This window comes from Mercurialis annua, linkage group LG8 (genome assembly GCF_937616625.2).
Source record: "Mercurialis annua linkage group LG8, ddMerAnnu1.2, whole genome shotgun sequence".
NCBI lineage: Eukaryota > Viridiplantae > Streptophyta > Magnoliopsida > Malpighiales > Euphorbiaceae > Mercurialis > Mercurialis annua.
This window is the reverse complement of record NC_065577.1, coordinates 41,138,349-41,254,635: the sequence shown is the minus strand read 5'-3', so window position 1 is coordinate 41,254,635 and position 116,287 is coordinate 41,138,349. Positions and strand designations below refer to the sequence as shown.

The following is a 116,287-nucleotide window of genomic DNA, read 5'->3' as shown; positions in this document are numbered from 1 at the left end:
ATGGGATGCCATGAAAAAGAAATATGAAGGAAATGCAAGGGTTAAGAGATCTCATCTTCAAGCTCTCCGCAGAGAATTTGAAACTCTTGACATGAGGAATGGTGAAGGCGTGACATAGTACTTTTCAAGAGTCATGACAGTGGCGAACAAGATGCGAACTTATGGAGAGGATATGCAAGATGTTAAAGTGGTAGAAAAAATTCTACGCTCTTTATCTGAGAAGTTTAACTATGTTGTTTGTTCTATCGAGGAATCAAAAGATATTGATGCTCTCACTATTGATGAGTTACAAAGCTCATTAATAGTACATGAACAAAAATTTCAGAGGCATCATGGAGAGGAGCAGGCTTTGAAAGTGACGTATGATGGAGGAAGAGGACGTGGTCGTGGCCGTTTTTTCTACGGAGGAAGAGGAAGAGGGAGAGGCCGAGCAAGTTTCAATAGGGAGACAGTGGAGTGTTACAAATGTCATAAACTTGGACATTTTCAATATGAATGTTCTGAAAATAAAGAAGCAAACTATGCAGAATATGGCGGAGAGGATGAAATGCTTCTGATGGCTTATGCGGAGCTGAATGGAATTCAGAAGGAAGATGCATGGTTTCTTGATTCAGGCTGCTCTAATCACATGTGTGGTGACCGAGCTATGTTCAGCGAACTTGATGATGGATTTCGGCACTCAGTAAAACTCGGGAATAACACAAAGATGAACGTGACGGGAAAGGGGAATGTGAAATTATTTCTGAATGGAGTCAGTCATGTTATTACTGAAGTATATTACATTCCTGAGTTGAGAAATAATCTTTTGAGCATAGGACAGCTGCAGGAGAAAGGCTTGGCTATTTTAATCAAAGAAGGAAAGTGTAAGATTTTTCATCCAGAGAGGGGCCTGATTATTCAAACAAATATGAGTACCAACAGAATGTTTATCTTACTAACTCAATCACAAGCTTCTTCTCCAAAGCAAATTGATCAATGCTTTCATTTGAAAGATGATAGTCTAACTCATCTTTGGCATAGAAGATACGGGCATCTCAGCTACAAAGGTTTGCGAACCTTGGTGAATAAAGACATGGTACACGGACTTCCTCCACTGGCCGCCTCAAATGAGACGTGCACTCACTGTATCAACGGGAAACAACATCGTGATCCTATTTCAAAGAAGACTAACTGGAGAGCATCTCAGAAATTAGAACTCATTCATGCGGATATTTGCGGCCCAATCACCCCTGCCTCTAATAGCAATAAGAGGTACATTTTGTTATTTATTGATGATTATAGCAGAAAAGCTTGGGTGTATTTACTGTTAGAAAAATCAGAGGCTTTTAATTCTTTTAAATGTTTTAAGGCCATGGTTGAGAAAGAAACAGGGCTATTTATTAAGTGCCTACGCACTGATAGAGGAGGCGAATTCAATTCAAATGAGTTCAATGATTTCTGTAAACAAAGTGGAATAAGGAGGCAGCTGACAACCGCTTATACGCCGCAGCAAAACGGTGTGGCAGAACGGAAGAACAGAACTATCATGAACATGGTGCGATCAATGCTATCTGACAAAAGCATTCCAAAAACCTTTTGGCCAGAAGCAATAAATTGGACTATCTATGTCCTAAATAGATGTCCAACATTGGCGGTCAAAGATGTTACACCAGAGGAGGCTTGGAGTGGATTGAAGCCATCGGTAGAACATTTTCGAGTTTTCGGCTGTTTAGCACATGTCCATGTTCCAGAAGCAAGGAGGACAAAACTTGATAATAGAAGTATTACTTGTGTGTTATTGGGGGTTAGTGAGGAATCAAAAGGTTATAGATTATTTGATCCTATTGCTAAAAGGGTCATTGTAAGTAAAGATGTAATTTTTGAAGAAGGGGAACAATGGAGTTGGGATGAGAGTCTTAAAAAATATATTGTAGCAGATCTAGAATGGGGTGAGGATGAAGAAGAGGTGAGTGAAAATGAGAATGAAGGGGTGAGTGAAAATGAGAATGAAGAAGAGGTGAGTGAAAATGTGAACAGAGAAGAGGTAAATAGAGGAGATAGCTCTAGTGAGGGTGAGGAGAGAGTAAGAAGACCTCCTGGTTGGATGAGTGATTATGTTAGTGGAGAAGGTCTATCTGAGGATGAGGTTCATATGGCTCAAGTGGTTTCAGATGATCCATTACACTTTGAGGAAGCAGTGAAAAGTGCAACTTGGAGATTGGCTATGGACAACGAAATTAAATCCATTGAGAAGAACAAAACATGGAGTCTTACGGAGCTTCCAGTTGGAGCAAAAAAGATTGGTGTAAAGTGGGTTTACAAAACCAAGTACGACGAACATGGAAAGATCGATAAGCACAAAGCACGTTTGGTCGCAAAGGGATATTCGCAACAACATGGAATAGACTACACTGAAGTTTTTGCACCGGTAGCAAGGATGGATACGGTTAGGATGATCATCGCTTTAGCCGCACAAAAGGAGTGGGAGATTTTTCAGCTGGATGTTAAATCAGCTTTTCTCCATGGTGAAATTAGTGAAGATGTTTACGTAGAGCAACCAAGAGGATATGAAAAAATGGGCAATGAAAATCTGGTCTGCAAATTACACAAAGCTTTATATGGATTGAAACAAGCTCCACGAGCTTGGTTTAGTCGGATTGAAGCACACTTCATCAAAGAAGGCTTTCAAAGGTGCGACAGCGAGCAAACTCTGTTTACAAAGAAAAGTAAGGAAGAAAAAGTTATCATTGTAAGTGTTTATGTTGATGACTTAATTTTTACTGGTGATGATGAAGTTATGATGTCTGAATTTAAAAGTTCTATGTTGAAAGAGTTTGACATGTCTGATTTGGGAAAGATGCGATTCTTTCTTGGAATTGAGGTGTTGCAAAAATCTGATGGTATTTTTATATGCCAAAGGAAATATGCTGCAGAAATTTTGAAGAGGTTTGGCATGATTGAAAGTAATTCAGTAGGAAGTCCAATTGTTCCTGGTTTTAAAGTAAGCAAAGATGAAGATGGAGTCTCTGTTGATGAAACTTACTACAAACAACTAATTGGTAGTTTAATGTATCTCACTGTCACAAGGCCTGATATGATGTTTGTCACGTGTCTCATAAGTAGATATATGGCAAAACCAAAGGAGATTCATCTACAAGCAGTTAAGAGAGTGCTACGGTATTTAAAAGGAACTGTGAGTTATGGAATTCACTATAAAAAGGAAGGAGATGGAGAGTTGTTGGCATTTACTGATAGTGACTACGCCGGAGATATGGATGACAGGAAGAGTACATCTGGATATGTATTTTTGATGAGTTCAGGGGCTGTTTCATGGTGTTCCAAAAAGCAGCCAATTGTAACATTATCCACCACAGAAGCTGAGTTTGTAGCAGCTGCAGTTTGTGCTTGTCAAGGGATTTGGATGAAAAGAATTTTGAAGGAAATGGGATACTTTAATGAAGGTTGTATTACTGTGATGTGCGACAACAGCTCGACTATCAAGCTATCTAAAAATCCTGTTATGCACGGTCGAAGTAAGCATATTGATGTGAGGTTTCATTTTCTAAGGAATCTTACGAAGGAAGGTGAACTTGAATTAGTTCATTGTGGCAGCCAAGATCAAGTGGCTGACATAATGACTAAACCATTGAAACTTGAAGTTTTTCAGAAGCTTAGAAAGATGTTGGGTGTTTGTGAGGTTCCTGCATAAACTAATTGTTAAACGACATTTAGTTTAAGGGAGGGAATGAAGGGTTTTTGATTCAGATATTATTGTTAGAATAAAGTCCTATTTATTAGGGACACTTATTTGTATTTGACGTAGTCTTTGTTTCTGTTAACACTTAGCTATGTTTTAGCTAAAGTGGCTTGATTTCATATTTTCTGTTATGATTGTGTTTTGTATGGCTATATAAGCCAAAGTCATTATCAATAAAACTCAAGTCATTGAAATCCAGTTTGTTGTATACTTATTCTTTATTTCAGAGCAAAGTTCTCAACAGAGAGTAGATAAGGGCGTGCAATTTTAGAACATTAATTCAGTTGAATTTTGTTTTAAATTTTCAGAACATTTATTAGTTAGGGAATAAACAAAATAAGGACGGTAGTTTGGATGACAAAGGTGGTAGATGATGATTACATATATAGGTTCATGTACATCTATAATCAAAATAATCGAGTAATTACATCATAGATCAGGAATTGTCATATTTGATTTTAAAATTTTCAAAATTTCAATTAAACATAAGAGTTGAATGTTTTATGCTTATATTTATCGTCAAATAATTAATTCATCTAAAAACTTAAGATATTAAATAAAAAGTTAATTATTTTTAACACGCTTGGAATTAATAATATTTGAATAATAAAACATGTTTTTATTAATGAAGACATAAAAGGCAAAATAATAGTAATTTCATATTTATATTTGAGAATCTTTCAAAATTACAACAAAATTGGTCTCCATTTTCAGGCTTTACAATACAATTAAGTTTTATTTCATGAGTACCACCTTTAAAAAAAACATTACACTAACACCATATGCGCTGATGTCAGCGTGGGACGCTGACATCAGCGCGCGTCAGTAGGTCTGACGCGTGCGTCAGACCTACTGACGCGTGAGCAGTTGCTTTGTGCAACTGCTCACATAACCAAATTCATATTAGCAGGTGCTTGGTGCACCTGCTAACATGTTTTTTTTATTATTTGTTTTTTAAATAATAAAATAATTTCTTTAATTTTAAAATATTAATCTTAACTTTAATTTTAAAAAAATTAATTTTAATTTCAAGAAAAATAAATTTATTAAATTTTAAAAATATATAAAAATATATTTTTTAAAAATATAATTTTATAAATTATATACCGGATACATTATTGATACATACCGACCACATGTCCGATACATGAATAATATATTTTTATGTATACATTATGTATAATAGATGTATCAAATATGTATAAAAAGTATATATGCAATACATATAATAAAACTATACCTAATAAAACTTAAAAAAAGATGTATATAAAATAAGAAAAATGGATTAATGATCGAATATGTAGCAAAAATATATCAGAGACATAGAAATGTCAAATTATATCATATGTGTATCAAACATGTATCAAACATGTATCAAGTATATATCGGATATGTATCAAATATGTATAAAACATGTATCGAAAAAATATCAAATTTGTAACGGAAATGTATCAAATATGTATAAAAATATATATAATAAAATTTTAAAAAAGATGTATAAAAACATGAAAAAATATCTATCATGTATAAATTATATATCAAATATGAAAAGTATATATATCATGTATAATTACGATATGTATTGAATATGTATCGGAGATGTATCCATCTTTTAAAATATAATAACAAACCGATCGAACTAGTCAAAATCTCTGAACGATCTAAATTATATATTAGAAATGTAGAAAATATGTATCGGAGATGTATCGTATATGTATCGAATATGTATTAAAAAATTTCGAGATATATCAAATTAAATGTTTAATTATTTTTTAGTTTTTAACATAATATGACAATATCTATTCAAATATCTCAAACATAAAATTAATATTTCTAAAATTTTATGTAAAATAAAATATTTTTAATACGTCATATTTATAAAATATATAAATAAATTAATGATTTAAATTTTTTTAAATATTTAATATAAATATTTAACATTTAAATAAATATATATATATATATATATATAATATATAAATATACATTATATAATTTAAAAAGTGAATGAGGACCTTTTATGTGTTATGGGAAACAGGTGCACCATGCACCTGTTTCCCAAAAAAACGTGATAACAGGTGCATGGTGCACCTGTTTCACGCGTCAGCAGGCCTGACGCGCGTCAGGCCTGCTGAAAAGGGGGGTTTTAAAAAAAAAAATATTAAATGAGGGTTTAGTAGGACATGTGTGGGTTAATAGAAAAAGGTGGTGTTGGATGAAATAAAACACTCATACATGGTAACAAAGTAAACAAACTTAATAAAATTGTATTGTGTGAAAAGTGTAGTCTTTTTTCTTACTTTCTTGTTATTTTCTCTTTATATTTTCCAAACGTGTCGACTAAACTTTTTGAATATATAATTTCAAAATCCGCTGGTCAATAGGTATTTCAGACTACAAATTGAGTATTAATTTTTATATCCAGGAGATGCATAAGAAGGATCCTAACCCTGTAACTTTTGTTTTCTTCAGGAAAGTTTAATTTTTCTTTTTAAAAATATAATTATGTATCAATTTTTTTTCAAAATATAATTATGTATGGATTCTTGTATAATTACTTTCCTCTAAAAATATGTGTTTATTAAACTAGAAAATAATAGTATATTTTAGTTAAAAATGTTACACCATAACTGAATAAGAAATAATTGCACAAAAAGTCACCGACTTTCGCGTGTTTTTGGTATTTCACATAATTTTTTTTCTTGGCATAAAAAATCATCAATTTTCATTTTTTGACATATTTGGCCACATAACCGTTTCCTTTGAAAAATTAAGTGCAAAACGGCGTCGTTTTACGTTCAAAACGGCGCCGTTTCACATCCCGTGGACAAATATGCCAAAAAATGAAAGTTTGTGATTTTTTATGCAAAGAAAAAAAGATTATGTTAAAAGCCAAAAACACGCGAAAGTTGGTGATTTTTTATGCAATTAAGCCTAATAAAATCGATGTTCGCCAAACTAAAAACTTTTAAAATATATATAAAAAAAGTGTTATAATTTTTGTCTTTGAGAAAAGAGTATGTAATTTATTTATTTTTGGAAAGGAAGAGCATGTAGCTTGTCATTCAGAAATTTTGATTATCAATCGTATTTATAGTGTGAATAGAAATAACTAAAGTCTATTTAATATTTAAATATTTAGTTAATGAATGAACAAAATTATTAAATAATCAAACAATGTTAATGTTCTGGTCATATAAATTCAAAGTATTATTTTAAATAATCAATTAATTCTAAAATTAAATTATTAGATGAATGTTTATTATATTATTTTTATTATTTTTGCTAAATATATTTATTATATAATCATCGGCACAGATAATGTTAGAGCATCTCCAATGGTGCTCTTTATTTTAAAAAAACATCTTTAAATAAATAAAGAGCATCTTTAATATAAATAGCAAGAAAATTAATTGTCTTCAATAGACTCTCTAAATTTTTTTATTTTTTTATAAATTGAAAAGCTTTCTTTCATTTTTATTTACGTATAAACTGGATCTTCACAATGTTTATCAACAATTTGGAAAAAAACATACACATGTATTTCACGGATCATCATGAATTTGTATTATTCTACAAAAAGAAAAGACAAATTTGTCATATTTTACTGAAAGTTGTATATCAGTCTATCAATTTAAATAGAATCGAGTCCTCAATCTTACATATTTGTCATCTGCACACTCGTCCCTACAGACTTTACAAAAAAAAAGAACTGGCTCCATTTTCACTGTGCAATCATGGCTTCTATATATATACTCTGCAATGCAATCAATATTTTTTCTTAGGAAAATCTCTAAAATTGTTTATCAATTATAGTTGTTTCATATTTGACTTTCCTTCTAATTTTATTTTCTATTCCATCAATTATTTCGTTTTGTTTCTTTGATAATGATCAAAACAAGAAAAACAAAATCAAGATTTAAATACAAAAACGGCAAGCAAATAAATAAAAATCGAAATTGACATAAAGCAACAGATGATGGTTCTTGAATTTACTGATATTGATTGAACTCCGGTGAAAAGAATAGATAGACTAGAGAAAAAATTTTCTCCTAAAATTAAGGAAGTCGTGGAAAAAAAATTGACACGTTATAAAATATAAAGATAGAGAGTTGGTTTGGCTCTCTAGATGTAGAGAGCCAAACGCACTCTTTATTTAGGTTTTATGAAATAAAAAATCCATTGGAGTGATATTTTTATACTATACTCTTTAAAATAAAGAGTTTTGCATCGATAGAGAGTCCATTGTGGATGCTCTTAATATCCATCTGGGGGCGGACTCAGCTGAGGTGATGAAAGGGCGACCACACCCTAAATTTTTTATTTATTGAAAAATAGTGTTTCAAAGCTTTTAGATTTTAAAAAATATGGTTATTAAATTTTTATATTTTGACAAGCCAGCCCTTCAATTTTTTTTATACAATCGCGCTCTATACTTGAATTCCTAATTCCACTCCTGTATCAATCAAAATATTATCAGCAACAATGATAATGTTAATATCCATTAAGATGTCCCCATCGGCAGCATATATAGCAATTATTTTTCTTCATAAATATAAGAGCAATTGACGTTATAAATACGCCTAATGTCTTAACAAAATTCTGACCTTTAATTCCTTTTTCAATCATATTCTGACGTTACAAATCAGCCAATTTTATAATATTTTGTATTTTCATTTCAATTGTACCCTAAAACATAAAATTGACTTTTTTTTATTTGGAAAAAAATTCTCTAAATTGAGCTTTGTTGTATTAGATTAACATTTTATATTAAATTGACCATTATTGAAGAATTTTTTTGAATTTTTGTCCAATAAATAAAGGTCAATTTTATGCTTCAGGTTACAATTGAAATGAAAAAAATACAAAATAAGGTAAAATTGATAAATTTTCAACGTCAATGTAGGATTGAAAAGAGAATGAAAGGTCGGGATTTTTTTAATACTCCCTCCGCCCCGTTTAAAAAGTCACATATTCTATTTTGGGATGTCCCATTACTATTTTTAGAATGTTTTTTCATTGAATATCCTATTTTACCCTTAGTTTAGTTATCTTAAAAGAGCTCTATGGAAAATTCCACTATTATTAATAGGGGCAAAACATGAAAAAACATGAAAAGACAAGAATAATTAATGTTTTCTTAATCTGTGTGTAAAGTCAAATGAGAATTCTAAAGTGAAACAGAGAGAGTACATTAAATCTTATAAATATGGCCATTTAGTGTCAATTTTTATTAACAACAAAACAAATTGCTATTCATGAATCATGACTAATCAAAATTGGGATTCCCAATTATCCATCACTATGATTATTTTTGTGCAACCAAAAATAAGAAAATTGCCAAGGACTTAAAAAAAATGATATGATTTGGCTTTCAATTTCTTAATATTAAAAAATCAAAAAGATCTATTTTTTTCTAAAATTTTATCTTTTCTTAACTCCTTCCTTCTCCGCCAGGCTTGTTCTTGAAATAGAAAGGTCGTGACTTTTGGTTTTTAACCGGAAATTATAATATTTTTACTCGTGTGCGTGTGTGTGTGTATATTCTCTTTAGCATTTTTGTGTTGTAGTTTGTTGATTATTAATGTGTTTTTCTATTCCATACGATCTTATTAACTTGGGCGATCACCAATATTGATTCTTGATAATCCGGTTATTCGATGTGGTTTCTTGTTTCGTTCTTGATTGTTTTCATAAAATATTGTTGCATGTTTGAAAGAATTGAAATCATTTTAGTCAACAGTTACGATAGGACTGTAAGTCGATTTGTGCAATGAAAATTTGTGTATGTTTTTAGCACAAGGAGACATATAACTACTGATTTTCATCTCGTAATTAAAATAAGATCACTTGGATGTCATTTAGTATTATTTTTTATATCAATACTATTAAATCAACATATAAATTTATAATTGAAGATTGTACTGCAAGTTAAAAAATTAGATGAATGAATTGCAGATCTATACAGCAGTATTTACATTCTGTAAGCTGGCTGTCATTCTTCTAATCCCAATTAAACCTTTTAATTAAGCTTATTCATAAGCTATTATCTGCATACTATCTGAATAATTAATAATTTAATTTAGCTTATTATGTCTCAGATTATATATCATTTTGGAGGTCGGTTCATAAGAATCTCCCTACATCCGCCAATTTTGATTTGTCGGCTTCTGACACAAAATAAACTACTCATCAAAACCTTAATATATAATGTCTAATTTAATTAATGTAACAAATACAGATCAATAGTTTGGTTTAAGTTGCTTTGCATGTGGCTTTTTTAAGTATTTGACTTAATTCATTGGTCTAATATTGCTTATTAATTAATTTATCCGTAATATTTAATTATATTTAAGGGTATGTCTAAATGCTAGGACCCAATTGAAGATATTGCTGGACATCTGTGTATTATATGACAGATGAGTAAGAATTGTGTCTAAGTACTTGTACCCTAAAGTTAAGTGAACCTTGTAAATTATATTTTCTAGATGACAGTTCAAGAACAACTTGATTTGTAATTGAATTGATTAGAAACATGCATGTAATTTGAATGAATTTTCGAAATGATGGAAATTGATCTGCTAGTACATACACTTTTTTTTTGCAATTTAATAAAATTAAGATGGTTTGAATGTAAATTAATCATAAATTATGGACATTTTGCCATTTCATTGCCAATTATGAATTTAAATAAATTATACTTACACTTTTGACATATAGCAGAATTTATGCTTACATTTTTTCTAGTGTTAGTTAATTAAATCAAATGATTTAACAAATCAAATAAAATTTCAATTTATTTTTAAAATTTATTTTTACATAATTATAATTTGTATTTTTATGAGATATAATGACTTAATGAATCGTTAAGACCTTTCGGTGGAAGAGATTAGTTCTCAGGATACGCATCAAAAGAACTTTCTAATAATGGTGTAAGAAAAAAATGTAAATTTTCAGAATTCAGTAAAAACAATTTTAATTGAAACTGTCACAGATGCAAATTGTGATATTAGTAAAGTGCAATTTGAATCTTAATATCATTTGATTATCGATCAATTGAATATATGACAGTTTCTCGTGGAAGACATTGTGACACTTAGTCACCTATTTGCAGTTTTCTATGTCGTTCATGTTCAAAATTTTGTTCTAATTATCACTTGATGCTCGAAGTTTTTACGAATAGAATCAGATAGAACTCGTTAAGGCGTTAAAGATTAAAAAGAACCCACTATTACTCTATTTCAAATCTGCTAGTAAATAGTTGTCCCTATTATTAATTAAGCATAAAAACAATCATAATTTATGTTATTATTTGTATATTGTTTAATTAAAAAATCAATACTAAAAGAAAACATATGTATGATATCAATAAACTGAGAGAGATTTCGCAAATCACATACATTTCTGGAAGTATTTGTATCTTAATCAAGTATCTATATTAATATTATAACACTAATCAACACTACTTAAATGCCTACCCATTGAAACCAACTTGTCAAACATTCAAAATTAGACAACACAATTGAACATAAAATTAACATTAATCAAATAGAATGTATACCACAATATTTTCCTTATCCTCATCTATAGGCAGTCCACCATGCCTGCCACCATAAGAATACTAAAGAAAGTATAACAAAACTGTAAACATCTTTATATATTCTTCATCTTTTTCGGCATAATGTTCTTGTTGATCAATACTTATGTCTCGTTTGCTAAATATATTATAATTTTTTATTTTTATTAGTTAATTTTTTTATCTGTTCGACTGTTGCCAAATTGTATTTGTCAAAAAAAATAAAAAGTTATACACATGTACATATAACATTGCACCATATCATCTATATAACATTGCACCACGTCATCTATAAATAAGTTTTGGATATATTTAGCAAAAGTTAAAAAAATAGTAGATAGTACTGATAAAATTTAAAAATAATAGTATATTTGACAAATGGATCACTTATTACATACAGATAATAGTATTTTATCTTATTTTATTATTGAAAATGAGAACTTTTGGCGTTTGTGGAAAATAAACCGACGGAAAATTAGAATCATATTTTATTAAACCAAATTTAAAAAATTTAAACCTAAAATTTTAAATCGAATCAAACGAGTTGGTTTAGTAATTTTTTATTTTTACTCTATTATTTTAGTTCCGTTTACACTAAAACATTTATTTCCAAAACTGAATCTAACGGAAAAACTCAATTTTATATAATATAAAGACAAACCGAATCGAAGATTATTCGGTTTAATTCGATTTTTACATATCTCTAATCTTCACAATACACACTTTAGCTAGAAACATATTGCATGAACTCATAATCACACTCGATCATAGCCATTGTTTCAGGCGCCAAAACCACCTCAAGATCAACGCTTCCGCCGCCTTCTCTTCCGGGAAAGGCGGAGATTTTGCCGTCAAACTTATTAGCCCCACCACTCCTAACCGCCAACGGTCGGCCCCACCCAAAATCATTATCATACATAGGAAATCTAGGTGAGCTACCCATCGTCATTGACGCGCCGTCAAAGTTCCCCAACGGGAAACACCGTGGATTCTCCTCCCAATCATGCACAAAACGACGTACGGTGGTGTCGTTGTGAGCTTTAACATTTTTATTCAGCTGCTCCGCACACCACCGTAGATCACGAGATAGAACATCACCGGCCAATGCTTGAGTCGGTATGCTTTGAATAGCGTTCCCGAAGTAAAACGGATCCAAATTCGGGTTCAACCGTCCCCGGCAATTCACCGCCATTCTAAACGTCGTCGTTTTTTCCGGGTTCAGCTTCCTTCCTCTTGTCACCGCTCTCCATAGCAACGCACATAATGCCTGAAATGACGAAATCTCCGTTTCTTGCGGTTTCGAAACGTTCTTGAATAACGTTTCGAGAATTGCATTCATAATTTTACCGTTATGGTACGGATCATTGCTTTGCTTGCCCATAATTTCAAACGAATTATCAAGATTACTCCATTTCTTGATATTATTAGTATTATTATTAGCTTTAGCTTTCATTTTCAAGATTGCTTCTCTGCTAAAGCTAAAGATTCTCTCACTCAACGGCTCATTTTCGTTAAAACTAACCGTTGGTCCGCCGTGAGGAAGCTTCAGAACCGCCGGCGATATCAACACAGAGTTTCTTGAAAAATCCGGCTGATCAACTTTCAAAATTTTCTTGATTCCTCGTGTTAACTCAGCAAAAGTATTAAAGAAATTCCAGAATGAAGTCCCGTCAGTAACGGAGTGATTAACGGAACACCCGATGAAAACCCCGTCAGCTAACTCAGTCACCTGAACGGCCAAGATTGGATTATGATGACCGGAGTAGCTAACAGTCCGATCATAAGTGAAGAAGCTCTTAACACACTCGGGTACATGAACTGGAGATAAAACATCACGAACAAAAATATGTGTCGCCGTGGCATGAATGAACTCCACACCGGCGTCATTACAGGTAATGTAAACATACCCGTCGGAGTCGGTTTTCAGGCGGCCGGCGAGGGGAGGGAAGTGAGAAAGTGTTTGAGAGAGTGAATCTTTAAGAAGAGAAACAAGAGAGTCAACGCAAGAATGGCGGGTAAAGAGACAACCCTTTTGAATATAGTGGCAAGAAAGCATAGGCAGATCGGAGACGGAGAGTTTCAGATCTTCCATGGTGGATTTCCGGTCAGGAACCACTGTGGACTTCGAAATCACGGCCAAAGATGGTGCACAAGGCATTTTGTGTTAGTTTCTTGAATTTTCCCGCTCTTATTTTGTGATGGATTGAGAGTTGTGAGTTTGATGGGGGAATTGAATTGGGTATTTATAGGGGTTTGGGTGCATGAATCTTGATTTGTGGGGTTGGGTTTTTTTTTTGGTTGCTACTGTTAATTATTCAAATATTTTAGTGGGGTTTTGATGTTCTTGGCAATTAATTATTGGAATATAGTAATGAGTATGGGATTTTTTTGCTACATTTTATCTCACTTCCTAAATGGGATTTCTTAGCACGTGTGCATGTTACCTTCTACTTGTATTGGATATCAATATTGGAAAATTCTTCCTCTCTAGAATTAACAATCAAATTAAATCAAAAAAATTATTTTAGAGGTGAAGCTTACTTCTCACCTTCTTTCATAAAAAAACTCCATCTCTAAATTTTACTCAAATGCTTATTTAGTGAAACAAATGGAGTTTTCGGTTGGAGTTTACCTCTCAACAATTTACTTTGAAAAAAGATTCTCTCTAAATTTTACTCAAATCTCTATTCAATGAAGAAACTATAGCCTTAGATTTTCAACCGAAAATCAGAGTTTTTTATGTGTTTATCTTTAGTTTCTTTTTTGTTTTGTTTTTTTTGAATAAAAAATCCTGAAATTTTGTTTTTTAGAGTGTTTATATTAGATTTGGAATTTCTTTGTTTAGATTCTTGGATTGGATTTTTTAAAACTTTTCAATGCTTGTCCGAACTTTAAAATCAACACGGGATTAGACCTGACCTATGAGCTTCTGGGCAACTCTTGAAAAATTTAAAGTTTTAATCACATCGTTTAAAGTATATTAGCAACTAGACGAGCTGAAAATAGAATTATTAATGGTGTAATTGATCCAGAGAATTCTCAATACTTGAATGCAAATCTGATTATTGTTACTTTCAAAATATTCATCTTTAAATTTACGTTCTTGTTTCATTTTTTTAGTAGATGAATTATTTGGTTTATTAGTATTTTTAATATTTTATAGCAACTTATTTACGATGTTGTTTGATCTTTTTACCTTATAATATTATCTTACTGGAAAAAGAAGTTACATTTTTTATTATATTTATTTTGAATTTTTTAAATAATTGAACGGATCAAATCAATAAACTAAATATACGCAATGTTATTTTAGTATTTTTCATAATTTTGAGATATTTTTGTAATTTCTTAAAGAATTTAAATATGATTTTATTTTTTCAATTTGCATATAATGAGAAACTTTAATCAAAATTAATTTTTTTATTCTTAATATTTTATAAATATATGATAATTCAATTAACCTACTGAACCAAGTATATTGTATTAGTTTGATTATAATATTATTTGTATATATTTTGATTATATTTTTTTTTTCAAAAGATAGTAATATTGATAAAATTTACAGATTACACGCTACCGTCGAAGTATATCGTATATCAAATTACACAAATATAAAAACATTTGAAACCCCTATAATCGACCTACAAAAAGAAACGAAACAACAAGAAAAATTTAAAAATACAAATTTAACAGGTGACAAAAAGCAAGATGAATTCAAGTGTAAAGAATTCCCTGGCACCAATTGTACCCCATAACTTCTATTAATCACTTGTTCCGCTGCTAAGATACTTTGAATGATGAAAAAAAAGCCTTGAATCTTCAAGAACGTGAAACTGAAGTTTGAACGGACGCTGAAAAGTCTTGAACGAGCCAAGGATCTGGACAAACAAAATTGAAACCGAACAAAAACATCCAGAAAAACACACAATTCTCCAAAAAACGGAGCAATTTATTCAAAAATTAACGCAAACATAGCAAAAAACAAGTTAAGCGACGATGATTTACGACTAAAAGCCGAAGATCACCGTCTTCTACGCTCAAAATCGAAGAAAAACCGAACCTTGGCTCTCTAGGAAAGTTTCTCTCTCTAATTTAGAGAGGAGAAATTCTTAAATAGACTCGGTCTATCACGTCATCCATAGATCAAACCTATCACATTATGACACATCATTAAAATGATGATGACAATCTTGTAATATTACTATTTAAAGGTGTAAATAAGTAAAAGACGAATTTACAAGATTGCTATTATTTTAATGACGTGTCACAATGTAATAGGTTAGTCTACGGATGACGTGGTAAACCGTGTCTATATAAGAATTTCTCATTAGAGAGAAGGCAGAGCTCGCATTTTTAATTTGTTTTTATTATAATTCAGTTGTAACATATTCTGCTCTTGATTTGATATGTAAAATCTTATTTATTTTTAACTTATGTGGACATACAAATAAAATAGTACTAAATAATTCAAGAATAGTAGTTGTCATGTGAAAGAATCCAAGAACATGTGATTTTAATGCAGTAATATTACTTTTTGAATAAAAACAATAATTTTATTTTATTAGAATAATAATATTATTATTGAAAACTGTGATATTTTAGTCTTATAAAATAATTGGATATATATACTAACTTGCTACTAGTTCAAGAAGGACATATTAACTTGTTACAACTTACAAGAGATACGAAAACTATTTAATTCATAAATGTGAAATAATGTTTTAGATAAGATAAAGACTAAATATACTCTAAAAATGTTAATTGTGCTCCCTTAATATAATAATTAAAAAATAGAAATGCACTATAAAAAACAAGGTGTAAGAAACTAATATTTTAGAAATGCACTAAGTCAAATCACTATCAAACCATGATGCACAGAATGAATACTCTTAAGAAGAAAGAACTCAGCTCTAACTAATAATTATAAGTTTTAATTAAGGGTAAACACTTAATCTAATAATTGGTATATGAGTCATGAGTTCAATTTGCAGCATAAATAATTGATGAGTTGAGATTGTTGAACCATGAAAAACTCCAAGTTAGGCCAAATCACAACTGAATTTAAGAAGAAAAAATTGGTGCGTCTTGACTAACTACAACTTCTAATCTAGTGATCAACATTTTATCCAATAAATATGATTTTTGAAACACTTAACCTCACTTAGTATGGAAGTAAGTAAATAAAAAAACAGAAAATCTCATAAAAATAGTGTATGCATTTTAACTTGTTTTATTCTTTATATCTTACTTTTCGAGATAAATCATCATTTGACTAGACAAATGACTTTTAAATTTTTTGGCTTAATATACCGTAAAATTTATGTACTTTATTTACTTCATTCCTAGGCGTTTTTATATGTTTATTTGATCCATGTACTTTTAAAATAGATTTATAAAATGTTTTCATTTTTTTTTACATATTCTTTATACTTTTGAAAACACTTTTATTTGGATTCTAAGTTTGCACCACCCTTCCACACTTATAAGTTAAAAATTGGACTTCATAAACTTAATTTTAAAAATACAAGAATCAAGTAAAAAAAAAAACTCTCAAAGACGAAGTAAAAAAATAAAAATAAAATATATGCTTTAGAATAGACTTTGCCCTTTTTTTAAGTATATTCTACTTTCTAATTAAATTGATGAAAAATACAATAATGGTCATATACTTAATTATTTTAATTGATTAATGAGGGTATTGGTATCTTATCCTTTAACGAATTCAAGTAAAATATAACTCTATGAAAATGTAATAAATACACCAAAATAAATATTTTAACTATTTAAAAAATAATTTTTTATAAAATAATTTTTTAATATATAAAATTGTGAACCAAATGAATCATAAAAACATAAACAATATTACTAATGAATTATAGTTTAAATAGTATTTGCTATGTAGAATTTGATACGGCTGCAAAATCAATTTTTCTACAAACGTCAAAAAAATCGAAATAATAATAATAATAGAAGTTAAGATAGTCAATCATATAAAATGTAGTCTATAAATTTTATTAATGATTTGATAAAATGAAAGATGTGAATCTTTGTAAAAAGATGGGAAATGCTAGATTTTTGAAATCTTTCTGAAGATAATATGGTGAGTAGTGATACATAGGCGGTGAATGATATCTTGAGAGATCGAATTGCCTTAAAATCAGAGGAGTATCCACTTGGGTTGGGTTGGGTCTATCTTGAATTACACAATCTCCCAAACTATACGAGATTTGCATACCTTATAACCTTCCATTTGGCCATACTTGATCACTTTCAGATTTGGTGTCTCCTATAATTTTCTATTGGTACTTCTAGTATTTTTATAAATTATTTTTTTTATTTAAACCATTGCTTTAAAAACAAATGCAGTTAGCGCAACCGGTTCGATTGTGAATGAAAAATCAGTTCGGCTTGATTTCTTTTAAATATTAAAAATATGATCAAAGGCGAAATTATAATTTTTATTTTCAACTCAAGCTCAATGTCATGTGAACCATCTGATTTATCTTTTCGGCGGTCCGTGCTCAACTTTTATTTAGCACTTACTTCACTACAAATCCTATCTTCTTTTTAGAAAAGCATATCGATGATAATTTTGACTGAAGCCTATTCAAGCCTATGAGTAATTAGTGATTCCGCCTCTGAATATGATTCACGATCAACCACTTTTGAATTATAAAAATTGTACGAATCGATAAACTATCAAATCAAATAATAAAAATATATCAATTCTACCAATAAATTATAATTGAAATAGTATAAACGTTGACCAACAATTTACTAACATCGTGGATTCAATTTCTCGCATAACTACTTCCCTTTATCCAAAAAAAAAACATCGATTCTCATAAATTTAATCATAGATTATTTAGGAACAAAGACTATAAAAACTCATAAAAAATATAATTATAATTACAAGAGATCTTATAATATAAACCATGAAAAAGAAATAATGCATCTATAATCTAACTTTGCTGACATGGAAGAATTTAGGATAAGTGATACTCAAACAAAGTTATATAGAATATAAAAGCTATCAAGAAAATTAATAATTTAATTCTTAGGACAGAACTCAGAACATGTATATTGGTTTGCTACTGACAGAGTTATCAACTACGGCTGTTTCTTACTTCAATTTTCAGCCATACCCAACACTTTTTTTTTAGGTTTCCCTTGCAATTTTCTTTCACTATTAATTCAAGAAAAATACAAAATTTTTGGTTCATTCTATATGAGAAGACGTAGTGCAGATTCTTGCCTCACATTCTATTTTAATTTATCATCCACAAGTTATTTTGAGTTTAAAAGAAAAGATAGGAATTTTACCAGATTTTGATGACTCAAATATTATAAAATAACAAAAAAATGAATATCTAAAAAATTGAAATTTACTGTTTATTTTCGAGTTGTGTTTCGAAGTATATATCGAATATTTTTTAAGTTTTATCAAAAGTTTACGAATTTAATGAATTTGATAGAATCTCATTTTTATATAATAAATTTAAATTAAAACTAAATTATTCCACAATTTAATAAAATTTAAATGTTGTTTTTTTGTATAAAAATAAATTTAAATGATGAATAACATATTTTATTTTTTGATAAAAAGTACATAAATAAAAAAATTAAAGTTTAAAAATTAAAATAATGGCATACCAAATTAACATATAAGTATATGAACGAGCTTACTAACAAGATCTCAAGTCGAATATCACTAAAATTGAGATTGACTCGTTAACCAAACGAGCTTTAAGATTTTGCGTCCGAAATAATTTTATTTAGCCGAGTTTCGAGTAGCTTGCTTAAGAGATTGGCTCGCTTACACCCATAACGTATCTGCAAATATTTTAAATATCAATATCTCGAGCCCTACCTTATGTATTATAAAAATTACTCTTTTTGTTTCGTATAAAAAGGGACATGCTTGTTGTACATGGTTTAGAGAAATTTTTAGGTAGACCGAGTCTACTACGTCATTCATAGACTAAGTCATTCATAATACAACCCTCATTAAAATGATGGCAATATCGTAATAATTATTCATTAAATGCATTCAAATTTTAGTGGTGATATTACGATATTGCCATCATTTTAATGAGGTATTGTATATGAGTGGCTTAGTCTACGGATGACGTGGTAGACTCGGTCTATCTAAAAATTTCTCCATGGTTTAATGAGAGTAATTGGTGTTTTTTATTTTATCTCCTATTAATATTGGCCTTATAAATTATATTTAGAGATATAGTCATTATTTTTCTTTTAAAAAAAGGATAATTTTTTTTATATAAACTGAAACTAAAAACAACATATGCCGGCGGTTCACGTTTTTGAAATAATAGTTTTTTCTCTCCTTCATCTAATCCGATCTCTTGAGCTTGTAATGCATTTTCTAATGCTCCAATAAAACTCTAAAAATATTTTTAAAATATCTATATATCCACTAGCCAATAGAAAATAAAGATATTTTCTTCAACAAATTAAATAAAGATTAAAATAATTTGATGAACAGATTGCATTTGAAATCATTACAGTAGTAATCTTCTGTCATTCTTCTTCTGATAATCTGATCCTAATAAAAAGTCGGTTTTTAGAATCTAATTAATCAGTTTCAGCTAATCCTGAACTGTCTTCCCCATTACTAAAATGTAATTAGCACACTTGATCACTTTTTTAATATAAAATTAGGATTGATCCAAACGCATTATATAATTAATTCTATAGCTTATTGTATGTGGGATTACATATATAATTTTTTTTGAAGGGTCGGTTTATAAGAATCTCTCCTACAACCGCCATTTCCGTTTTTTTTGCTTTATACATTAATTAATTGCATAATTATATAACATTGAGAAATCAAAAATCTCGTATAATTGCTTTTGTATTACAACTAAAAGAGATAAATTATTAGATAGAACGAGTATAATACATCATCCGTAGATTAAGTCACTCATAATACAACACCTTATTAAAATGACGGCAATATTATAATAATTGTGCAATAAATGCATTCAAATCTTAATGGTGATATTACGATATTGTCATCATTTTAATGAGATGTTGTATTATGAGTGACTTAGTTTACGGATGACGTGATAGACTCGGTCTACCTAAGAATTTCTCACTAAAAAAACAACAAAACAATTGAACTAAAAGTATGCCAAAAAAAAAGATTGTCGACTTTCTTTGAACTAGAACGTGTCAATTTTTTATTTGGTACGGTTCTAAATTTTAAACAGATATTTGCACCAAAATTTGTCTCGTATCGTACTGAACTGAAGAATTGAAATAACAACCGAATTAAATATAATACTTCAACAATTTTTGAACATGTTAAGATTTTAAATATATTTCTTCTGTTTAGATCTAACTGAAAATAATTCTCTATTTAAGTGTCACATTTTTATTGAAAACTTTCATTTATAGTAATATTTTTATGCCAGTTTTTTTATCTTTTTCAATTAGTGAATTTAGAAATAATTATTTTAAAAGAAAGAAAGATGCATTTTATGTAGCAATAGAATATAAACTTTCTTTAACAATGTAAAAATGAACTTTTTCAATTAGATCGAGAATGAGAGAGTAGTGATAGTTTTTTTTCATAATAAATATTTAGTAAATGTTTTAATTAATGTTTTTATTAATGCATAAAATAATATACTCAGTACAAATAATTTCCATATCAAATCGTTGAAATCAAATTTATATATTCAACCAAATCAAAATAATAAAATTTCAATATGCTAAAATATTTAGTATAATTCTGTTGATCTTATTTTAGATATTTTCTGATTTTGATTTTATTATAAAGATTGTGAACAATCCTACAGTTTTCTAGCACATTTGATTTGGGTTTTATATATGTATGTGGCATTGTTAATTGTTTGACTTGAAAGGTCAATTGGTCCCAATTAATTATTCAATTATTTATCTGTATAGACTATGTAATATATTGATTGTCTAAGTACTAGGACCCAATTGAAGTTGATGTTGAAGGATGTATTGACATCTGCCACGTGTATGACAGGTCAAAAAACAACTACATAAGATGTATATTAATAGTTTAAATTGTTGATCCAAAAACATTATAATAAAATAATGGTATTATTAATTCTTGCTTATTGTTAGCCCAAGCCATGGTGTCTAAATACTAGCACCCAACAATAAAAGTGAGTGTTGGAGTGAACCTTGACAGTTCAACAACAACCATGTATGGGGGTTTATTTTTAATATTAAGGTTTTTAATTATATGAATTTATCAAATTTAAAATAACATTTTATGTGTACATAATGTTGAAAATTAAATTAACTACCATTATATGATCAAAAAGGATATAAATCAGATAAATTATTTCAGATTTTTAATAAATATTAGGTCAAAATTATTATAATGACGTGATGTTTTTTTTCTCAAAGGCTAATTTTTTTTATTAATAATAATAAAAATTACAGATGAACGATTTCTCAACACATTGAGTGAACTATTCTAAAAGAGATGATGAGAACTGTAAAAAATTAGTAAGATTTTAAAATGACGTCATGTTAAAATTACATTTTTGTAAGTTTAGTAATAAATTACATCTCTCATGAAATTTCATTTAAAAGAATAAAGAGACACATTCAATTTTAAATTGAGGAGAAAACTGATTATCTTAATTTAAGATTACAAAAATTAATTGTAAATTAAATTATAAATTTTAACATGATTTACAAATAAAATATAAATTTTATAATTTAATAAAATCAGTCACCAACATTCATTTGTTGACAGTCGAAACATCAGACTATTCTTTATTAAAAAAAATGACGTAGACACCATAATATACGATCGCGTCAATTTTGTTTTAATAAAAAATAAGTTTATATTTCAATTTTTCAAAAAATTAAAATAAGTGATTGATATTGCAAAATTTTAAAGTTTTATTAAAGAAATACACTAAATTTTATAATTATTTTTGTAATTAATCATTTAAAAAATTGATATTCCAATTTATCAAAAAATAAAAATTGAGCACTAATTTAATTAATATGATTTTGCCAAATTTATGTTACAAATGAAAATATGCCAAAACTCATTATTATAGCTAATTTTTAAGAAAATAACAATAATGTTTAAAAATTATTTAAATATATTTTTACAAGATAACAATTTAAAGAGTTCAAGTTTGAGGTTTTATTCTTTTATTTACATTTAAAATGGCTCAAATTTAAGTAGAAGTAAATGAATTTTTTGATAAAATGAATAATATGAAGATCAATAATTCACATTTTATAAGTAAACAATAAATAATTAAATCCCATTCATAGTACCTAATGCATATGTGTCTCACTTGAGAGTCAATTTGATTCCCAACAGAACAATAATTAAAATGCAAAGTCAAAGGATTGACATAATTAAAAAGTTTGTCATTACTATATGAATTTTGCATTGCTAAATTGTTTGTTCATGTACCTTATTCAATTTGAACTACTGCATGAATATCCCATTAACGTTCTTTTCAACAACAGGCCGGCCATTGAATATAACCTTCGACATAATTTTATGCAGTGGTATATTTATAAAAAAAAAATCAATCTAAATTTAATTTTAAATTTATTTAAAAAAGTTCAGCGGACCGTATTTAGTATCCCTCCATTTTTGAATTCACTACTAATTTATCTCTATTTTAGAATTTACCTTTAATCTTTTTAAAAATCGATCCCAGCCAAATATGAAAACTATTTGAGTTTAGAGGTAGTTTCGCCCCAGTTTATACACTCAAGCCTCCAAATTTGCATAATGAAAACTAACATCATAATACATTATATATACACTAATAAACTGTAGTTCATACAGTAGTTGTGTTGGACAGTATTATATTAAAGCAGGTGATCAAATTCTCTCATTAAACACTCTTTCTCCTTAAATGATAAAAAAAGATTATATATACAGTTTTATATTTAGTAATAAATGAATAAAAATAAAAATAAATTAACTTCTATTTAAATACTGAATTATATAAATAAGTGAGTTAGCTTTTTTAAATAATTTAGAGTTTTTATTAACAATTCATTTTTTATGAATCTAATTCATCACGTTAGATATCAGAATGTCTATTTAGCATATAACACGTAGCTTGATAATTACAACTACCAATTAATAAAAGATATATATCTAAATAAAACATATTAGAATTAATATAGTTTTTACTAATTGGTAGCTGTAAATAATTAAGCCACATATTATATATTAAATAATATACATGCAATTTTATGTGATGAGATAAGTTCAACTTAAAAAGAATCTCAATTAATATAGTCTTTCCATCCAATATGCTAATATCGTTAAAAAATTTATATGTATCAACGGGCTGTAACTCAAATAATATAAGTGTTGGATAACAAACTGTCAATGTCATGGGTTTATATCCTCCCACAAGCTGTCTCTTTCCCCAATTATTGAAAAAAAAAACTTTTTATGTGATAATTGATATATAATTTGACAAATTAACAAATTAGTATATAAATTAATTTTAAAATTAATTTCATAAAAATTCACCAACTTTACATATTTTTTCAATTTAGTCATCTTCTTTAAAATTTTTCATAAAAATACACTAACTTTTATTTTTTTTACTCAAATTCATATGCGGTTATAACGTGTCACTTATTCATTAATTAAAAATAATTTATATCTCGACAAATTGCACTAATAAATGAGTGATACCTCAGCAAATCCGAACCCATCTCAAGATACCAGTTCTTCTAATACAAATCTTAATTGTATGTTTTTTGAACTCACAAAGTAAGTGTTTTCTACCTACTACCTAGGAAGTGACCATCATTTTTGTCTTTCTTGAAGATAATAAATTTAATTGGTGTCCTAGATAACGATTTGAGTATATATGTGGATTACACATACAAAAGGTTATAAATTTAGTGAAAATGTTAATCGCTTGTCACATCAATTTCACTTTGCAACTTATTTTTGACCATATCATATAAAAAAAATACAATTATTTTTTGTTTGTCTTAAAGAATTTAAATAAAACGTGTTAAAACATAAAACTACTGAGCAGATTATATGTAGTGTGTGTACACGCAGACATTTTTCTCTTTTGACAATTCTATCACTATTGCTCACTAGTCACATTATATATGTTGTGGTGCATATTTTAGTGCACGTTTAATTATTTCAAGTGGCCGGTAAAATGATGATATCTGGGAAAAATAAAAACAAAAATAGAGCAGATTATTCTGTAGTTCTCGCATTTATCGTAAGTCATATTTTCTTTTTTCTTACTTAAAAATCAAATAATAAAATTTGCTATTTTTTATTTTCTTTAATAATTTACTTTTTCCATCTATTTATAGTGTTAATTAACTGAATTGAAGAATTAAATTAAATAAATAAATTTAATCCTTAAATTTATATTTTTAATTTTTCTAAAAAATTTATATTATTATGAGATTTAATGAGTTAATATCATCAATTTATTTTTAACATTTATTAATATTTTAATTTTTGAAAAAACTATTTTTAGTTTTAAACGAAGTAATAAAGTTTTTTTAAAAAAAAATTTAGAAATTTAATAGTGAGTGATGGAGTCTGTCTTCTGATCCGGTGAATTAGACCTGCAAAACAGGATAAAAGCTAACCGGACGGTGGTTGTCCGAATAACTCTCTGATGCTAAAGTCAGTTTAGAGCTTTGAGCATCATTTTGAGTATATTAATGTAGTTCTGTTTTTAGGCATACCTCATGCTCCTTTTATAGTGGATGATTGCATACCTAGCAGTGTTGTAGTAGGAAAGTGAATCCTACTTTATAGGGATTGATCCTGATTTGATGTGATCTTCCTTATTCAGACATGAGTCCTATTTAAAAACGTCTTCCTAAATAGTCTAGTCTTCCTAAGTTAGAGCTTATCTTCCTAAGTTGGAGTTTGTATCCAAATAGGAAGATAGTTCGAGATGTAGTAGATCTGGCGATCTATTCGAATCACAGGATCAACGTGGTTTGCCCGAGTCCTCAGGGATTCGTTCTTCATCTTGTTGAATGATATCATGGCGAATCCTACTGATTTGACCATCTTCTTTATATGTTTGGTTCTTCTTACAGGAGTCCGTTATCACCTGAGAATGGATCTTCTACGACTCCGCTCCATTGTAATTAAGATAGGATTCGGTATCTATCAGTGAGGGAAATTAAAATTAAATAAACTTGTAATATCCCGTAAAATTTTTAAAATTTATTATAAATTTCTCGGTATTAATTTGGGATCGTCTTCGGCTTAATTAGAAGTTCGTTTGGTGATTTGATTCGAAAATGGTTTAATTTTAGTCCGGGTTTCGAAAGGGGTTAATTAAAGTCCGGATTTCGAAATATTTAAATTTAAGTCCGGGTTGGGTTTCGGTTCAACCAGAAATAGGTTGAACCAGGTCTCGTTTGAACCAAGGTTCAAACGAGACCCGTTCTAATCCGGTCTCGGACGAGACCTGTACACTTTCAGTTCGAGACCTGCTGTCGTGGAGGTGAGGGGGCAGTTTTGCCCCCTGATTTCTCGCGATTCTTTCGCCTTTTAAACTCGTTTTCTAAACCTAAAATCTTCACCACACTTTCAAGTAAACCTAGCCGTCATCCTTTCACCAAAATCTCTGAGTTTAAACTGTGAAAATCATCCCCAAACTCTTGCTGTCATCGGTAAGCTTTTGGGTTCAATATTCAGTTTTTGTTCAAAATCAACATCTCCGTTCATCACTGATTACTCTCTCGTTTCAGAACTAAATCGTCTTCCGTTTGATTTCTGAGGAAGAAGACTCACGTCTCTACAAATCCCAACTTTTGTTTTGTCAAACGGTACGTAAGCGAACCCGTATCAATCGCCGCCGTTTTACCGTTTTCAGGAAATTTTCTGTTTTGTTTCTAATTGACCTCTCTGAGTTTCAATCCATTCCACAGCCGTTTGAAGATCGAAATCAGTTTCGTTTATTCCCCGTGATAGTAGACTCGTTCCTCTATGTTTCTACACTTTTCGTTCGTCAAACGGTACGTAAACGAACACGTATTAATCGCCGCCGTCCCGCCGTTCTGTTTTGTATTAAACTGTGATTAAGTAATTTTTGGTTCTCTGCCGATTATGTTCTTTCTTTTAAGTTGTTGATTTTAGTATCTAGGAGGGTAGACTCTTGTGTTTTGGATCTTTGGTTCTTTAAATTCAAAACCGATGGATTTCTCATTTGATTTCTGTTCTTCGTTGATTGCTAGAACTCGGTTTCTGAGTTTTTAAAATTTGATTTGAATTCAAGATTGTTTAATTAGATTAATGCTTCTAGTAATTATTTAAGGATTGTGAATTCCGTCTTGTGTTAAGGGTTTAAGGCTTAAAGTATATTTGTAGGTAACTGATATTAGTTTTAATGTTAATGTTTGAATTAAACAAGTTGGCGGGTACACTCTGGGCAAAAATTTGAGTTTGGTAATGTTGAATAAGGAAGATGGTTAAGAGACAAGTAAGGTCTTTAGGTTATTATGTTGTCAATTAATTGGTTCCTTAGCTTATTAAATTGATGTTTTAGTAATTGTTTGTGAATTTAATCTACGGATTTAGTTTCGACTTATTAATTAGCGATTTAAATAATATTATTATTTATAATTTGAAATTTATCTTGGGAATTAATATTTTAAATTTAAATTAATATAAATCTTATTTTAGTTTATGTGCGATTTTATATCTGACTATATTAAATAAGAATTAGGGAATATATTTAATTTGAAAGTTTGCCAATTAGTTATATTATTTTTAAGATCTAAAAATAATATTTGAATTATTTAAACATTAAATAAATTATTATTATTAATTATTATTTAATTAATAATTTGAGATTTTGGCTTAGCGGGCTAAAGTGATATTTTAGCTTTAATTGGTTATTTAATTATTTAGAATATTTTGCCGATAATTATAATTACTTGGGTTTCAAGCTATTGAGTTCTACTTTAATATTAACTAATATTTTATTAAATATTAAATTATAAACTGTGGTTCATAATTCTGATTTATCAGTTGGTCGGTTTAGACTTGGGTCTCCGACATATGGGATTAGCTTGGTAGTTTTAAAAAGTTCGGCTAACCCACTATTTGAGGAATGGATTTTAATTATCATTTAAATATTATTTAATAATATTTCGAATTGAATTTAAGGCGTGAACTCAATAGTCTTGAATTATTTACGGCATTATAATTTATTTGGAATTGTGTTTCTATGTGATTCTATATGGCTTATTATTTGTGCTAGTCCTACGTGGTGTCTAGTATTCTTAGAGTTAGGAGTTGGAGCGATTTTAACGTATGATCTATTTTTAGACTCTTCGACTACTCGCGCTCCGGAGTCGAGTCAGGGTTAGCTGTTTGCCGAAGTTTCACGTGGATAAGCAAGCAGAGTTTGTAGTGCTATTTACCGCTTTATTAAGTACTGCATCATATTTTAATATTATAAATGCTTTTAAACTGTTTTTTACGGATTATGGATCTGGATTGAAACGAACTGCTCGATAGGCTTGTACCGAGACTGCGTGCACCGGTAAGTACTCTGTGATCGGCAATACTAAAGTCTTGCTTACGCTGGTATATGACGAGGATTTGTTCCCGTCAACTCTGAGTTTATCAGTATACTATGTCATACTTACGCTGGGATCATTTCAATACTGTTTTCCATAATCATACTATATTAATATAAACTGTTTTGATTTAAGGGTTTTAAACTTAATAAATGTAAATAGTATTGCGAACTCATCTCAGTATATCTGACCCCGTTGTTTTTCCAAATTTTCCAGGTTTATGATTTGAAAGCTGGTCCACTCCGATTCTTTTGGGTTTTCAGAGGTTTTTATGATATTTAAAGTAGTTACTGTTTTCAAACTCTTAGACCGCACTAGAACTAGTTATTATATATTACATTTGATATTATACTTTGGGATTATCGATATGATCGATTATTTATTATTGGTATGTTTACTCTGGATTTACATTACTGTTATATATAAGGCATCAGATATTTAAACTATTTATATTAGAATTGTAATATAAATTGCTAGACTTAGGTTGGAGTCTCGGTTGCCCCCGAGCAGTTTTCTGCAGGTTTAAATGTTTAATTGTTTTCCGCAAGGCTTGCTACGGGTTTTGGTACGACCATACCCATACCTTAGCGCCGGTCACGATTTATGAAATTAGGTCGTGACAAAACTGAATTTATTAAACCATTGAATTTTTATAAATTTATGATTTTTATTTTTATTTATGTCAAATATAAGGTTAAAAATTAAATTTAAATTTAAATTTGTCCAGTTAAGTTATTTGACTCACTGAGTAACATTAAAAATGAGAAGGGAGATTAAATTGTTGAAAGAAATAAAAATAAAAGATCATATGGTTTTTTATCAAATAGAAGGGATGAAAGTGTTAAGTATAATAAATATAGAAGATTTTTAAACAATTATTTACTAAAAAACAATTAAATAATAGATATAACTAAATTCAGAATGGATAAAATTATAGTATCAAATATATTTTTATTATGTGAATAATTACTTTTGAGATCAGACTTTACACTTGATTGAAGAAGTTTTGGATTGTTCATGAACTTTATTTCTTCAAGTGGCATGTGCAATGGATATGATTTTTTTCAATTTATCTTGATCGAGTCTTTTTGAAAGCGTTAAAATTCTCTCTCATCAATTGTAATAAAAAAAAAATAGCTTGGATTGGAATACACTTGAGAGTTGCCCTACATTGCATGTATTCGTGAATTAAATTATTATTTATTGGTTAATTTGATAGATAATATCTAATATGCATTTTTTTAAATATATTAGTTTGAAACAACAGCAGTTACAAATGTTAGTTTCGAGATAAAATATGATGACCTGGGATATAACAAGACGTCTATGCTAAAAACACAAACACATTAATCACAAGTCGTCTTATAAATATTAAAAGTTGAAATTATATATTTGCATTAAAGTTATATAAATCCTTTGATATCTTAAAATTTTGCAACATGCAGTTCTAAATCACTGCAAAAATTGTTAAAGCAACAAAGTTTGAAAAAAATAAGCTTGAATCATCATAAGAACTTGAAATGAACCAAGAAACAACTAAACAGAATTCACCAACAATCAGTACAAGTAAACATCCAAAACTATAAAATTTTGGTAGAATTCACAGAAACAACAACAAACCCATTAAAACACATATCACAATTAAAAACCACTCTAAAACGGGAAGATTTATTAAAAAAATTCAAAAAAAGGCATAAAATATGAACAAATAGGTGAGGACACGGGAAAATAAATAAAGCTCAAGCAGTGGATTTTTTCTAGATATTTTTTTATTAATATAATCTATCTTTCTAAAAACATTTAATCTAAATACTTAATTATTATCTATAAAATGTAATATGTATAGAAATATAAACATTCAATTAGTAAAATCCTTACAAAGAAAATATTCAATTAGTAATTATGTGAATATATATTACATCTACTTTTATTAATTTATAGGAAAATACATTAAAAAATCATTTAAACATATAAATCAGGATGAATTAAAAAAAGAATTATGATCAACGAGTTCTAACTCAAATGGTATAAGTGTTAAATAATATTTTGGATAAAATTGTTCAATTCCTCCCACAAGCGCTCCTCTTCCCGAATAATAAAAAAAAATAAAAAAGCATTAAATTTTTATAAATTTCATTTTGGTTATATTAAAAAAAAATTCTAGCGTTTATATTATAAAGTGATTATTAATTTGGAACAGATTAAACATATTATACAAGACTATAACATACCTTTAGTTAAATTAATTTTAGTACAACCATATTACATTCATTATAATATATTAGTCATTTATTTATCCAAAAAATAATAATATATTAGTTATTTTGTATTATTTAATAAAAGTCACTGAAAGACGAATGAATTAATAATTTAATGTAATAAGTGTATTTATAGGCAGTAAGTAACGCTTTAATTAAAAAAATATATAAATTAAATAAGTCTATCAAAATACAGGCATAGAGGCTATAATTTTATTATTTCCAATAAGGTCACCTATAAAGTTGATATTATAACTTAATGTTTAACCTACATGCGGACATGATTGAATTTATCACACAGTCAGATAAAAGGGTCTCAAAAACTATATATTATACATTCCCTCTTGACCAACTCTCACAAGAATGCAATAAACTATAGAGAATCTAATTAAAGTTCACCAAACCTTAATTAGGGAATAAAACAAATTTAATGGTAGTTTGGATGACAAAGATTGATGGTGGTTATACTGTATTGATTATTTTATACCAATGATCTATACCTTAAAATATATGTGAGTTAAACATAATTTTACAAAAAAATTAATTCAACTATTTTTTTATTTGCTCATAAAAATTGTGTATTTTCTATCTAAATTGAAATTTTTAGATACTAGCGAATCATAATAAAATACTCAGTTTTATTTATCTTTTTTGTATCTTTTATTGTACGATTTAAGAATAGTAATAATTATTCTATAAATTATGAAATTCACAAAATAACTTATTTATTTTATAGAATATGTTATTTTATTATGGATTCAACTTCTTCTATAAGCACCAAAATTCCCCATCACCAATGATAAAACAAACTAATTAATTTATGTTTAATAATATTTGAGATTCCATAATTCCAATTATGGAATAAGAGTAGATCATTCTTTTCTTTATAGGTCAAGAAGTTGCTATATAGCCCCAAATTATATAAACAAGTTGTTCACCAAGAAAAAGTATTTATATAAAACAAATTGATGATATGAATTTGGTCGTTTTATGTCAATTTATATCAACAACTGCTAAAAGTGTGGTGTAGAAGCATATTCGAAATTCAAATGTCATAAAATATAAAAATATGTACACTCATAGAGGACTTAAGTTATCAAATTGTCTACTGATTATACAGTCTCCGATTGCTGCATTTTGTTTTTCCTTTTCCGGAAATATATTAGACGGGTTAGATGGATTCGCGAGCTAGTAAAGCCAACTCGTAATGTGATCAATTTATTTTGTGTTATAGACATGTTGACGCATAATCGACATAAACTTTCTAAATCAAATTTGTCAATTTTTACGTATATGATAAATGGAATTACCGTGTTATGATCCATTTTGGCAGCTTAATAATGAATTATTGCTGATGTAAAGGGCGATGTGAAAGACATTAATGTGTGGTATGATCAATTGCCAAGGCAGCCATTACATCTATTGAGTAATTCACAACTGATGAGGCAGAGGATGTAGCATGTTGGAATAGAAATTTAATGCTACTACCATATTAAAAAAAATTCTTGTAGCTTAAAGAAAAAAAAATTCACTAACATCTGAAATAGTATAATTTTACAACAGTAAAATATCTTTCATTAATAAATTTATATTTCTATCAAAATAAAATTACGTGAAAGTGAAGTGGACGTTTACTTGACAAAGTATCTTTCATTAATAAAATTATATTTCCATAAAAATTCATTTACGTGAAAATTAAGCGGACATTTACCTGGAACGTGGAACGTCGATCGAGTCGTCCACCATATCCCTCTAAATAATTCCTCTAATTCTTCTCCCCCACAACTTTGTTCTATCTTAATGTATTTTGTGCTTAGTAGGATTAAAAATAAAATTTAGTTATCATTTAAATGAATATATTACTGTCTCATAAGTCCATATTTTTTAATAAAATGGAGTTTTTGTTAAAGAAAACTAGTTTTGTAGCTATAAATTTATGATTCTGAGTTGAAATTTATGTATGTGCTAAAAAAGTAAAGAAATTTCAATGCCATCAGTAAAATTTCTAGTAGTTAAAAAAATAGAGATATTGGTGATCAATTTGGTTTTAGCTCGAACGTCAACTTAACTTGTCGAGTTACAATTATTTCAGTTAGTTTCTGGATCGAGGTTTATGTCCTTGTTAAGATGTCCGTCTAACCTCGATCTATAGCATTTTTTTAACTTTATGTTTAATTTTTTTTAGTTGTATGTTAAAAAATGATTTTAAAAGTTTTATCTGTGATTTTTCTTAATATCTGTTTCTTCTTTTTTCTCGCTTTAAGTGCAATGCAACTTGTAAATAAATAAATATATACTTCAAACAAAATTAAATTAAAAAAATGGATCGAAGATATGCTAAAATAGACCACTAGAATAGGAAAATTGGCAAAAATGATAGCTATGTATAGACAGAGAGACTAATACCTTTACGTGGCAATGTTCAATTTGTACAATTATGACCTATATGTACTGAATTGTTAAATTGACCAAATTCATGCACTTTTTTCTTATCCTCCAAAAACTGATAGTGATTGCCATTACTATACACTGCTGGTCCATACAATCTTCTCCATAATGTAATTTAGGGCTTAAGTTGTAGAATCCTTGCAATTTTATCCTAGGAAATTCTTATCTATCTCAACTCATAGTTCATCCAATCAAAAGTCGACATGTTTTTCCTTTTTTTAATTTTTTGGTAATGTAAAAATTATTAAATAGTATATAGATAGGGAGTAGATTGAGAAAAATTGAGTTTTTCACTATTGAATGGAAGTAGACAATGAAAGGACAAGATTTAGAAATTTTTGACTCTAATATTTGTGATGGATTTTATTGATGGGTTTGTGATGGAAATATTTTGTTTTTTTTTTCGAAATTATAATGAAAAATATTATAATGACAATTTTATTGTTAAAATGTAATAGAATTTTGTCGTCATGATGTTTTATGACGGATAATGTTATCGCAAAAATTGCAATGGAAGACTTTGTCACTAATCCATCACACATTAACTTTATTTAAAAATGTATGTATATGTTTATTTTTAGAATTTTGTAGAATTGATTATGCATGATTCAGATAAACTCTAGAGTACATTTACTTATAGATCAATTTTAAAATAAAATTGAACTAAATAAGGAATTAATACAAATTAAAGTAGGCATACAATTGCAAAAAATAAATTTATATATTGAAAATTATGTCGCATTTTTCAAAATTATTCTGAATAAAAAATATTGACAGTTTGGTATATTATTTTTATAGTTTAAGTCAACTATATCCAAACTGAAGATAAAAAGGATTAATGATGTAATTGATAAAAATAAAATATAATGTAGAACTTTAATTTAATTTTATGATAAATTAGTTCATGATTGATAAAAACTCTTAAAATGTGAAAAAATTATCTATCTAATCTTAGCAAATTTACAAAAAAATTATAATAATAATTTATTATAAATATAACTTAAAATATTGAACTGTATTTTACTTTAATCAGTCAGACCATTCATTTTTCAGTTTGATTTTAAAAATATAAATTATTGGACCAAACTGTTAGAAAAATATTCATTATAAATTTATTATTTTTACTATAGTTGGGGATATACTAATTTATTTATTTTATAATTTATCATCTTATATATATTCTTCAATTTTCTTTCAAAAGGAATAACAAAAGATATAAAAGATTTGTATTATATTGGATACATTGAAAGAGGTAGGATGAAGCCCCATCGATTCCACACTATTATTGATGTTTATTCAATACTTTGAATTGGCCATTTCATATCATATCTACTGGGAATTTGTCGAGCTTGAAATTGTCAAACATCACTTATAGAGTAAATCCTATAAAGTGATAGTGATAGGACGACCCTTTTGAGATTGAATCCAAATTATCAAAAAATAGTACAATTTACTCCCTTTTTTGATTCCCTAACATTCTATTTATCAATTATTAGGGGTATTATTATGAGACAATTGTGGACAATAGGCATAAAGCCAAATCTTTCTGTGTCTATTTGTCACAATTTTAAAGTTTTTTTCCAAATTTATATTTGTGTCCTTAAACTTTATTGAATTGGTTCATACACTACAATTTGTATAAATTAAATCTTCACACTTTTAATTTTGTAAAGATTAAATTCTTTAGTCATAAAAATATTAACGGTGTTATGTAAGATAAAAAATTGAAGATTTATTTTCAACAAAAATCAAAATATAAGGACCAATTCTGAAAAAAGTGTAATAAAACTAATAAAAAAATTATTGCAGCTCCTGTGGGATACATATACTTCATCTTCAAAACGGAAGAATATGTTGTCTATAAAATTAAAAACATATGAACTTAATCTTGATAAAAAAAAGTGGAAGAATTCAAATGAAATTTTAGGTATCAGATAAAACCAAATGAAAATTCAGGGACCAGATAAACTAAAAATATAAAGTCTAGGGACCAGATAAGATCAAATGGAAGTTTAAGGATCAGATAAACTAAAAGTGTAAAATTCAGGGACCTTAAAATGGATTAATCTAAATATTTACAGTTTTGCCAGACACATCAGTAGTGTCTCAACTAAAAATTGCTTGGTGTTACAATTTAATACTCTCTCTGTCCCATTTTAAAAGTCCCATTTGACTTTACACACAGATTAAGAAAACATTAATTATCTTTGTCTTTTCATGTTTTTTCATGTTTTGCCCCTATTAATGATAGTGGAATTTTCCATAGACCTATTTTAAGATAACTAAAAAGAGGGGATAAAATAGGATATTCAATAGAAAAACATTCTAAAAATAGTAATGAGACTTTTTAAATGGGACATTTCAAAATAGAATATGAGACTTCTTAAACGGGACGGAGGGAGTAGTAATTAATATTGTCAAACTTTTTTTACACTAACCATATTTATATTGCAAAAGTAAAAACTATGTCATTGTGGACATAACATGCTAGTTGCTATTGTGATGAAGCCACTTTTATGTCAAAACAATTGACATAATTCTCCATTTCACTCAAGACCTAGCTAATAGCTCAATAGTCACTACACAAAAATCAAAAGGTAGTTGTTCATAACTATGTGGATTGTAATTAATGACTCAAGAATAACTCAAATTGATGAATATTATAGGTGTCATGCAACCCTATGAAATAATTGAACCAAATAAATGTCTTTGTTCGATTCATTTAACTTGGTATTATATCCAAAGCATGCACATTTTAGATTCGAATCAACATTTTTCATAGTCTTTTGCATCTATGCAAAGACACCACCTCAACTAGGTTATATCCTTAGTAAGTGGTGGGAGCTCCTTTTGTTTTTTTTTTTGGGCTATTAAGATCTAGATATACTAGACTGTATTTATTTTATGTTTACGTTCACGACGACAGAAATTAAACCCCATATCCCTCGATATTTAAATAGGGAGCTAGATTTTCCATTGCTAAATAACTAAATCCGTCACTAATCACATCCGTGATGGACTTAGAGACGGTAAATATTTGTCACTAATATGCTCATCGCTGATTATAAAGGACAGATTATTTGATTAGAAATGGAAACACACAATTTATCGCTAAACATTAGCGATTAAATTTTTTTGTCACAAGATTTGTCTCCAAACAAGGACAAAAATAGAGGTGAAGTCCTCGTCTCTAAATCCGTCACTAATTAAGAATAATTTTCGCAAAAAAAATTATGTCCCTAATTTCGTTGGATTTAGTGACGAACAATTCCTTCACCAAATCAGTTGTTAATTAAAGAGGAATTTACCAACAAAATAGGATCCCTAATTTGACAAAAAATTGCTAGTTTGATTAGCAATAACGACACAGTTGATTTTTATTACTTTTACATGTGGTAATATTTTTAAAAATAATTTAAAAATTAACTCTAAAACTAAAAAATTTTGATGTATAATAACAGACGTCATCTGTGTGCATTTTTTTTAGGCTTAATACATAGTTTGACCCCTGAACTTGTACCCTTTTACCTATCTAACCTCTAAATTTAACGTCTCACCTATCGAACCTCTGAAGTTGTTAAATAATCCGATTTAACCCCTGAATTTGATAAATATGTAAGTATTGAACCCTTCGTGTCCACCTGTCACTTGAAACGTTCTAAAAGAAATTTTGTACGGAGGGGTTAAATGTTTACGCATTTATCAAGTTCGGGGGTCAAATCGGGTTATTTAACAAGTTCAGGGGTTCGATAGGTGAGACGTTAAGTTTGGAGATTAGATGGGTAAAAGGGTACAAATTCAGGGGTCAAACTATGTATTCAGTCTTTTTTTTTTAAATAGACATATATCTAGTGTTTTATAGAATTAGGCGAATTGAGAATTTTTATCCGCAAAATTGATTAATTTGCAAACTCTTTCCACAATAGTTAAAAAAATGAGATTAGCCAATATTATTTGAAATTAATCTCTAGATAAATTTATATATAAATAAAATAAATTATTTAGTATTATTAAATAAAATAAAATTATATATTCAAAATTTTGAGATTTCAAATTAGTAGAGTTTAAGCATTTGAAAGCTTGGCCTATAGTATAAGCGCTGAGCAGTAAACTGCTAGATCGTGAATTTAAATTCTCCAACAAATACTCCCCTTCCCTGAAAATGGCCAAGTTCTTCAATATATATATATATGAGGTCAGGGGTTTGAACCCCCGATTCTCCTTAGACTCTAATTTATTTGGTTTAATTTTAAAAAATACATATAATTTCCGCTAATTCCGCTAACAACTAACGTAGAGTAGGTCCATCTTTGATATAAAAAAAACTGGTATAGCTAAAAAGAAAATTTGTTTGAAGTTGATAGTTCCATTAAATTTTGAATTGGGGCTTCTTTCAATAGAAAAAGCTGCATGACTCGAAACACTGATCTTTTACACTAAGACCAGGCCAAGTCCAAAGAAGAGTTTTGGGTTCAGATGAAATCAAGCAAAACTTTCATCATTCTTCTAATAAAACGCATATTTCAATTCGAATAATGCTATATAATCCTCTTTTTTAACCACCTTAATTAACCTACCTGACGTGGCAATCAAATAATGGATACATTTAAAGTTATTTTTTTGAGATATGTATTTTTGAGGAATTATACGAATTAAATACTGTCACGTAAGGTGAGTTAAAGAAGGTGATATAAAATGGTGGGTTAAATAGCATTTTTCTTTCAATCTTGTGCAATCACTTTTTTATATTTTATTTATCAAAGTTGAATCCTTATATTTTAAATTTGATAGACATTAAATCCCTCCATCACAAAAATGAGGTGAGCGTACTGCACATGCCATTAGAGTGTAGGATAAATGTTTTATAAATATTTTTAAATTGAGTCCTTGTATTTTTATTTTTATTAGAAGTCTCTCAATCAATTTTTTTAATCCTACTTGACACCGTTAATAATTTTTATAACAGAGAGATCGAATATTTACAAAATTAAAAGTGCGATACTTGATACACAAATTACAGTGAAGGAGCTCAATTCATAAAACAGAAAAAATGATAGCGCAAAAACCCAAAATATACATTTTGCCAATCCTCTTCTAATGATCAATTACACATATTTGATGAATTTCGTGTTTCTATTTCTGATAAGCTTATTCAATTATACTTTCTGGGTTTTAGCTTATTCATGTTCATATTTCTGTCTGTCAACTTCACATAAAAATCTTCTATCTTTATCATCTCCTAAACGAGATAGACGATTTCTTCATGTTCATTTCCGGATAAAAAAAATTATATTATACTCTGAATTAGTTATTACTGTTGTTGATCAAACTGTTGAAATAAATCAGTTTGATAATGAAAACCTCAAAAATAGTACTACTATAAGCAGTTAGATTTCATCAATAGCTAAAAGCTAAACCAAACACGCCGGAAGTGAACAATAGAGTTTCAAAGTTCCGATTCTTTTTACAAGTTGCATAACTGGTAGAGAACAACGTAGGCAAGTTCTAAGGGGCATATTCAGACAATTCTCCTACTTCTTTCCGAAGAGGTAAATATCATGTCTACAAGAATATCTAGGTTGAACAATGTGCTGTGAGTTTGTGATAGATCGACTGGTCGCTTGGCAGTAAGGGGCAAAGGCTACTGCACTGTCATAGGGGAAGAACACAAGAACATAAGGAGGAGTAGCGATGCCAGAAAGGAAATACACGTAAAAGCAAACTCTCCTCTGGCTCAAAAATATACCAAATAGAAACAGTGAAAAAAGGTTCAGGCTTTCAGATCTCAAAGTTCCCAATGAATTGAATGATGTATACCAAGCAAGCTCTCATTAATTCGTTCTAAGAGCAGCCGTTAAGATCCAGACACAAACAAACCCAGCCCGTCAAGATCCACACACCAACATGCATATATTATCTCTATCTACTCAAATATATGCATGTAAACTATGAACAGCTGCACTTGCTAGCTCTATGTACCGATATCATGTAAATTATTGCATAGTTGCATTTAGCTATCAAGAATTGAGTGATAGAGAATTCAGATGCAGCAAACACCACAAGCAATAACATTTAACAAATTCCTATTGCTATCTCCCAAGAATTATATTACCACCCATATAGAACTCAAGAAAATGGGAATATAGTAACTCAGAAAATAGCTATTAGGTTTCTCCTCACTCTTCAAAGCAGTTTCTTTTCCCGTCCTATATTGAATCTCTCATCATACTTCTATTCATCCTCTCATTGCCACCTTATCTGCCCTTCTTAGGACCCTCTTACAAAATTTGAAAATAGTCGGTACTCAACCCCGTAAATCAAAGAAGACATGACTCGAAAGTTCTCCCCCTCATCTATAAACGATAACAACTGATAGCGAATAGGAGTAAGCTCTTTAGCTTGGACAGTAATTTAAGTCCAAGTTGCTATTTTTCCAAAGTATCCAAGAAAAAGTTGTAAAACAACTATCTATTAAAATTCCCAGAACAACTTTCCATTGTTTGAATTTCCTTATTTAACTCCGTATACTATGTCTAGACACCTAAGGTTCTCAGAGGCAAAATACTTGATACGAACCCTTGTACATGTATGTGCTAATGTGCATATCTTCAAGTTTGTGAATACGCGGGTGTGTTAGAGATGACTTGTATTTGTAAATAAATTTGGTTACAAATACTTTTCATATTCAGGTTCAACCATATCATATCCACAATGAGAATTTAACATGCTGCTGAGCTATACACCTAAGCTATTAACCAATTGTTAGATCAACTACTACCTTAAATTTACACATAATGTGAACATCTCGTGAAGTAAGCATATCTAAATCAACATTGACATAAACAGCATAAGTAACAAAAACACAGCATCTCAATGATAATAGATCGAGTAAACACTCAAATCTTTGGCATCACATAGATTATATACACGCATAAATATATAAACACAACCATATAATTTCATAATTATAATCACTTCAAAAGCCGCATAAAACGAACAATTACCAGCCAAGTCGCTCAGTAATCAACACGGTAATCGCTGTAATCATCTCGGGTATGGCTACCGGCAACATTATCATGCTCAACTCTGTCAGCAATCTTATCTTCCTCATATTTTATTCCTTCCTCTAATGCAAGTCCACCTAATGTCCCTGCAACAGCGCCCACAGCTAACCCTGTCCCAAACCCTAATTTCCCTCCAACTCCTTTCTGCCTCTGAGACTGAGACTGATTATCATACGGTGACGCCGCACCGACTGAATAATCCACTGGAGCAGAGGGACCGCCGTAGCTGTTGCTATTAGTCCGTTCAAACAACGGCCTAGGAGGCATTGGTGGCGGAGCCGCCGCCGCCGAGTAATATCCTGAATAATAGGGAGAAGGCGAACTATACGTGTCGTGATGATACGATGGATACTGATGATGAGGAACCGGCGGTGGAGGTGGTGAGGCAGTGCTGTATCGATAATCGCGACTTGGCGGCGGTGGAATAGGGGCAGTATTGTAATAATAGCTCTGCTGAGGGGTAATATGGTAATCATGCTGCAATTGCGGTGGCGGAGGCGGTAAAGGACGCTCTTTAACTCCGAGTTTTATCCTTATCTTACCTTGAGGACGACCAGACGGTCGGATTAACTCAAACGTTCGGATCCGAGAATAGTCTTCCGGGTCGGATAAATCTTTTAACCCGACCCGGAGTGTTCCGACGAGCGGCTTCGGCGTTTCGCTGGATTTGGAGTGGAAAATCTCGAGCGTGAGGTAATATTCGTGGACAGGGAGTACTAGAGGGATAGAGAACCGCTCGTTCCAAACGGGTCGGGTGGACCCAGAATCGTCTGATTTTGTAGCGAGTCGTCTCGCCGGGTCGACCCAGAAAACGGCGTAGGATTTGAGGTCGCCGTTTTTCCAGTTGACATTTTTGAGGTGTTTGGCTGAAACTATAGTGAGATCGAGATCGAATGCTTTTAGCGGCGACGGACGATAAGTGGAGGCCATGGCTAACGTGCGCCCGTGGGTTTTGTGGTGCGTAGGATAAGGGAAGATGAGAACTGAAATTGGAAGAAAGTAACGCGGAGAAGTTAAGAGAGATTTGTTTAAGACAAGGAAATGGTGAATGACTGTTTTAACCTTGGCTTTCTAATCTAGACGACTTGTCGTATTTATTTAAACTATTCATTCATTGAACTGTAATGGGATCGGAAACGAGAAAAATGACAAGTTTTGAATTTATATGCCAAAATTTCTTCGCAAGTGTGACGTTTTTCATATGTTTGACCAAATTGAGGGGTGAATCTGTAATTAAAAAATAAAATCAAAACAATTTTTTCACAAGAATAAACACTTATAAAAACATCTCCAATAATACTCTTTAATATAAGAAAAAAAATTCAAAATATAAAAATTATTATATATACTAGTGTCGCTTTACGTGTTTCACACGTGGCTCGTAGTGTAATTTGTCAAATAATAACAATTATATTTATTATGAATGTGATAATTATATTTATTATGATTATGCTAATTATATTTATATTTAATTAATAATTATTTTAAATATAAAATATTGAATTAATTAGAATAGTAATTTATTAAAAATATTTTATTTTAATTAAAGTTGTAAATGTTTAAATAATAATTACATATTAAAAATAGTAAATTTTATAATATTATTTACCTTTATAGGAACATATTTTGTATTATTTATGGAGTTGATATCCGAGAGTATACTATTAAAATATTATAATTTTTATGATATATTTATTTTATATTAGAAACATAAATTTTGTTAATTTTCGATTTTATATCCTACCTAGTAATATTACAGAATATTATGAATCTTCAAGAACATGGCTACACAACAATCCTAATTGGATTGGGAATGTCACAATGTGCATCATTCATCGCATACAATGAATAAGTTGCCCACCTTTATAGCTAAACATTTTAAGTTGCCCACCTTTATAGCTAAACATGATTATTACCGATTATTACAATTTTATTTTAATAGGACTCTAACTATATTATCTCTCATTAGAATTTTAATTAGAATACATATATTGCAATAAATTAAATAGATAATTAATCAATGACCATAAAACCTTTATTTAATAATAAATTAGTAAGAATTATTTGGTAAATTTGCCTGTCCCCCCCCCATCCGTGCTTTTATATATAGTATAGATAAAGAGTAAAAAAATTATCAAATTTTTTAAATTAACTATTACAGTACATAGTTTCAGGTAAGTTTCTCCAATTAATTTCCTAATAGATTAGGCTATTAAACATATCACCCAGCTCAATGAACTATCACAATCCTGTAAAGACTCGGGCAAAGTAATAGTATTAAGCGAAAAAACAAAGATACTACATATGATCATGAGCATGCAAAGGGGCTGCCGTCAGTTCTATCAGCAATTTGGTCTCAGAGCTTTCTTCTAATGAATGTACTTCAACATGCTCATCGAAATTATGTATCCGAGTAAAAAATACGTCGGTCTATTGCAGTTCGGCAGGTTTAAGCTTCGACTGCCGGTTATAGCTATTACAGAAGCTGAGGAGAAATGGTGGTATGCAGAAGCCGATGACGGTCTCCAGTAGTCTACTTTATTACTTCATGCTTGTGTAACTGTGTTTACTGTCTATTCATGTTTCTATATGATTCAAGATCCTTCAACCCCTCCCTACAAGCTTATTGGCTTCCCTGAAACCTGCCATAAATTAAGCTATTAGATAAAGTAGGCAAAGGGTCAACAACAACACGGTCCTTAAACTTATAACTCGGAGTTAAACTCTGAAGTTATTTTGATCAATTAAAACAAATACTTTCTAATTTTAGGTCAATTAAGGATAATATTCTCTATTTTTATGTCAATTAAGGATAAAACTGGATCCTGATCATGAACTTGTTCATATTGTACAATTTTGTCCGTAATTCATCATAAAATATTATTAATTGATCAATATGGTTGAGACTGAGAATGAGCTACTGGAACCCGAGTCACATTTTCAGAGGTTTTGACCATTTACTAGAATTAAATCTCAATACAATAAACCATTTCTTTGCTAGATATTTCTGCAGTACAGTAAAAATGCAAAATACTGAAAATGCCACTAAGAAATGCAATATCTGTTGTTGCATGCAAGTAGTAGGCATTCAAACACAACCCTATTTCAATTACACTACTATTCTTGTTAATGAGATTTAACAAGCCTCTATGAGATAATGTCCTTGATGTTACTCATGCGCTGTTTCTGTCAATTTTAATAACGTGACGGACCAGCTGGAGTCCTATATGGATGTCTAAATCACATATGTTCATAGTTGAGCATAATGCAACGATACGATATCATAAAAAACATAATGCAATCCACATCAAATAAATAGCAAGCACATTCACCGCTAAAAATTGAAATGCGAAGGCTAGAAAGTCCTAAAAATTGAACCTGTTTCTTAAGATAATATGCTAACTTTGCACAAACTGTTGGAATTCCAACTCCTTGTAAACCAGCCTGTATTTTGCGAAAACAAATTCAGACAACTCCCCACCCATCAATTTCACAAGCTCATGATGCTCAATCTGCAACAACAAAGAAAATAACTACTGTTAAGCAAATTAAAGATAAATGAAACAAGAAATGATAAATATGTACTTAGAAGTTACTGGTGTAGAGAAATTGTGGATCCTGACAATATTATTGCTTTAGAAGCCTATTAAATTTAGAAAAACACAAACCTTTATAAGCTGATGGTCTGGTTTGATTGCCGACACCAACTGCTTGGTCACTCTGACTGAACAAACCTTCTAACAGGAAGACTCACCTGCCACCAAAATTAACCATCAATTATCATTATTTCGGTTATTATTAGGCAATTGCAGAAGCTTTTAATACACTTTCATTTAAATACATCTGCATGCAAAACAAAATTTAAAAATCACTAAATCCACTATGATATGCTCAAAATTGTAGCACTTACAGGCTGCCAGAAGCATCATCATGAGCACGAATTGACCCAGACATGACTAAGCCCAACCAAAACCAGTGAAAATGTAGGCATTGCTGGCCTGAAATGATGAGGAGAGCAAATCTCAAACCCTAATTACTAGAACTTAAACACATATATCAAATACAAAATAATCACATCTATATTACCTGGCCAGGAGAAACGAGTTACAAATGAAATCCGTCTGTTTTAAGAACATTCAACAACATGAGTTAGTAAAGTTAAAGGAAAACTCCACAGAACAAACTAAAGTGTGCCAGTTTTGAGAATATCTAGCATACCAGAAATAACCACCCAACAAGTTCCCTGCTGAAGCTGCTATTGCCAGAGCCGAAGGCCCTTAGCAGGTTTTCTAGCCAATTACATCAGTTGATCTCATTTAAGAAGACCAGGGCCCTTAAACTGTCAGTGATTCTGGGCATCCATGGTTCAAAATATTACAGCCAATTCTACATGTCAGGACAGAACATTTTTAAGCATTCACTTTCCAACACAATTAAAATGCTGTTTCGTGGAGCTCTTAGATTTGGCAAGCCCGTCCATCAACCTGTTGTATGTAGCAATATCAGGTATAAATTCCGCATCCAGCATTTCGTCCACCAAAGCTTCCCCTTCTTTCTTTTTCCCCTCTCTTGTATATCCATATACCAAAGTATAATACGTCATCTCATCCGGTGCCAAACCTTTTCTGGAAGCCAAAATTCTTAATTTGTTAGCATCAACTGTTCTCCCTACATTGCAAAGATCTTCAAGGAGACAATTAAAGGTCACCATATCCGAAACCATACTCTCTTTCACCATCCTCTCCATCAATTTAAACGCTTCTTCTACTTTTCCTAGTTTCCTCAAACCTTCTATCAGTGTAGTACAAGAAATCAAGCTAGGAATACTCCCGTTCCTCCACAGCTCATGCAGCAACTCCAAAGCTGCATCCACATTTCTTTTCCGACAAAGTTTCTCCACAAGTTCACAGAAATCATATTTAATAGGCAAAACCCCTTTTCTCGAAAAATCAATCAACAATTTACAAGCCTCCAATCCTTTATCTTCCCTACAAAGTCCATCCACCAAAATTTCACAAGTCACACTCGAAAATCCACAGCCTAAATCAATCATCTCATACGCCATTTTAACCCCATCTTCGAACTTCCTCTCTCTAAAAAACCCTCTAATCAGAGTATTAAAACTAACCACATTAGGACTACACCCTTTCACCCTCATTTCCTTAAACAACTCTAAAGCCAATCCAAACATATCATTCTTACAATAACTACTAATCAAGATATTAAAAGTAAACACATCCGGCTCAACTCGATCCTTCAACATTCTACTATAAACACCAACACCCTTATCATGTTGTCCACATTTCACACACCCATTAATCAAAATATTATAAACACTCACATTAGCCTTCCCATCAATCAATTTCTGCATAGTATCAAAAGCAACCAATGCATCATTCAATTTCCCAGCTCTACAATACGCATTAATAGAAAACCGAAAAATCGGTTCGATTCTTGGACACGAAAATATACCTTGAGAACAAGGACACGGATTGGCCGCCATGAACGAAAGAAGCGAACCGAGTTCAAAGAGTCGGTTAGTAATGGTAAGAATATGAGCCATCCATTCAAAAGTTGAGTGATCATGGCAAAATGAGTCATTGGTGGATGCCCAATTGAAGATTAAGTAATCATAGTGAGTGAATAGAGGGTGGTGGTGGAGCTTTGATTTGAGGAAATGGAGTAGGGTTTGAGGGTTTAAGGGTTTTGATTTGAAGTGGGTTTGAAGGAGGTTAAAGAGATTGGATTGGTGTGAGGTTGGGGTTAGGGTTAGAGTTGGGAGAGGAGTTGGAGGTACTGGTGGTGGGTTGGGGAGAGGCGGTAACGGCGGTGGAGACGGTGGCTGTGGTGGTGGTGGGTTGAGTTTTTTTAAAATTGGGAGCGGGAGTTTCTTCTTGAATGACATGGTGTTAGATAATAATGTTCAGTAAGGTTAGATTAGAAGGCATTTCGGAGATAGAGGTGTGCCGGCGAGAGTGATGAGGTGGTTTTTTGCGGCGGGAAGGGAGCTTAGAATGGCGGAGAAGCAGTAACAGATATTGTGTGAACAGAAAGTAAAAAATGTGCAAAGGTTCAACTCGGTCCTTCAATTTGTGATTCAAAATTAAATAACTCGGTTATTGTGTTCAATCAAAGATACTACTCCCTGTTTTGGGTCAATTAAGGGAAATATGAACAAGTTTAATATACGGAATGATCAACTTTATTGTTAATTGACTAAAAAAAGACATTATTCTTAATTGATAAAAATAATTAAAAATAAATTATTCATTTCTAAATCGCAAGTTCATGAGCTGAATTGGTAGTTTACTCATACAAATTTGCTAATATTAATCTTGCTGAATTGGTAGTTTACTCATACAAATTTGCTAATAGTAATTTAAAAAAGAGTTAATTCAACCTTTAAATTTATAAATCCGGATTTTTAATTTTTTTCGATAATTAAATTTTGAACACTTTAAGTCATGTAAGTCCTAATTTATTTATTTTAACACGCGACTTATTTGATTCCGAAATACAAATTTGAGGATTTAATTAAATAAAGTAATCGATTTAATCTCACAAAACACAATTTTAGATACTACTTACTTGACTGAAAAAAATTAGGATTGATTTATTTGATCCCATAATACAAGTTTGAGGGTCAGATTAACCTTTTAACAAAAATTATCAAAACGACGAGTGGAGTGTTTATTGTTTATACTTAAATGTTGATGTTAGTTAAAAATATGAAGATAGGAAACTGCAGAAGCAAGCGTAGCTCTGGATTATAGTTTTTAAGCTTGGAATTGAATTGAAGATGCAATCAAATATTTATTGGAACAAAGAATTTCAGGTTTCATACTTACTTTTTTCTGCTTTTCGTGCATGAATTTTCCTCTCTTGTATAAGATTTAGCTAAAATATATCTTTATTGGACGGTTAAATTGATGATAAATTCAGTTTTATTTGGTAATTTTTATTTTACTATATGGAAGGATTTAATATATATAATTGTACGGTTTAGTTTCGCCATTGTATTCCATCAATTCATTTAATGTATTAGCGTTTTTTATGATGTCATTTACGGTATCGTGTAGATGTGTTTAGAGAAGATCTTTTCGTTTCAAGGTATATGTTTTGCATGTTGTTCATTAGGGGAAATTAGAGGATGAAAACCAGCTCTAAACTATGTAGTACTGACACAGATACGGGAGAAATATAACAGTTGGATGTGGACATGGAGAAATGGTGTTATTTTAAGATTTTCTATTTTGAAAATGAAGTTTCGTGTCCGACACGTTTCTGAATTAAGAAATGTTGATGATGATTGTTTCGGTTTCCTTCATTTAATCAAAACTGTATGTCATGAATTATGCGGATTTTAATCAATAATATTCTATATGCGTAAAATGCGCGATTGAATTGCATTTACTGTCGTTATATCGGATTTTGGTTTGTTGAGCTACCTGTGTTGTTTGTATTTATGTCTCGGTCTGTTTTGTTGGGATCAACTATTGTACAAGCTTGCTTTATTTAGATCATGAGCTTTTTGTGTATTTTTGCTGATTTAGATGAAGAGATCTTATTAATGAAAATCTCTCAATGTAAGGTGAGTCTCGTAGTCTGAACTTTCACATGGTATGTGTTACACAGTTGTTTTTCCTTCAGAGATTTGGATCACTAGATTTTAATTTTTCCTGATAAAGCTGGAATAGTTATTGTGTATATTGCTTCTTGTTTAATAAAAGCTTCAAAATAGGATAGCTATGGAATAATCTGTGATTCAGTTTCTATGGAGAAATTATAGGTTGAATACCAGCACTAAACTATATAATATGGACACGGATGTGGGGAAACGGGATACTTGGACGTGGACATGGGGAAACGACATTATTTTAAGATTTCCTATCTTGAAAGTTTTGTGTCCAACATGTTTCTGAATCGAGAGATGTTGATGATGATTGTCTCAAATTCTTTCATTTAATCAAAAGTTTATATAATGAATTATGCGAACTTTAACCAATTATTTTCTATATGCACAAAATGCGTGATTATGTTTTTACGATATTGGAATTGCATTTACTCTCATTACATTGCATTTTGTTCAGTTGAACTACCTATGCTGCTTGTATTTATGTCCAAGTTTTGATTTGTTGGGTGTGATCAATTATTTTTGCTGATTTTAGATGAAGAGATCTTATTAATGAAAATCTCTTACTTTAAGGCGAGTCTCGTAGTCTTAGCTTTCACGTGGTATGTGTTACGCAGTTAGTTTCCCTTAATAGATTTGGATTGCTAGATTTTAATTTCTGCTAGTAAAGCTGGAAAAGTTATTGTGTAAATAGCTTCTTGTTTAATTAAAGGTTAAAAATAGGATAGCTGTGATCGAACCTGTGATTCAGTTTCTAAACAATATAATTATGGATTATGCTTGGGAGTTTTAAATTTTGCTCTAATGAGCTTAGATTGCTTAATTTCCTTATTGTTTTTATCAATGGCTTCTTGTGCCTTTTCTTTTTCAAATGAATATTACCTACTGGAATGAGATGTCTTGCTCATATGATTGCTTCTGCGGAACAATGCGGAACAACTCTATATATGTTCATTTCATATTATCATTGGGTGCATTACCGTCTAATTTTCCTCACTACCTCATCTCCAATGTCTGTTGCTAGACACAACCTGGTTGTTGTAAGTTTGTTTATGAATTTTTGATATTTTGGATCCTAGCTTTTTAGATCTGCACATCTTTTGATCTTTTTCATCCATTTTTTTACTTGTTTCTGTCTTTGTTTTCAAGAATTCTGGAAATTTTGTATCCCTGGCCTGTCTGGTATTCTTGCATTTCTTCATATAAATAGTGAATGAATTTTTCTTCGCGTAACTCATTCACAAGTCAGTTAGAGCTTACTTGTAGTCAAATGCATCTCATAGTGTATAAGTTACTGTAATTAGATTCAGAAAAGCCTAAAAACAATTTAACAAAGATTTGGTAGCAAGTCATGCACATAACTTTCCCTTTCTTAACTTCGTCTTTGTCGTTGTTTTGTTTTGTTAGCTGTTGGTACTTGGTAACTTTATGCTTCTGTCCATGGCACGATGAATCTCTGTTTATTGGGAAGGAGTTAAAGCTCTGGATAACTGCCTTCTAGTTTAGTTTAATTGAAAAAAAAAAACAATTTTCATTATTTACTCCATTTCCTTTTAGTTGTCTCTGGTTCTAACAACTCTTTCTTTTAATTGTGATTTTGTACTTACAAAGCTCAATTGTTTTATTGAAACTATTAATGCATTTGAAAACTTAAAATGAGCATATGCAGTTCAAGTAGAGGTGGCAATAGATTCGGTTGTGTATGTTTCAGGCTTGGTTACTTACCATCTACTTGGGTGTAGACTAAAAATAATATAACCATAGAAAAAACCATCTAGTTGATCCTTTTAGGCTGGTTGGTTTGCTAAGGATTCTTATTTCTTAGGCTTTTTTAATATTACAGTCCTCGATTTTTTTCAGAGACTGCTTCAAAAATGAGAAAGAAAAAAGTACATTTTCATATATAAGATCTTTTTGTCTTGTTTGATCTGTTTAAATTTTACCTTCTTACCCCCGAAATGTTTTGTCATTTTGATTGTTTGTGGTGTGTGTATGACTCGCTTTGATTGGGTGTTTTTACGGTGAGTTTTCAAATTAGGTAAGAAAACCTCAACTAGAATGTCTTTGTGCTGACGAGAAGTAAAAGTGACAGTGGAAATTAAAAGTAAATAAAGGAAAATGCAGAACAAAAGTAATCAAAGAACAAAATCAAACATAGATGTCCTCAATAAAGTGAGAAACAAAATACAGATGCCTTGCTAATTAGAAAAATTTAAAAGCTGTTGAACACAGCCACTCAGAAACTAGGTATGTTACTTTAAGATCTTTGTTAATTCCATAGCTACTGTAATGTATCCCTCAGCCTTGCACCCTGGACCATCAGGCCTGACAAGTTCAAAACTCCCCTCGATTCTGGTAAAGAGTTCAGGCAAAGGGAGTTGTACCTTTCCCACCATGACCTCACCTGTTGAAGTTCCTGGATCAATCTTGGAGTGAGTCCTAATTACCTCCAAGTGCACAAATCTACAATCCATTGGATTTTCCAGTAGAATGTAAAATTCTTGATTCCATTCAGGGTCTGGTGAACCATACACATCATCTGTCACGAATAAGGCTCCAATATCAACCCAAGATTCAACCTTATAGATTCTATTAGAATGAATAACAGTAGAATCCATCTGCTGGTTGTCTATCCCATCAGCATAGAAAATAGATAAAATTAAACCTAAATCATAGTCATCTTCAACTTTACTTTTATTTTTCCAGATTCTTGAATCATAGTTTTCGTCACAATCGCTTTCGATGCTCTCGCTGCTGATTCTCTCTTTATTTCGTTCTCTACAGGTGTTCTCTTCATAGCTATCACTTTTGATGCGCTTGTCGTGAGATTCACTGCGGGTACTTTCTTTCTCACAATTGCTTCGCATAGTCCTTTTGTCAAAATTGCTTCCCTTGTTCTCCATTTCAACCTGCTAAAAGCAAATGAATTAAATGAACATACAGAAAATGGCACTTTTGATGCTTATTATGGAAAATGTATCAGATTAATATGGAAAAAAATCTTACTTTGCCGGTTGAGCTCACATTACCTGTGTAATTGCCAAGTAGAAAGATGATGGAAAGACTGAGATAGTTCTCTTTGGAGAATTTTAATGGTTAATATAAATTGAATGGCGAAGGCTTTATTTGGTTAATGACAAAGTAATAGATGGAAGCTAAATGGGAGAGTGGATTTTTATTGGAGGTACGACATAAAATGCTATTGGTAGTGACTTGTTTCGAAAAGTAATAACTGAAAGCTCTTAAAATATTTCACTAGTAGTATCAATATTATATAATCAAGGCCCTTACTTTTCTATTGAGAACCACTTCTCCAAATAATTCTGAATATAATATGTAAATAGTAAGAAACAAATCAGGTTAAAGAATTGACTATGGTATGAGATTGTCACCCTTATGGTAAATCTTTTAGAATTTAGGTATTTAAATCATGATATATGTTAAGAATAGTAACTGTAGTTAGCATTATGCTAACATAGGCCAAGAAAAATATCAAAGAAAATCTAGAAAAAAAGGAAAATGAATCTTGAGTAATAAGTATGTGTAGTTTTTGGTATTTGTGTCGTTTGTCGCTTGTGTAGTAATATATGTTTGCTGGTCTTCTTACTAAAATGTTTTATTTTCTAGAATAAATGATTGCCTTTTTTATAATTGGAGAAGGAGGAGCACTTATGGGAGATTTGAACCCACGGTTTTGACAATTTGTTGTCCAGCGCTTGTACTATTGAGCTAAAGCCCGTTGGTAATGATGTTTGCCTTCTATAAGGATGTAAATAAATGGAGGATTACTTTTTTACTTTTACTGAAGAATTAAACATTTATATTAATCTAGCTAGTATGAAAAAAATTATGTTTTTACTCTAGAAAGTAATTATATTTCTTAAGAAGAAAAAAATTTGGCACATTCATGTTGCATGAGAGAGGAAAGCCATCTATACGGGTAGGTCTAAGGTGACATGTAGCAGATAATTAGATAGCACTATTACCCTCGATAAATCTAAAAGTGTGGACTGGTTGCAATGGAGGAAATGGATCTATAACATGAATATCAACAAGATTGAGACTAAAGTTTAAGGAGTAAGTGGTCATTTCTTGGTAGATATCATTTCATGAATTTGTGAGAACAATTAAATATTGGATTAATTCCTAAAAAAATCACGAACTTTACACGAAGTTTCATTTTAATCATGACCTTTAAAAGTTGTCATTTAAAGGCACGAACTTTCATTTTGTTTCAAATCTATCATTTCAGTGTATTTTTGTTGACTAAATTCTTCAATAAACCATTAATAAAAGACCCAAATTATAAATCGACATTAAATCTTATTATCTTTTAGTTAGAGTATATAGGATTAGGAATTTTTGATTCGATAAAATACACCGGATTTTATTTTGGCGATAGATTTGAAACAAAATGAAAGTTCGTGCCTTTAAGTGACAACTTTTAAAGTTCATGATTAAAATGAAACTTTGTGTAAAGTTCGTGATTTTTTTAGGAATTAACCCTTAAATATTTGACTAGTAATCCATGTCATTTGCTTTTTGTTGAATTCTTTGTGCTTTATAAAACATATTAGGAAAAATGAATGGATATTTTGCCTACAATATGACACTTATAACATAGATAAGTGAACCAATCTTCAATAGGTGAAGTGATACGTATTTGTTTCCGATTAGCAAAGTACTCATCATTCACTACCTATGGCAGTTTTAATAGTGGCCTTTTACTTCAAATGCCATGTCATTTATGATGATATAATATTAGTAACTTAACTTATTTGTGGTTTTTATTTATAGAGAAATGCTAGCAACCTTCTCCTCTTTGCCTTTATCCGTTTGCCCTTTTCTCTATTTTATAATTCAATAAATTTAATTTTTTTTACGGAAGCGTATTGAGTGAGTTTCATTTTGATAGATTATTTTAGAAGAATATACGATAATAATTTAGCAAAAGAAGATTATACCAATAGTGAAATGAAGTTAAAAGATTGTCAGTATTATCATCCAACAATTTTATCGGGTTGCCTTGATGTAACGTGTTAGGTGTCAACAAAACAGAGAAGGCAATAGGAGAAGGTGAAAGAGAGAAAATGGCTAGCATTGATCGTATTTTAATATCTTATGTATACACTTAGAAGGGAGATAAGTTAGTAAAAACTACAACAAATTGAACTAAATGAGCTAGATGACTATCAAGATCATTCATTACCAAGGAAATGAGTTCGTTTTTTATTGATATGTTTCAAAGAGTTGTTTAATTAGGTCTATTCTTAATGTTTGATCAGTAGAAGTTGTTTTATTTGGTTAGATTTATGTTGTCGAGTTGAAGCACAGTCTATGGTAAATTTCGCCTGTTAATAGGCTGATATTTGTTGTCCTGTTTCTTTTTTGAATTTTTTGCATGAGCTATGGTAACTTTGCTCTCTTGACGATGAAGAATATTGTAGCTGCTCAAGAATGCAATTTGAATAGAGAGGTAAACTCTTTAGTGTGAGGATCACTGTTTGGTTTTCTTCCTGAAGGAGACCAGAATAATACCTTTTTAAATTTGTTATTTTCTCTTTGTAAATAACTAGGATATTTGGTTAATTTACATGTATTTAATCCTTAAAATATGCACTAATAATCATGAAAAAATATTTGAAAAACCTACAAGCATGAGATCCAAAATACATTGCCTAAAGAAAGGAAATATATCATGAAAGAGATGGAGGACACAAACTTTTCTTGCAAAATAGTCATCGATGTGAAAGATACATTGTAAAACTTGGATGAGAAACAAATTATCTTGTTAAATACTTGATTTTGATGATATATGTAGCTCTAATGGTGATTTGGTGAATGATTGATATGTTATTTAGTGAGCTTTGCTGTTTTGAATTTATCAGCAACGACATTTGAGAATCTAATTGTTTTTGGTGTTATTCGGGGTTACCGATATGCCCTCATCTTTTTCAGGTTAGTTTTTCGGTTAACCTAATTTTATATGAATTCTTGCAAGTGGATAATGTAGATACTTGGTGTGATATATAGGCCCAATTGCCTTCCACAGTGATTCGAAACAATAGAGCAACTATATAAGCATTGTTTCACAATCCATCATATATTAGGTTTGTGGTAAAAAGGTGAAAATTTCTGGTATTACAGAGTTACAAATTGCTATTCTTTATTCAAATTGATTAAATTTTTAGCATGAACTCTTTTGCATATAGAATAAGCAATCTTTTGCTAATAAAAGAAACTCGACCTTCCTAAAAGAATTTTATAGCTAACAGTCTCTACATATATGGCTTTATAATTTGGTTTATTCAAATTTGATTTCTACGTATTTTTTAATGATTCATTTGTAAATTAAAGAAATTTAATCTGTGTTTCATAGTATTTTTATAGTTGACAATTGTTCTTTATGACTTTATGAATGTGGTTCATTAAGTTTGATCTAAGTCATCTTTTTGATGGAACACTTAATCTGTACTGAAACACTTCGATGAGGAGTTGTAGCATGCTTCTCAATATGACAGCGCTAGGCTTCATCTTTTTTTTTTGTGGGATTCCTCAGATGAAATTAAAAATTTACCCGGACCTAATACAAGCACTAAATCGATCAATTTGGGTTCTGCAAGAACAGCTTGTCCGTGTAGCATTCAAGAGTTTAATGTTGGCCGTCAAATTCGGCCAATTTTAGCTAGCCATCAGGGTGCATTTGTTGGTAAAATAATCTGACTGTTCATCGCTTATTTGTCTTTATTGGTTTTCAGCTTAATCTGTGTCGTGTGAGGTTCCACGAGATTGAACATTTCAGTTTTTTGAGAAATCAGTGTTGTTTTCTGATTTTGCTAAATAATTGGTTTGAGAAATCTGTGTTATATGGGAATGTTGTTGTAGTATGTTACATATGCTGTTTCATATTCTTGAATTGTACTGCTTGGAATTAATAATACTACATTTGCAAGCTTAGCATTTTCAATTGATGGTGCTGTGGTGCAGTATACAGAAGGTTGCAAAAACCAATAAAAAATTCCAACCCAACCGACGAAACTAACATGCATATTTATTTAGTTCATGGCTGATCTCCGTAGAGAACGGAAAATCCTCTTTCCATTGCCGTCTCTATCCACAATCTTATTTATATTTATATTCTGTTGCCATAAAACTCTCATTAAATTATTGATTTATCTACTATTTCAGTTCATTTTTATAAAGGTTTAAGTTTTTCTTTTCTTTTTTTGCTATCCTATGGTTTTAACTTTTGACATAAAAGGTATTGCCAAAAAATTTAAATGAGTTATATTTAATAACCAAATACAAATTTTATAAAATTTTAAATGACTTTCTAAAATATATAGTAGAACTTAATTTCACCAAAAAAAAGTGTACGTCTAAAATTTAGCCATCGTGATGGAACTTATGGCTCTATTTACTTATAGTTGTTAGGTGGCTCACAATTAATGATGTCTACCTAAATTGGAGAAGACTTGAAGATACAAATTAAAATCCTTCAACTATGTATTCATTTTAGGATTAATGTAAAAAAAAATCACGAACTTTACATGTTTTCTCATTTTAATTACGTAGTTTAAATTTTCTCATTTTCATGCACGAACTATCACTTTTTCCCAAATTCATACACAGTGCTGAGTTGGCATTCATTCATTGGTGTAAAATGACCTACATCTCAGCTAATTACACCAATGGAGCCGTGACACCTCAGCCTCGTGCATGAATTTGAGAAAAAATAATAGTTCGTGCATGAAAATGAGAAAATTTAAACTACGTGATTAGAATGAGAAAACGTGTAAAGTTCGTGAATTTTTATGACATTAACCCTTCATTTTAGACGATGTATTTTATACTACAATTTTTCCAATGGAGATTTTATTTACCTAATTGGAGAAGACGAGAAGATATAAATTAAAATTCCTCAACTATTCATTTTAAATGAGGCATTCTATATAGTTTTTCCAATCGAGATTTTATTTTATCTATTGGATGAAGTATTATCATTTTTCTTTAATGATGAAATTGAAAAAATAGACAAATAATAAATTAATAGAAAATACACATATAAGGTTTGGTTATGTATTTCTTATTAGAAGAGAATTTTAAATAATGAGTACATTCTTGAAATTTTAAAATATGTATAGAACATATAATGTACAAATACATTAAAATTTCTTTATACTATTTAATTAACTATTAAACCGATTGAATTTTTAACTAACCATCAATTCCTCTTTTATATCATTCACATCACTATCAACGATATTTTTTTAAAAAAATTTAATGTTCATTGGTTTAAATTGTATGTCAAGAAACAAAAACATCAAATTAAACCTAACATGTGACCTAATGAACTATAAATGAAACTAATAATATAAAAGATACATGAGAAAAAATTTAACGGTATAAAATAAACCGAGAATATATATCGAGCACCATTTATACATGTAGTAACAGCTATCTTATTTTACTTTAAACTAACTTCAATTAAACTTCAAAAAATCGGGAATCATCAAGAAATTTGAATCTAAGTTTTAAATTATCGCTAATATTTTTTAAATAATCAAGGTTCTACATAGAAAAAACTCAAAATAATTGTATGGAACACATAAAACTCCAAACAACAGCTATGTTTAAAAAATTATGTATATAAGTTGGTCAAACAAAGTATTTTTTTCATAATATTTGTCATATTTACTAGTTGATTGAAAAGATAATAACTATATCTTGATTTATATATATTTTTATTAAATTGTTCATGTTAATTATTATAATTTTTAGGTTTTTATTAATTTTTCAGTTTTATTAAATTATTTAATAAATTTAAAAAAATAAAAATAAATATTCTTTTAATATTTTAGAGTGACAAATATTATAAACGGATCTTTTTAAAATATAACAATGATAAAATAGCTATAGCGGCGAAAATTTACACAAACGCGACGAAATTATTAAAAGAAAATAAAAAAAACTGCTTCTACACCAACAACCAACGTCATTACACAAACAATACCATCACCAGCTTAGCGTTGTTTTCTTGAACCAAACAACATTTCAGGAAAGCGACCGTTTCTCTCTCTAAAATTTATTATTCGATCTCCGTTTCTTCTTTTCTTTCGTCAACACTCACTTTCTCGGGAAAATTGCACCTCTTAACATTTTCTCGAGAAAATTTAAAACATTATGTCTGACGCTTTGATCAACGGTCTCGCCGGCGCTGGCGGTGGAATCATCGCTCAGCTCATTACTTATCCTCTTCAAACCGTACTATTACCGTCTCTAAATTCTTTTAGTTTCGCTTTGTTTTATTGACGTTTGACTTATTTTTTTATATGTACAGGTTAATACACGGCAGCAAACAGAGCGTGATCCGAAGGAGAAGAAGAAGCTTAGTACTGTAGATCAAATGTGTCAGGTTTTTCTCTATTTTTTCTGAACAAATTGAAATTTGTCGCTGTTTGTTGAAGTTTAATTTTTGTTGGATGATTTTGTAGGTTGTAAAGCATGAAGGATGGGGACGGTTGTATGGAGGATTAGCTCCGTCTCTTGTAGGCACAGCTGCATCTCAAGTGAGTTTATTATTTTAAGTTTTGAAATTAATTTCAGTTAATTTTGTGTTATTGTAGGTTGAAATGCTATTATTTGCTTGATCAAAAACACGGAGATAATTTGTTTAAATTTGTTGAAATGTTAAATTTGTTTGGATTCAAATAGTTTCAAAATTGATTGTGTATTTGTAATTTTGTTATCGTTTGGCTGCATATATGATAGATGAGGCATTGCAACTTTCAATGAAATTTGTATTGTGGTCCCTCTAGGCTTATTTTTTAGTTTTGTGGCATATTATCTGCAACCTGGTGCTTTCATTGCAATTATGTGACATTTTATCTACGTTTTCACTACATTATGTCCAACGATGTATAAGAATTAGTGAGTAGAACTGTAGATACTGCGCTTCAGATTTTCTATGACTTTCTGCCTTCACTGTCAGGTTCTTTATCTCGATGAAAGAAAAGAAAAACAAAGAACTATGGTCTTATGCAGATTAAGATGTTGTGAACTAGGATTTTCTAGACTAATAGTGTACGCAGTTCAGTTGTGGTGAATATAGTAGTAACTGCAAGTGGTGCTGACTTTTGTGAGGATATGCAACTTGGAGTTATGTATGTTGTTCATTTCTTTGTTATTCATTTTCCCAGATTGAACTTCGTTAGTCCTGTTATATCTATGATAACGTACATATAGTTGACTTTCATAAAGAGGTTTTAGATAGTGACACGGTGTGAATTCTTGTCATTTTATTGAGATTTGCATTTTCTTATATGCTTTGCCATTTCTTTTTATGATACAGGGTGTTTACTATTATTTCTATCAAATATTCAGGGATAAAGCAGTAGCCAAGGCACTTGAACACAAGAGAAAAGGGTTTGGTGATGGATCAGTGGGGATGCTCTCATCACTTATAGTAGCTGCCATGGCTGGGTCATTTTCTTTCTCTGAATTTCTTAATGGATTTTGCTAATTATATATGAATTTTAAATGTGCTTGAGTAAATTTTGCTTGAAATTCTACTAGCATTGTATCTTATCTTTACACCCTTCTATAAATTGACACTTAAATCACTCTTTGCCCACAGGTGTGTAAATGTGCTGTTGACAAATCCCATTTGGGTAGTTGTTACACGTATGCAGGTGAATTACTAGTTGATATCTCAAATCTCTCTATGGTTTTGTTGATTTACTGGGCATTAATCGCCAATGCTTGTGTATATACCTTAAAATTATTGCTGTTTTCAGTTCTAAGTTTAATGTTACTGTTGTTTTGTAGACCTATACAAAAGCGTCAAAGAAATCCGAGTCAAGTCAACCATTGACAGTTGGGGATGAAAATTTTCTGGATGCAGTCGAGCCTCCTCCTTTCGGAACTGGTCATGTGGTAGGTACAATCAAGTGTTTACTGTAGCAGTTATTGTATGATTTTTAGATTGAGATGTTGAGAATTTTCCTCCTAAGAAATACTGTGGAAGTTTGTTTTAGTTTTGGGGAAAATTGATATGGAACTCACAATTGGCTAGTTTTACTTGTAATAAAGGCTATACTTGTAATCAGTGAATGATTTGCAAGCTTTACCAAATCATATCTCCTAGTGGCTGAAATAAAACATAATGTATTATAACTTCAGTATAATTACGCCCATTTAATACATAGTGACAGATGTCTTCCTTTATGGTTTTTAATGAAAAAATATTTGTATAGGTACAAGAAATCTTTGATGAAGGTGGAATTTTTGGATTTTGGAGAGGTGTATTACCAACACTGATCATGGTATGTGATAAATTGACTCTTAAACCTGCTAAGTATTATCACTAATTTTTATGTTATCCACTCAATAGGTCAGCAATCCTTCCATGCAATTTATGTTGTATGAAACCATGTTGAAGAATCTCAAGAAACAGCGTGCCTTAAGAAAGAAGGGTGACAATGTAGTCACTGCTTTAGAGGTTTCCTTTTCTTCCCCAACTTTCAGCTCCCTTGCTTGATATAATTTTATTTTCTTCTCTCGAGGATCAGTTTTTCGAAATTTATGTAATGATGCCCTCCATTCAATACTTTGGGCTCATTTTGACAGCCAATCAAATTGCCTGATTTTGCTAGATATTTCTTCTTGGAGCATTGGCAAAGCTTGGAGCTACTGTTGTGACATATCCTCTTCTAGTTGTAAAGGTACGTAAAATGCAGATCCACCAATACACTCTTGCCACGTAAGGACAAAATAAGGGCTAGTTATGCTTTGTCAATTAAATAAGAGCTTCCAGTCCTGCAATCTAATTAGAATTTAGCTGAACAAAATTAAAGCTTAATATCCACAAGCTTAGCTTGGCTGTAAGTGAATCTTTCAGCTGATTCTGTCATTTATGTGGTTAAATTGCTGTTGCAGAAACAATGCTTTTGGTTTTGTGTTGCATTTGTATTTTTAGCAATTGTGAGAAAATAATATCTCAATTAAAAAATAATTTCAAAACCAAACAACTACAAAAGAATATAGACTTAAAATGAGATAATCAAAAAGAAGAAAATTCAAAAACAGGTATTAAAATTTTCAAATTGCTCTTGTAACATCCTAACTTATGCTAATTAAGGAAGCAATTTCAGTCAGGACCATACGAGAAACATAAAGAGAGTTCAAATGGATTGACTAAAACAGAATGTAATCTTACATTCTTAGCTGCAAAGCTTTTTTATTATTTGTGCTTGGAAGATATTCTGTAGATCTATTCTGTACTTTCTAGAAATAGCGGCCTAGCTTCCTGATTGACTTGGTTTCCTTGACAGTCGAGGCTTCAAGCAAAGCAGCAGAAAACTGGAGATAAAAGGCACCATTATGAAGGTTTGAAATATGTTCATGACCTTGTTTTAACTTTTAACAATATGATTGTTACAAGAAGGTGCGACAACAATATGATGTATGTTCCCTGGCCATTATGGCTGAGTCCACAACTAGGGGTGTGTATTCGGTTCAAACAAACTGAATCGAACCATAATTGTATCTTTTTCAAAACCGAAACGAATTTAAGGATGTAAAAAATTTCAAACCAAAACTGAAATAAAGTAGCTCGTTCTGTTGATTTTTGTAGTTTGGTGCAGTTTTTACACTTTGGTTTGTACTAAAAATAAACTGAAATTTATTTACATGAAAAATCGAATCAAAGATCAAACTTTTTTCAAAATGTTTTTGTTATCAGTTGAAGTTTTGATACCGCAACTTAATTCTTATTAAGAAATGCACTGTATTTCTCATTACTTTCTTCTGAAAAAAACTTATCTTTACAGTAATTGATGTTAATCCTTTATGTCGATACAGGTACTCTAGATGCAATCCTCAAAATGATTCGCTACGAAGGGTTCAACGGGTTTTACAAGGGTATGAGCACAAAAATCTTTCAAAGTGTTCTTGCAGCTGCAGTTCTGTTCATGGTTAAGGAAGAACTTGTAAGGGGTACACGGTTTTTGCTTACGAGAGGTAGCGTGAAGGGAGCGCGATCAAGGCCTCCTTAATATAATAATCTTTACCTCTTCTAATTATTTCTTTTAAGTTGCTTAGGAAAGATATTTATTTAAATTGACAGCACGCCATGATCCTTGAAATAAGAGGGATGTCTTAGGATTTACATGGAGTAAAATTTTAGTACACCTAGTCAATTCTTTTGAAGGTTACTAAGACTGGCAGGGTGATTAGAGATCCGTTACTACTCAGATGTATCGACCCAAATGACGCTATGTTAGTCATGGCCGGGGTTTATACTTGAATCCCTCGAAAGTTAATGCTACAAAATGGTAGACAGATTTGTTATTGTAATGGTTTTAACAAAGTTTAAATATGGTTTTGCAATTGCTTTGAGGTATGAGTGAAGTACCAAAAACTAGCTAATATGTATTGTATGATCTAGTCCTTGTAACAACTACATTTGTTGTAATAGTGGCAACTTTTATTCGACGATTTTTACTGTTGATGCTGCAAATTGGTATGGTTTGGAAATGTTCCGAAATAAATAGATATGTTCGTGTTGTAGAGATACTGGAAAATGCTTATTGTTAATTAGTTTTCATAGGAGTAAAACATAGAGAAATACTTATATAGACTCTATATACAACCTTGGATAGGGTTAATAAAGTTATAATATATTATAAAATAATATATGATGTAAGTAATTAAAAAAATTAATATTTAGTAAACAGGGTCTAGGTAAAGTTTATTATATAGTTTAATGAATTTTTTTGAACTTTATATTATATCAATCAATTGAGAATATTTATATAACTTAATTCATTATGTCATTGCTGGGTAATCTAAGAATATTTCTATAATATAACCAACTAAAAACTATATTAATATTAGAATAATATAGCCTGAACGGGTTTAGTCTAGTGGTCTAAGTCTCAACCATCTGGGCACCAAGGTCGCGGATTTAATTTCCGGCTACGCTTTTTCTATAAAATGGAATAGTTGGGATTGAGATGTTAACCATTATAGCCCGGTTTTGTCAGGTATGTGGATTTGTGGGCAGTCCACATTCCGAGATTTGATAGTGATCCTGGACTTCGGCTCAGGAGTGAATGCTCGTCACTAAAAAAATTTATTTATATAATATAACTAAGAAGATATTATTACTGCAGCAAACCTACAGCAAACCTACTCGGACCAAAGAAGATAAAAAAGCAGCAAGCTACTCGGACGGTCGGACCAAAACCTTAAGTTAATCGTAACAGCCACGTCAACACGACATCGTTTTATTTTCCACCAGACAGAGTAAAACACTACATCTTTACATTACTACGCTCTCAAAACCCAAAACATTTTTCACAATTCACACAAAATCTCCCAACAAAACTCTGATAAATGCAAGAGAAAAAACCAGCAATGGCAGCAAAGAAGAAAACAAATCTCTTAGATCACAACTCAATCAAACACCTGCTCGACGAGTCAGTCACCGAGGTAACATTTTTCACACTGTCAATTTAATTTTTCAAAAAAATAATTAATGATCGACTGATTTTTTTTGTTTGGTTTCAGATTGTTACGAGCCGCGGATACGTGGAGAATGTTCGGCTGAGCAATTTTAGACTTTTTATGGGAGCTATTATTATAGCTATTGCTCTTGTTGCTCAGTTTTACAAGAAGAAGTTCCCGGAGAATCGAGAGTTTTTGATTGGCTGCATCGTTTTATATCCTTTGATTTGTTTTTGTTGATTGTGTTATGTGTTTATTAATTGAAATATTTCGTCTATGTTGTGTTTTTAAGGTTCAATAAGTGTTTGTGAGCTTGATAAACAATTTTTTAGCTAAATTAAGGTTAAAATTGTCAAACAAAGCCTTATGAACCATATTGCTACGCTGAGGCGGAGTTAGGGTGGGGGCAAGGTGGGATAGTGGCCCTACTCCGGTTTTCAAATGTTAGAGATTGATCTGTAGCAAATAATTTATTTTAAAGACCATTGATTGATGTTTTATGGGAAAAAAAAAACTGAAAACCAGTGAAACAACATCTGATTCGGTCTAAAAAAGTGTCGTTTAGCCTAAATGACATATTGTTTGATCAAAAAATATTTCGTCCCACTGGAATAAAATTTCTGAATCTGCCTATGCAATCCTGAGATTTTGAATGCTTTGCTTGGAGAATAATATTTATTTCTTGCAAAGTCATACAACTTTTGGTATATATCTTCGTTCCTTTCAAACTGCATTTTTTTAACTTATGTGGCAGCTGTAGGCTATTATAAGCATGATTATTCATCAAATATATTTTGAGCTGATCAATTTTCATATTTTTATACTTCGGCATCACTGTGATGAAGATGTTAGAGAATAATTATGTTTTCGGTGATTTTAATATTGGGATGGATTGTAATGTGAAATAAGAATAGGATTACTTTGAATTTTACTTATCTTGTTTTTTACATTTAAAGAAAATGACTGGTTGTATAAGACGGAATATTTAGAGTTATGTTTAATCCTTGACTCTGGCAAGTATGTAGTATTCAATGGACTGTTGCAGCTGATTGTATACACAAAAGAGAAGAACGCATTCTTGTTTACATATCCTCCAAATGTGAGTTCCTTGTTTCTGAAATGGATTGTTTTGATATGTTGCTTGCAATTTGTATTTTTTTTAGGTTGTCTGGTAGTTTATACTTTTGAGATGTCTTACTGGATTTAAGTTATTTGATGTAGTAATCCATACTTCAGTGTTTTGTACTTGTTTAGTCATTTTCTTATGTTGTCAGCTGTCACCCAAAAGAAACTGTCTCTAGTTTAAGAGAATTATCTGTTGGTGTTGGCTCTTAGGTCTGAGTGGATTTTGAGATGCTTGCTATAAGAGTGATCCCTGTTTTTATTTAAATTTGATTTGAGGCTCAAAAACCTAGTATCTCTGTTATTTGAGGCCAGAATGTGCATTTCTTGGGTTGTGGCTCTGATATTGGGAGAAGAGCTTCGGGTTAGGCCTTTATTAAGGGGCCCATTTCTGTTCTCTGGGAGGGTTATTGTTGTGATTTGGGATGGCAGATAAAATTATTAGCAATTACTTGCCTTCTTTTTGGTTGGTTGAAATAAGTGAAATTCTTTTACGGGCGCCTTAAATGAAGCATAAACACCTTGTCACTCTATTGTCCTTTACACTTTGTTTGATACCAATCACTGCTTATATTGCAAGGTATTTAGATAATGATCTTTTTGACTGACAAGTGGTATTGTTTCTTTGTCCCAACACTTGGAAGAACATCAGCCTTACCTTCTGGAAATGGAATTTTGTTACATTCTCTTGTTTTCTTTATATTTTTTAGTTTTCCTCATTGGTATATGTAACTGCATGGATTCAACTTTGTGTCAATGTTTGGAACAATAACTAGTATTGCCTTTCCATATGTCATGGAGAATTCAACTTCACTTTCTCTTGGCTCATGGTGACTGGTGAGACTATTACCTCGGGTTCAATTTGATTCACAGACACCTCAATATAACTGTGTTTGTGTGTGCCCGCAGACTGCAGTATTTTCATCCTTAGGGGCCTTTTCTTGAGGTCCCTACTAGCGTTAGTTAGTTTTAGGTTGCGCTCATTATGATATCACGATTTGCTTTTGCCTTTTCTTTTTATTATCCTTTTCCGTTAGTGCTTTTAGAACTGATGAACAATGCTGCATGACCGTTGAATTTCTTTCAAGTGATGTTGGAGTTGTAGAATCTTGCTTGTTATATTGTAAAAAATCTCAAAATAATTGCATTGGAGTGTTTGAACTAATTCAAATCTGCCAATTTAGTGTTTTAACTAATTCTATTGACCAATCCGGTTGGACTTACAAGCGTCATATGAATGCAGCTTTTAGCCCTACCAGGAAGCTGAATGTACAAAATTGGGTTCCAAAGGGTCTTAGTTAGCCTTTTAAGTGTGCGAAATAGAGTTTGTTTAAATCAATTTGAGACCAAATTTTGTATAATTAGTATTTCGTTGAAGCACTTTGAACCCCAATTTTGCATAGTGAAAACTAAGGTATTTTATGACCTAATTCTATATACTCGCGCGCCGGGGAGGCGAAGTTAAGAATAGTCACAGTGATATAATTTTTATGATTCCAACAACTGATTTGGAAAAAAAAAAAAAATAGTTCAGACACCAAATTGAGAGATTTAAAAAAATACTTCAGGCTGACACCTCGATACAATTGTGTGTGTGTGCGCGCGCGCGCAAGCAGGCTACATCATTTTCACCCTTAGGGGCCTTTCTCTTGAGGTCCCTTCTAGGGTTTGTTATTTTTAGGTTGTAGTCATTATGATATCACAATTTGCTTGTGCTTTTTCTTTTTATCTATCTTTTTCTGTTAGTGCTTCTAGAACCGACGAACAAACTTGCATGAACGTTAAATTTTTTCAAGTGATGTTGGAGTTGTAGAATCTCGACTTATTCTTATATTGGAAAATCTCGGAACAATTGCATTGGAGTTTTGAACTCTTTCAAATCTGCAATTCAGTGTCCAAACTACATTTTATTTTTCTACCAATTAAGTTGAACTTAAAAAAGCTATATGTATGTGGTGCTTAGTGTTACCATGAAGCTGAATGTACAAAATTACTTCCAAAGTGTCTTAGTTAGCTTTTTATGTGTGCGAAATAGAGTTTGTTTTGGATCAATTTGAGACCAAATTTTGTACAGTTAGTATGTTGAAGCACTTTGAACCCAAATTTGCAGAGTGAAAGCCAACTAAGGTATTTTATGACCAATTGAAGTCGGTAAGAACTACCACAATGATATAATTTTTGTAAAGTCCAACAAATGATTTGCGAAAAAATAGTTCAAACACTAAATTGAGAAATTCAAAAATTAGATATTATTCTAGTCTGAAACTAAGATGCCAGCTGATTTTTCCTGCCCCTTTATACCTTGCAATTAAGAACCGCAGAAACATGATTGTGGAGTTGTGGGAGCATTGGTTTTAGCTAAGTTCTCTTTTTTATATCAGGCAACATGTATTTGCAGATAAAAGCTGACTTTTGTCATTCTATGGATGTAATATGTTTGATAGAATAAATTATTGTTTGTTCTCCAATTGTGCTGTTTGTAATACCATGATGCGTATCAATGTCTCTATTGTAGCAATCTCGTGCACAGACAGATGTGCACATATGTATGCATGTGTATAATGCGAGTATAATGTGTGTTGAAACATTCTATTTATTTATTTATTTTCTTAATCGGTGCATAGTACAAAATAACTCTTGAAATTAACTGTTTCTATGTGAATGTGACACGAATATAATATTATGTTCTTAAACATTTAATCCTGAATTGTTTCCGGCTTGTTGAATGTTGATCATTTTTGTGCAGGGATCTTACACTAGCACTGGTTTAGTGGTGTCCTCAAAGTTACCCAGATTTTCTGACCAGTACACACTTAGCATAGCAAGTGCAGATCCTAAATCAATTTCAGCTGGAAAACCAGTGGAGTTTACAAAGAGCGTCACTCAATGGTCTGTATCTCTGACATGTTAACATGCATGTGCTCAGAAAAACGTGCATTTCGTAATTTGAGGATTTTAATTTGATTTAATGACGTGTGTTCATTTGTCTCATTGCATCTCTGACTTTCCAAATTGTCACAGGTTCACCAAGGATGGAGTCTTAGTGGAAGGATTGTTCTGGAAAGCCGTTGAAGGGCTAATTAATGATTATGCAGCAGAGCCAAAGAAGAGCAAATGATATAACGATTGACAGATAAGTCGACAGCTTAGACAGATCAAACATTGCATTATTGTGCTTGATATGGTTGTTTATTGAAATTATGGTTCTTGCATCCAAAATTTTCGAACCAAACTAAATTAATCAACTTGCATTATATTTGGAACAAAATTTCATGATAGTTTAATGTTTTCGGACAAGATCTTGCTGATTGGTTTCTTGCTATGAGTTCCTGTATTAACATAATTGCAGTCCAGTTGTAGTTGCAGTCAGCAAGAGTAGGGGGGAATACATTCTATTCAAATTGAACTGAGCCGAATTTATGAAGATTTAAAATATTTCAGTTCAAACTGAACCAGCTGGTTTAGTTGATGTTCTTGGTTCGGTTTGGTTTTCCGGTGTAGTTTGTACCAAATCTGATTGAAACTATTGCATACTCGTAGGCAATAGTGCATATCATGTTTTCTTTGTACAGTTATTTCTGGATGTGCATTAGGGTTGAGGAAAAAATGGGTATAACCGAATTAATTAATCTGTTTTGATCATTTGGTTGAAAGATTTTGGTTAGTTTAGTTACTTTCACTTCAATTATGGTTAATTAAAAAAAATGGTTAACCGAATTAATTTACCTTTTCTATTTTTATTTTTAATAATTATTCTTTACTAATAGGTTTAACCAAATTAACTGAATAATTTCGTCGATTTTGTATTATTAAGATTTTGATTAATAACCGAATTCGCTTCCGCTCACCCCTAAATTATTGTTTATGTGATCTATGGGGCGATACCAACTTTGCCATTTAATGTCTGTGCTTCGGCGAACATAGATGTGAGTGTTGATCCGAGTTGATGTTTCGATGGAGTATGTTTCCCTTTGTGTTGTTGTGCATTGACATTCTTTTACCTCCATTCCATATATGAATTTGCAGATAATATAAGACTTGCCCTAATATTAAAGAAGTGACATGATTTGATAATGACAATACTTGTCATATTGTACATGTAATGTGTCTTTGTCCGGTAATACCATATGTGAATGGAATATATGATATTATTAAATTAAATACTAAAAAATATATAATTCGATTGAAATAAAATTAAATAGTTTGATTGAGACTGCAAAGTATTTTAAATATTTTGATTCTCTACGTTTGCAAACCATTTTGCGCTATTTGGTTTATTCAACCCAAATAATAATATTATCATGTATTTTTTCTATGAGATATGTTGCGGGACCTTGCAATTTTATATTGTGATCTAGGAAAAAAAACTGAATATTTTAACTAAAAATTATCATTTAAGCTGAATTCTAAGAAAAATATATGGACCCGTTAATTATATATAAAAAATGATTTTATCTTATTTTATTTTTTAATATTTGGTTGACTCAGTTTATATTTATATTAATGATTTTCACTTAGGTAAGTATGTATATTAAAGTACTGTGATACTTTAGTTAGAACTGCTGAGATAATTAATAAAAAGTGTAACCATTAATCTAATTGCCAACTCATTAAAGTAAAGTAAAACAATATTTCTCATTTTAATTATTATTATTAAGATTATGTGATGATAAATTGATAATCAAACCCTCACCAACGAAATTTTATGATATTTAGTTGGTTGGATGTCTACTTTTCTTTGCTGTATTTGATTGGCTTTTAAATTTGGCATTTTGGAATTATTGGCATTTATTCACTCACTACAATTATTATCACAAACAAAATATTAGTAATTCTTTTATAATGGACCCCAAATAAAGATATTTCTCTAGACTTTTAGTATCACTATGTCCTACATCACAATAATTCAGTCCTAAAATTTTGCTTAAATCTATCTCTTTCATGAAATAGCTGTACAAAAATGGATTGTGTTTATCAATAAATCATTATTTTTTGTAAACAAAAAAAAAATCATATTTTAAAAAATTGTAAAATATATTCTCTCTCTTCTGTTTAAGAATAGACAAATAACTTTTATTTATAGATTAAAACTATTGATTATTATAATTTTTTTATTTAATTTCTATTAGTGATGGTCTAATAATTTGTATATAGAGTAATAGTTATTAATTTTAAAAAGAAAAAAGGGATAAAAGAGAGTAATTCATATAAACTGACAAAAAAACACCATTTAAATTTGGTAAATGAACAAATAAAAGTTGACCCTTCTTAAACGGGACGAAAGAAGTATAATTATCATTTAAATATTATTTTACTGCAAAAGTTAAGGAGTTGTATACACTCTTTATCCCGTTGAAGATGGGGCAAATGAGTTTTGCACAAAGTTAATAAAACACGGCAATATGTTTTTTTATCTCTATTAAATAACAGAATCTCACCTACTAAATGTATTGTAAATTGAATTTCACTTAATGCATATTGAAATAACTAAAGAGATAAAAATGAAAGTTTAATATAAATTGGCACAATAAACATAATATAGACTTTTTATATGTAAAAGTGAGATGCGTTTAACTTCCTTAAACGGGAAGAGGGAGTATAAAATAAAATTTAGGACTAATGACTATTAATTTATAAAAATTTATACTCGACCAATTATACATAAATGTTGTAGGTCTGCCAATTTGATTATGGTGTATGATATATTAAAGTTTTTATCGAATGTATATCAATTTTTTGTAAATAGATAAATTAATATCATGAGCTAAAAAATCAATAAATAATGATGAAAATAGATCAATTAATATCATGTTTTAACGATTCAATAATTTTTCATTTTTTTTCCTTATATTAAACACCACATATTCTTATTCAAGTCAATCCAATCTATAATATATACACTATTCATAATCACTAGTTTCGCATTACGTGCTATGCACGTGGCTCGTAACGTAACTCGTTAATGAACATATTAGTAAATTTATTATAATTATATCAGTTTTTTATTTATAATTAATATTAAATTAGTTAAGAATTTTTGCAAAAAGTAAATATAATATATTCGGTTATTAAATTTTTTTACATACTGAATTTATTCTTCTTTTGGTTTTATAATAACCATAATTAAATAATTAACTTAATTTTATTAATAATATTTTTAAAAATAATAAGATAGAAATTTAAATAATATTATATTGACCAAATATAGTATTTTAATTTTGTAGTTCAATCAAACTAAAAGATAGGTATTCCTACTAATTTGGAGACAATTTAGTTATTTTTCACATATTAAAAACTAAATTGTAGATAATTTAGCTACCTATTTTAATTAGGATTTTAATTACAATAGTGATTAATTAAATAACTAATTAGTTAATGACTATAAAACCTTTATTTAGTAGGAAACTGAAAAGGATTATTCAGTAAATTTGCATGTCCCCCCCCCATCCGTGCTTTTATATATAGTATAGATATAGATAGATATAGATATAGATAAATTTAATAAAGATTCATTTACCCCTTAAATTTAGCTAAAAATCAATTAAGATCACATTTATAGTTTTAGAGAAAAAACGCTTCGAACTTAGCATTTTGGATCGTTTTACTTTTTGAACTTCAAATGTCCAATAATTTACAATTACATTAGTTTCAATATGTATAAAATACTCTAATAGCATTTCTTTACTTCATCTAAAGTATAAAATGAGTTAAAATGTCGATTTTATACAGTTTTTTTTATAAAACCATGAGCCGCGCTTATTTGATTTTTTATGCTAAATTTAAATGGCAAAATGAACCTTTTTATAAATTTGGATGTGTTAAATTGTCAATAGCACTCAACAACAAAAAAAATCGGCTTGGTTGCTGATGTGTCATACTTCACTTTCCAGCCTCGTAGACCCCACACATTTCCCCCCGATCTATACACTTCAAATCAGAGCTGACGTGGCTCCTATGCAATGACCGACCTGGACTTGAACTCCCAAATCCCAATTACAAAATCAAAATCAACAAACCCCCTTCACGTCCGCCAGGCCTTTTTTATTTAGCAAAACCAAACCTCGCGTTTCTTATCTTTTTTTCCATTTCTTACAAATATCAATTTTTTCTCTCTCTAAAAATTCACTCTCTCTCTAAAAAAAATTAATTTAATAATCATCAGATTCAAATCATTCCTAAATTTTGAATTTAATTTATAACTTAACGATGACAAATTCGAGAAACGGCAACGATTTCTCCAACGGCGACGACTTCACCGAGCCGTCGTCGTTTTCAACCGGAGTTGAAACCTCAACCGTTAGATCTGAATTAACGGAGAGATTAACGGACATTCTCGTCGAAGAAGGAGACGGAGATTTGCTCCTTCAAAGAAGCGATCGTGAAGATAGGGTTTTGGTGTGGTTACAAGCTTTAGATATGCAAGTTATGGGAGCTTGTAGAGCCGACGAGAGGTTAAAACCGCTGTTAAAAATGAATGCGTCTTGCGGAATCGCTGAGGATAGCCTTCTAGCACATCTCAGTCAGGTATAAAACGGTGTCGTTTTGTAATCTAGCGTTTTTTTCTGTTGATTATTAATTTTTTTTGTTAATTATTGTGTGTTATGTGATGATTTGCAGCATTTTGAACCGTCGGAAGTTGGAATTTTAGCTCGGTGTTTTTGTATTCCGTTGGTTTCGATTCGTGTTGGCAAGATTAATAAGCAAGGGACTCTGTTATGTCCTACATCTTCAAGGTAATCTAAAATGTTGCATTATTATTTGGATGTAGGTTTGATTTTAATTAACATTGAAGAATTGTTGTGTAATTCATTTTACGATCTGATTTGGCGATTTCAATTCTTTCTTTACTTGTTTTGTATGTGCTGTTAAATTGCATAAATTCAAACCTTATTCGCCAGAGTGTCGGAAGAACCCTGTCAAATTGGATGATGAGATGCATTTAATTTCTAGTTCTATTTTCAGATATTTCACACAAGAACGTGATTTAGACTAGCTAGGTGTCGATGTTATATTCCTTGGGGTCTTCAGTGTATCACCAATGTTACTGTACCTTTAAGTTTGAATATGTACATGACTACATGTTCTGGATATGATATACAGTATTCTTATTGAATCTGTTTTGGAGTTGTTGTTTGTGAGGTTTTCAACCTCTCTATTATGTTCTTCTATTGCTCCATTTGTCGCTGACATTAATCAGTTTGTAGATTTTATGTACTTGTTCTAATCAACTCCGATCTCATTGCTTTCTGTATGCTTAATAGATGATTTTTAAAGGAGTCCATTTCGAATAAAATGAAATGATTGTGGTGAATTGGATACGATTTTTTTATTTGCATCTACTGTTGGAGTTGCCATACTGTTTTTGATATCTAGATTGTTGCTTTATGAAGCCGGGAGTTAATGTGAAAGTTGATCAATTTAGTTGCTCCTGGACTATGACAGTGACAAGTGAAAAGGGTTTCGCTGCCTCTTTTTAAGCTCCAGTTGCTCATGTAGGGTTCCTGGTCAGCTTTTTCATTAGTAATAAGCTAATTTGTAATCTTATGGTTGGAAAGTGTATGTATCGTGTCGTTCATGAAAAATATAGATTGCAGGACTGCATATTTTAGCTTATTGATAGTGATAATGTTCATGCTTCCAAGTAAAAATATCTTTTGACTTGTAGGTAAAGTGGGCGTATTCTATTATGATCTCTGAATTATGAGGAAGTAAAGGTAGTTTCGTTTCCTACATTATATGATTACCTATATTGCGTCTGCTTATTGGATTTGTGGGGATAACTTTTTAACTGAAGTAGAAGTTGAGCATATAGGGTCTTTTTGTACTATACATGTAAAAGTACTGATATGGTTTTGTCATAATCTATATGTTTTAGAAATTTCGTGGCTTTGTTACTGTTTGATTTTATTTATTTGCTTATTTCTTTGTCATAATTTCTAATACATCCTTTTATTTTTAAACTCTAAATTAGCTCTCGCTGTTTTAAATTCATTTATCAAAAAAAATTATCTTGTTATTTTTTATAAGTCTTGTTAATGTGTGGGTATAACTTTGAATGTTGTATATGATGAAACTTAATTAAAAGATAGATTAAGATGAAGGCATGACTTGTTGCTCACTTATAATAACACTCTTTCACATTAATGCTCTCTAGATTTGAAAATAAGCTATTAGGAAAAAGCTTAAAGTGGTTTACTTATCGAAGACTAATAAAAAATTATGGTCAATGAACATGATCATAGACTTCATAGTCATAGTAGTTGAACAAATTTGCTTCAGACAGGCAGTAATTGTTGATGTTTAGATTTTAAGGTGGTTGTGAGGAGAATTCATACACATCCATGCTACAATCCCATGTGCTTCATTGGTTGGCAATCAACACAAGCCTATTATATTCTTATAGTATATTAATGTCGTGACTTGTAAAATCAGACATCTGAATTGCCAGGATCTAAATTACTGTCTTGCTGGCGAAGTGGCAGATATAGATGCCCTGCCTTCTATTTATATTGTGGACTTTAGTGAGAGCACCGGAAGTTTCTTATAATAAAAGTATTTTGATGATAAAATCATCCTTTTTGTTTACTTGTATTTTACTACGTTAGCTTTTTCGGTTTCCAATTTATTTTTGCATTTCCCTCTAGGATGTCCATTCTGTTGGTTGCTACTTTTTGGTTCACTTATATGCTACGCAGTGATTCTAAGCAATTTTCTTTTCTTTGACATTTTTCAGGGGGAATTTGAATCTTACTTTGTTACCAACATCTGATTTGCGCCTGTCTTTCATTGGAGATGATGGTCATGCAGAAAGGCTATTCACCCTAAGCAGTAAGGCACAGGGTCCTGCAGTCAAAGTTGATGAGATCTCAGCAGACAGCTCTGGCCGGTCTTTCATTATAAAAATAGCAGATGGTAGAGACTTCCATTTTTGGTGCTCAGAGAAATCCAAACTTTTGGGAATCGAATTGCTTGCCAAGGTATAAAACTTCTTATCAATGTTTGGGATGTATTTGGAGAACAAAATATAATATGCTTTTCTATTTTGGATTATCGTTGAAGTAATAACTTTTGATGGCTGCTAATTAATGTTCCCTTCTTTTCTGTTAATAATAGATGAAGGATATACTCAGGAGGAGGCCATCTATAGTTGACTTAACTGGAATTAGTGAGTCACGCCTTGGTTGCTTTGCAACTCACCTCCGGGCCTTTCTTGTGGGAAGTGGCACTCGAGAAAATGCTGCGCACTTACCTATCTCTTCCTCTTCCTCTACAACTGAATGTGAAGTTTCATCCAAGTCGTTGCGTTCCCGATACATTGGGAGTCAAGCAGTTAAAGCAAATGCATCGTATCAGGGAAGCCTCAGTCCAAGATCAAGTTCTTTTAAAGAGGGTCTGCCTAAAAGCTTGTCTTCTTTAAGAACCCGGGAAAAGTTAAAGCGTCGCGGCGATGGGCATTTGTCAGCAGTTGATAGCCTGATGATTCCGTTTCCATGCGAGAAGGATGAATCTAGCTCTAATGTAACTGAAGATGTGAAGCCGACTGAAATTAAAAGTTCCCCTGTAACACCACCATCTAGTTTTCTTGAGTCACTCGGAAAATTAGCTATTCCACCAATTCTAAGTTCCGGGTTCCCTGTCACTATTTCGAATCCGCCTCTTGCCTCTCCTTACTATTGTTGGTGCCCACTCGGTACTTCAACCGTGCAGTTCCCTTCAGCGTCTTCACAACTCAGCGTCTCATCTATTGAATCATCCCCTTTGCTTCCACCTCTTTCCTCATTATTATCGGCAAGTCTACCCTCGAGCATCTTTACTCCTACGCCTCCTCTTAGTCTGGCTGATATCCCTAAATTGGATTTTCCAGCCTTTCTGCCAGACCCGTTGCTTCGATTACCTATGTCTAGTACTCCGCAATTCCCAACCTTTACTCCTTTAATGTGTGATCCAATTGTTCATATTCCAGTCATCGATGTTTGCTCCTCCGGTCAAGGTTACCTGGTTAGTGCTGGTCCTTGTATTTCTAGCACTATTCCACCATTGCACCCGTTAATTCCCGAGACCGATTCTTTGTTGGAAAAAGGTGCGAGAGAGACTTTGCGACTGCTCATGAGCAGTTCGGCTCAGGTTAACCATCCGCAGTTGCTGAATGTGCTGCCTGCTGTATTGACCAGTACTGGGGAGAAACAGTGTATACTTGCTGTTGGAAGCCGAGGCTTGTACACCGGATCTAGCGATGTGGATGCGATCATGAACCGTATGGCGAGAATTGGCTTGGTTTCCTTGTCTCAGAGCACTATAACGGAAATTAATGCAGCGGCCGTCGGCAACTGTGACAATGTGGATGGTGTATTAGACGATTTCGGAGACGAGCCAAATTGCTCATACTCTACGGATGAAAGAGGGGACTGTTGATTGATGTAGCAAATATTTTGGATTTGAATTTTTCACTTGTAGATGTTCTTGAAAATGTAGATACGTGTAGCTGCAGCCCTGGTTTTTTGAAGTGTAATTAGTGCAGATACTGCCATTTATTGGGCATATGTTAAAGCTTTTTAGTTTTTATCATTATTTTTTCTAGTTTTTATTTTGATAGAATGAAACTTTGTTGACATGTTTCAGTTCTATAAAATAGATTTGCTGGTTTTAGCTTGTAAATTCTTTGTTTTCCATAGTGGCTTAATGTATACTTTGACCCCTCAATTGTATCACTTTATTTTATTCTCTATCCTAAAGTTTTATTATTCTCTATTGCACATACAATTTTGGTGCCACTTTGATCATCTATGGGTGGTTATGATGGGCACTAATTGTTTATGAATTATCTTCATTCTTTCAGAACTGTTAGTAGTAGTCGGTAGGAAACTTCCCGTAAACAAATTCAGCGAACCATTATTATATTTTATCTCTGTACATATATAGCACAAAATAACAAAGGTGATCATAGAATACGCAATTAAAAAACAAGACAATTTTTAATATTAATTATAGAAGTTTTTAGTTTGGCAATTCTCTCCAATTATTTTATGGATAGGCAGTAATTCATTTCTTTTTTTCATTATTGTAGTTTTGAATTTATTCTGTCAAAAGTGGTTTTTTCTTATCTTATGTGACAGATTAAGGGGTTTTTTTATTTGTTATTATTTCTTTTTTTATCTTGATTCCCGCTTCGATCTTTAGTTTATATAATACTTGATGAAAAATAAGTGCACTGGTTAGGACAAAAGTATTTTGTAGTTGGAATCATTTGACAAATATTAGTGAATATCAGATAAAACTACTATTGATTGCTCGTGGTATTGCTTTGAAAAAAAAATCCTGGAAAAAATGATAAAAAAAAAAATTATACATGTCAGAACTGTTTAGTAATTTATTTTTAATTTATAAGTCGATCTATAAATAATATTTTAGTATAAACATTTTATATGCCAGATCATCGTAAATTTGCTTTTTATCAATGTAACCATTATTGACACGACTAAAAATAATATTTATGAATTTTGACTAAAAATAAAACAAGATGATGAAAAATTGAATTACAGCAGCACTGACGTTTTTGTTCAAAGAAAAAGACAGTAATAATTATTTTAAGATTTATCTGTCTGTACAAATATAATACAAAAAATGACACAGATGATCATAGAATAATGAAAAAAAAACAATAACAAGATGATGAAAATTTGAATAACATTAGCACTAGTTTTTGTTCAAAGAGAAAGACAGTAGTTGTTTGGTAAAAAACTCATTATTCATCATTATAGTTAGACCAGTTGTACATAAAAATCCAAACTTTCCATTGTACTTTCAATTATTTAACTAATTTGTTCTACTTTTAACTTTTGTTGCAATTGTATCCCGATTGCTCAAATCTATCAGTCATTTTTGCAATTGTTGACATATCTGCCCTGTATAAATAATGTATAGATGGTGTATAATTAGAATTTTATTATAGAAATAATAGTATATAGAATCACCATTTTTATATATATTTTTAATTTAATTATATTGTTTACAAATTATCATATAAAACCACCACCTTTCAAAAACATTCATGTCTACCACCGTTTAGATTCGGCAAAATTTTAAACGAAAATCTATCTTAGATTTGAAAGTTCGTGATAAAATTAAAAAAAAAATATAAAGATAGTGATATATATGTAATTAACTCTTGCAATAATTTTCTGCCATGTCTATCACTATTTGCCTAGGATCAAACAATTGCCGAATTTTAAAATTGTGGTAGATTTAAAAATAACTAAAGATGATGCTTTTATATGATAACCTTTTAAAAATGTGATAAAATCGAAATATGTGTAAATATAATGATTTTATATATAATTAATCATTTATTTTATCTAGTGTGACATCACTTATCAAGATTAGATTTTCCATTACATATTCTTTATTAGTGGTGGTTTTTTTATCTATGAACTTCTCTTTAGAAAATAATTGCTCTCTCTAACTTTAATCAAGTTTTGAGTTTTCTTCAGTAAATAAACTGTGAATTTTGGTTTCAAACTGAAATCTGAGTTCTTTATTGATGTTTATTCTTGCTTTTTAGTTTTTTTAATACAATTATTACAATTTTGGAATTTTGTGTTTTTAGAGTATTTTTATTAGATTTGGAGTTCGTTTGTGTAATCTTTTGATTGTTAAAGATTTTTTAGTGCTTGTTTGAAGATTTAAAATTTTGATTATATTATTTGTAGTATATTTGCAACAGAACAAACTGGAAATGGAAATTTTGAAACTGCAACGTGTCAAGAAAATTTTAACATTTGAATTCAACATGTTTATTAGCACCTTCATAATTTGTATTTTTAAATTTTTGTTGTTGTTTCGTTTCTTCTAGTAGAACGATTATTTAGCTTATATCAATTAATCTACAATGTACTTTAATAATATTATCCTAATAATAGTATCTTCTTGACAAAAGATAATTACACGTATTTGTTAATCAACTTTAACAATTCGGGAGACAATTGCACTTAAATGTTATACATTAAAAACTTATTTCTAAAAATATAAATACTTTGTTGTGAAGGTTAATTTTAATAAATATTTTAAAATTACTTCATTTAATCTGATATCAAAACTGTTATGTCAGCTTTAATAATTTATAAAAAGAATTAAAAAATATGTCAGTCATGTTGATGTCGAATCACTATATTTTAGTCATAAAGACTAACATAAACTCGAACTAGATCATTTGTGACCTTTAATTAAAAAAATTACCAGCTAATTTTTATTTTTTTAGAGAAAAAAGGGAATTCATTGCAACATAATATAAGTCATTACAATAGATTGCATTTCTGCTGCAACAACATTATCAGAAACAAGATTAGATCGATGATGCAAACCCCAGCTAGCTATAGCATGAGCTAGACGATTACCACTTCTTCGAACATGAGAGAATTTAGTGCTCTCTAGCCGATTTCCAATAGACACAATATCTTCTGCAATAAGTTGAGTGTGATCGATCGCGTTGCTTGAACCGTTTACGCGATGAATGGCCAACGAGGCATCAGACTCAAAGTGTACTTTATCAAAACCCAAATCAGTTGCCAACTTCACTCTAAATCTGAGAGCAAGGAGCTCTGCCGTTTCCGTTTCCGCTTCCGAAATTCCTTCAAAAATCTGAACCTCAACTTTAAGAACTTGACCTGTTATGTCTCTAAAAACACTACCTCCTGTAGCTAGATTATTTCGAGAATCTATAGTGGCATCAGAGTTCACTTTAACCCATCCCGATTCCTGCCCTTCCGATTATGCGCCAATGGAGCTTGCCCAGGGGTAATTTGGAGCTGATGGGAGTAGATAACACTGCCTCAAGCTACTTTTTTTTTTTGTAAGCCTATCCGGTTTTCAAGGCTTCGCCCTGACTAATCTGGATCCGATCCGCGTCGCGCACCTGGCATGGTGGGTGAGTCTGCTAGTGGAAATTTTTTGCATTCACAAGGACTCGAACCCGACACCTTGCTTAAGCGATACCAAGCCGCTTAGCACTTGAACCAACTCCCATTGGTCCAGCTACTTTTTTTAGTGACTAATAATTCAGTTTGATTTTTAAATGACATGTCAGCATTTATCATGAAAATATGTCGACTCAACTATGGCTGGCATGTGGCAAATTTAAGATTTTAAAAAATGACTATAATTGACACGATAGATATAAAATCGAGTTAAATGATGTGATTTTAAAAGTATTGTTTAGAATTAACTTCACTCGAAAAGTATTAATATTTTTAAAACATTAACTTTATATTAAATTAGTTAAAAATAAAATGTTCACTTAAAATTACAAACACTAGAAGATTTGGTTTTGTATTTTTGTCCTAAAAATTAGGATTTATTGCATATAAAACTCGCCACAATTATACGTTTTTTCATTTTAATCACATCCTTTAAAAAGTATCAAATAAAATCACTACATTTTATTTTATTTTTTTGCAAATCTATCACGAATGTGAAAATTCGGTTTATCATTATTGACTCGACAACCGGAATCCACAAAAAAAGAGTGAGATGAAAGTATCTTTTTGTGTTAATTAGGGCAATAGTTAGATTATGACATTTATTTGAGAGGGAAAAGACACCGAATTTTCTCATTAGTGATAGATTTGCAAAAACATGAAAGATGGTGATTTTATTTGACACTTTTTAAAAGACGTTAAAATAATAAAAGGTTTAAAACTGGTGATTTTATATGAAATTAATCCTAAAAATTATAATGAATTGGCTTTTATTTAGTACATAAGGCACCACTAAAACGTTTCGAATTCAAAGGAGAAGTTTCATATGAAAACAAATAGGATCAAAATTATTTTAAGTTGATTGAATATTGACCTATCATGTCCAATCAATCTACATTTAATTACAAAATAAATGGTGTAGAATGAAAAAGTATAAAATATGTTATATTAATTTACACCATTCATTTTATAATAAATAGTGTAAATTTGATATTTTTTAAAGTTCATAATTAAATGAAAAAAAAAACACTTATAATTCATAAATTTATATGATATTACCTTTTTAAAAATGATAAACGTTCCAAAATTTATGTGTTTCTATAATTACATAAATGCACTTAAACCTTCGTTAACAAATTTAAACTTTTTAATCAAATGACATTTTCTTGTTACAAAATACAAGGTATACAAGGTGCACAAGGGGATCCTAAATATGAAATGATAACTTTAAACCTTCTATATTTATATTAGTTTACATTCGAATCAGATAGGATTTTTGCGGAAGATAAAGTTTCAATCTCAAATTTTAAGTGACCCTATAACTGAATTAAATGACATTTGTTTCAATTAGTTATCGGACAACAAATTGTTATAGAAACAACTTTGGTTGCAAAAATAGTACATATATTTAATGTATAAACATCAATTGAACATGAATTTGGTCCCTATTTGAGAATTCGATTGATCGTGAATATTTTCTTTTTCCTGGTCTCTTTCACACGCATGCCCATGATTCAGTAATGTAGGTGGGGCTAATGAAAATTAGATAATTAAATAATGAACTGAGAGAAATTTATACAAATTACACTTTTTTCGTCCCATATGAATAAAGAAATTAACATTTTTACAAGAAGTTTACTTGTGATAGCATTACTAAATTACTCTCTTTTAACTTTTAGAAATTAACCTATGAAATAATGATTTGTGCATATTAAAATGTAGTACAATCTATGTTGATATAATAAAATCTTAAGGGTATTTCAATAATTTGTGCTTGACTAATACTATTTTTTTTAGTTTTTATGTAATTGTCGTTGCCTACACTTCCATGATGAATCAATTGAAAATTCATAAAAGAAAAAGGTCCAAAATCAAAGTCTATCTATTTTCTGTTACGTGAAGCACGATATGTATATATACGTACAAGACATCTAAAACTATTTCAAAAAGGAATATAAAGGTAATGATAAAGAGTTGAATGTAATTTAAAATTAAATAAGACTAGTTTTAAGAAGCACGGAAACTTCGACGAAGTTGCGTGTCCCGTTTCGGAAACGTTTCGGAAACCGGAAACTCTCGGAAACTCATAAGGAAACGTTTCGAGCCGTTTCCATAAATAAAAAAATTATATAGTTATAAAAAAACCTAAAAAGTTTTCAACTAATAATTTTTTTAAGGCCAAACCTTTCATGAAAGTTTCACAAAAGTCTAAACCTCTCAATTTTATCCAATTTGTCCTGAAATGCATGATTTTGTTTCAATTTTGTCCAACTACACAATTTTACTTATGTGGCGCTGATGTGTGGCATGCCACATCAGCACCACGTAGGCGCCATATGAGCAAAATTACACAATTGGATAAAATTGAAACGAAATCATGCATTTCAAGACAAATTGGATAAAATTGAAAGGTTTGTACATTTGTAAACTTTTATAAAAGGTTTGGCCTTTTTTGGTTATTTGGCCTTTTATTAATCGACTGCCCAAATTTTTTATTGTTTGCTTTATATACAATAAAACTTATCTTCTTATTTTTATTAAATTTAATTATATTTGATTTATTTTATTAATTGATATAAATGTATAAATAAAATTTAATATATATAATATTTTATAATTTCTAATATTATAAATATATCTCTATATTTTTTATAATTTACACGTTTCATGTCCTTTATTTTAAAATTTTATTGTTTCTCCATGTCTGTTTTGTGTCGTTTCCGTTTTCCATTTCCGTTTACGTGCTACCTAGCTTTTAACCCTAAGGCACAAATGAGTTGATAAGGCGCTCTTTTAACTTAAATGAGGTCGCGGGTTCGAACCGTACTCATGTATGCAGCCGTTTGAAATTTGGAGTTAGAGTTTGCCTCATGTAAGGGACATACACAGATCGAGTGAGAATTAGTATGAATGTGGAAGGTTTAAAATTGTCGTCTCATAGTTGAGACCCGTTCAAAAAATTAACCTCATGGACATATGTACCAAGAAAAATAAGACTAGTTTTGACTTAAGTATTAGTCAATTACTTTAAATTATTCCTATTACTCTTATTCCATTTACTTTATTTAGATAATATCTTTTATTTAGATTCATATATTATCTGTTGATTGTTGTCTATAAAATTCCAGTTATGCTATTAAATATTAAAGCAACCATCTTATTCTTTTTTCTCTACAATTCTTTCAATTTCCAATAATAAATTATAAGAAAAGGATCAATTCACCCTCTCAATTTAGCACGAAATATCGAAAAAGTCATTTTAAAGACTTTTGGATCAAACTAACCCTCAACTTGCGTTTTTATATCCAAAACACCTAAAGAGAGTGTGTTATCAACCCCTTGAACTATGTAAAACCAAATCAATTTAACCCTGCACTCACACCAGAAACCGCTTAATTTCAACCGAAAACCACCACACCCACCGGAAACCGCTGTCGAAATATTTTTTTCACTGGATTTTTTTTAACTAAATTTTTTTAATTTTTTTCCGTGGAAAGAGTAGACCCAGATGGGTCTACCCTTTCAATGGCGGAGCAGTGCTCCTCCGACGAGGAGCAACATCTCCTCAGGTGAAAACCTTCAATTAAATCTGCTCGATTTAAAAAATGGCAATAAAAGAAATTAAATATACTAAAAAACGGTTAAACAAGTTGATTTTCAAAATATTAGATATAATTGACAACACTTGCAAAAAATTGGTATTGTAGGGTAATTAGACCTTTTTCTCCTAAAAATATCAATTACACTGCCAAAACTTGCAAAGAAGAAAGTTATCAAAAAAAGAAAAACCCTAGCCATAAAAAACTCTCTCAATTGAAAACCTAGCTTCCAACTTCTTTTTTTATGGGAGTTTTGGCCTCCTTAGGCTAAAAATCACCTCTCTAAATCCATAAATTAGCTTGTTCCTTTGTTTTTTTTCACTATTATCTTAGTTTTTCCGTTAATTTTCAGTCGTTTTGCTATCTCAACCATTTTTGGTTTAGATTTAGAAGTTTTTCTAGTTGTATCTTAGTTGTATTCTAATCTAATTTAAGATTAGTATCTCTCCACCTTGTGGCGGTTCGAGAGAATCAGATTCCAGCAACCCGGCAGTTCGCGGTGTCTGCTTCAACGGTTCCAACTTTGTCTGACGGTTTCAACCATCTTCGGGGTCTTTTCTGGCGTGTTCAGCTGTTCAGAAACTTCATAGGAATGGTTCAAAATGCTGATTTCAAATTTCACAAAGCCATCCGAGAAGGCATCATCATAGCAGAGGAAGCCAATCTAATTTCTTTTGAGGTAAAATCAAACTCATAAGTTGCAATAGAGGCATCCACTAACTATAATGTGCTATGTATTGATGTGAGCTTAATAAAAGACAGTTTAAGTCCAGTTAGTAGTGAGGAATGTATCAGTATTTCTGTTTATAATAGGGGTACTATTTTTTAGCTAGAATGGCTTTAGCAATTATTGTTAGAAGCAATGTTTGGAAGGATTGTGTCCTTCAAAAGTTTCAAATTCATGTTCTTGCCTATTAATTTGATTAATGAAATTTTATAATTTTCGAAAAAAAAGGCATCAATTAGACTAAAAGGGCAATCTTCATATGGAGACATAAAGCTTATTCCTCGAATCTTTATTGTGAAATTTGGAGCTTTTACTTTTGAAATTGTGTTCATTATAAAATTTGCTCATTCATCATGTCAATTCTTCAAACCTAAAAATTTGTTTAAGAAATGCGCTTGAAGCCTTGAACCTTCATTAACGTTTGAACCAAATGATATTTTTAATTATTTACATTAACAAAAATATTATAAAATAAAGATTAATCACAAATTAAATTACAAACTTTAAAATAAAACTTCATATATTTTATAATTATAATACAAACTTTAATTTTAGTAATTTCATCTATTAATTTTCATTTCTCGCAATCTAAAATAGTGATTGAATTCTTAATATATTTATGCTTGTGTGGGCATTGTACATTACTAGTAAATAAATATGCACAAATGTAATGAAAATCGACCCGTGTTTTGAATTTCATAATAAAAATACAAATTAAATAAATTTAGTAAAATACAAATGGTAATTATAATTGTAAAATATACTATTAAAATTCCTAATTCAAATTTTAGTTAACTTTAAGTAAACAAACCATCTAGTTGCATACAAACAATTGAACATGAAATTGATCATAAATGTTCTGTTTTCTGGTATCCTTCACACACATGTCATGATTCAGGAATGCAGATGGGGTCTAATGAAATGTTGATTATTAAATGACGACCTAAATAAATTAATACCAATTAAAGATGATGGGGTTTGTTCTTAAGCTAACTTTACTAATGGGCATATGGATATTTATACAAGGGAACCAATTTTAAAATTCAAACCGAACGAACCATTTAAATTAAATCAACTAAATAGTGAACCAATAGATAAATTTGAAAGGTTTAATGGTGCTAAAAAAATTGAACTTTTTCAATTTTTCTAAAAAAAAATTATAATTTTTTTTCAAAGTTATAAATTAATCCCAATTGATTAATTCGCTGAAAATCTATCTAATTTTTAAAACTGAATTAATTTTGTCAACATAACAATTGGATAAATTTCCAACGAAATGACCGAATTATGATAAATTTAGAACTTTTAAAAGGTTTTAATAATTTTATTGAAAATGAAAAAAGTTGATTTTTTCCATCGATATGCCAATTTGAAAATAAATTTACAAGTTTTTTATATTTAAATTAAGTTTTAACAATTGTGCAAGAGTAAATTTATCATCATCACATAGTTGAATGAACAAGCAATGATTCAAACTTTTCCCATGCAATAAAATGAACATCAGAATTCAGAACACAGAATAAAGAAACTTCTATTTTGTACCTTGCGTTGAAGTAAATTGAATTTAATGATTTAACATATGGAAAATGGGTTGTCGAGAAGGAAGTGAGTGGGAATTATTTAAACGTTGATTTTTATTTTTATTATATTAAATATCAAAGATATAATTTCTTATTAACAATTGAAATAACTAAAGTAGAGGATATTATGATATTTTATTATTCATTTAATTAAAGAAATACAACTTTTCTATATTTTAATAGAAATAATGTCAAATGAAAGTTATTTTCATAGTTAAAGAAAAATTACTCTTAACTTTCCAAAAAATAAAATGTATTAAATAAATCAAATAAATTTTATTAGTTTTTTGATTAATTTATTCTCAATCAAGTAAGGTTGGAATAAATTTAGATAATATATAATAAAAAAAAGTAAGTGGAAGTACTGTGCGTGATTTTTTTAGTTTTTGTATGAATCGTCGATTTTAAAAATTTAACTGAATCTTATGATTTTCCAATTTTTTTTATTTTATTCGTCCAAAAATATATCGTTGGATCGTTATATGCTAAAAATCAGTATACAAAAAACTTATCAAAATCTTAATTGCCTCTTTAACAGCCAGCTAATAAAAATAATGATACAAATATTTAGATTGAAGAATTTTTGATCTAAAAGATTATAAAATTCATTAAAATAATGAAAAATATCATTTTAACTATAGTTAAATATAATTAATTAAAAATGATACAAAAAAGTAAACTTGAAGGCTTTCTCCTTCTTTTTCTAAAAATTACTCTCTTTCTTTCTAAGAAAACTTTTTTCATTTTCATTTTTTAAAAGTGGGAGAAGGTGATTTTCCGACTATAACCTCTTCTGCCCATATTACTACGATTAAAATCCTTAGTTTGATTTCAATAAAACTCGTTTATGATGTTTATGTAAATTTATCTAAATAAAGGAATTGATGAGTGAAGGCTATATGTTTCATTACATTGCTTAAGGTATTTATACATATAGAGCATTCATGATTACAGGATTCTACAAAGGAAAAATATCAAAGAATAGCCTAATCTTATGGAATCATTGACGAGATTTCATGTTTCTATAATTGTCTTGATATGCTTGATTGGTGGGATTAGTTTCTTCTCTATTTGCTGCATTAGTGGGATCTGATATTGTTTCCTTAACATGCTCCCTCAAACTGGCGTGGATAGAAGAAGAGACACCCAGTTTGTCACGAAACGAATGAAAGGCGTATTTGATGAGAGGTTTTGTAAAGATGTCAGCCAGTTGAGCTGAAGTTGGAATGTATCGAGTAACAAGTTGACCCATGGCGACTTTCTCACGAACAAAATGGTAGTCCAATTCGATGTGTTTTGAGCGAGCATGAAACATAGGATTTATAGACATATGTAGTGCACTCATGTTGTCACAGAACAACTGGGGAGGTCGAGGAAGAGATACACCAATGTCTCGAAGCATAAAACTAAGCCAGGTTAGTTCAGCAGTTGCCGACGCCATAGACCGATACTCCGCCTCTGAACTTGAGCGAGAGACAGTTGGTTGTTTCTTTGAACACCAAGAGATACAATTAGCTCCAAAAAACGCACAAAAACCAGTGGTGCTCCTGCGAGTCATTGGGCAGCCTGCCCAATCTGAGTCGCTAAAAGCATAAAGCGAATTTGGACTTTGAGCAATATAACGAAGGCCAAAATGTTGTGTACCTTTTAAATATCGCAGGATACGCTTAACTGTCTTGAGATGAAGTAGAGTAGGAGTTGAGAAAAATTGACAAACCCGATTTACAGCATGAACAATGTCTGGCCGTGTAAATGTGAGATATTGTAGAGCCCCTACAATGCTACGGAAAAGAGTGGCATCCACGAGATCAGAATCATTTGAAGATGATTTTTCTTTTATGGACATTGGCGTAGCAGAGGGAGAGCTTTCAAGCATCTGTGTTCTATGAAGCAAATCATTGATATACTTCTGCTGACCAAGAAAAATTCCACCAGGAAATTGTTTTATTTCCACACCCAGAAAATAATGAAGAGATCCCAAATCCTTAATCGCAAACTCGTGACTTAGTTTTTGAATAAGTTCTTGGAGAAAAATATCATTATTTCCAGCCAAGAGAATGTCATCCACGTAAATAAGAAGAACAACAGTAGTATCACTTGTTCGATATACAAACAAGGAGGGATCAGATTTACTACAATAAAAACCCAATTGAAGAAGATACTGAGAAAGCCGATCAAACCATGCCCGAGGCGCTTGCTTTAGCCCGTAGAGAGATTTTTGTAGAAGACAAACATGATCAGACTTATTTTTGTCGATAAAGCCCGGAGGTTGTTCCATGTACACCGTTTCTTTGAGATTACCATGAAGAAAAGCATTCTTAACATCGAGTTGCTTCATGTTCCAATTCAGAGAAAGAGAAACAGCAATAACTAAACGAATTGTGGTTGACCTTACGATGGGACTGAATGTTTCATCATAATCAAGCCCGGATACTTGAGTAAATCCTTTGGCAACTAACCTTGCTTTAAATCGATCAACGCTGCCATCTTCTTTTGTTTTAACTTTGTAAACCCATTTTGATCCAACCACGTTAACATCACATGGTCGAGGAACAAGTTGCCAAGTGTTGTTATCTTTTAAGGCTTGCAATTCTTCACACATAGCTGCTATCCAATGAGGATCTTGTAGAGCAGTTTTTACAGTTCTTGGTTCTTGAGGTAGAGAAACAACTGATTCTTTTGTAGCAACAATGGCATAATCTTTCAAGTAAGAAGGTGGTCTCCGAACCCGAGGAGGTAAAGAAGTGTCAAGTTCTTCTGAATTTGTGATTTCTTCATTTTGTGGAGTGATGGATGGAGAAGCCATGGCAGTCATTGAGCTTGTGCTGACTGATTCCTGCACATCTTCAGTTGGCTCTAGAGAAGCGATTGTTTGAGAAGATTGGGGTATGATGATTGTCTCCTCATTTAAAACGCTTGTATCTTTGTGATGACTTGGAGATCCTTGATCATTGTGCGAATTTCCTGCAGTAGAGTTGTCAGTACAACAAGAAGAAAAAGGAAATTCATGTTCTCCTTGATTTTTAAAGATGATATCTTTTGATGATTTTGCCCATTCATCAGGTTGTGGATATTCGGTAAAGATGCAAGAATTTGATTTCCTTTCCAACTTTGTAGGTTTAAATGGAAATATATCCTCATCAAAAACCACATGGCGAGATATGTATACTCTCTTTGATTTTGGTTCTAAGCACCTGTATCCTTTATGAATAGGACTGTAGCCAATAAACACGCAAGGATAAGTCTTTTTGACGAATTTTGACCCTGATTGGTGCCTTAGTGAAGGAAAACAAAGACACCCAAGAACCCGTAAGCCATGATAATCTGGATGATGATTATAAAGTTTGAAAAATGGAGTGTCATCTTGAATAGCGGAGGAAGGAAGCCGATTTATCAAAAATACAGCTGTAAGAAAGCTATCGACCCATAATGACAGCGGAATATTTGCGTGAAACATCATAGTGAGAGCCGTTTCCACTATGTGGCGATGTTTTCTTTCTGCCACTCCATTTTGCTGAGGAGTTCCTGGACATGATACATGGAGTTCAATTCCACTTTTCTGAATATGATCAAGAAATTGGTTAGATCCAAACTCACCACCTCCATCACATTGAAAAATCTTTATTTTTCTATCAAATTGGTTTTCAACTAATCGTTGGAAATTAATGAATTGATCAAAAAAATCAGATTTTCTTTTTAACGGGTATAACCATGTGAATCTACTGAAGTCATCAATGAAAACAGCATAATATCGAAAATTCTGTTTTGAGATAATAGGGGCAGGTCCCCAAAGATCACAGTGTATCTTTTGAAGAACAAAATTTGAAGCTTTATTATTTTTCTTAAATGGAAGTTTGCAACTTTTTCCTTCTTGACAACTAATGCAAACATTAGTTTTAGTCCAACTCGAAACATCAATAACATGTTTCCCTATCAACAAAGATAAAAGCTTTGCATTAGGGTGCCCTAGTCGTTGATGCCAAATTGATGATGAATTGTTGCAGTTCCTTATTGCACTCAAAGCTTCATGAAAAACACCATCAAGAGCATATAGTTGCCCCTTCTTATGCCCTTTCGCGATTATCCTCTTGTTTGGATCCTTAACAACAAAATCAGATGAAGTAAATTCAAAGGTACATGAGTTATCACTTGTAAATTTACTAACTGAAAGTAAATTCTTTTTCAATTCTGGAACCACAAGAACATTTTTCAGGTTAAGGTTTCCTTCTTTAGTAGATACACAAGTATCACCAACATGAGAGATAGGTAAACCGTTTCCATCCCCAACAATTATCATATCAGCACCATTATACCTTTTTGAAGTGGATAACATACCTGCGTCGTTTACCATATGGGCTGTAGCACCAGAATCCACATAAAAGGATGGATCGTGCTCTTTGCTTAAAGTAAGTGCTTGAGGGAATTCTTCAGATTGATATGAGTAATCAAACCTGTACCAACAGTCAAGAGCAAGATGATTAGTTTTACCACAGATTTGACAAGGTGGCTTATTATTGTTGCTTTGTTGTTGTGGTTGCTCCCGCATATTTCCTCCTTGTGTCAGTGAGTGACTTGAACTGTTGTTGGATGAATTTCGATTTTGATTCGATTTAGCAGCCGTGTTTTGTCCTCCATTGTAGCGACCAGCTGGTGTGAATCCTCTACCGCGAGAACTGAATCTTCCACCGCCTCTTCCACCACGTCCACGGACTCCTCTTTGACTGAAAAAAGCTTGGGCATGCTCTACATATCTGTTCTCATCTTCTCGATTTGACAGCAGCGTCTGTTCGTGTCCCTGAAGAGCAAGAACAAACTGTTGAAAAGATGGCAGTGGTGGTTTGCTAAGCATTGCAGTTCGAAAATCCATGTATTGGTGTCCAAGACCAGTTGCAAATTGAAGGACTTTATCTATATCAGAAACAGGTTTCTGAATTGCAGCCAGGTTATCACAAATGTTTTTGAACTCTTTGAGATATTCGTCAATTGAACGAGATCCTTTCTTGATTCCCATCAAGAGACGCTTTAGGTTGCTCTCCTTTTCTACTGTAAAAGGAAGTAGGTGTTGCTCAAGAGCCATCCATACAGCAAAGGCTGTCCTTGCTTCTCCCATGACCAGACTTAAAACGTCCTCATTCATGGTTCCTAATAGCCATGAAGTGAGAAGCCCATCATTTAATTTCCAGATTTGGAGGTGAGTGTTTTTCACTTTCTTTCCTCCATCTTCAATTTCATCTACTGGTTTCTCATCGACAACAAGGTGATGATAAACACCGAGACTTTGAACCAACAAAGTGATCTGTGAACGCCACATTAAAAAATTGGTAGAGTTAAGCTTGATCGAAACCAAACTTGAACACTGATGGAATGATTGGATGCTGAGTTCAGGTTCTTCTCTGGGAAGCAGAGAGGAAGATGAAGACATATTGGTGTTATTGGAATGGTTCACAGATATAGGCTTTGATACCATGTAAATTTATCTAAATAAAGGAATTGATGAGTGAAGGCTATATGTTTCATTACATTGCTTAAGGTATTTATACATATAGAGCATTCATGATTACAGGATTCTACAAAGGAAAAATATCAAAGAATAGCCTAATCTTATGGAATCATTGACGAGATTTCATGTTTCTATAATTGTCTTGATATGCTTGATTGGTGGGATTAGTTTCTTCTCTATTTGCTGCATTAGTGGGATCTGATATTGTTTCCTTAACAGTTTATTTTGAGTTGGTCTTGTTTCTAAGTCTAATAAATTTTATAAAATGTTTGCTACTCTTTTATTTAGATTTTTAGATCTACCAAGAATTTTTAGTGTTCGTTCATTCTTCATATTCAACCTATTGTAGATCTAAAGAGGTTTCTGGATTCTAATTTTGTAGATCTAGATGAAGATGTTGATTGGAAATAATAGGATTCAACGGATTAAGCGATTCTTCCGTCTTATTGGAAGAAGAAGATTGAAGTCCCCGCTTAACGGATTTTGTTCATCGTTGTGTAAAGTTTACGGGATTCATGATTAAATTTCTTTCTATCTTTGCTTGTATCGTGGGTTGTTTGTCTTAATTTAGTTTATTTAAATTTTGAAAAATTATATAAAAAATTCTTGTAATATGACTATTTTGTAATCTTCATCAATGGATTTATCTTTAAAAAAGAAAAAAAATCTTTTTAATTAATGAAATTAAGTATGATTGAAGTGCAAGTCGCAACGGTTTATGTCAAATCTTGTATGATCAAAGTGCAATTGTTAATGTAAGTATGTGTTCCCTGATTTCCAATCTCCAAACTTTTATGGAAGTGCAATGGTTTATGATTGAAGTACAATTAATCAAATTTTAATAATACTAAAACTTCAGAAAATCAATTTTTTAAACGAGATCTTATAAAAGTGAATGAAACTTTATAAAATATATTTTTTAAAAATTGATATAATTTTCTAAAACATCTTTACTTTTAGTCTTTATGTAATAATGAAGCATAGAATCAAAGTCAATTTTAGGTACAAAAGTGGAGAAATTCTTAGGTAGACTCGGTCTACCACGTCATCCGTAGACCAAACCTATCACATTATGACACATCATTAAAATGATGTCAATCTTGTAATATTACTATTTAAAGGTGTAAATAAGTAAAAAACGAATTTACAAGATTGCCATCATTTTAATGATGTGTCATAATGTGATAGGTTAGTCTACGGATGACGTAATAGACCGAGTCTATATAAGAATTTCTCACAAAAGTGATCATTTTATAGTTTAAATAAGGAGAAATTCTTATATAAACTCGGTCTACCACGTCATCCGTAGACTAATCTAACACATTATGACACGTCATTAAAATGATGGCAATCTTGTAAATTCGCTTTTTAATTATTTACACCTTTGAATAGTAATATTATAAGATTGCCATCATTTTAATGACGTGTCATAATGTGATAGGTTTGGTCTACGGATGATGTGGTAGACCGAGTCTACCTAAGAATTTCTCTTAAATAAGTCCAAAATAGTTAAAAGCGCTCTTTTAGTTTTTTTTTTTAAATCAAAATAATTGTACAGAAATTGGCTGTTTTTACTATTAATGCCTTTTTTAGTTTTAAGCCGAATAAAGGTGATATTCTTTTCTATATTACACAAGAAATTGCATTTTTTTTCCGTCTAACAATATCAACTCTCAATCGGGTAAGTGCATTGTGACACTCATTTGGGATCAAAATATATTAGAGTTACTAGCTTTAAAAAAAAACAATGAATTAGGCTCGTAGCAATGGCTATAACAAAGTTTGTTTTGAAGGTGACCGCTTTTCAAATTTATACGACAATTAACTCAGGCATTTGTTCAAATTTATAAAAAGATTGTTATTTAAAAAAAATGAATAGTTAAACTTCATTAAGTATATTCAAATCAAAATTAGATTCTTTTTATAAAAATTAAAACTAGATCAAAACTAGTGTTTTCAAAAAGTTGGACCACTAATAATTAATATAATGTTGAATACTTTTTAGCGATTATATCTTAAATAAAGACTTAAGTGGCAAAATGCCCCCTTAACTTGTAAGCAATGGGCAATTAACAAATAAATTAATTTTGTGGGCAAATCAATACACGAACTTGGTGATTATAGGCAATTTGCCCCCTCAATTTGTAAATTAATTGTCTCTTAAATTGACAATTTGCCCCCTTAACTTGTAAGTTAATTTGCTAAAATGGGCTAATTGCCCATACTCACCAAATTCGTGTACTGATTTGCCAACAAAGTTAATTTATGTGTTAATTGCCCATTACTTACAAGTTTAAGGGCAAATTGCTACTTAAGTCTTTAAATAAATATTTGCTGTATTTTTTTCTTAATTATATAATAGAATACCGGAAAAATAGAAAAATTTCAAGTATGGAGATTAGTTTTTTCAATATGCTATGCTAAAAAAAAAGTAAATTACACTATTTTTATAATAAAAAAAATTATAGATTTAGTTATTTAACAATCATAACTTCTCTAAATCTTCTTCTCAATCACAATTGTACCACATTCATTGAATGTCTCATTATGGTGGGGCACTCGAACACCGCTTCCGTTGATCGTCTCCACTTTTTTCTCGAGGCGTTGGGATGCTTATTTAAAGTAATGTTTTCCGGTTGCGAGATATAGGAATTTATTATTTCAATATTATTCTGAGTAATGAAATATTCCACACCTCAAGAACACCGGATTTTTTGAGAAAAAAGTTTGTAAAATAATCCAATTTAGGAAATATTTATTGGAATTAACACTATGAAGTATGAAGGCAAACGATTTTTTTAGTGGATTACAACAACTAACTACGGCACTAAAAGAAAACAAAAAGAAAACTATATAAATATATTCGAGTAGATGCTTTGTTTTTATTAGCATTATTAAAGATAAAGTGTATTTAGCTTAATGTCAAAGTGGAATTAAAAAAAAGATATGATTGTAAAGCTGGATACACTTGGCATTATTTAAATTTATATATAGCTGATCTAACGGCTAATTTTTTTTTGATGGAATCTAACGGCTAATTTGTTGTGATGTTCTTAAGACAATAAAAATATTCTCTTCTTTGCATTAGAATATTAGCAAAAACAAAAGTACAAGTTGCTAATGCTTAATGATGGGTTCCACCATAATTAATCCAATAAAAATATAGTCTTGGTCAAAATTAGAAATATGCATAGTCAAACTGATCAATTATTTATATAGCATTATATTTATTTCATTAAATTATTAATAATACATGATATAGTTTAGTTTATATTTTTCATTAAGCTGTGTGTATTTATAAAAGCAGAATTATGGTTGAATTTGCATTTCGATAGCTGATTCAATTAAATAAATAAAATAAATTTTATTTATATAAAATACATAATATATGTATTATACCAATTAGGACGGAACTTGGCAAAAAAAAAAAAATTAGGACAGAACAAAAAATTAAACTTTTTGTATCTCCGATAAGGATGGACGCATGATTCCATCAGTGAGTGAGTAGTTCCGCCTTTGAGTAAATAGATAATCATACAATTTTTATAATTTAACCAAAATTTTCATAATTTTTGATTTAAAAGAGTTAGAACTGAAAATTCGTGGTAAAATGGAAAAAAAGGGACGCAAAGAGTAAGAGAAAACTAAATTACATTTGCAGTCAAATCGATTGAACCAACTTTTTCAGTTCAATTTTTAAAGTACAGATTCGGTTCAACTTCAACTTGCAAGCTTTTGAGGTGGTGTAAATTCTCTATTAATTTGTTTTCTTTTTCTTGATCTTTGGGGTGTTTGGTATGAAAAATAAAGGCTTAAATGCACCAAAAATCACCAACTTTCGCGTGTTTTTAGTATTTAACATAATTTTTTAACTTTGGTAAAAAAATACATGGACTTTCAAAATTTTGCAATCAAAGACATTAACACCGTTTTGAATGTAAAACGACACCGTTTTACATTAAAGCGACGCCGTTTTAAATGTAAAATAAAATTATTTTTCAAAGGAAAACACACATGTTCTTAATTGCAAAAAATTAGAAAGTTCATGTTACATATGCCAAAATTAAAAAATTATGATAAATATTAAAAACACGCGAAAATTGGTGATTTTTTGTGTATTTAAGCCAAAAATAAATTACTAATTTTGCTATTGTTTTACACATAATGAAATAATTTTCTAGGTTTTATTATAGTTCTCAAAAGCATAGGGCAACGTTAAAAAATTAAATTTAAACATCTCATTTCTTAAAATGAAATCTAATGAATATCTCGAAAATAAAACCCATCAATATACTATATACATTAACATCAATTAAAAAGACTAATTGTTACTTTTTTTTTGACAATCGAATAATCTTTCATTAATAATAAAAAGCAGTTACAGGTGTAAAAATTCAGAAAGGGTATAACAGTTTCTAATGACCTGACATGGAACAAGATATAAACCTTGATTCGCAGATCGCCTTACAAAATAAAATCAAATTACATAACCGCTCTTACACAATAAGATCCAATCCTTTTCTGTCTAACAGAAGACTCACAAACACTTCATAAAAAACAACAAATCTTTCATATAGAAAGAACAACAAAATTTTCAAAAAAGAAAGACAATCGCTGTAAAATAGTTAAAAAAAAAAATATAACCTATAACGATTTCATCTTCAATCTTAAAAGGGCTTGATCCATCTCTGATTTTTTATTTGTATATCTATTGAAATTGATGCGCTTCGTCGATAGATTTACCAACCAAAATGAAAAAGATGAAAAAGAGTCGGTCATTTATTTTATTTTAAAGCAATAAAAAAGAAATGGCTACCGCCAATGGCAAAAATAAACCATTGACGGCAGCCGAAGCGAACAACAAAAGAGAAATGCTTGACGGTTAGGGTGTTTTATTTTAAAGAGAGGGGAGAGAAAAAAAAGTTATTTTCAAATTTTAAAGGTTTAGACTAATTGCTAATTGATTACTTAAAAAAATATGATTTAATTCCCCTCTTTTACACGCTACCATTTTAATAAGACTTGCATTGGGAGAAAGTCGGTTGCTTCTGTTTTAGATTTGTGTGAGAAAAATAACCAATATACAACATTAATCAAATTGGACGTGATTCACGATCCATGTAGATTTAGGATTCTCTTAAAATATATGTGCATTTTTTTTAATTTTCCTTAATATTTTCAAGGTTTAGTTTACAGTTACTTTAAAATGAATTAACAATTATTCGGTTATTATTTTAATAAGAATTAATTACATATAAAATCACCATTTTTACATGAAATTTCAAAATTAACACGACTTTTCAAACATGTCAATTCAGGGCACTACCTTTCGTTTTTTTTTTCAAAAACAACATCAAATTTTTTTAAGGCTAAACCCATTTCAAAGTCCTTAAACTTTTATTTTTTGATTCATCAATTCCTTCAACTTTTATTTTGACTTTCTCAAATCCTTAAAATTTTATTTTTTGGTTCATCAATGTCCCTCAATTTTTATTTGACTTTTTCAGGTCCTTAAACTTTTGTTTTTAGGTTCATTAGGTCCTTAAACAAAGATTCATTTAAGGACCCAATAAACAAAAAAAACAATTAGGAACTTGAGAAAGGTAAATAAAAATTGAAGGACCTGATGAATTAAAAAATGAAAGTTTAAGGACCCGAAGAAGTCAAATAGAAGATAAGGGATCTAAAGAACTAAAAATATATAGTTTAGGGATCTCAAAATAGGTTTAGACAAATTTTAATGACATTTTTGTTGATGTGACATGACACATTGCAAACGATAAGATGTCCAGTCACCAAGACTTTATCTAAAATGTGCCTATGTTGTTTTTGAAAAAAATAAAAAGTGATGTCTTGAATTAACACGTTTTAAATGTTGTGTTATTTTTAGATTTCATGTACAGATGATAATTTTATATGTAAATATTTTTTTAATAATAGTTGGTGTATCATCTTGTATATTTCTAATACAAAATAAATAGGTCTAATCACTTAAAACTCACCCACCTTTAACCCCTTTACAAATATATCCCGACATAATTGTTTTCCAATTTTATCATAATTTGCCCTTTATATTTTAATTGTACCCTAAAATATTAAAGTGACCTCTTTTCACTTAAAAAATATTTAAAATAATCCTTCATTTTAGCCTATATTTCAATTAGACCCTAATATTAATAAAATAAAAAATAAAAAATTAATTTAAATTTTTAATAAGTAAAAAGAGATCAATTTAATGTTTTGGGGTACAACTAAAATATAAAAGAATAAATATGACTAAAATTGGAAAAATTCTTATATCAGAATATATTTGGAAAAGGGGTTAAGTGGGGGATTTGAGTGATTAAGCCATATAAATATCAGTGAGGATAAGTATGCATTTAACAAAATTAATAAATTAATAAATTTATATATTTTAATTGTTATTAATTATTAATTAAGTGGATAGGGCCTAACATCAGCTAGGGTGCGAACAAATTACTTTTAAAGCAAGAATTAAAATAGAATAAAATAAAACAACACTGTATAACACCCATTCATTATGCTAGAATTCAATTACTAGCTGTAGTCATTCTTCAATTTTATTATTAAAATAATATAGCTACTAGTAAAAATTAGTCCTTTCACAAATTTATATTAATTTAAAATTATTAGAATCAAAATACTGGTTACATAGAAACCTGCTACGATTATTCTTTCCAAGGACTGCTTTGATACTAAAATGAAAGAATTTAAGATTAAAGGGTCTAAATGTATTATTTTATAAGTGAAGGTACTAAAACGTTAGTTAGCCTTCACCGTCTTTAACAACTTCTGCAGCGGCTTTAACGTCACCTGTTAACGGCTAGATTTGCGTGGGCCCACAGCCTCGAGAGGATGTTTCCACGTCACTCTATCTGTAGCCGTCCGGTGCACGTGCAATACAGCTCTCTCAATCCAACTTGGATTGTTCTCCTAGTACTCTTTGCCACGTGGATTTACCACTTTATAAAACTATGTTGTCAATATTAGATTTACAATATAGATTTAAATTTTCAAATAATATGCATTATTATAGAGTTTAATAAGATAATTTTTTATTGCATTAATTTATATGAAAGTATAATAACATATTATTTTTATTTATTGTATGAATATTTCTAAATCGACCAATATTCTAATCCTGTCAATATAGAGAATAATACTTAAATTTTCGAATAATTTTTAAATTTATTGCGCCTAATTTTTAATCACTGCAAAAAAATCTATTTTTTATCTCAAAAGAAATGGAGAAAAAAAATTATTTACTTTTTGAAAGATATGACTTGAAAATTAGATATTTCTAAATTATATATTCCATCTGTCCCAATAGAATTGTCAATTTTGAAAGAAAAAAAAATTATCCCAAAATTGTTGTCCACTTTCAAAAAGTAATTAACTTTTACACTTAATTTTTCTATATTGTCCTTATTTAAAATCCACTAATGAATAAATTAAAAGTAAATTGCAAGTACACTCTATATTAAATAAGGGTATGATAAGATAAGTAAATTTTTTTATAAAATTCATAAACAATAATTACTTTTCTTAAACTGTGTGATAAAAATAAAGTGGGCAGCTCTATTGGAACAGAGGGAGTATAAGTTTTTAGGTTATTATCATAAAAATTCACCAACTTTCTACGTTTTCTCATTTTAATCACGCAGTTTAAATTTTTCCATTTTCATGAACGAACTAACAATTTTTCTCAAATTTATGCACGGAGTTAAGGTGTCACTAGGCTTCATTGGTGTAATTCGTTGAGATGGAAGTCATTTTACACCAATGAATGAGTGACACCTCAACACTGTGTATGAATTTGAGAAAAAGTGGTAGTTCGTACATGAAAATGAGAAAATTTAAACTACGTGATTAAAATGAGAAAACATATAAAGTTCGTGATTTTTCTGATATTACCCCAAAATTTTTTATTTAATTTTTACACCATTAAAATTATTGTGTTTATAATTATCTGTATGTATGTTTTGTGTTTTCTATTTATTTATTAGTTTTGTTAGTTTATATGTATAAGTTTTGATTCAATTAGGGTTTTTTTTATAATTGAGAAGGGAGAGTTTTTATAGAATTCACGACTTATGAGTTTGCTATCCAACGCTTAAACCATTTGAGATATAACTTACTGGTAAAGTTATTTTTTCTTTTTAGCGAGGAAGTTGTAATTTGTTTGATATTCATTATAGATATAACTCATTATATGTTTGGTGTCATCTTTTTTATTGTATTTATAATTTTTTTTTCTTCAGTTTGATATAATTTAAAATATATCCATTTTCTCACAAATTGTTTTTAGTAAACGATAGTAATATTTTGGTTTTGACAACAAAAGATGAAGAGCCATGAAAGTGACTTATGCATAGCAAAATTACAATCTCATCCCTTAAACTTTCCTTATGTGCAATTGTGGTCTTTTAAGTATATGAAAAAAGTAATACTATAATATAATCAAATTGTATATCATTGAGATTGGAAAAACATAAACCCATTTGACCACCACTCAATAAATTCCTGCCACCACTTTTATCACGATAGCTGCTCCACATATACACCCCCCAACACCAAGTAACTTTGTACATCTTTTCCCATTTTGCCCCTCTTTCCACAATAGTTTTTAATAAATAGATGTTTTTATTAAAATAATGTAATTAAAATAATGATATTGTACTTTATTATAAAATACTTTAACTAACATCTTTTAATTGTTATATTTTATAACCGAATTTTCATTTTACATTAGATAATTACCATAGTAATTTAAATTAAAATTTATTTATGTGGGAAAAGATAACGTCAGCTAGTCACATATATTTTCATAACTACACAAACAATTTTTAATATGAGATATTGTTACAGTAGTCTACTGTTTATGTAAAATGAAACTTCAGTAATAAAAAATAGAATAAATAAACGACGATAAATGTTCTATAAAAAAATATATAGTTCAATAGCTATGCATATTTTTCACCCGTCAAAATTATAAAGAATTGATGGAGAGATAAAGTATCAAATAGAAACCAACTAATATTAGATTAATCTTTATTTAAAACTAATTCAATTTTAATTAGATTATAGTTCTATTAAATTTAATTTTAAATCCAAATTTTAAGTTGCAGCAATATATTTTTTTATACTAATATTTAGTTGAAATAAAATATTATTTTCAAAGGACAAGTCCTTTTCTCTCAAGTTTTACCAAGTTGAAGTCATTTTCTGTCAAAAAAAAAACCAAAACTGGCCAGGGTGGGTTACCCTCTACTAATATTTAATAATAACAATTTTCCTTTTCTTTGTAATTATATAAATCTCAATAAAATCGTTCAATCATCACCGTCCGATTCACCCCTCCCCATTTAATCGCCACCGTCCATCTTCTTCTTTCACTATAACATCACTAATGATTAGTCTTCTTCCTCATAGCCGTCTCCTCCACATACGATGCAACTCAAAATCTCTCCATCCGAAACGTTTCCTTCTCCACTCCTTTTTTAGAAACGTTTCGTTTCTTTTTCCGTTTCTTGATTCACAAAAATGGAAGAAATGAATAAAACACACAAAACGATGCACACAATCAGCAGCAGCAGCAGTGGAACATACAGCAACGGACTCTCCGACGTCGTATTAGACTACGTGATGCCGTACATACACGACCCCAAAGATCGCGACGCCGTTTCTTTAGTCTGTCGCCGGTGGTACGAACTAGACGCGGTGACACGTAAGCATATAACGATCGCTTTATGTTACACGACGAGTCCAGATCGGTTACGGCGCCGTTTTAATCACCTGGAATCTTTGACGTTAAAAGGGAAGCCGAGAGCGGCGATGTTCAATTTAATACCGGAAGATTGGGGCGGTTTGTTTACGCCGTGGATTAATGAGATTGCTAACTCGTCGTTTAATTGCTTGAAATCGCTTCATCTTAGACGGATGATTGTTAAAGATTCGGATCTGAGTGTGTTGGCGAATTCTAGGGGCAGGTTTTTACAGGTGTTGAAGCTTGATAAGTGCTCTGGGTTTTCTACTGATGGGCTTTTACACGTGGCGCGATCTTGCAGGTACTTGGATTTTGTTTTTAATTATTAGATTTGTTTTATAGCTTGTTTATATGTATTTTAATGGGTTTTTAATTCTTGTTTTAATTTGGGTTTAGTAATTGTTCAATTAATTATTGACTATTTGATTGCAAATTGATTGCTATAAGAGATTTGCTAATTTATGATGTAGCACGGGGACTTCATTTAATCAGCCTTTTCCGTAACGTGCGAGAAATTTGGTGTTTCGGATACTAAACTTTATTTTTAATATATTTAATCAACTTTCTTGTTTCGTCGAAAATTTGGCGTTTCGGATACGCAACTTTATTTTTTATATATTTAATCAACGTTTTTTGTTTCTGAAACGTGTTGAAAACTTGGTGTTTTGAATGCGGAACTTTATTTTTTATATATGATACATTAAAATTACACCGTTTTACTGTGTTCGTGTCCAAGTGTTCTTTTTTCGTGTCCGTGCTACCTGATTTATGATTCTGTTCGTGCTTATCTTTTCTGTTTGGGTTTAGTTGGTTTATGGTGATTTGTTTCATTTGTTGAAATAATCAATCTTCCTTCCTTGTCAAGTTTTGTAATTTCATTTCTTTCTCTAATTTTGCTCATTTTTAGTTTCATGGGTTTTAATTTTCTTGCCTGGATTTATTTATATTACATAATTGTTTTTGGGTCATTATTTAGTGTTTACTTGTCCGGTTTTTCATAGTTTTTCTGGTTAAGTTTGTAACTGGATTATTAGAACTTAAATTTTTGTTTGCAAATTTGATAGAAAAAAAGGTGGGTTCTTTTTACAATTTAAGTTTGTGAACTTCAATTTCTCCATTTTTAAGTGTTTTTTCCTCTTTCTGCTCTTAACTTTGATTTTAGATATCTTTACCATTAAAGTGGAAGTTGCTTTAGGTTGGTTTTCTTTTTTTTCAGCTTCAAAATTTCTTGCGCCTCTGTTTTTTTTTATGCTTCAATGCATGCTTTCATTACGTAGTTGGTTAATTTTCAGTTCCTGCAGCTTTAAGTTCTGGCTCTATGTAAAATGATCATATTTGGTTATGTTATAAAATGATCATATTTGTGTTTGGCTGTTCTAAAGTGGTAGCTTATTAATTGGATTTTGAAACTATAGTCTATAGGCAATAGAGTGAACTTGAGCTTTTTTCTTTTTGATTTTAGATGTGGACATCTTAATCCTGCTGTTCGTAATTAGGGCATAAATAAAATTTGGATTACTTGGTTTCGGCAGTGTACATTCCTAAATGCTAGCATGTTGTCTTCTATTTATCCTTGATAATTAACTCTGTCCTGGTCCCCTTTATTTCAATTGTTTAGCAGTCATAATAAATTGAACTAGGTGAATTTTATTTAAGTTGTTATTTCTCAGGCAATTAAGAACGTTCTTTTTGGAAGAGAGTTCGATTGAGGAGAAAGACGGTGACTGGTTACATGAGATTGCCATGAATAATACAGTTCTTGAGGTTCTAAATTTTTACATGACAGATCTCAACCAAATCAGATTCCAAGACCTTGAGCTTATAGCAAAAAACTGTCGCAATTTAGTCTCTATCAAAATTAGCGATTGTGAAATATTAGATCTTGTCGGATTCTTTCATGCTGCTGCTGGTTTGGAAGAGTTTTGTGGGGGTTCCTTTAATGATATGCCAGAAAAGTATTCTGTTGTGAAATTTCCACAAAAGCTATGCCGTCTAGGTCTAACCTATATGGGAAAAAAAGAAATGCCAATCGTGTTCCCTTTTGCATCCTTGCTTAAAAAGTTGGATCTTCTATACGCATTGCTCGATACAGAGGATCATTGTTTACTAATTCAAAAGTGCTGCAACTTAGAAGTTCTTGAGGTAGAGTCTTTACTTATTTTTCCGCATTTTGAATTAGGACCATTTTGTTTCAAGCTGTATTACATGCACAGTAACTCGGGAGCTTTATATTCCAATCGGACACGAGTTTGCGGCTCTAAAATGTTTATGTTCTTTATACTTTTGACTCCCATTTAAGTTTGCACCTCTTAATTTATTAATCACATATGTAACTTACTACAGGCTTTTCATCACTTTTTGCTTTACGCATGTTGTTATCTTGATTTCTGTTTTATTTTCAAATACTGTATGCCTCCTGGAAGTTTACAATTTAAGCTCCTTTGCTTCATTTTGTGACTTAGCTTTAGTCCTAGATAGCCCGGACACTTCATTCAATCAATGGTTTTTGTTTCGAAAATATGTCAGAGTTGGCCTTTTCTGACATGAAACTTTATTTTTATTATATGAAACCTTAAAATAACACTCTTTCGCCGTGTATATGTCAAACTGCCCTATTTTCCTGTGTACGTGGTCGTGCTACCCTGTCCCGACTCATTGAATGTGCTTTGCTTACTACTACGAAGAAAATATGAAAATATGTAAAACATTGTTGCCCCAAAATCAAGTTAGTATGTCAGGAATCGATATGGATTCCATCTTTTATTGCACGTGTATTTTAGTTGGATTTTGTGCAAACTTTAAAGAAATTTTGTTGAATTATTTCGCTTTTGTTTTTGCATTTTGGCAGACAAGAAATGTTATTGGAGATAGAGGGTTGGAAGTACTTGCTTCAAGTTGCAAGCGACTAAAGAGGCTTAGAATTGAGCGTGGTGCTGATGAACAGGAGATGGAGGACGAAGAAGGTATGGTTTCACAGAGAGGATTAATCGCAATAGCTCAGGGCTGTCTAGAACTGGAATACATGGCTGTTTATGTTTCTGATATCACAAATGCCGCTCTAGAACAAATCGGCACTCACTTAAAGAACCTGAATAATTTTCGCCTGGTTTTGCTCGACAGAGAAGAGAGAATAACAGATTTGCCTCTTGACAATGGAGTTCGGTCTCTATTGATGCAGTGTGAGAAGCTTCGTAGGTTTGCTCTGTATCTCCGGCCTGGGGGTTTAACGGATGTGGGTCTTGGATACGTTGGGAAGTACAGTATAAATGTGAGATGGATGCTTTTAGGTTACGTTGGCGAATCCGACAATGGGCTTTTGGCATTTTCGAGAGGATGCCCTAGTCTTCAGAAGCTAGAAATGAGGGGTTGTTGCTTCACCGAGGGGGCAATTGCTAGAGCTGTGATGCAATTGAGTTCTTTAAGGTATGTGTGGGTTCAAGGCTACAGAGCATCATCAGTTCCAGGTCGGGATCTCTTAGCAATGGCTCGCCCGTTTTGGAACATCGAGTTGATTCCGCCGAGAAGAGTTGCGGTGGTTAATCAAGTCGGTGAGGATGTTTTGGCTGAGCAGCCAGCTCATATACTTGCTTATTACTCCCTTGCTGGACCAAGAACAGATTTTCCTGACACTGTTGTTCCGTTGGATCCGAAAAGGCTACTCGCCCAATAGAGCTGTACATGATGTCGCTGTCCGTTTGTTTTCCGTTGAGACTTGTTTGTAAATTTACCCGTCTCCTTTGTTTTTTCCACTTCGGTATGAGAGTTTCAGTTTCGATTCTAATTTTGTATTTGTATTGTTTAGCACTGGACATTGGTCCTGTAATAAGCTTTGCATTTTTACTGTGATTTGAAATCAGTTGTACTGTTGGTGAGCCAGTTTCTTGTTCTCTAGGATTTCATTTAAAGAGTTCAATTAAACTTTGTACTTCATTTGCCAATTCAATGTTTCTGGGGAATTTTCAAGAGTATTATTAGTTCATCAATAATGGAAAAATTACATAATGTTAATATTTCTTCGGTTCATTTTTAGTGTATTTATCAAATCTATTGTCTTTATTAGTGTTTTAAGATCAGGACTGGTTGATATGATTTAGATCTTTTTAAGAGTTAGATTTTTGACTATTAACGGTTTTAAATTGAAAAAACATATCATACGAACCGTTTGAACGGTAAAAATCAGCTAATCTTCTTAAATTTAAAATCAGCTAATCTTCTTAAATTTAATTTTTTAATACTATAAGCTGGTATATAAGGTAATAATTATTTTATTATATTAGTATCCTGATGTGAGCTTGAAAAAGCAAATGCCAAGCTGAGAAAGTTGACAAAAAATATTAAACAAAAGGCTTAATTCCTTAAAAAAACCCCACCTTGCATTTTTTTTTTCGTTTATACCCTGACCTTGTAAAAACACCATTTGTACCCAATTTTGAGTTTTTATGTTTCATCTCTACCCAAAAGCATTAAATTGTACTCTTTTCATTTGAAAAAGAGTTTAAAACAATCCTTCATTTTTAACTTATATACTAATTAGATATTAAAGTTATTAATAGTACAAAAATACCATCTTCTTCAAAAAAATTAAAAATAATAATAATTTTTTTTTAATTTTTTTTAAAATAATTCCGAATATTTTGTTTATTTATTAAATTTTTTTAATTTTTTTAAAAAATATTTCTAACAAAAAAATTAAAAATAATAATAATTTTTTTAATTTTTTTATTATTTTATATAATTAAAAAAATTAATTAATTATTTGGATATATTTGATCATTTTTTAAGTTTAAGGATTTATTTGTATTTTTAAAAATAGAAAAAAGTATGTTTTAACTCTTTTCTAAATGAAAAGAGTACAATTTAATGCTTTTGGGTAGGGATGAAACATAAAAACCCAAAATTGGGTACAAATGGTGTTTTTACAAGGTCGGGGTATAAACGAAAAAAAAGTGCAAGGTGGGGGTTTTTTAAGAAATTAAGCCTAAACAAAAATACTGTGATGTGAGGTTACTTCCCACCACGTCAAGCCAGCTTCAAGTAGATCTTCATCTTCTACCTTATCAAGAACCCCGTGTTCATTCACCAAAGTTTCTAAATATATAAATTACTAAAAAAAAAACATTAATTAGATGATTATTATTATTAATATTTTCTAAAGAATAATGAGATTTTATATAATTTGTAATTTTTGTAAGGATCACATGGATAATTTAAAAGATTGACCGAATTTTGGAAAGTAGTGATTTCTGTGGAAAAAGAACTAATTTATGTTTTCTCCTTAGGAAAAAGAATTTTAATAATAGTGTATTCGTGTATTAAGAGTTCCTAATTGCCAAAAGAGTAATTTGATTTTTGGCAAAATAATATTCTTTATTTTTTTTATCAAATATAAAAATATTTACACTGTTTTGATTGATGTTTTTTATTAAATCCATAAATTTTAAATTTATGAAATGTAAAATTCATATATTTATAAAGATTTCACCATTAAAATTTAATAGAAAAATAAATAAAATTTTAAGAATAATTTTAAAATAATCTGTCACTCACATAAAATGATATCTTTCAATTAAAATTTGAGATTTTAATTGATATATTCAGACTTGATAAATTTATATTTTAAAAATTATTTATATTTTATATTTAAATAGTTTGTTAATATTCGTATTTTGCTAATATCAGTACATTGTTGGTTTGTCTTTTTTTTTTTTAGTAACAAAGTGTTGGTTTGTCTTTTATACTACTAGGCCATCCACGAAATAGATTAGTCCAAGTGGTATGAGCGATCATTTAAATTTAACAAATTCAATTCACCATAAAATAAGAGTGAAAATATTTGATCTAACTTTAAAAGAAAAAAATTATTACAATATCCATGAAAAAAGAATTTTAAATTTATCGATTTTAAATTTACACATTAGTTTAACTTCAATATTAATGGTCAAAATTATAAATTGATCTAAAATTAAAAGAGAGAATCACAAAAATATAAGAACAAAGCCCACCATTTTCACTAATTACAAGCTATTATGAAAAGATTTCATCTATACCATTTTTAATAAAAAAATTTCACTAATACCACCTTTTCTGACGTCAGTGTGCGTCAGCTGACGCACACTGACGTCAGTACGCGTCAGCTATCTAGTGCACCAGTAGACCTGGTGCACCAGATCACATAATACTGACCCGCACATGACGCGCGGGTCAGTTTATGAATTCAACCCAATTCAGTAATAATGAATTGGGTCCAACTCATGTTATAATTTGTATCCAATTCAGCTTCCACTAAATTGGATTAGACCCAACTTTTTTTTCTATTTTAATAAAACAAATAATTTATTTATGTATTATTTAATATTTAAATTTTAAAATATTAATATTAAAAATGTATTTATCATGTATAAAAAATGTATCAGATATGTATAAATATATAAATGAACCGATCAAATTAGTCGGTTGATTCAATTATATCGATAAAATTAAAAAATTTAATTAATTCGTTTAATTAAAATTCAATATCACTACATATAATTCACTTTCTCGATTTAAAATTTTGAAAAAGAAAAATTATTCCACCTACGCGTCGTCTAATTATTTATTTTTTTCAATTAATAAATTAATAATTATCTAATGTATCAGATATGTATCTGAGATGTATCATAAATATAGCCAAAATGTAACAGAGGTGTATCGGAAATGTATCAAATATATCTCCAATATTTTTGTAAATATTTTTTCTAATATCTTGAATAATGTTTAATAAAGATGTATCGAAAATGTATGAAATATGTATCAAATATATCTCCAGCATTTTTGTAAATATTTTTTATAATATCTTGATTAATGTTTAGTATTTTCTCAATATTTTTATAAATATTTTTCCGAATATATACATTTTTGTTATTTAGTTTGCTGATTTTGGGCACTGCCTACTTTTCATTGCATTTTAACAATAGAACAAAAATTATTATTTTTATAGTCTATTTAGCAGCTCTATACCCAATATGCAATTTAGTTGAACATGTTTTAGGATTATTTCTGATTTTATTTTTAATGAATCGAGTTTAAATTTTTAATTTTTAAATGGTAGAAAGTGCATTTTCAGATATCTTATTGTTGCTAATTCGATCAATTTGGTTTGATATTTATACACAATTTATACATGCTAGATACATATTTGATACATTAATTCGAATATATTTTTAATATATTTTTAATTCATCTCCGATACATAATTTATACATGATAGATACAAATTTGATACATTAAATGAATTAACTGACTAATTTGATTGGTTCATTTTTATATTTAAAAAAGCTTATAAACATATATGTAATAATACTAATTAAATGAACTAATTCAGTTCATTTTAATTAGTATTATTATATTTATTGTTTTGTTTATATTTGATCGGTTTGGTTTCATGGTTTGACCGGAAGCCCAAGGTGGTAGATAGGGAAAAAATAAGTAGAAATGCAAAATATTCGATAAATATTTGATATATCTCGGATACATGTGTAATACATTTCTGATACATAATTTATACGTGTTTAAAATGACTATTGTCAAATTACGTTAAAAATTGAAAAAATTTCAAACATATAATTTGATACATCTCCGATACATATATGATACATTGCCGATACATATAAGACAAAAAATTTCACTTTTTAATTATGTACAATTTTGGCTAAATGAACAATTAAATAGAAATGGAGGGAGTATAATATATGAGAGACGTATCAAATATGTATCGAAGATATAAACAAAAAAAAGTAATATATTTGTATTTTTAAAATTTAAAATTAACATTAATATTTTTAAAATTAAAATATAATAAATAAATTTTCTGTATAATTTAAGTAAATATATAAATATATAGTTTATATTAAAACAAAAAATTGATATCAGGTGCACCTTTTGGTGCACCTGAAATTTGGTTCAAATGACCCGCGCATCACGCGCAGGTCAAATATTACAGCAGGTGCATATGCACCTGCTGACACACATATGCGTGCTGACCTCATGATGAGGTCAGCACGTGTTAAAAAAAATTAAATTAACTTTTTTTTGGACACGTGTTGGGTGATGAGTAAAGATGGTGTTGGATGAAATAAAACACTCATACTTGGTACTTTTTGTAATAAAAATAGTACCAAAATAAATAAATTTACTAAAATTGCATTATGTGAAATGTGGAGGCTTTTTTCTTGTTTTCTTGTTATTTTCTCAAATTAAAAGATGGTGAATATTTTTATCTAAAACTATTAATTTAATTTGTTTCTATTAAATTAAAGGAGTAAAATGGACCTATATTTTATATGTATATGCAGCCTGCAAAAATCAACGAATACATAGTGCGTATGATGAATAATTATTCATCTTAAAAAATTTATTTAAAATAAAATTATTCTTTATAAATTTAATAACATACTTCTATCTATTTTGAATATTTTATTCTATGTATTATTTTGTATTTTTGTTCAATTTATAATGTTTAATTTACATCCTCTAATGAGATTAAAATAGCATGTGATTAGACATTGATTCGCGGGAAAAAGTATTTGCATGCGTCTGGCAAGCATTTTATGAGGTCCTCATGCAACTCTATTTTTATGCTTATAAAAAAAATTACATTAAAATCATCAATCTATTGAGTTTGTATAAACAATTATTAACAAAATTATTCTCTTATATCATATAAATAAATAATAATCAAACCGCCATTAAAAATATTTAAAAACAATTATTTTTCTCATGTATAGTCTAAGTGATACGAATATTATATCTATTTTTTGAATTTCAGATTCCATTCATCCCTTGATATTCTAATAAATAAACAAATAAACAACTCTAAAGTTAGTTTCAAATTAATTTTTAGTGCAACAATTATGTTCTTGTTCTTATTTCTTGAACCTTAGCTAAAGTTAGTTTCAAATTAATTTTTAATGCAACAATTATGTTCTTGTTCTTATTTCTTGAACCTTAGCTGATATTTGCATACATTTTTGTAAATATATAATAGTCTAGAATCGTTCGATTTTTCAAAAACCCATATTTTTATATGATCTATATTTTCATTTATAGCTATATTTTCAACTTCACATGCTTTAATCAAAGATGTATTCGCGATAAATTTTGCGGTTATCTCATATGTGTCTGTGATGTATTTTTTTATAAAAAAATATTAAAATTAAAAAATTGGAAAACAATTATTTTTCAAATAAAGATAATCTTTTTAAGTTTAAAGCATATATCTTTAAGGTGTATTCTGTTTCCAATAATTTATAATTTTTCCGCTAAAGTTCATAGTAAAGGTGAAACATGTGTTTGATGGCAAATTCATTGCCGGGCTTAGAGACCAATGGGCCTTTTCTCTTTACATACATGCAATTTATCCAGCTGTTTTTTTCTTCTAATTTTCTTTTATTTTGACATTAACTTCTTAAATTTATGTTATCTCAGTTTCTTTATCTCTATTCTAATATTGAATGTTTGTTTATTGAAAACATTACACCTTTAAACATCCATTTATTTTTGTTTTGGGTACTGGAAACTGAATTCAAGAGAAAGAGTTCATATTTTCTAGACTCCTCTTATTTCGAGTGAAGTCAAGATACATCCCTAAATAACAAAGAGATAAACATGTCACACGATAAAAAGAGAAAGATGTAGGAACCAGTGGTTTAATCAGTTTTCCAGTTCACCCCAGTTTAATCCGGTTCTATTCGGTCAACCAGAATTTTAGTCTAAAGCATAGTCAAACTAGACAGTAGGTCGGTTTCCTGTTGAACCGACCGGTCCACTTCAATTTTTAAATCACTAGTTTTAATTTTAAGGGTTAATCTTATATTTACAAAGATTCAATCAATATAGTTTCATTTCTCTAGTTACTTTTCTGATATGGTATCAGAGTGAGTCCGAGTCCGAAATCAAACGTTGCCGCTACTGTTGTCGCCGCATATCAGATTTATTGTTTCTTTTTCGATTGTCTGTTCTAGATGTCTAATCCCAGCAGCATCGTGATTTTGGATTTGTTGATTTGATGCTCTTTTCCGTTGTACCGTAATGGTCCACATGATATTGATTTGATTCAATTGTTTCTTATTTTCTGTTGTACCGTAATAGTCCGAATTGATATTGATTTGATTGATTTTTGTTGTCGTTCAGCGCTATAGGTGATTTCGATTTCGGTTTTGGTATTTAATCATCGCTATTGGTGAGTCAAATTTCAAGATTATTGGTGGTTTGAAGATTTTATTTCAGTCCTTCACTATCATCGATTGAATTTCAGGTTAAATTTCAGTTTCAGTTTATCGACTTCCGTTGACCGGAAATGGTCCGGTCAATAATATTCCGACCAATGGTTTGATTTATAAAAAATGGGGAAATTATTGAGTGTAACAAAAACACAATAGGTAAAATACACCATAGGTATAAAATAGGAAGAGTAATTATAAAAAGGTAGGCATGGAAAGTTATTTTAAAATTTGAGAGATTTTTGCAAAAAATGAAATTATGGGTCACTAACATAAACTTTTCAATTTTTGAGTGATTCCATGACATTTTTTCTTTTTTTATTTCTCTTCAAATCTCATTTTCTCTTTTAATTTCAAATTCAGTTTAAGTCATTAATATCAATTTGTTCTCTGATGGAAATTACATGATTTTTATATTTTATTTCACCTATTGAAATCAATTCTTTCATTCTTTTTTTTAATAATATCGGTCTCTGATTTTTGTTATCATTTAAGCTTCTAGTCTCAAATTAATTTCTATCAATTCTTTTTTTGATTCTTGTTCTCGGTCCAACTCATTAATCTCAGTTCAAAGCTTAGTTTCAATTTTATTTTAATTTTTTGTTTCGCATTCAAAAATTAAAGAACATCAAAACAACACTTATATAAGTAGCAATTACTGGTAGAAAATTGATTTTGTTATTTTGTTCATGGAAGCTTAAACTTAAATGAAGTGTCGCATTCAACACCGGCCTCAAACAACTCGGAACCGGAGTGGGGAGACCGCTCCACCTCGCCCCACCCTAGCTCCTCCTTTAACACATTTCATATCTATCTACATAATCTTTTTTTTAGGAGGTGTGTAAGCTGTACCTCAGTTATTTTTCTGAACATGATTTTTTATTATCTTTTTCTCTTAACAGTTTTTGCATTTTTTTTCTTTTATCATAACTATTGCAGCTACTTTCATTAAATAAGAACCCTCTCAGTCTGCTTGTAATGAAATATTTAAATTTCCCTTATATCACATTAGGACATTTATTGATGATTTAAAATTATTATCTTTAGCCAGAATTCAGCAAAGAAATGACCAAGACTACGATACAAAAGTTTATGGACGCTAACGGTTTTTCAAGTCGATTTGCCTCATCTTATTTCATTTTCCACATAAAAATATGTCGTGAAATTGACAATTAGATTGTAGATTACACATTTGCTATTAAACACCGCTCATAACCTGACCATGCGTCTATATGCAACCGGCTTCCTCCAGTTCCCGATGGAGTATGCACAGATAGCCAATAACAACATAGTTATCGTAACAGTAATAGCTAAGATTATAAATCAGAATTCGCTGCGAGAATAACATGATATGTGAGGTTACAATGACGATCACATAAAATTCCACTAAAACAAGATGATTTTGCTCCAACCATTTCCTACATTATCTTCATAAGAGTCAAATGCGAATTAGAGACTACTAGTTAGAGGAAGATAAAAAAAATTAAACTTTCATATTTAAGTTCTTAATTTCAATAAAAAATTTAATATTATTCAATTTAATTATTAATTAAAAGATTATATAAACTACCAAAATTCCATTGTGTTTTAGTAGAAATGGAAGATGGCAGAAAAACAAAGTAGGCACTGAGTTATCCACGTATGGGTACTCTCTCCGACAGGGGGGGCGGCCGCATGCCATTGCCACCCCTAGTTCTGCTTCTGTCTATCTTGAAACTGGCGTAGTTTAATACATGATTTCAATTTGCAATTTGCTTAATTAATGAATTTTGTGACATGTAATCTTTAATGCCTGTCTTAATAATCTCTCAAGTATAGCCTATTTTTCTATGCAATCTTGTAATACCCCGTAGAATTATTAGCGTTTATTTTCGTGTGTGTCCGATTTTATTTAATTAGGACCTCGAAAATAGTGAATAAATTCACGTGATGAATTTATAAGGGTGAAAATGTGATTTGGTATGTGTTTTGCCTTAAGTTTGATTTTTGGCAATTTTACGTGTTAAAAGTGAATTTTGCGATTTTTTCACTAAAAACCGTAAAAATAATTATTTTAAATATTTTTAAAGCCCCAAAAATATTTTAACTCAGCCCATATGATATGATTTAATGTTTTTGAGTGTTTGAAAAAGTTAAATTATTTTGCCTCTAGAGTTCGAATATTTACAAGAATGCCATAATGGCAAACTTGTAAATAATTGAAACATGGAATAATATCTAGATATTTCCTATTTGAAGTTTTGATGCCCAAGTCTTCAATCTTCTTCTTCATTTTCTTGTGGGTGCCGAATACACCATAACCACAAACACCAAGCTTTATACTTTCATTTTCTCTCAAAACTTTCTTCACGAAAATTGACGGGAATATTGTGTAGATCGTTAAGGTGTATTTGCATGTTCGTTTGAGGTATAATTTCAAGCTCAAATTTTAGTTTTTAGTTGCTGATGTTGGTTAAGTGTTAGAAACATGCATAGGATGGTTTAAATGTGATGTTTGATGAATAATTAGTTGGTTTTGATTATTGTTTATACGGGTTTCGGTTTTAAATAATTTTTCCGTGAAAATTAAATTATTTATTTAAATTTTTTGGGCTGATCTATATGTTGGGATTTATATATGATTTAAAGTGAAATTTTTGTGGATTAAAAATGTTAATTGATTCGGGTGTTAATTTAATTAGTTGGGTTTCGATTTTTAATTGTTTTAAAGCTTAAAAATAGCTTAAAAATGGTAAATAAAGGGATTTTTAATTTCTGAAAATAATTTTATTTATGGATGAGTTACCTTTGTGGTTGATGTTAATTAAATGGTTGATGGTTAATTTTTAATGGTTTAATAATCGGGTTTTGATTTTAATAACTCTATTCGGCTAAAATTGTTTAAAAAGGGTATTTATGTCATTTTTAATTTCTGGGTAGAAATTATTTATGAAAAATTTATGAAATATGTTTGATAATTATTTGTGGAGTTTAAATGATTTTTGTGTAGTGTTTTGAAGGATTAATAATCGGTTTTGGTTATTAATTATTTCGGTTTTAATGGTTAAAATAATGGAAAATATTATTTTAAAAAATTATGGGCTGCTGTTTTTACAAGATGGAAATTAAAAATGTATTTGAAATTATTTTTGGTGAATTTTGGTGTTAAAATGGCTTAAAATGGATTTTTAAGCGTTTTTAGCGTTTTTGAGTTTTCCGGCCAAAACCACCGGAATACGGTGACCGAAATGTGAGTAGAGGGGATAGAGCATGTTGGCTCAGTCCTAAACTCATTTGGCAGCAGTTACTGCCGAAATGTTTTTGGCAGAAAATAAGGGGGGCCGAGCCCCGGGTCAAAAATATTTTACGGAAAAATATTTTTGGTTATTTTTGAATTGTGGTATATTTGTTGAGATTTTTTAAAAGTGTATTTTTAGAAAATTATGTGAATTGAGTGTGTGTTAGAATTATATGGAATTATAATTCTATGTTTATTTATTGAAATAAATAAACTACGTGGTGTATCGTATAGAAATACGATGACGCGGAAAGAGATAGTCGGAATCAAATTTGGTTATGTGATTATGTGGTTTATATGATTGAGTCGGTCTAGAGTATATCCTAGAATTTAGAGTTATTACATTTATTAATGTTTAATCTCTAAATTAGATCCAGCGAGTTTTGTCGCAGAAACCGGCGAGCAAAGGTTTTGAATATTCGACGGGTGATATTTTTATATTTGGAATAAGCGAGTACTGTGAGTGTGTTTACAACTTATACTGCTAAATATTAGTATTAAAAATATTGCGAACTGCTTTACATCTAAGTAGCACGGAAACGGAAACGGGAAACGGATACGACACGAAACGGACACGGGGAAACGGCAGTTTTAAAAAATAGAGGACACGAAGCGTGAGGGAAACGTGTAAATATTAAAAATATAGGGATATATTTATAATTATTAATATTATATATATAAAAAAATATTAATATACAAAATAATTTATATGAAAAATTCATATAAAAAAAAGCTTATGAAGTTTCATACAAATTAAATTATTAATATTCATCACTTTCCAAAAAAAAATAAATCAAATATAAGCCCTACTTATACATATGAAATAGTAAGTTTGTTAAAATTAATAGCCCAAGCCCATAGTCCACAAAACCTAATTAATTAGTAATTACAATCAACCGAATAACGCAGCATCACAAATTTGGCCATCATCACCAAATTCTTCTTTCTTCTTGAACTCTCTGTTACTAAAATTGCAGAACACATTTTGAAATTAAAATTCATCAACAAATACAAACTTTTTCCAATCTTTTTATCGGCTGAAATCGGATCCAAAATGAAATTTATATAATTGAAATCAAAAACTTTCCTTCAAGCCGAACTCAGATGATCGGTGCGGCGGCAGCCATTTTCAGATGAGCAGAGAAAGATTCAATCAGAAGTAATCGATAAGAAGAAAATATGGGTTTCTGAAACATAAGGGTGATTTGAATAATATTTTTTTTATTTGCAGATGAGCCCGAAACGTTTTGGAGGAGTTTCCTAACGTTCCCGTTTCGGAAACGTTAGGAAACGCGGAAACGTTGGGACTTCAACGTTTCCGTGCTTCCTAGCTTTACATGATTTGCAAATGCTTTATTTTATTTTGAATTTAAATCGCATGAACTATTATACATAGTTTTGAAACCGATTTAGATTCATTGAAACATGCTTACTATTGGGCGGCAATAGTGCTGTGTGATCACCGGTATTGCATTTTGAATGTGTTTGCATGTGAAAATGGTATGTGGAAATCTGGACGACGGTCTGGAAGTCAGGCGACGGCCTAGACATATGGAAACAGATCTTCAGAGGCAACGGAATATAGACGACCAAAGGCAGTTAGCGAAACTGCCGAGATCTGAGAGGTTGAACCTTTTATTAAAAAAAGTGAAATTGGCGACAGTATTTATGTACTGCCGAAATCCGTTGTATTGTAAGAAGAGTCTGGGACTTTCAAATACGTAAAATAAGAGTAATCGGATTTGACTGGCTAAAAGTACAAAAAGAGAAAATAAATACGGCCAAAGGAAAATAAAAGGTTAACCCGAATGGAATGGGGAAAAAAATGGAATATTTATGTTTCCTGTGTTGAAAGCATATAGGAACATGAATCATGGTTTAGGGTTTCATATGAATCGGTAATCTGGAATACATTGCTTTCATATTAATGTTTATTAGTACATGTTGTACGCATTCACCAGTTTTTATAACTGACTCCATTGAATTTAATATTTTTACAGGCGAGTAGTTTGACGTGTGGATTTCCAATTTCTTGTTCCGGAAATCCCTGGCTTGAATAAAGTGAGAATGACTTTCCCTTGTGTGTCTAGAGTTGCAGTAGCTAGAATAATGAACGGTGATACCTTAGTAGTCGTTGGACTTATTTATACTCTATATTTTACTATAACGCTTGAACTCTGATATTATGTAATATGGGAATGCTGTGCGAAAGTCCGAGCGACTGCATTTGAATAAAATGCGACGAACGCATCTGCATAGTGAAATGCAGTTAAGTCCATAGAGAAATGGCCTGCATCGTGAAATGCAGTAATTACCATAGTAAGATGGTATGCATAATGAGATGCATGATAAACCATAGAGAAATGGTTTTGAAACTAAAATGCAATAATTAAAGAGAAAAATTATGTGCATGTTTTAAATGGTAATTTTTATAAGAACGTTTTAAACTGCGATTTTAAAATGTTCGTAAATGATCTGAATTCCGCAAAAAAATTTAAGTGATTTTTAATGTTTTTTTAAGGCTTGCTACGGGTTTCGGAGCAACCACTCCCATTCCCTTGCGCCGGTCTCGATGCCGAGAATCGGGTCGTGACAAATCTAGAACTTTAGTAACTACAATTCCTCTTATGGTAGCCGACTTGTTTAATACCAATTTAGTCAAACACAAATGAATTTCTTATAAATTCGATTTGTATTTCAAAGGATGCCCTACAATTCTAGCTATGTCACTTTTGTATTAACCTTTACGAGATAGACTGGTCTGAAAATATATAAACCATGGACCTTTCATTGTGAAGTGTGATTACTATATTGCACTTAAAAATCAATTTATTTCAGCTCTACATCTAATCAATTTGAAAAAAGAAACACTGTGATTTATGTGGCATCTGACTTAAAATATTCTTATGAAGATGTCTATTTCAAAGTATTCCTACATGTGAATAATTATTCAAATGTTTTTATAAGAAATTCAAATGTAATTGTAATACCTTGTATGTTTGACGTTGCCGGAATTGGAAATTTGACTTTTTTCCGATAACCCGAGCTAGTAGGACGAAGAATATCAAATTAAATGGATAGACAAGACCAGAGTAGGTCGGTTTTATGAATTCTAATACGGAAAGTTTGGTATTAGAATTCATTTAAAGGATAAAATTTTGGACTAAATGGAACGGTAAATAAAAGTTGTAAGAAAAATAAAAGTTAAGTCTCAAATTGGTAAATAATAAGTTATGTCTCTTTATAGATGGAAATTAATGATTATGAATTAGTATTATTTATTTGAATATAAATAATACGTGCGTAATTGAGTTAAAGCGGATACTTAACCGTTAGGTTAAAAGAATAAGTTTGAAAGAGAAATGGTTTAAATTATTGAAATGAAGGATCAAAGTGGCTAATTAGCCATTATATATAAAGGAAACCACAAGAACTAAGTTATGAATAAGAAGAAGAAGACCAGAGAAGTGAGAAACAAAAAACCACGAGAACTAAATCTCAATCTTTCGATCGATACGGTTTCGCCGTTTCTCGTCCGAATCGCGTGATTTTTGTTCCGTTGCTTCAAGAAAATCGATATATATCATCTCCAAACTTCAAATTGAGGCAAGCTTCACGTGTTGTCTTTGGGTTTTGGGTAATTAGGGGTTGTTTTGA

At 30.4% G+C, this 116,287-nt stretch overlaps 8 protein-coding genes and 1 long non-coding RNA gene across 11 annotated transcripts; 5 read left to right on the top strand and 4 right to left on the bottom strand.

Moving 5' to 3' along the window:
* Positions 1-11,934: 11,934 nt before the first annotated feature.
* On the bottom strand, positions 11,935-13,538 carry LOC126660099 (uncharacterized acetyltransferase At3g50280-like). Its single transcript, XM_050353433.1, has one exon. It carries the CDS (start codon positions 13,468-13,470, stop codon positions 12,037-12,039), a length of 1,434 nt encoding a protein of 477 aa, XP_050209390.1. The 5' UTR covers positions 13,471-13,538; the 3' UTR covers positions 11,935-12,036.
* Positions 13,539-37,962: 24,424 nt separating this feature from the next.
* On the bottom strand, positions 37,963-40,710 carry LOC126660101 (protein SRC2). The gene is made up of 2 exons (XM_050353435.2): positions 39,613-40,710; positions 37,963-38,257 (listed from the first exon to the last, which is right to left on the bottom strand). The coding sequence occupies exon 1, from the start codon at positions 40,600-40,602 to the stop codon at positions 39,625-39,627; it is 978 nt and encodes a 325-aa protein (XP_050209392.1). The 5' UTR covers positions 40,603-40,710; the 3' UTR covers positions 37,963-38,257; positions 39,613-39,624.
* Positions 40,711-41,795: 1,085 nt separating this feature from the next.
* On the bottom strand, positions 41,796-45,781 carry LOC126661354 (pentatricopeptide repeat-containing protein At2g36240). Of its 2 annotated transcripts, none has more exons than XM_050355183.1 (6): positions 43,891-45,781; positions 43,759-43,793; positions 43,583-43,670; positions 43,341-43,426; positions 43,051-43,184; positions 41,796-42,314 (listed from the first exon to the last, which is right to left on the bottom strand). In XM_050355183.1, the coding sequence occupies exon 1, from the start codon at positions 45,575-45,577 to the stop codon at positions 44,090-44,092; it is 1,488 nt and encodes a 495-aa protein (XP_050211140.1). In that variant the 5' UTR covers positions 45,578-45,781; the 3' UTR covers positions 41,796-42,314; positions 43,051-43,184; positions 43,341-43,426; positions 43,583-43,670; positions 43,759-43,793; positions 43,891-44,089. The 2 variants fall into 2 exon arrangements, with proteins under 2 accessions (XP_050211140.1, XP_050211141.1); XM_050355184.1 differs by having other exon boundaries at positions 43,583-43,665.
* Positions 45,782-46,383: 602 nt separating this feature from the next.
* On the top strand, positions 46,384-54,262 carry LOC126660633 (uncharacterized). Of its 2 annotated transcripts, XR_007635396.1 has the most exons (3): positions 46,384-46,507; positions 50,090-53,263; positions 53,339-54,262. It is a non-coding gene; the product is annotated as an uncharacterized LOC126660633 (long non-coding RNA). The 2 variants fall into 2 exon arrangements; XR_007635395.1 differs by having other exon boundaries at positions 50,090-54,262.
* A 2,054-nt stretch (positions 54,263-56,316) lies between these two features.
* On the top strand, positions 56,317-60,802 carry LOC126661383 (peroxisomal nicotinamide adenine dinucleotide carrier). Its single transcript, XM_050355218.2, has 11 exons — positions 56,317-56,569; positions 56,646-56,720; positions 56,800-56,874; positions 57,657-57,787; positions 57,942-57,996; positions 58,133-58,240; positions 58,561-58,629; positions 58,698-58,805; positions 58,960-59,028; positions 59,638-59,692; positions 60,167-60,802. The coding sequence occupies exons 1-11, from the start codon at positions 56,489-56,491 to the stop codon at positions 60,358-60,360; spliced, it is 1,020 nt and encodes a 339-aa protein (XP_050211175.1). The 5' UTR covers positions 56,317-56,488; the 3' UTR covers positions 60,361-60,802.
* Positions 60,803-61,637: 835 nt separating this feature from the next.
* On the top strand, positions 61,638-66,232 carry LOC126662206 (signal peptidase complex subunit 2). Its single transcript, XM_056104061.1, has 5 exons — positions 61,638-61,798; positions 61,877-62,028; positions 62,831-62,912; positions 65,682-65,824; positions 65,957-66,232. The coding sequence occupies exons 1-5, from the start codon at positions 61,703-61,705 to the stop codon at positions 66,051-66,053; spliced, it is 570 nt and encodes a 189-aa protein (XP_055960036.1). The 5' UTR covers positions 61,638-61,702; the 3' UTR covers positions 66,054-66,232.
* Positions 66,233-70,018: 3,786 nt separating this feature from the next.
* Positions 70,019-74,590, top strand: LOC126660353 (uncharacterized). The gene is made up of 4 exons (XM_050353815.2): positions 70,019-70,459; positions 70,553-70,668; positions 72,669-72,912; positions 73,049-74,590. The coding sequence occupies exons 1-4, from the start codon at positions 70,142-70,144 to the stop codon at positions 74,345-74,347; spliced, it is 1,977 nt and encodes a 658-aa protein (XP_050209772.1). The 5' UTR covers positions 70,019-70,141; the 3' UTR covers positions 74,348-74,590.
* Positions 74,591-77,203: 2,613 nt separating this feature from the next.
* On the bottom strand, positions 77,204-77,954 carry LOC126662099 (uncharacterized). Its single transcript, XM_050355986.1, has 2 exons — positions 77,924-77,954; positions 77,204-77,691 (listed from the first exon to the last, which is right to left on the bottom strand). Exons 1-2 carry the CDS (start codon positions 77,952-77,954, stop codon positions 77,204-77,206), a joined length of 519 nt encoding a protein of 172 aa, XP_050211943.1.
* A 20,785-nt stretch (positions 77,955-98,739) lies between these two features.
* Positions 98,740-103,065, top strand: LOC126660394 (coronatine-insensitive protein 1). The gene is made up of 3 exons (XM_050353869.2): positions 98,740-99,398; positions 100,768-101,239; positions 101,946-103,065. Exons 1-3 carry the CDS (start codon positions 98,875-98,877, stop codon positions 102,765-102,767), a joined length of 1,818 nt encoding a protein of 605 aa, XP_050209826.1. The 5' UTR covers positions 98,740-98,874; the 3' UTR covers positions 102,768-103,065.
* Positions 103,066-116,287: the final 13,222 nt, after the last annotated feature.

What these genes read in the sequence shown, in the direction of transcription:
- LOC126660099 (XM_050353433.1), bottom strand. Translation starts at nt 13,470, where the DNA reads ATGCCTTGTGCACCATCTTTGGCCGTGATTTCGAAGTCCACAGTGGTT.
- LOC126660101 (XM_050353435.2), bottom strand. Translation starts at nt 40,602, where the DNA reads ATGGCCTCCACTTATCGTCCGTCGCCGCTAAAAGCATTCGATCTCGAT.
- LOC126661354 (XM_050355183.1), bottom strand. Translation starts at nt 45,577, where the DNA reads ATGTCATTCAAGAAGAAACTCCCGCTCCCAATTTTAAAAAAACTCAAC.
- LOC126661383 (XM_050355218.2), top strand. Translation starts at nt 56,489, where the DNA reads ATGTCTGACGCTTTGATCAACGGTCTCGCCGGCGCTGGCGGTGGAATC. An exon ending in ATAGTAGCTGCCATGGCTGG is followed by an intron (nt 57,788 to 57,941) that starts GTCATTTTCTTT and finishes CTTTGCCCACAG; the next exon opens with GTGTGTAAATGTGCTGTTGA. An exon ending in ATCCTCTTCTAGTTGTAAAG is followed by an intron (nt 59,029 to 59,637) that starts GTACGTAAAATG and finishes TTTCCTTGACAG; the next exon opens with TCGAGGCTTCAAGCAAAGCA.
- LOC126662206 (XM_056104061.1), top strand. Translation starts at nt 61,703, where the DNA reads ATGCAAGAGAAAAAACCAGCAATGGCAGCAAAGAAGAAAACAAATCTC. An exon ending in TCGACGAGTCAGTCACCGAG is followed by an intron (nt 61,799 to 61,876) that starts GTAACATTTTTC and finishes GTTTGGTTTCAG; the next exon opens with ATTGTTACGAGCCGCGGATA. An exon ending in TTGATTGGCTGCATCGTTTT is followed by an intron (nt 62,029 to 62,830) that starts ATATCCTTTGAT and finishes TGACTCTGGCAA; the next exon opens with GTATGTAGTATTCAATGGAC.
- LOC126660353 (XM_050353815.2), top strand. Translation starts at nt 70,142, where the DNA reads ATGACAAATTCGAGAAACGGCAACGATTTCTCCAACGGCGACGACTTC. An exon ending in TTCTAGCACATCTCAGTCAG is followed by an intron (nt 70,460 to 70,552) that starts GTATAAAACGGT and finishes GATGATTTGCAG; the next exon opens with CATTTTGAACCGTCGGAAGT. An exon ending in GAATCGAATTGCTTGCCAAG is followed by an intron (nt 72,913 to 73,048) that starts GTATAAAACTTC and finishes TGTTAATAATAG; the next exon opens with ATGAAGGATATACTCAGGAG.
- LOC126662099 (XM_050355986.1), bottom strand. Translation starts at nt 77,954, where the DNA reads ATGGGAGTTGGTTCAAGTGCTAAGCGGCTTG. An exon ending in TTCAAGTGCTAAGCGGCTTG is followed by an intron (nt 77,692 to 77,923) that starts GTATCGCTTAAG and finishes CATAATCGGAAG; the next exon opens with GGCAGGAATCGGGATGGGTT.
- LOC126660394 (XM_050353869.2), top strand. Translation starts at nt 98,875, where the DNA reads ATGGAAGAAATGAATAAAACACACAAAACGATGCACACAATCAGCAGC. An exon ending in CACGTGGCGCGATCTTGCAG is followed by an intron (nt 99,399 to 100,767) that starts GTACTTGGATTT and finishes GTTATTTCTCAG; the next exon opens with GCAATTAAGAACGTTCTTTT. An exon ending in GCAACTTAGAAGTTCTTGAG is followed by an intron (nt 101,240 to 101,945) that starts GTAGAGTCTTTA and finishes GCATTTTGGCAG; the next exon opens with ACAAGAAATGTTATTGGAGA.